Source organism: Carica papaya, chromosome 7, assembly GCF_054855325.1.
Source record: "Carica papaya isolate Zhongbai chromosome 7, ASM5485532v1, whole genome shotgun sequence".
Lineage (NCBI taxonomy): Eukaryota > Viridiplantae > Streptophyta > Magnoliopsida > Brassicales > Caricaceae > Carica > Carica papaya.
Window position 1 is genome coordinate 3,985,111 of NC_142315.1, and position 124,092 is coordinate 4,109,202.

Genomic DNA, 124,092 nt, shown 5'->3' on the forward strand with positions numbered 1-124,092 from the left:
CAAAACTACTTATCAAATGATTACTGATGCTCAGGACATGATGTTATTTGGATAATTGTTGATCGGTTCATCAAATCTTCCTATTTTTTGGCCATCAGGATGACCAACCCCTTGGATAAGATAACAAGAATGTATAACCGGGAGATAATTAGATTACATGGAGTGCCAGTGATAGTAGTGCCTAACAGGGGCCCCAAGTTCATTTCTCAGTTCTGATCTAGTTTTCAATAGGCCATGGGAACGAAACTGTCCCTTAGTACTGCATTCCACCCTCAAACCAATTGACAATTAGAAATGACGATCCGCACATTAGAGGATATACTTCGAGCTTATGTTCTTAATTTTGGGAGCCATTGGAATGATTATTTACCCCTAATAGAGTTCACCTATAATAACAACTACCAAGCAAGTTTCGGCATGACTCCGTACGAGGCGTTGTATGGTCGCCTATACAGATCGTTGATCTGTTGGGAAGAGATGGATGAAAAAGATTATTTGGTCCAGATCTTGTGGAGGAGACTACAGCCAAAATAGTTAAGATCATGAAGAACATCCAGACGGCTCAGAGCAGACAGAAGAGTTATGTGGATACTCAGATGACGGATTTGAAATTTGAGAAAGGTGATCGGGTGTTCTTTAAGGTCACTCCATTCAAAGAAATCAGTAGGTTTTGTAAGAGGAGAAAACTAAATCCCCAGTTTATTGGGTCATTTAAAATCTTAGACAGAATTGACACCGCCATCTATAGACTGCCACTGCCTCCAGTACTTCCTAGAGTCCATAATGTGTTTCATGTGTCTATGCTATGCAAGTACAATCCAGACTCCTCTCACGTCTTGACTCACAAGTCTCTTCCACTCTAGTAAGATCTGTCCTACGAGGAGGTATCGATCGGTATTGTGGATCGAAAAAATAGAGCACTCCGCAACCGAAATATTTCCTTTGTTAAGGTCTTATGGAAAAATCACATACAGAAAGAGGTCACATAGGACCTAGAATCAGACTTCAGAGCTTAGTATCCCCAACTGTTTGATTGAGTGAGAGAGAGAAAAATTTGAGGAACTAAATTTCTTTAAGAGAGGGAGAGTTGTAATATCTGGAATTAATTTTTAAATATTTAAAATTAATGTATAAAATACAATTTTTAAATTTATGAATTTTTATTTAATATAAAAATTAAGAAAAATATGTGGATGATGAAATTGAAAAAAAATTTATGAAAATTTGGTAAAAATTTGGGTTCTGAGGGTATTTTTAAAAGAAAAATCAGAAATTGATGGTCAAAACGTAATTTATGAAAAACGTGCTATGTAGGACTGTCCAATCAGCAGTCCCGACGAACTAGAGCGCGCTGCGTGACAAAACATGCTGATGCGGTGCCACGCTAGCAATCTGCGTGTGTGGGTGGTTCGGATCCGTTCCCTCATCAGGTATGATCGGATGATTGTGATTAAATGCAATGAATAGTCCAGATTCACTTCTTATTTAAACGTGATCGGATGATCTAGATCAAATGCGATGGACAACCCAGATTAAAAGGACACGGATATAAATACATCACTTTACACCAAACCCTAACCCTAGCCGCCAACACCCCCGTCAGATAAGAAGGACTAGTCATTGGGAAGGGAGCCGACCGCTGCCCGCCGTTGCGCCGGAACCACATCCAACCGCCAAAAAGGAAAAAAATTTCTCTCAGTCGCTCGAAATTTGATTTTAAACACCCCCATGGCCAAATTCGGAGCAAAAAGACTGACAGATGAGCTAAAAATTGCAGGTAAAGCCCGGCGGTGCCGTCGCAAAAAAATTTAAAACTACCTCTAATGATGCCCTTTCCGATTCCCGTTTCGTGCAAATTTTTCACCATTATATTCACCATTTTATCTTCCATACGTTGACAAAAAAAAATGCCCAACTGCGAAGGTGAGCCGGCGGAGCCGTCGCACCGGAAAACTCTGTCACTGATAAGCTTCTTTTTTTTTTTACTTTTTTCGACCAACTGAGCCCTCTTAACATGTTTTCTCGTAGGAATGAGTACAAAACCGGCCGAAACCGGCCGAAATTAACCAAAAATTGCCAGCCCGAAGAAAATCACCGCCGCGAGCGGCGGTGCTATCACCGTGCCAGAATTCCAAAATTGGCCGAAAAATATTTTTAACATTGATTTTGGATTTTTTGGGATATTTCTAGGTATTTGGAGCATGTTTTAATCTCCAAAAAAAAATTTAGGGAACCCGAGGACCGGTAGTAGGCGCGACTGAAAGTTTAGCGTTTAGACACCGATTTGGGTAAGAATCTCTCACCCTATTCCTTGTTATGAAATTGAAGTTTAATTATAAGTAATGTGGTATTTTGTATAATTTAGAAAATCTCGATAATTAATCACCGGTTACTAATGGAGCCAGAATCGGTTATTATTCACTATTTATCTTTTTTGATTGATTTTACAGTTTTAAATGCATAATAATACACTGGAGTTGACATGATGATTTGTTGTGTTTTTTCTATGCATGTATTACTTTTTCTGCGTGATTTACAGTTAAATTGTGAAACTGTAAATTAAATGTAAACAGAGAATTGTTTGATTAAGTGATTAAATGAATGGTAGCCTTACTGGATATCCTGAGAGATGGTGGACGGATCGGATGCATAGAAAACTCTACCGTGAACATTGTCTCATATCGAACGGGGTATCGAGAATTTGTATTTTGGTGCTCATACCGGACAGGGTATGGGGACGATCCGTTTCACCTTCATACCGGATGGGATATTGAGGGATTGTATTTTTGGCACTCATACCGGACGGGTTATGGAGACGACTGGTTACTTGAAAATATTAAATAAGAGTTCACACATAGTGGGGACATCCCTATGGACCCCCACGGATACCAGTAGGTAGATAAAAGGTAAAAATTATTATTCTTACTTAATTGGATATGAGATTGTGATATTGTCGTGTTATTGCCTCTATATGTCAGTTTTAGAAATTTTGCTACGGTAAGTGTACAATAAATAATTTTATTTATGATAAATAAATTTACTTAAATTAAGACCTTCATTAGTGGTTTTCATAATTTTTACCAACCTTCAATTTCATATCATTGAGTAACGTGATATTCTTACTGAGTTAGTGTAACTCATTCTTTTATTAACTATTTTAAATCAACAGGACCAAGATCCAAATCCCAATCCATAAGAAAGTTGCGAATATGATATTCAATTGTTTACTTTGCAATTTATTTCTTTGATTTTCCGTTATTCTTTTAGAATTGTCATTCTTGTAGCCTTATTGGGTATTCAGAATTATTGTGTAAGGAATGTAAACCATAATCTTATTATTTCGCTTCCGTATTCAAATTTATAATTTATTTCCTTTCAAGTTCCGGGCTGCTACATACGTTTCGGTAAGCATAATGTATATTTATTTCATTCACGTATTTTAAAACATAAATTTTGTACTCTTATCTTGCGTGAGGATGCGAGCATACGTATCATTTCGAGCTAAATAATAAATAAAAGAAATTATATGTGTGAATTAATGTTGTTGAATGAAAAGGGTTTATTGGGTGTTATGAAGAAGAGTATGCGAGTTTGGTGCTTAGGGAACCCTACCGTTGATGTTACCATCAGCCGTACGTGGCTTGAAAATCCCATACCAGAAGGGTTTAGGAGTTTGTAACTGTCGCTCATATCGGACGGGGTATTGAGGCGGTTATTTGTTGTGGTGCTCATTACTGGACGGGGTATGAGGATGACCATTTGATTGCAAATAAAATACTCGTATCCACATGTAGTGGGGATCCTTATGAACCCGCACCGACACCAGTAGGGAAAATTAAAATGATCGAGTACAAATGAACATGGTAAGAAATCAAACTTGGAAAAGATGTGAAGAGTCAAATGTTATATATATATTGAAATGTATATTCTTATTTTTTTATTTTGATTTTTATCTTAATGAATGACATTTGAGAAGTTACAAGTTAGTCGAGAAAATACTAACGTTTTTAGTGAAACGATAATGAATGTACTAGCAATCGGATTTTATTAAAAATGAGTTTCATTGGTTGTTTTATATTTTCTACGACCGCTTGATTTTCCGTATCAGTGGTAAAGTGTTGATATTCTTATTAAAATAGTGTAACTCACTTTTTTTTTATTAACTATTTCGGATCAGGATGAGTAAGACTCTGATCCTGAACAGTAAGATATCAATTAAAACAATTGTCTCTTCCGCATCGTCAGTTTTAAGTAAAAATTAACCATATTTATTTGTAATATTTTTACTCGTTTGAGTTTCAAAAGCATTCTCGTAACTCTTTTATACTTCAAATAGGAGTTTGGACTTTTACACATTATCTCTTTTAAAAATATATTATAAATGAGTTATTTACACTACAAAATTGATTCGGGCCAATGCAATACAAGACTATTCTCATTATATATTCGAGCAATCATATATATATATTCGCATCTCTTCAATATTTACCCTAAATGTAGGTATATAAGAAAATTCAATCATGAATATTTTTTAGATGCAAACCATCAAAGGAAGGCATGGGGTGGTGGTAAGGATTTGTTAGTGCGCGTAGGTTTTTGTTTCTGGTAGCCGTTGCTCGCCATTTCTTCAGACCTTCTATTACTCCCTCTCCAAACACCGATTGCCTCATTGACGTACCCATCTGTTCAATTCGTAGCATTACTTCCTTTTATTACATGTATACATATATTATTTATCTATATGTGTGTGTGTGTGTATACACACACTAAAAGATTGAAGTACCTGCGTGACCAAAGCATATAGAGGCAGTGTAATATACCCACACAAGATTTGAACTGCTACCCCCACGCTAATTCTTATAACTATATCCTCTGTATTTCTGTGGAAGCATGATCGCATTCCGAATTTGTACTGTAAACATTTTTTTAACCGACGAGAAAATATTAAACTTTTGAGATAATTAATTACCCATTAAGAGAAAATAATAAATGACATAATAGATAATTTGATTTTTGTTAACTTACCCAAGTCCATGTAAAGAAAGCTAACTGAAAAGAATTCTGCAAACCCATAAGAAGAAAGAATAAATTTGAGAAATATTTGTTGGGAATTTCATTGAATTAATTAGAAAATAAAATAATTAAGTAAGTGATTAATTAATTAATTAATTAATTACCTGAAACAATATTAAGTGCAGGAGATGAAGAAGCAATTTAGGAGAGAAGAACCAGAAGAAATGGTCACTGGGTGTGACGAGCACATTCCCTCTAATTACTAAATGAGAACTTTCATCCCTCTCAATGCACATTCTTGTTATTATGCTTTGTAGCTTTGTTCCCACTATAAGAAGTTTCTGCAATATTATAATTTCTTTTATATATATATATATATATAATGTGATGATTACTTTTAATTGTATAAAAAAAATTGAATTTGTTTATTTAATAAATTACCAACAAGGGAATAAAGGGCAGCCATAGATAATTATGAAACCCTGCACAAAATAATCAAAAAAAAATTTGAGTTAATTTTTTGCATGATTTTGATTTTAATTTAAGAATTAATTAATAGTTAATTTTACCATGTGCATTGAAGAACATGAAAAGTATAGCAAACATCCAAGTCCATGGGCTGCAAAAATAGAAAAATTAATGTTTAAAAGTTAAACATAGTCTATATAAATATAAATTATTAAATTAATCATTCAACATATTTATTACAATTTATACATTTAAAACAACTGGTCAAATCAGTTTTATACATTAAAAAAAAAAATAGATTAACAGAGTTATTTTGACTAATTTATTGTTATTAATTTAATTAATGTTTTATTATATTTTCTTTAAAGTGTCTAAACATTGTTTAATTATTAATTTCAATTATTTCCATTACTAAATGAAAGAAAATTATAAAATGTCATGAAATAAATTATAATAAATAAAATATTAATAACAAAGTTGTAATATACTTGTAAAATTTTAGAAATTAATTGTGTGTATATATATATATATATATGTATTACCTTGTACCCACCACCACTCCAAAATCTTCCTCTAGTGCTCTTTTTATAAATTTCTGGAAATCAAAATTACTTCCCTCACCAAAGTGAGCCTGCAACAAAATATTAATCTCAGACCAAAATAACATAATATTAATAATAACAAAAATAATATGTGATTTTTTTTTTTTTAATTAATCAGTTCAATAAAGAATATGATATACCATAAGGAATCCATGCCTAAGAGTGAAGTAATCAACTTTGGATACAGAGTTGTAGAACTGCCTAAGAAAAGTTGCCTGCAAATCAAACACAAATTAAGTAAATTAAATTATTATTTTCTTTCATTAAATTAAGAAAGAAATTAATGTTCCAAACTAACCGGTAATCGAAGAAGTCGATGTTCGCTCCAAAATCTAAGATGTCGTTTCCCAAACGATGTCTCATGGATCAACCGAAATCTTCTTGGATCTTTTGTTTGATAAATTCAATCAATATTCTTAGAATAAATCTAAGTTATCTCTATTTTTTTATGTTGAATTCGACCGTTGTATAATATAAATTTCTTATATGGTAGTATTTAATAAATACATTCGTAGATCTAGATCTATAAATGTATTTATTTACTTTTGAAGATTTAAATGTAAAGTATGGTTTTTTAAGGACCACTAAATACAATTTTGGTACCCACCATTTGAGAATTGATACTGCAATGTTCTTGTTTCTGCTTCCCAAGATTCCCACTTTCTCATCTGCAAACAAATTTAATTACATGCAACAAAATTAGATTTTTGTCAAACAAAAGTCCCAACTTCCCCACTCAAGTCTTGTATAATTCTTTCTTCTATTGAAAGAGAAAAGAAAACATCATTTACTTCTTCTCTTTCTCTTCTGAATTTTCTCAAACAGTTCTAAAAAGTCAAAGCACGGCTATAGAAAACCCAGCAGAAAACATATCTAGAAAAACCCACTAAGAAAATTAAGTATAAACACACAAATACATGCATATACCTTTGCCATGCCAAGACTGAATGTGAGAACACAAGAGAGAGAGTGAAAGCAAGCCAAGACAAAGATTAGGTATTGGAGTTGCCTTACACCTTTTCTTGATAGTAAGGAAGCCTTACCCTGTCCAATAACAAAACCCACTTTCACCAATTTCATAAACTAATCAACATATACACACAGACACACACAATACACCCATATCTATGCATACATAATTAATGATTAATTATACATATCCATGCACCTGCTGTTCACATTTGGCTTCTTCTTCGTCAAAATCAGTTGAGGAGATACCGGTGCATGGCAGAAATGACTGAGCATAGCTGATTGGGATGCAAATTTTGGCAATGGACTTTTCACTCACGACCAGCAATAATGACATGAAACCCAGTACCATCAACTCTATATGTGCATATACATGTATGTATACAGTGAAAAAATCAGAAATTAACTCATATTTCCAAAACAAAATTAATCACTAATCAAAGTTACAAGCTTTAATGGGTGACCTGATTTGATTTTGTTTAGGGCTTGAAACAGTGCTTTCCTCTTCTTCTTGTTGAAATACTGCAGAAAGAAAAAGTGAAAATCATTAACAGCCAATACCCAGAAAAATAAAAAGAAAGATAATATGAGAGTGAATTCAGTCGAAGAGACATTAAATTAATAAAGCAAACCTGAGATAAGAGATGAAGCAAATGCTCAATAAAAATGGAGATAAGAATCAAGAAAAGACAAACAGTTGCCACAGCCCATGTGGGTGTTTTTTCAAGTGTTGTGTCCTCTGCCATCTCAGTAATTTATGTTCTCCATATGCATACATGCATTATATATATACACGTGCGTGTCTGCGATGTGTGTGTATGAGCGTTGTGTGTGGACGAGAAGAAGGGAAAGGGGGAGGCCAAAAACCGAAAAGATTTTTTGTTGGGGAAAAGATAGGGTTTTTGTGTTGACATAAAAAGTGGTTAATTCTTGACTGAATTGAGAGGCAAATGGGTAAGTAACTATTATCTTTTTATTAGTAGTTTTCTAAAAATTGTATTACTCAATTTATATATATATATATATATATATAAACTAAATCAAACAAAAAAATATATAATGAGGAAGATGGTATTTTATATGGATCAAATTATGATGAACTATATAATCTAATCAATTTTTAGTTCTAGTGATGAACTTGTAAGGATCTAATTAAACTTTCATACTTTACAATCACAAATGAACTTTCTAAATAGAAGGGTGTATCTTCACCAAAATAATGGTTTATGGAATTCAATGGAAGACAATTCTAGATAGTTTTATACAGATAATCAGTCATTAACCAACAAAATAATAATAATAATAATAAACTAACAAAAGCAGCCAATTGAATTTGAATAATAATTCCATTATAACTAAATTGGTTGATTTTCCACCTTTCTTTTCTCAGCAATGAGACAGAGAACAGTACGTTTAATTTCTTTTTCGTCTTCTTCCGAACTCACCCTCTTTCCTCTCTCTCTGGCATTAAGCTTTAGCATATTCAAACACGGCGACAAGAGCTCTGCGGATGAGCTTTCCTGTGGAGCTGGATGGTGGCACCGCAGGTGTGAGAGCTGAGGGAGCCGACCTGGGTGAAGCAGGCGACCCAGGGGGTACTATTTTGTATCATAACAAGAATGATCAATCAAGCCAGTAAAGATCACTCCTTTCGGCTTTCTAATTAATCACAAAATATTCTTTGAAAGGAAAATCTATCTGGGTACTAAACCACAAAACACATTCTCAAATACAACATAGTTTCATATTCCACTCTGCTTAAATTTAGGAAAGAAAGAGATTACATAAAGTAGCTAAGAGGTTAACAATAGGAGTTAAAAAGTTATCAAGTCACTTAAAAATAATCACATTGTTTGCTTACATAAGTTAAATGTCATCATCAGTTGAAAACACCCACAAGATCAAAACATCCAGAGGCATCTGCGTCTGCAAGCTTGGATGCCCCGTCTTTGATTAGCATTAAATCGTAGCTACTGGAGAAAAAGCTGCCAGAATTCCCAACAATACAATCTTTGGGACCATGGCTAAAGCTTGCAAGAACAACACTTGAGAAACCAAGGATGAAAATCAGAAGACAGGCTAAACATCCACCATGCTAAAACTAAGCATGATCATAGACCGTTTGGGTCTGGTCCTCAGCCCATGTGGAAGGTCAAAAACTCATTCTGCAGATATCCAGTCTTGCAAATGAATGCTTTCCGGCCAATTAAGGCTACCATCAATTATAATTATAAAATGATTTTGATAATCAAGACAAATGCTCCGGCAGTAACTGCCAAGTAACCTCTCTTTAAAGGCTTCTTGTTATCCTACTTTCGAACTAAAAGGCTTCTTGAGATGCTAACCATCGATCATACATCGGAATCCATTGAGCCAAATCCATTCTCAAAATACTCCTATTTGTGAACCTCCAGAACCTTATGACACAACACTACAGAGCAATATCAAAAAGCATACCTCTTATAGAATAGAGCTCTCTTTGGTTATGTACAATTGCTTCCAACTGCTTTGCCTATAACTGGGCGCTTCGGGTGGAACTATTCGCCAACATGAGGCAGAAAACAAACTCCAGTGTTTATTTTAGCTGTTACGGCAGTTGTGTCTTTATTGGAACCATGTCTTTCTTCAGTCAATGAAAATCCGAAGAGTCTGCAACTACTTTTACATGATGAAACCAAATCCTGACTGCCTCTTAATGCTGACTGAGGTATAAGAGGTTGGGAAATACAAAGTTGAAAGTGCTCATTTGACAAACCAAAGGAAGTGATGCCTCCCTCATCTTCCCCCCTCAAACTGCACCCTGGGACTGATGATGATTTGAGCTTTCCCCTGTATGTTTCATGAGTATGAATAGAAGATTGATCGGTTTGCCTCTGCTCCTCTTGATCAGTAACACCATAAAGTGGATTGACATTTGGAACTGGATTCCCTGCTTGCTGGAACATTAATACAGAAGATGGTGATGACACTTGCATGCATTGGACAGAAGGGTGCATCCGAGAACCATATCCCTGCACTCGACTGGACCATCCATTTCTTGATCCAGGCACCTGGATAGCATCTGAGCTTCCAAAGCAACCATTTTCACGACCCTCATAAGAAGTCACGGTTCTTCCATATGGAGTGCTTGGAAGCATTTCTTGACCTTGCAAGACCTTACGGAATCGAAAAGATTCACCAAAGCCTGTGCCTTGATAGGGAGTATCAGAATTTGCTAGTGGGTCACCAATGCCATGTGCTATGGAAGCAACCCCACATCCATTCGAACCAGGAAAGCACCTTCTAATTTCAGAAGGATGAAGATTCTTCCCATCATTACCATTACAGGGAGAACTAAAACCAAAAATTTCTTGACCTTGCAAGACCTTCTGGAACCTTAGAGATTCCCCAAAGTCTGTTGCTCCAATTCCATCTGTTTAAAGATGCCAAGAGTTAATGATGTTCGCATGAGTACCAAAAACATTCTATCCTAATGAATCTCTCTTCCTATAGAGGACATACCAGGAACTGAAAACTCTGGTTTTCCTGATGCTAATCCAATCCTGGTTCGCTTCGAACCAGTTGCTATTGAGCCACAGGAACTGGACATGGGACCTGATGGCTCAATTTCCCACGGAGAAACCCTATGATGCCTGTTGGCCTCAATATCATCCCACCTTACCTATAAAATAGACCCAAATACAGTGCGATGCCATCAAATTAGCTAAGCAACTTGAATTTGAAAATTCAGAATTTGTGGAGAACAGAAAAGCCATAACCAAGGGCACCTAAAGGCGCAAAGGACTACTGAAAGCTGCTTCCACCCGGTGATGAAGGTTTTTGTTTCAAACCCATGCAGTCTTGAAAAATTAGATTTAACCGAAAAAACAAATGTTGCAAAGAAATATTGTCGATGGATATTACGGGAAACAGACAGAAATCCACATTACTTAAGTTTAACTTTGAATTTTACACCCCCCAAAAAAGAGTTTTGTGCATGCTAGTGTTACACGTACAAAACATAGGTGATAAGATTATATCTAAATAGTTACAGATAAGAATTCCAGAAAGCATTTTACGTGAGACTTTTGAAAGTTATGAAAGAGCCTCATTTACAGTCTTAAGGCTCATATAACTCTATGAATCACAAAACTAGAAACTTAAAAGAAAAGAGAAGAAAATGCATAGGGAATGTAGTGGATTTTGAGTACCACAAACTTAAACAGTAAAGAAGTTACTCCATGTCCCAATCCGCCTTCCGGTTTTACCATATGATTGAGAATACAATGAATCCAGAAGTCGTATTCGTATTTATATTATGAAAAATAGGAAGTCATAAAACATAAAAAAAGAAAGGCAAAAGTTGGAACTTTATAATTATAACTACTCAAAACTGTATCTAAAAAAAACACAGTTCATCATGCAATGCCAGACTGAACATAAAAATTAAGCCAAAAAAGTTATCTTAAGATCATGATCATGATCATCGCTTGCATTTACACAAGTAAATATATAAAGAAAATTTTGCGTGAAGATGAGATGGAAGATATGACATTTATCCCTTTGACCTTCAAGGAAAAGTCATACTTCAAGGAAAAGCCATAACAATTGAACTAAACAGTACGCCAAGTTAATGGGTTAACTTTCAAGTGGAGATTGGCCAGATGAAATTGCTTGAAGAAAAAGAAGTATAGCATATCATAACCACCGTGGCAAAGAAACTCACGGATGATAAACCTGAACTATAATATAAAAATAATTGTGAACCAACTCAAATCCTATTCATGCAAGTAAAAACCAAGCAAAGACTTTTAACAAATTCATACCAAGAGGCATCGCCATTTTGAACCAGGCCATCTTAGAGGATCCATCTCATTAATCCCAGTTATCAGTCCTGTGTATCTGCCAAAAAAGTTGACCCAGTAAAGATATGAACAGACTACTGGAGTCTAAGTGCCAAAAGCCAAGGGATGCCCAACCTTCGCTCAGCAGCATCTTCTGTCTCAAAACGCATTTTGAACCTCATTCCAACAGAGAAAGAGTGATCAATGCTCTTTAGGAATTTGCGAACAGGTATTACAAACTCTGACAAGCTTCCCCTAAATGATGCACTTGGATATAAGGGTACAAGTTAGTGGCTAAAAATTCTATAGATTACAGTTTAAGCACAAGACAAAGAAACAGAAGCTAATAGTTATATGTCCATAACCAGAAAAGATGCTAGCCAAAAAGAACCTCTGGCAAGTGAACAAATTCAAAGGGTATAGGACAGAGAAATCATGAAGTTTGATAAAGTATGTCACAGTATATATCATTTACATGGCTGAACATCAATGACTTGCATATGAAGAGATACATTATGAAGAGGTGTGAATGATCCCTGAATCCAATTAAAAAATCATCAGAAATGATCTTATCTAAATGGCTCATGATGAGATTGTTTAGGGACATGGAGTGTGTTCCAGTCAAGAAAAAAAATTAGGTAATGCTACTAAAATATTGAAAAGGAACCACCACCAAGGGAAAATTATGCAGAATGGCTTAAAATACTTTGGCTGCTGCTAGTCTGAGATAAGAGTAATTTTACAATGAAGTCTAGGAGAACCTTGCAAAGGCAACAACATAAAACCATCTCGTTGTTCACCCTTTTAACCTTTCTCTTTCAGGAGAAATAGATTGTGACAGCTATGCAGAACGTATGATTGAAAACTGAAAGGAAAAGGATTTAAGTGTACAAGAAGAATCTCAAAAATTTTGTCAACAGCACCATCAATCTCTTTAATGTTTAATTTTATGATATTTCAAGTTCGAGACAAATTGTACTAGACTTTCTTGTGCTTAGCACATCCTTGAAAGGTTCAATACACTATACTCAACAAGCAAACACTGAACTGAAGCATATAGAAGTAACAAGAGCAATGCAGAAATGGTAAGGACTAATCCAAATAAGACAATACTTTTGCTCACCACTTCAAACCAAGTGGACCAGTTAATAAGCATTCTGCTAAAGTTTTTGGTATTTATAGCATGGATTATTTTCAAAAAGATAATTACTTTAAAAAAGTAAATAAAAGCAACTAAATAACACCATACCTTGGATTGTAGTAAATACTGAAAGCACTTCGCATAGATACAGCATGAACTACATCTGCATAATTGCTGTGATTCAGTTGCTGGCCACAGAGAGCAGAAAAAGTAGAACCAACTTTAACTTGAGCTGCTCTTCGGATTCCAAGTCTCAATTCTCCATCTTCACCCCTGTCATAAGTATCATATAAGATTGTGGAGAAGAATAGCCAACAGTTTCTTAACGAAAGCTTCTTATACCGAAGAAAGAGCACAGCATCTCCAGAAACAAGCTTCTTTTTATTGACAAAAGCAGTCCATCCAGTCGTAAGCAAATGCCTTCGAGGCTGGCCTACTCAAACCGAAAGGGAGGAACAAAGGAACTAATCAAATAGGCGGCTAAGATCATATAGTTTCCATTAACAAGCTCCTCTACTTTATGAAATGAAATATCTAATAAGATAGCATACCCCTATAGATGTGTCGGAATCTCCATTCCACTCCATGAAGATCCTTTGCTACAAGCTCTTGTGAAGGTCTTTGCTGATCGTAATCCTACAAAAACATCTGCTTAAACACCATAAACTACACAAAGTACTACAGCATTTTGTAAAGCAAACCCATGTGACGAAAATGTACAAAATTCCAAATGCATCTGCTGTAAACATATTTTGGGAGAAAATGCACCATAATTACCAGAGGAGGGAAGCAATCCTCGGCAGCCCGGCGGGGGACAGAGAAGCCTCCATGGGTGCTAGTATCTGAGGCAGTAAGGGTCTTGCAGAACATGTGAGGTGTGATAGACTTTCTAGCTGCTTCTATATCCTCCTCACCATCGGCAGCCTCAATAGACCCATCATGTAACTTTTGCTCAATTTGCTACACATAACAAGAAAGAGGAAAAATCAATCTTCATGTCAAGAAGCTCAAGTCACACTCATGACAAGAAAAATAACCAAAAAGAAACTCTCTGGTATGCCCAGATAAAAAAAACTACTAAAAATAACAAGCTTAAGCCTCAAATGCGGTGTTATAAATGGAGATTTTGATCTTTCAAGCCCCGAAATGATGAAAATATGTAGTCCAAAAGTTCCAAATCTTCCACATTTTTCCAGCAAAAAGACAACAGACTAGAACAAACAAACCTCAGTTTCGGGAACAAGCGAGACCTGCGCATAGACCTCATCGGTTGCTGCCTCTGCCTGATAGACAAAAATAAGTACTTCACTGTAAATTCACAAGAATAATGTACGAAGAGCATCGGATTTGATTCGTAGTTATCCAAAATGGCAAAAGAAAAATGCAGTCTTATTCTCGCTAAGTGCAGCAGTAGAAAAGGAAGAAGATAACAAAACGTCAAATTTCCGGAAATCCTCCATTTTCTCCGAACCAAACAGAAATCAGATGCAGAAACAATTAAATAATTTTATTCATGAAAAGAGAACCTCTAGGACTATAGCATTCTTATTCAGGAAATAACTCCAATTTAACTGGAAACCCAAATTTAGAAAATCTCAAATTGCCCTCAATAATATCCAAAACCAAACGAATCCCATTACTAAGAAACCTTAAAAACGAACCAAGTTCACAAATCCCAAAAGCTCATGTCCCCAAAAAGGAAAAAGAAAAAAAAAGCACCAATACCCATTTGGCCAATATAATTAAAAAAAACACAGATTACAGAAGAAGAGGTTTATATATACACAGTTAGAACTTGCATACTTACATGGAGCTTGACATCAACAACACGACAGAAAATATGGGGAGGAAGATCATAAGCTGCGGCGGGGAAATTGGGAACATGTTCTAAGTGTCCCTGAGGAAAGTACACCACAATACTCCCTCTCTTAGGCAGAGATATCAGTGGCCCTGCACATGCGTGCCAGAGCTCCAGACACACAGCAGAAGCAGCAGCGGTTACAGCAGAAGCGCTGAGAACAGAAGCAGAGGAGGAAGATGGTGAGAGCGAAGCGGAGGACGGCGTTTCATCTTCCTCGGTAGTGTTGAGATCGATCAAGCCCCCCATTAGTGGATTAACCCAGAGAGAGAAATCAGGGTAGAAGAAAACAACGGAGACGGAGAAAATGAAGAAGCAGTGTAGAATGTGAAAATAAGTGATTATGAGAGTGAGTAGAAAGAGGAGGAGGAGAAGATGAATTTGTGAATTTGCTCATGAGTGCATTGTTGTTTTAGAGTGCAACTTTAGCATTTGCTAAAAGAAGATATGAGTCAAGGGTCTCAAAAAGTGACTGAGACCCCTCTTTCTCTCTTTGCTTCCTAGCTTTAATTATTCAGAAGGAAAAAAAAAAAAAAAAAAAAAAAAAAAAAAAGTTTTTAAGAAAAATTAAAAATTGGGAGATGGGTTTTTGGATATCAAATCAATCTTTAATGGGTTTAAATTAAAATTGAAAAATTGAAAAAGCTTTTAACAACAGTATATAATAATAATATATAATAGTGGTGTTTATGGAAAGGTGGTGTTTGATGTGCTTTTTCTGTGACTGCAAGCTGAGCAGTTCTGCTGCAATGCTGCTGCCTGCTTCTGCTGCTGTTGCTGTTGCTGCTGCTGCTGCTGAGACTGCTGGGTGTGATGTGTGGCAGACACACAGAGAAAGAGAGATGAGTGAGAGGAGTAAACAACTTTTACTTTTATGAGGAAGACGATTGTTAATTAATTTCTTAAATAAATACTTTTATGATATCCAACTCATATATAATAATTATATACATATCTATTTATTTATTCAAATATTTAAAAGTAAAAAGAAGAAGAAAGAGTTCACGTACGGTTCCCTGTATTCCCGGGGGGGATGTCTATTCTGTCCCCTTCTACCTCCTCCTCCTCCATTACTAATTAATATTTAATCATTCTTTATTATTAATATTTCAGTTGCTCTTAATCATTCTTCATCATCATAAAAACACTATTTTTCTCCCCCCCCCACCCCCAAAACATATTCATTTTATATTTCTCTAAAATCCCAAAATGACTTTCAAAATATATATACACATATATAATTGGGTTTGGTTTATATTCTCTATTTGGTGCAAGATAATGTAAGTGTAGATTATGGTAACCAAAACATTTCAAGAAAACTACATGCCTATTCTGGTGTATACTAATTTTACCAACTGTGTATACCTATTCTGGTGTTTCTCCCATATATATATATATATATATTATATATTATATTCTTTAAGCTTGTTAATTTACAACAATACTTAACTTTTAATGCTTTCCTGCCTAAAGTTTTGACTTTTGCCATTTTGTCTTGTTGTAGACCATGCTTGCTTTCTTAGGCAAAATGTAATTACAAATTGCTAACCATTATGCCTCGTCAATAATATAAGTCGTCACTATTTTCTTACTAACTACCTAATCTATTGCCATTTTTAATTACTATATTCTTTTGGGTTGCTACATATATTGTTATTTTCCCTCTAATTTAGTTTTTTTTTTATTTTTTATTTTTATATTAATCTCAATATATAAAATTTATTAGGACACGCGTTTGTATATTAAATCTAAAAATCGAAATTCGAATTTATTCTATATCGAAAGTAAAGTTATGATTTATGTGAAATTTATTTTAAATTTATGATTAGAAGATAATGAGAGTATAATTTAAATTGATAAAGATCATTTGATATAAAATATGAAATTAAGTTAATGCATTTCAAGTTTTATAAAATTTGAAATATATTATTTAATTATACAAATTCTATACAAACTAAAATTTTTATATATATATTTAAAATTTTCATTATTATCTTCCAATCACAATCAAATTTATAGATTAATTCGGCATAAAATTTAGATTTTTTTTAAAAAAAATAATGATGTGGGATTATAAATGGTTGGAAAATATATATAAATATATATATATGGAGATTTCTTTTTAAAAAAAATAGAGCTTTTTTTTCTCTGTAAAAAATTGTTAATATTTTTTTTTAAATTGAAAAAAAAAATGTGAAGGAATATTTCGTAATTTTGTGTACAAATGAGCAATTGGTTTGTAGTCAGTCACAGAATTAATGAAGCAGACCAAAAATATCGAAAGCTTAGTACTTAGGAATTATATTTTCCATCTGCACGTGTACATTTAAATATATATATATATAATTCCACCAATATATATATTATATAATTCCAAGTGAACTTATAGCCGTATACATATATATGTATATATATATATATACGCCCAATTCTAATAAAACATCATTGGGATTTTCTAATAATATCCAATTCTCAATTAAACCGTAATCCTTATTTGAATGGATCAAATTAGTTGCTAATCGTCCAATTTTAATAATTATAATAATTAATTTCAATAAAAACTAACGAAAGAATATTAAAAATACTTGTAAAATAGTAACAAAATATAAGAAAAATATATTACTATTAGTAAAATAGTGAATAATGTAAATAATATTGTGACGTATCAGTTATTACATGTGTCATATTAATAAAGTGCTAGTTAGATTTACCATTAGATAAAATAATTTTTAAATATAAATATAAACATACGAGATAATTCAAATTTTTTATATATGAACAAATATACAAATTATTCAATTGAACAGTAGTTAGTTGACTATGTAAATATTGATATAAATGAGATTATTATATTTATTTAATATAAAAAATTATAGGATAAGATTATAGTCTAATCCATTTGACGTTTAAACAAAGTATTAAAGAAAAAAACAAAACTCTACTATCTTCTTTTTTTTTATTTATTACATCGTTGATTCTTCTTTTATAGTTTTTTTTGTTATATATTTTTTTTCCTTATCCAGAATGTGAGATATGATAAAAGAGCTGGTTCTCGTAGCGTTATAATTAGTTCCTACTATTCTTATTTTTTTTCTTTTATTTACTTGTTTTAATATTTTTTATATTTTTATCATTTACTCTATTGTCAAATGATTACTGATCTATTTATTTCATATTCTAATGGTTCTTACCACACATTTATATACATAATAGAGATTATGATGATTAACTTGATAAAAAAATAAATCATAAGATAATTTGAATTATATGTATTTTACATTTGATTCTTATATGGTAATATAAATTATTTGTTATGGGATATTAGGGCTATATAATATTATTTGATAGTCTCACATATATGAAAATGAAATAAATATAAAGTTCCATTCTCTTATGCCTTATAAAACTTGAGATAATGCATAGATTCATAACTCATAAGCTTATGAAAGTCGAAATTTAACACCTAAAACATATGTGTGAGAAGTAATACCTTATATTTGTAGTTTAAAAATCAGTTCATTATTACCATTAAACAAATGTAATGATATAGTAAGCAAATATCCAAACAGTTGCCCTTTCATCTCATATATCTTTTCATGTTTGCTTATAAAGTTAAACTTCATTATCACTTTTGGTTTTTGTTAAAATATACAAGGAATAATGCTATAATACTTTTAAAACATATACATAGATACACTTTTTTTAATAAAATTATAAAGAATAAAACTCAAGGTATTTAAGTGTTTGCGTAAAAATAATAAAACAATTAAAAGATAATAAAAATTGAAAATAGTTTACCCTAATATAGAAATTGTATAACTTATGACTTTATTCACTTTATTCTTTTAAAATATTAATGTTATATATAATTAATGGAGATTTATAAACTGATATAATAATTAATGATATATTAAAATAAATGAATGGATCATAAAAAAACTAATTGAAGTAGTACAACCTATCAAAGCCGCTATATTATGGTTACTTTATATCATCAAATGATGTAATCTCATATCGGCTCATAAATAGTTACTCATATGCTCCTCGATCCATTGAATTTTCATAAATATCTCATGTTTTTTTTGTCCTCTTTATTTCTCTTGTAGCGCCCGGGAAATTGAAAAAAAAAAAAAAAACAACGCGCGCGCCACGTCAGCAGCCACGTCAGCAGACCCAGTCAGCAGTCCTGGCCAACCAAGACCTGCCACGTGGCAAAACCACGTCGACCGGGGACGGGCCACGTTGTCGATCCGCGTGCGCGCGATCGGACGGCCCAGATCAATCACACGCACGGACGACCCAGATTTAATCGCACGGACGGCCCATATTTAATCAAAAACGGACGGCCCAGATTCAATCAAAATGGACGGCTAAGATCAAAAGGCAAAAGAGTATAAATAGAACTCCCACACCAGACCACAAAACCCTAGCCGCCTGCCCTCGCCGGAGAAGACGAACCAGAGCCGGCCGCCGCCACCCGCCGCCGCACCGGGGAGATTTTCGACCGCCGATCGAGGTAAATTTCATACCCCCGACTCGTTTTTCCACGCTGATTTCTCCAATGGCCAAATCGGAGCCAAAATTCCGGCCAAACGGCCGAAAAACATGGCCGAAAGCCAGCAGCGCCGCCGCGCCCCTCCTCGGTTTTTGCCTCCGATGAGGCCCTTCCGGGCCTCCGTTTAATGCAATTTTTATATCACCGTGATCACCATTCTTTTCTCTACAGGTTGATCGGAGCCGAATCACCAAAACACGAACTTCACCGGAGAGCCGCCGCACCCGAGAGCACCGCCGCCGGTAAGCTTCAGTTTTCCGTAAATTTTCGGCCCCCCGAGGGCCGTAGGGTTGTTTTATCGCAGGAACCAATGCGAGTGTGGCCGAATTCAGCCGAAAACGGCCAACCCAAGGCGAACCGCAGCTGCAAGCGGCGGCGCCGTCGCCGGAGCACGGTGGAGCCGCCGTGCCGGAGTTGCGATATTAGCTGAAAGGGGCCCTGGGCCTAATTTGGGATTTTTTTGGAACACGTGCAGGTACCAGTAGTGCGTTTCAGTTCCCCGGGAAAAATTCAGGAAAAATTAGGGACAGCCTGCAGGCGCACTGTGAAGCCGTGTTCGAACCCCGAAACGAGTAAGGACCCCTCACCCTATTTCCTATCACGGTTTTAAAGTTCAATAAATGATAAAACGGTATTTCATGAATCAACGAATGTGTGAAATTGCTTAAGGTCGCTAATGGAGCCCGAGTCTAGTGTGTTTGTCGGTTAACTGTTATTTGGCCTGTTTTATAGTTTTAAATGCAGTATGAGGTTTGATGTTTTCATTTTATAGTTTCGTGTGCATATTGTACTGTTTTATTGATTATGGATTGAATGACTGGGATATTGATGCTGTATATTGTCTGTTTGGCATAAATTATTGTTTTGCTTGTTTGTATGTGGATTGATGATGCTGACTGAGGGAAAAGAGAATGATAGATTATGTAAATGGGTAATTGTATAATGTGGTCAGCCTGACTAGATATCCTGGGAGATGGTGGACGGACTGGGTCCGTAGGGAACCCTACCGAGATTGTGGTCTCCCATACCGGACGGTGTATGAAGATCTTATGTGTTTTGGCACCCATACCGGACGGGGTATGGGGACGGCCCGTTTCACCCTCATACCGGACGGGGTAATGAGGTCTATAGTTTTGGCGCCCATACCGGACGGGGTATGGGGACGGCCCTGGAAAAATGATTTCAAGTGTTAAGGGTTAACGGGTAGCGGGACCCCTATGGATCCCCATGGATACTAGTGGGCTGGTAAATGAGGAAAATATGTTGTGTAACGATTGAATTACGAAAAGCTTGATAAGTATTATGTTATACAGTTTATATATATGATTTCATGATGATGATGATGTTATTGCTTTCGTATATTATTTTATGAATTTCACCGAGGTAAGTGAATGGTAAAGGTTTTATTATTAATAAAAGGATTTGTTGTAAATTATGCTCCATTGGTCTTTTTGTGTTTTCTACCCACCTTTACCTCCGTGACGGTGAGATATCGTGATGTCTTTACTGGGCTAGTGTAGCTCATTCCTTATTTAATCATTTCATATCAAGAGAACATCGTTCCCGAGCCGGTTCTGCAGGAGGACGACGAAGGGGACGCCTAAAGACTCCATAGTCATATTCGTAGCTTTTACTTTCAAGTTTCTCCTTTAGGTAGTTTGATCTTTTATATTCTGTGAGCACGTTTTTGGTTTTAGTGTAAGGGATATTATTCAAATTTTGACTTCGCTTCCGCATTTGATATTTTTAATATACATTTCATTTTAAATTTCCGGGGCCGTTACATCTCTTTTGGGTTTCTTAAAGTTTTTCTATGAATAGTTTTTATTTTTGAATGAAAAAGGTATTGTCAATAGAGTTTTTGTTTATTAATTATTATTGTAATGTTTAAAAATGAATTACGGAAACGAATTACAATAATATTTATTAATTACTAAATTTATTTGGTCGAATTTTTTACTTTTACATGTTTTTTGTAGAAGAATATAATTTTAGTCAAATATTTATAATAATAGTATTTTTTAAAAAATAATAAAAAAATTATTTTTTTAATAAATTAGCATCATAAACTTTTAACATAATTTTTAGGATAATAGTTATGACATTGATTGTGATAATAATTTATTTAGTAGCGGCAAAAGTACTGATGATAATTATGGTGATTATGACAACAATAACAATAACATCAGTCAAGTCATGATGTAATAACTGGAAAAAGAGAAAGAAAAAAAAAGGGAGAGGGAAGGGAAAAACGGCGTCGTTTTGCAGAGGGGAGAAAACAGCATCGTTTTGGAAAAGAAAAAGCAACTTCATTTTGCAAGGGGGAAAACGACGCTGTTTTGAGGAAAAACTGGGGTGATTTAAGTAGGGGGCGGGGGAAGGAAGAGAGGAGAAGAGAAAAGAAAAGAAAAGAAAAAAAAAGAGGGAAAAAGAGAGCAGAGGAAGAAGGGGAGCGGGAGAGAGAGAGAAGAGGAAAGAAGGTTCCAGAAGGAGGGAGAAAGGAAGCGGAGCGGAGAGAAGAGGAGATCGCGGACGATGATAGCACATTCGGCCGAAAGAGGGGAAAATGGAAATGGGAGGTACGGTACCAAACTCTAAATGTGTGTGTTGATTTGATTGTGAAATGGTTGGATGTGTGGCGTGCGTGGCCACGACTTACGGAGGTAGCGGTATACGGAAGAGGCTGGGTGAGGATGTGTAGTGAGGCGGGTGGAAGGAAGCAGACCGAGTGAGGATCGCGAGAGGAGAGAGAGAGAAGGTGACAGTACGGGCGGAGGTGGGGAGAGAGATAGGAGTGCGGAGTGAGTGGAGGTCGGGAGAGAGAAAAGAGGTGCGCGAACAAAGGAAGTGACCGCGTGAGGATTGCGGGAGGAGAGAGAGAAAGAAGGTGACGGTACGGGCGGGAAAACGGTGTGGGAGAGAGCGGACTGTGTGAGCAACGCGAAAGGAGATAGGGAGATGTTGTGGTGTGAGGACGTAGTCTGAGAGAGAGACAAGTAGAGGCAGTGGGGAAACGCTAGAGAAGGGTAGAATCCTCAGGGTGAGTGAGGTGAGAAGGATGGTGTGGCGGGAGGTTGTAGCCCGAAAGAGAGTTAGGGAGAGGCAGGGAGTGAATGTTGGAGAAGGGAAGGATCCACCGGGTGAGTGAGATGTTTGGGGAAATGGAGTGGGGTAGCTGGAGCCTTGGGGGAAGAAGGACGGGGTGAGTGGGGGCAATTAGGACATGTGGCAGGCAACGGGCGGAGAGATAGACAGTGGACGAGAAGGAATGGTGTGTGTGTATGGCCGATGGGGGTCGATAGGTAGACGATGGTTGCCGAGGTTGGTGACGCAAGTGAATAAAAATGGTGTGCGTGCGTGGCCTGGTATAGGTCGAGAGATGGTTAGTGGTTGTCGATATCGGTGACGAAAGGGAATGATCAGAGTGTGTGTGAGTGGCCTGGTATAGGTCGAGAGATGGCTAACGGTCTACGATGTTGGTGACAAAAATCAAATGAATGAAAATGGTGTGCGTGTGTGGCCTGGTATAGGTCGAGAGATGGTTAGTTTTCGCCGATATCGATGACGAGAGGGAATGATCAGAGTGTGTGTAAGTGGCCTGGTATAAGTCGAAAGATGGCTAACGGTCGCCGATGTTGGTGACGCAAGTGAATGAAAAGTGGGTGTGTGTGAGTGGCCTGGTATAGGTCGTGAGATGGCTAACGGTCGCCGATGGTGGTGACGGGAGAGAAGGATTAGAGTGTGTGTGTGTGGCCTGATAGGGGGTCGATAGGTGAATGATGGTCGCCGCTGTTGGTGACGAAAATGATTAAAACTCGTGTGCGTGCGTGGCCCACTAGGGGTCGATAGGTGTTAATGGTTGCCAATCTTGGCGGTGAATGGTACCACTGGCACGCCTGGAGTGCCGTTAGGGAATGGACACCTAGGGTAGGTAGAGTTATAGGTGCAGGAGGAAAAATTGGAGTTCAGTAGTGAACTATTGGTAAAGGCATAGGGTTTTATATTGTTGCATCTCACGCATATATTTTTAGTTTTACCGTACTGAGTTAAATGAGCTCACTCTTTCCTTTTTACAGATGATGTAGGGACGAAGTCTAGATCGAAGTTGTTGGATTCCGAGCCTAGTGTGTAGAGTATAGGATGAAGAGTTTCATTTTGTTTTGACTCAATGGAATATGTAGAATTGATGGAAGCATAGATATTGAGTGTGGTTGTATTGTGTGCGATGTCTTATCCATGATTGTAGGATTATCTTGATCATTAGATAATGGATTATGCTAGTGTTTTTTTTTTTACAAATGATGTAGGGACGGAGTCTGGATCGAAGTTATTGGATTCCAAACCTAATGTGTAGAGTACAGGATGAAGAGTGTCGTTTTGTTTTAATTGAATGGAATGTGTAGAATTGATGGTAGCATAGATATTGAGTATGGTTGTATTGTGTGCGATGTCTTGTCCATGATTGTAGGATTATCTTGATCATTGGATAATGGATTATGCTAGTGTTTCCTTGTGCATGATCGTTTTGTTATGGAATTGGTTGCTTGTTAAGTATGTCCAATATGAAAAAAAAAAAATGGGGTGTTACACATGATGACTACTATAACAACAATAAATGTGGTGTTGGTAGAGTACAATATTGGGTGGGTGAGGGGGAGGGGGAGAGAGGGACAATAACAATGGTAATGGTGAATATAATTGTAGCAATAGCTATATAAATAATAATCAAATTAGTTATGATCATGTTGACATTAATATAAGGGTAATGATGGTAGTGGTTGTTGTAATCAAAATAAGGACAATAGTGATAATGGTGTTAGTAGTAACGCTATTGACAACAACAATAGGAAGAACGAACATGGGGTTACGATGACAACAAAGAAGAAGGAGAGAGTGAGGATGATACTTGTGATACTTTTATTAATGATATATGAGAAAATTATAAAAAGTTGATTCATTATTCATGAATATTTTACTCGTAGGTAGTATTTATTTATTTTATGAAAAAAAACATTTTTATCAAGTTATATGGTGATTTTCTTTGGTTAAGAATTATGTTAATTTTTTTTTTAGTTTCTAATAATAGATACATAATAAAGAAGTATTTGCAATCATTACATAAAAAATGAATGCTAAATATAGAGGCACATATATTTGACTTGTAACCAAACATTGCTTATCAACTATTTTTTGGAAAAATTTGTGCAATAGTTTAATCAAGGATGAGTATGTTTTGATATATAAATCAAGGGGTGAATAAAAGAAAACAAAACACTAGCACCAATGGATTCATACAAATAAATTTGGCATGTTTAAAGTTCAAATTAAAAATACTTTTGAAAAGGTTCGGAACTATAAGGAAAATAAATTTATAAATTTAATGCAGAAGCGTATAATGACATTATGATTTACATTCATTACACATATATTTGAATGTCCAATAAGACTACGGAAATGTTCATTTCATATCGGTTCATAAAAAAACGAAATAAATATATGAAAGTAGTAAATAAATCTTGTAGGGAAGTTAACATCCACTATCTGTTGATAGAATCCAAGGGACACCTACTCACAGTCTCCTGCTGATTAGTATCTGAATATTGATATCTTAATTTAAAATAATTAATAAGGGTAAGCTATACTAACCTAGTAAGAATATCACACAACTCAATGATACTTAAACTAAAGGTTTTGATAAAAAAACATAAAACGACTAATGAATCTCTTAATTTAAGTAAGTTTATTTATCATAAGAAAAATCATTTATTATATACTTACTGTTATGAGATTTCAAAAATCAACCTATAAAGACAATAAGTCAAATAACATTATGATTTCTTATATAAGTGAATAAGAACAACAACTTTCTTTTTTATCTACATAGTAGTACCTCTAGAGGTTCATAGAGATGTCCCCCTAAATGTGAACTCAATATCTAAAATTGTCAATTATCTGATTGTTCCCATACCCTGTCCGGTATGAGCGCCAAAAATGTCATCCCTTGATACCACGTCCGGTATGAGGGTGAACTGCCTCGTCCCCATACCCTGTTCGGTATGAACGCCAAAAATATTGTCATTTGATACCCCATCCGGTATAAAGTGATGTTCACGATAGGGTTCCCTATGTACTCAATCCATCCACTATCTCTTAGAATATCTAATAAGACAATCATTTATTAATTCATATCATCAAGTAATTTTTTATTTGTATATTAATTTCACATTTCACAATCAACTGTGAACCATGCAAAACAAGCGATATATGTATTAAGAAAACACAACTGAATCATTTAACTATTTTAATATACTATCATGTATTTAAAGCTGTACAAGTAAATAATCCGTTAAATAGTACAAATAAATAACTAACCGATTCCGACTTTGTTAGTGACCTATAATTATTTCTAAAGTTTTCTAAATTTCACATAATACCATAATATTAATTTTTAAACTTTAATTCCATAACAGAAAATAGGGTGAGAGATTCTTACCTAAATTGGTGTCCGAAACACTATACTTTCTACCGCATCTCCTGGCGATTCCCGAATTTTTTGAATTTTTATACGGAGATTAAATACGCTCTACATACCTAAAAAATATCCAAAAATCCAAAATCAGTGTTAAAAATTCATTCCGACCAATTTTAGGATTCCGGCACAGTGGTGATTTATCTAACTCTGACCGTTTTTGGCTGCTTTAGGCCGCCTTTACACATATCCATACGAAAAAATACGTTAGCGAGACTCAGTTGGCCGAAAAAATCAAGAAACCGAAACCTACTGGTTGTGGGGTTTCCGGGTGTGGCGGCTCCGCCGACTCTCCTTCGCGGCTGAGATTCCTCCTTCGGTCAACTTGCAGAAAATAGAACGGTGAATACAACGGTAGAAAAATCGGAAAGGGGCTCATCAGAGAAGGTTGGGAGTTTTGGGCCACGGCTACCCCGCCAGGCTTTGTCCGCGATTTTCGGCTCATCCACTGTTCATTTTGCTTCGATATGGCCACAAGAGTGCTCAAAATCGAATTCCAAATTAGTAGGAAAACTTTTACTTTTTTTGACAGTCGAATGTGGCTCCAGTGCGGCGGCAAGCAGCGGTCAGCAGTCGACTTCCTTCTCCAGGGGGGGTTGGCCGCTACGGTTCGAGTTCTTTGTGATGCAAAATATTTATAGCTATCCCGCGTTAATCTGGGTCGTTCATCGCCATCGATCTCGTCTGTCTAATCGCGTTAAATAATGAAATGAATCTAAACAGTTCATTGCGTTTGATCTCGATCGTTCGATCGCGCTTACAGGAGAAATGAATATGGACTGTTCATCACGTTTGATCTTGATCGTTTAATCGCACCTAAGAAAAAAATAGATCCGGATCGTTCATGCATGCGAGATCGATCCTGTACCGTCCGATCGTGGGGCACGCAGATCGCCAGCATAACCTCCTGCATGGCGCCGATGTCAACGCGCCTAGTCATACGGTGCGCTCCGGTTCGTCGAGACTGCTGACTGCGCAGTCCTACATGGTCGAATTATTTTTATTTGCACTTTGAACCTTTATTTTTAATTTTTCTTTCAAAAACACCCACCAAACTCAAATTTTCACCTCTTTTTTCCAAAATTATTTTCAATTTCATTTTTTATTCATTTTTTTTCAAAAATTCAATGAAATTAAAATAAAATAATTTTTTTAATTATTATATATATTCATAATCCTTAAAATTATCCCGGATCAATTTTCGGGTCCGGGTGTTACAACTTTAATTATATAATTTATTAAACTTAAAATGATAATGATTAATATTTAATTAGCATATTTTATTAACAGTGTTAGAATATATAGGAAAAGGGTAAAAATGTAAAAAAAGTTATATGAATATGGACAAAAGTGTCGGAGTAATGAAAAGTAACAGGTCTTTATCGTTAATTACAAATAACCCAACTCAACCCTACGCATACAACCTACTCGCTACCACAACCCTGGACAAAATGGGTTACAACTCACTCCCCCGTCTTCACTCAGACACCTTCTACTTCCACACTGTCTTGACGTGCGTCCCTTTTACTTCCTTCTTTCTCAAAAAATACACAGTTTTTTTGTAAATATTTTTTAATGGGCAAATATTATAACCGAATAGAAAATTAAAGTATTGAAAGTAAATTTTAAAATATTTTTCCAACTTGAATAAAATAATAAATTAGAGAAAGCTTGGAAATATCGATTTATATAAAATGGATTAAATTTTATAAAATAAAAAATAGCTAGAGTTGTGTTTGGTAGCTATGTATGACATTAAGTTGCATAGACTAATGTTGTTAGGTAAGATTGAATAAGTTACTCATGTTTATGATGATAGGTAATGAATGATTGGTACAACACAAATATAATGTTACTTTTTTATTCATTTAAATTAATAATACATTGCTTGTTGTAATGATAATAATAATATTGGCCGTAGTGAAAATAATAATGGTAATAATTACAATAAAGATAACAACTGTAAGAATAAAATATCAATAATTACAATATTAATAATAGACAGTGTGGGTTGATATATTGGTAACAGTACAAGTAAAATATTGATAAATATCATAACGATAGTGGATAGTGTCAATAACAATTAAGATAATTGTGATGATTATATAAATTCGAGTGATATCGATAATGGTTTATTTCAATAGAGATAAATGTGACATGGATAGTGATGACAATATGTTTAATAAATACAAAGATCGTTATGATAATCAGCATAACGACAACAATAATAGTAATAATGTCAGGTCATGATGATTACTATAATAACAAAAGAAGTAATTTTAGTAGAATATAATAGTGATGGAAACGACAATAATAATAGTGGCGGATATAATGGTGACGATAGCTATATAGGCAATAATCAAGCTAGTTATGTAACGATTGTGTTAATATAGTTGTATTGATGGTAGTAGTCATCGTAACAACAATAAGATCATAACAACAACAACAACAACAATAAAGGCTAAGATGAGAACAATGATAATAACAATTACAAAGGTAACGGAGAGAATGATAATTATGGTATTTTTGTTAATGAAGAGATACATAAAATTATGAAAAAGCAGTTTACTATTTTTAAATATTTATCAATTATTAAGTATTTATGTCTTGTGAAAAAATAATTTATCAAGGTATAATACGAGCCTTTTATAGTTAAAAAAATTTAATGTTAACCATGTTTTAGTTAATTAACTCTATTAGTGATTAAACAAGTGTTTGGTTTATGTAGTTAGAGTCGTTATACGAATTAAAAATTTGACCTAATTTTTTTATTTATATAAAAAAATTGAATAAAATTAAAATATTAATTAATTAATTGTGTAAATTACAATAGGACTTGTAGAATGCATTTAGCCAAATAATTTATAATAAGTTATAGTATCTTCAATTTCCTAAAAATGGAAAATAGAAGGAAAATTTTTAAGAAAATATATTTTCTTTCATTTTAGTATATTTTTTCACCTGCAAAACTGTGATTTTTTTTTTCTTGAAAATAAATTTAATTTTTAATTTTAGAAAAGAAAAAAGGAAATATCTTTATTTTTTAAACCAAAAATAATATAATTATTAAAAGTATTTTTGATGGTTAAAAATGAAAAATTATTCTTAAATAAAACCATAAAAAATTAATTCTGTTGGAATGTGCGTGTTAAGAACGCGCCTGCCGAGAGCGTAGAGTGGGATCTCCACATGTTTCCTTTTTTAAGTCGGTTTAGTCTTTTGTGTCAGTCTCACCCACCGCACTAAGATTGTTTCATTAATATACGCGGGGGGGGGGGATGTGTTGATTTCGGGCACCCACCTGCTTTTTTCTGACAAGGGCGCTCCTCATGAGTAATTAATGAAAGTAAAAGGAGTGCTCGAATCATCTTCCTACTTTCCTCTTTTGAGGTCAAATGCCACGTTGGTCACTTTCCTTCTCGGGAAAACCCTAAACATAATACATGCCCTTTTCACTATGCCTGTGCTCATAAATTTAAGAGTTGTTTCCACAGAACCATTTTCATGTCAATTTTGGTTTTTTGGGAGGCACGCACCACCTTTTTATTCTTGTGGATTAAGGTTTTTCCACCCCCCACTATATTTATATTTATATTTTGTAAAGTGAATGAAGGGTTGTAGTTCAAAGTAATTAAATAGAAGGAAACTTTATATCCTATGTATGTGTGTGTGTATATCTATATGTCTCTCTTTCTCTCTTTTTAGGGTAATGTAATACTATAATGTCTCTTCAATCACAGATTTACTTGCTTGATAATAAGCGACTATAATGTATTTTCAATTGCAAATTTATTTGTTCAACATTAAGCGTTTTTATTGTTACCTAATTGACCAAATGGATAGTATCAAATCGGATTAAGGTTGTCATTTTATTTGGTTGAAAAATTATTCGATCATTTTTTTATACACATGATAGTTGTTTATTTTTTTTTAAATATATTTTACATCAATTAATGAGATGTTACATCTATTTTATCAATCAAACTAAGATAATTATATCTTAATTATTAGGATATCACATGTTTGACGAAGTAAATCTCTTATATTCCAATACTTCATAAATTTTTTTAGTTGTGGAGTATGTGCATTTCTCATGGTCACTATGATTTCTGAATTATTTGGTTAGCTCATGATCCTTCTTCAAATAAATTACTATATTTTGCTAATAAATTAAGTTAAATATAATATTAAGTCACTATATTTTAACATATATTAATGAATATTGTAACGACCCTGAAAATATTCAAAATAAATAAATGATAATTTAAGTGCGGAAGCGAAATAAATGTTCAAGGTTTACATTCCTTACACAATAACTCAAAGTACAAATTTGTGTTATGAAATTCACTATTTTGAAAGAAATACAAAGAAACAAGGAAGTGAACGGAAAATAAATAAAACTAGCATTTTACTTGCAATCCTCTTGCGGATCGGGTTCTGAATTCTGGTCCTCATAATCTGAAATGATTAAATAAAAGATGAGATATACTAGTCCAGTAAGAATATCATACTATATTACCGACACATAAATGAAGGTTGGTAGAAAATTAAAACAATTAATGGAGCACTTAATTTAAATCAATACATTTATTAAAAATAAAATCATTTGTCATCCACTTACCGCAGCGAGATTTATAAAAGCAACCTATAAAGACAATAACATAACACTTATCATGATTTTATATGCAATTGGTAACAGACACACATTATGAATCTATATTCAATAAATTAAACAATAATCTTTCCGTTTATCGGCCTACTGATATCAATTGGGGTTCATAGGGATATATCTGTTACGTGTGAACCATTTCTTTCAACATTTCTAATTAAAGAGTCGTCCCCATACTTCGTCCGGTATGAGGGTGAAACGGGTCGTTCTCATACCACGTCTGGTATGAGACAACGTTCATGGTAGAGTTTCTTATTGTATTCGGTTTGTCCACTATTTTTAAGGATATCCAGTAAGGCTGCCGTTTTATCCATTCACTTAATCACATAATTTTTCTGTTTTCCTTTAGTCTCCATTTTTCTAAATTAACCTTAATCAAATACACAAACAAACATGCATCGGGGAATGCAATCATATATCAGTTTTTTACTTTAACAGTAGTCACGTAAGGAAGTAATACTTGCATTCAAACTATAAAATCAATAAATCAGATACTATCATGCATTTAAATTGTAAAATAAATTAACAGAAATTAATAGAGAGCAATTTTCGGTTTTGGCTCCATTAGTAGCACGTAATTAATTATAGATATTTTTTAATTTTTACAAAATACCGTATTATTTAAAATTAAACTTCAATTGCATAATAGATGATACGGTGAGGGATTCTTACTCAATTTGGTGCCCGAAAAGTTAAGCTGTTCACTGCGCCTACAGGTGGTCTTCGGGTTCTCTAAATTTTTTTTCAAAAATCAAAGCGCACTATAAACACCTATAAATCTTCCAAACAAACCCAAAATCAGTCTCAGGGCCCATTTTGGCCAATTTTGAAATTCTGGCACGGCGGCGGTCCACCTCGAGTCGACTTTTTTTGGCCGTTTTGGATCAGATTCGGCCTATTTTGCATCAATCCTTGCGAGAAAATATATTAAGGGGTCTCGGTTGGCTGAAAAATATAAAAAATCGAAACTCGCCGACGACGGGGCTCTCTGGTGTGGCGGCTCCTCTGGCTCACGTTGTGATTGATAATTTTGTTTCGGTCAACCTGTAGAGAAATAAATTATGGAAAAATTATGCAGAACGGGAATCAGAAATGGCTTCATTGGAGGCATTCTGTGAAATTCCCCCTCGCGGTGGCGCCCGGCTTTACCCACATTTTTCGGCCAATCGACCGGTTCTTTTACTCCAATTTAGCCATGAGTGTGTTTAAATTTGAATTCCAAGTCAAATGAGAAATTTTTACTTTTTTTAGCAGTCGGAAAGGGCTCTGGTGCGGCTGCGGGTGGCTGCAATCTCCTTTCTGGCGGCCGGGTCTTCTTCTCCGACGAGTGGGTCTGACGACTAGGGTTATAATTTGGTGTGGATGGGAGTTATTTATATTCGCCTGCTTTTGATCTGCGTCATCCATCGTGTTTGATCTGAATCGTTCGATCGCGATTAAATAGGGAGTAAATATAGACCGTTCATTGCGATCCCATCTGGGCCGTCTATCGCGATCTAATCTGGACCGTTCGATCGCGTTCAAATCTGACCGTCCGATCGTGTTTGGAGAGAGAACGTATCTGGGTTGTCCGTACGCACAGGAACAGATTTGGGTCGTTCGATTGCGAGTACGCGGATCGCACGCATGGCACCGCATCAGTGTTCGCTGCCACGCAGCGCGTCCTAATTCATCGGGCCTGCTAATTGGGCATATGACGTTGTGAAACTTCTCTAACTTACATTTTGACCACTGGTTTCCAATTTTTCTTTCAAAAATACCAACATAATCCAAATTTTCACTTATTTTTTTCAAAATTATTTTCAATTTAATCATCCATTAATTTTATTTTATTTTCACTCTAAATTGAAATTAAAAAAATTAAAAAATTAAAATTTTTTATTTATAATAAATCCTAAATTACAAAAAATTAATTTAGGGTGTTATAAATATAACTCTTTGACTATAAAAATAATTTATAATTTATAATTTAGCATGCAAAAATTTATAAATAAGCGAAAAAAAAAAATTATATTTCAAGCATTTGAAATGCACTAAGAATAAATCGCGTTTCATATAAACCTTCATTCCTTGTTGACATGCTTTTTACTTATTTTTTCGTGCACATGGTAGCTGTTCATTTTTTCTTCAAACCTATTTTATGTTACTTGATGAGATGTTACATATGTTTTCTTAAATATTTAATCTTGCAAAAAATTATTATTTCATTTTTTTATCAACCCTACTAAGATAATTATATCTTAGTTATTAGGATATTATGTGTTAATGAAACCATTGTCCTCCTTCAAATAAGTTACTATATTATGTTAATGATTAAAATTAAGTGTAATATCATATATGATAAGTCATTATATCTTATTATATGTTGATGAAAATAATCCTTTAAATATAAAAATAAATTATAAATTATAACATGCAAAAAATTTATAAACGATTAAGAAAATATTGTCTTTCACACGTTCGAAATACACCAACAATAAATTATGTTTCACATAAGCCTCCATCTTTTTTAATGACCATATAACACACATTCTAAACGATTAGATTTCGGGAAAAAACTCAAATTACTCTATCAAATTACACAAAACTTTTAAGCAGCAATCTTAAAAGACAAGAAACAAGAACAGAAAAATTTCAAAGGGTATTAAAAAAGCAATCCCCAAAAAAAAAAAAAAAAAGGATGAAAGCTTGCAATATCATATTGTTTGAATAATGATGATGATTCTTTTTCTTAAATCAATCATTATAATGTTGTTTGTTGACCAAATTTTTACCTTAGATTTTTACTGCTTGGTTAATTTTGTTGTCGGGTGTGGTAAATCATTTCTGTAGGGCATAATAATTATTAGCTCCGCACGAGTTGGTTTATTAAAATAATTGCTCTTGAAAATAGGAAAGTAAGTACCGGTAAAAGTTATTGTTGGATTCACGTAACATTTGATTTAACCCCAATGTACTTCTACTTAGTTAAAATTCATCCCAAAAAGGAAAGCTCATGGGTCCTCCATAAGTATATTTCTTTTTTAACTTTTGATTTCCTTTGGTAATTTTTTTTTTTTTTTGGTTTCCTATTCTCAAATTATAAACTTTGCTTTAAAAACAAAAAAAAATATTGTTGCCGGGTTGAATGTACTTTCTTTTTTCTTTTCTTTTGCACGTGAATTTTGTCAAGAGGACAAAACAACAATGGGGGATTAGCAAAAATTAAGGACGGCAAAACTCCATTATAGTTGTCTTCGTGCTTTTTCTTTTTAAAAAAGTTTGTTGCTAAATTTGAATCCAAATTCTTATATTTCAATAATTATTTATCATTTCCGTACTAATAACAGTAAAATTATTAATATTATAATATTTTTAAAAGATAAAAACTAAATTCAAACACACATTATCCTAAAAGATCAATTATTATTTTTTTAATGTTTTATTTGTCCGAAAATAGTTTATAACTATTTATTTATTTTTTGGTATTTATTCTTGTGCGTATTAAGTTAATCTCAATATATATATATATATATTTCTTATAGTAAATCCCTACATTTTGTATAAATAGATAGTGTAATTTTGATTGAATTAAAATTATATTTAATCTCAACAAACAAACAAACAAACGAATGATCAATAAATATTCGTAAATTTCAAAAGAAATTAATTATTTTTTTGATAATATGGGTTTAGCTTAAATTTAAAAATAGTTAATTATTTAAAATAAGAATGCACAATAAATTATGAGTAGAATGAGACAAAAATTGAATAGGAAGGAAATTAAAGTATCATCATAAAGAAAAGGATTTGTTGTTAAATTGTGTCCGATGGGAATTAATAATTATAATGATTGCTTGTTTAAAGGGGAGGGTTGATCCAAACCACCCATTAATTCACGCTTGCTTATATTTATGCCATAGCTAATTCAAGTTTGGGTGCCGGTATTCACGCTTCAACAATTAGACATACATACATACATATATATATATAGAGTTAATTCTCGCATTCTATAAGAGGTTATTAATTCGAGTCGGGATGATATTTTTTCATATATATATATATATTTATTCATATTAGAATATTAAATTTCTATTTAATGTATTTTTTGTTCAAAGTTTTTTATGAGTTTTAGAAATATGATAAAATCATCTATATATGTTAAATTTATCTACTCGCATTTATGCTTATGCTCATCGATGATGAAGTAGGAGGAGATATGGACAAACCAAGTTATATCCGTTTTAAATTTGTCGATGTAGCACCCATGTTAATACCTATGTGGATACCATGTCAACAAATATTTTTATCTCTTCTTACTTTATCGAAGCGAGCTCGTAACTTTTTAACGATATTATTTTCTTTTTTAGTATGTAACATCTCATTTGTGTCATAATGTGAAGAAGTTCTATTTTTTTTATATCTATCGTCTTCTTTAAAAAATAATTTCTCTTTCATTATTTTGTAAATTAAAAAAAAAGATAATACATCATCTCCGCCAAATTTGTTCTCATTGAGCACGTAGATACCTCGCTCTTTCGTGCGAGCTTTTCTTCTTCATAATGTCTAAGTTATCACAAAAGTAAATTTTATATTTTACTTCTTATTTCTCAAAAAAAAAAAAAGTAACAGAAAACTTTATCGAGTCTTTTAAGGATGTAACTTATCAAATTGTTGATTTTTTTTTTTTTTTTCATGAGTTTGGAAATTCTATGATTATTTATATTAATATATAAACATTTTTATGTGTTGGTAGCATGTAAAAGACAAAAATTAGTATCATACATTTCCAAAAGACTTGATATTTAGTTTAGAAAAAATAAATTCTTAATGTTAATGAATTATTAATTTTATCGTTATAATTTAAATAGTAAAAAATAATATTTTAACCGCAACGACTCCAAAAATATCTAAAAGAAATAAATGATAATTAAAGTGCGGAAACGAAATAAATGTTCAAAGTTTACATTCATTACACAATAACTTAAAATACAGATTAGTGTTACGGAATTGACATTTTTGAAAGAAATACAAAGAAATAAGAAAATGAACAGTAAATAAAAAAAACTAGCATTCTACTCGCAACCCTCTTACGGATCGAGTTATGGATCCTGACTCTCTTGATCTGAAATGGTTAAATAAGAGATGAAGTACACTACCTCAGTAAGAATATCATGCTATATCACCAACACATAAATGAAGGTTGGTAAATAAAAAATAAAAACAACTAATAGATCACTAAATTAAGCAAATTCATTTATTAATAATAAAACTATTTACCGTCTACTTACCACAGTGAAATTTATAGAAAACAACATATAGAAAATAATAACATTATATATATAATGATTTCATATATAGTTGGCAATATCGCACAAATCATACTTTCATATTTAAATCATCAAACAATAATTGCTTATTTTTCCATCAGCTTGCTGGTATCCATAAGGGTTCATAGGAATTTTTCTGCTACACGTGAACCTTTTCCTTTAACATTCTCAATTACGGGCCGTCCCCATACCCTGTCATATATGAACGCCAAATTACCAAATCTCAATACCCTGTCTGGTATGAGGGTGAAGCCAGACATCCCCATACCCCGTCCGGTGTGAGCGCTAAATTACCAAGTCTTCATACCCCATCCAGTATGAGACACGTTCACGGTAGGGTTCTCTGTATACCTTGTCCATCCACCATCTCCCAAAATGTCCAGTAAAGCTGTCGTTTCATTCAGTTACTTAATCACACAAGTTTTTCGTTTACTTTTAACATAAAATTTTCTAATTCAACCGTTAACAAGTAAAATAACAATACATACATTCAAACCTATAAAATAAATCAATAAAGCACTATCATACATTTAAATTGTAAAAACAATCAACAGAAATCAACAAGGAATAGTTTTTTATTCTGCATCCATTAGAAATCCGTAATTAATTATGAACATTTTAATTAAATTTCAATTCCATAACATAGAATAGAGTGAAAAATTCATACTAATTTGATACCCGAAATGCTAAACTATTGACTGCACCCACTAGCGATCCCCAGGTTCCCTGAATTTTTCTTCGAGAATCAAAATATGATATAAGTACCTACAAATGTCCCAAACAAACTCTAAATCAGTCTTAGGGCCCATTTGGCCAATTTCAGAATTCCGGCACGACGGCGGTCCACCTCAAGTCGGTTGTTTTCGGTCGATTTCGTATTAATCCCTGCGAGAAAACATGCTAAGGGGCATCGGTTGATCGAAAAAATACAAAAAATTAAAACTCACCAGCGCAGAGCTCTCCGGTGCGGCAGCTCCTTCGGCTCACGCTGCGATTGAGTATTTTGCTCCGGTAAACCTGTATAGAAGGAAACGGTGATCACAACGGTTGAAAAATTACGTAGAATGGGAATTAGGAAGGGCCTCATCGGAGGCATTTTGTGGAATTCCTTGGGGCGGCGCCGTCGGACTTTGCCCACATTTTCCGATCAATCGACTGGTCATTTTGCTCCGATTTGGCCATGTGTGTGTTTAAAATTTAATTATGAATAAAGAATTTTTCTTTTTACCTATTTTGGCAGTCAGAAAGGGCTCCGACACGACGATAGGTGGTGACGATCTCCTTCCCGACGGCTGGTTCTTCTTCTCCGGCGAGGGGGTCTGACGGCTAGGGTTAGAGTTTGGTGTGGATGGAGATTATTTATATTCATCCACTTTTGATTTTGGTCGTTCATCGCATTTGATCTAGACTGTCCGATCGCGATTAAATAGGGAGTTAATCCGAACCGTTCATCGCGATTCAATCTAGATCGTTCATCACAATCTAATCTGAACCGTCCAATCGCATTCAAATCTGACCATCTGATCACGTTTGTGGGGGAACTCATCTGGGCCGTTCGTCTGCGCGGGAACAGATCTGAGCTGTTCGATCGCGGGCACATGGATCACCCGCGTGGCACCGTGTCAGTGTCCGCTATCACGCGACGCGTTCTATCTCGTCGGGGCTGCTGACCAGGCATCCTACGTGACAAAACTTCTTTAAATTGTATTTTGATATCTGGTTTTTTATTTTTCTTTCAAAAATACTCACAGAATTCAAATTTTCACCAATTTTTCTCAAAATTATTTTCAATTTAATTCTCTATCAATTTTATTTCATTTTTTACTCTAAATTAAAATTAAAAAATAAAAAATTATATTTAGAAAAAAATCTTAAATTATATTAAAAATTAATTTAGGGTATTACATTAACTATTGTATTGATTTTGTTCCACATTTAACTCTTTCATAAATTTTATTGTCAGCCCATTTGAATTTAAGCGATAAAAAATCATATATATATATATGCATAGAAAAATAGACTATGATTGTTTGAATTAATAATACTTTAATTTATATAATAATTAATTAATATTTAAGAAACTATGTATCAGCATTAATATAGATATGGTACATGAAAATAGTTAGCTACTAAAATTTTAAAATTGTATACATTTAATTATTTTTCAATATGTTTTAATAATAATAAAACTAGATTGAGTATCATCTTCATTATTATTATATTGAGTCATGCCAATACATTTCATTTAATTATAAATATCCATCATAAATTTAATAAAAATTATCCATAATTCACATAAAAAAATTACTAATTTATATAGAAAAATATGTTTTCGATTTGTATTTGTTAACACATACTTGATGAGAGACTCGATTAAGTTTGGGTGACGATTGAAATTATCATATACATTATAAAATAATAATATTTAAAATTATAAAATTTGTAATAATAATAAAAATAAATTTAATATTGTACCATTAATTTATCATTTAAATATCTTAATATTAACAAAAAAATTTGTTTAAAGATATCAATTTTTAGAAGCTATTAAATATGTTTCTGTATTTGATTTTTGATATTTTTTTTATTATATAAGAAGATATATTCATATATGTTTTAATTTTTTAAAAATATTTTTATACTACTTTTAATTAATTTTTACATTTTAAACACATTTTTCTATCAAAATTTTAAAATAAAATTAATAATAGGAGAAAAAGTGTATAATATTTTGTGAAATATGATAATTTTTTTTTTAATTTTTTTTATAGATTTTAAAATTAGTAAAGTGAGTAAAGCTTGGTTTAATTCGCCTGTAGATTCAAATCAGTAGATTTTCTAAATGAAACAACTATTAGTTTATTATATTTATTTAAATGGAAATGTAGAACAAGGGATTTTGGCAGAAGAAGAAGAAGAAGAAGAAGAAGAAGAAGAATCTGATTTTCTTTTTCAAAGAATTTTCCTTGAACTTGTATTTCATTCTTCTCTGCAACAATGGCGTAATAATGCAAACAAGAATCTCAATCATATATCAAGCCTTTTGCCTACCTGGCCTCCTAGAAACCTCTGATGGTACAACGGCGTCGGAGTTGAGTTTGTGTCAAGGTAATGAAGTATAATTACTATGACGATCGAGGAAACAAACATTGGAATTGGACCGAAAAACCAGAGAAGAAAATTGAAAGCGAAATACAGAGATCTAAGCCCGATCGACCAGAAATCACCTCCTCTTACTACTGTATTCTTCACAATTTCAGGAGGTATGTCATTTCCCGGTGTGGTTATCAGATAAGTTGCGTGGATGAAGTACCTCGTTGATTGGATGAAGCAGGCGAAAGCAAGGACGAAACAGGTGAGCAAGCATATGTACTTGATTGATATGGTGGCTGGCCTTGTATCGCCATAGATTAACTTGTTTTCGAAAAGGTTGTTGGAGGAGGAGTTTCCGAGCCAGGCTCCAATTACAGAGCCGAGAGTTAAGGAGATTGAAGCTAAGAATGTTGCAGCAGAGGTGTTTGTTGAAAGTACAGAGAGAGCCATATTTACATTAGCCTTATCTACCTGCAAAACCATAAATCCATTTTAAAAAATTAGGGTTACAAGATCCGAAGAGTAATCAGTAAGTTGACTTGCCTGCATAATTCTGTCAACCCAGATTTTCTTATCATTGTTCATGAAGCCAATTACTGTTGTGTAGGGAAGGTAGAGGACTCTGTAAAGAAGGATGAGATGGTAGCAGAACATGACGAGCAAGCCCAGAGGGACAAAGAACAAATCAAGGTGCTCTTTCTCAAACAACATTTTTGTTTATGTGATGATGATAATGGTAGTGGAAAAAAAAAAGTACTTGATAATAAAGCTTGGAGTTTAATTAGTTTAAACCAGAGATGGGAGCTATTTTGTAGCCATTGACTTTGCTCATTTTATGAAGCCAAGACAACTTGCAATCTTGTAATTACAGTTCATATGGAAAGAAACTGGCATTTAAAAAATTGGATATTTATGATTGCAAATGTTAAATTATGGTAAGGCAAAACCTTCAGGATTAATTCAATATGCATAATTAAATCATAAGCATGTGCTGTTAGTAAAATAGAAAAGCAGATAAATTCATATTGGTATAATACGAATGGACAGAAGACAATCCAGCCATGCAAACTCTGGGATTTTTTTAAAATAAATGCTATCTATACTCTCATGCATAGGGCTGCTGTACTCAATTGTTATGTAAAAGTAAAGGAAAATAATTATTGGTTTTGCTTAGTAACGTAATGGTTAAGAATCTATACATAATTATATATTTGAAATCAAAGTTTTTGCTCTGATTGCATTGAAATCACTCTTTTTCTTGAAAATCACTCAAATACTCTGTAGTTTTATTCTGAGTTAAAATTGGATATTAGAAAATCTATGATAAAGTAGAATAACCATTTTTGGAGGGTATGCTATTCAAATTAGAATTCGTTGGTTCTTATTTGTCTTTGGTTATGGAGGTAGTACAATAGTTTTCTATTCAATGTTGGTGAATGGCAAGTCGTGACGTCTTTATATTTTCAGGGAGGGTTACTCTTCAAGGAGACTTTGTCTTCTCTTATATTTTTATTTTGTGTACAGAAACTTTTTCAGTAATGTTAAGACAGGTTGAAGAGAAAAGAAATGTTCATGAGATCGAGATTCGTTGAGCAACATAAATTATTACTCACTGATGATAGCATTATCTTTGGAAGAGCAAAGGTGGAGACTATTGGTAGACCGGTGTATATGGTGGGTGAGAAACTGGTGGCTACATGAATGAAGTGGATGAATCTTCACACTCTAATTTAAAACTTTAAGAGTTCTTTTTTTTTTTTTTTCGGTGAATTGGAGCCTTAAGGATAAGTTTTGTTGGGGAATAATGAAATAGATAGCTCGAGTTCAACAACTTTAACTTGCTCATTATCTTCAAAATGTATATATAGTTTATCGAGATTAGAGAAACATAATAGTTTTGCTAAAACATTATAATGGTGTTTTAGGGTTAGACGAAATACCATCAAAGGATATGTATAATTTAATTATGGAGAGAGATTCCTATAATGTATTTAAATTCATTAGTTCTCTAGTATCTTTATGTTTCGAAAATTTGAGTTCTTAGTAGAAGATGTTTTATCTTTAGTTTATTTGCTTTTATTTTTTTCTATCATTTTGGGTTTTTAGAGATTATAATAATATAATTCATACTTTACCTAATGAGATATTATATTTATTGATGTTGTTACTTCTTCGTACGAAACTCTTAATTCCGACTTCCTTAACTGGCAAGAAAGATCAAAATTTGATTTTTTTCCTTTAAAGAAGAAACGAAGTTCTTGACAATTCAAGTAGAAAAGCATTGTCATATATTTAAGGAAAGAGATTTTTTAAAGGCATCTAAAATGAGAATTTTAAAAAGCAATGACTTGTGGAAATTAACCATAAAGAAGACATTTTTTTTATTTTAAAAAAATGGGTTTGATTTTACAAATTAAAAAACATAATCAATACATGGAGGTTAAAATTCTTCAATTAGTGGATTTGAGTTTGCGATTTAAGCAAGAGTTGAATGATTAATTATTGGAATTGATTTGATGAACAGCCATTCGCCCTTGTTGAATTATGAAACCCAAGTTCTGTTCAATATTTAAGGTAACGTTGACAAATGGTTTGTAATTATGGAGATTAACATATATAGATCAATACACTAAATGATGAGAGTGGGGCAGACATTTCATCAGAGCTGCTTCGCCTTTGCTCGTTACTGTAGAGAGATTACGTTGTCGACTTCTGATTGGTGCACACTTTGTCTGTATATATATATAAAATATATAATATATTTGTATATTTGCATATGCGTATGTTTCTGTACGTATAGTAAACCTAATTAGAAGTTGAATTGGGCCTGATGACCTACCAGTAAGATTGGGCTCTGAAACTAACCATTTTTCCATTGTCTTTCAATCAACAGAACAAAAACCATCATAAAATTGCGATCCACGGAGATTATTTCGTTTACCTTCACCTCCGATTAGGGAAGTAGAGGGTTGTCGACACAGAGACCTGTTACTGGTAAGCGTGTTTCTCCGTTCAATTTTTTCTTTAGATTAGACATATCCATATTTTTAAATTTCAGTTTTCTTCTCTGTTATGTCTGTAATACACGTCTCTAACTTTGATAATGGCGTAATTTTTTCATTTTTTAATTTTGATAATTGTTTCCAGATAAATTAACAAAGATCTCAGTATTTTTGTTTTCGTCAATGTTTTCCGTATATTTTTATAGATAAATTTATTTCTGAAACCATCTATGATTACCATTCTTGCACAAATTTAGTTAATGTTGCCGCTTTTCGCTCTGTTCTGGAACTTTCGGGAGTTTCTTATAGTTGCAGATTTCTATTGTTGACTCTCATAACAATGGTGATCGAATTATATGTCCGAACTACAACATTTATTTGTGTTAACTTATTATCGGTTTAGGTTTAGTTTCTTTGTAACTGCATCATATGGAGAATGAGTCTGTGCGTGTTTTAGCCTTTTGAGTGTATTGAAAATAAGCAATTCTTCTCTCTAATAGAGGAATATACAAGTCTTGTTTCTACGCATAGGTTTCTTGTTGCATAGAAAATTTTCGCCTCCATGTTGTAAACAAAAATATTATCTACTTTTTGATTTTATTTCTTGTACATACACATATATATGGTTGTTGAAAGTAGAACTGTTTTGATGTTTTCTTTAATTACAGCTATAAATGCTTTTGTGCATAAGCATATGAATTTTGGGAGTAAAAATTTTTAAAAAATCTTTCCGTTAGCACCACAAATTGAAGGCAACTACATCATGTTGTGTTTCCTCACCATAAAAACCTATGCAGAATCAATGATGATGATGTAGCTTCACCCAGCCTTCAAAATCAAGTAAGAATCAGTGACTAAACATAGATTGATATCTCAAGTTTCCCTTCTCTTTCTTGACAACACAGACTCAGTTCTCAAGTTGTAGACTATGGCTTTTGTGACCTTAACATAGATTTGATTGCAATGCTGGACTTTTGTTTGCAAGTGGTTGTCCAAACATAATGTTTTAAAGGACTGGGTTTTCTCTTTCTTATTTCTGAAATTCTTTCCTTTTGAGATCTGTGAGCATTATGCAATTCCCTTTCTCAAACATGTAATCTGCTTGAATTTAAAACTTTTCATTTATGATCTTTTAGCTTTTATTTGGATGATGGAAGTTTATTATTCGAATGGGTGCAGGAATATTTGCTTTTACTGGTTACAGGATGTCTTCTGCACAAGATCCATTTTATATTGTGAAAGAGGAGATTCAAGAATCTGTAAGTTTTCTGTGTTGTTGTTATGGTTCGTGGTTGTGAGGACATAGCTTTCTTAATTGAAAAAATAAAGATGATGTCAAGGATATAGAAAAGTTTGGTTTATTACTTTTGGGCTATATCTATATTAAAAGAGTATATAATTATTTTAATTGTGGTCTTTAGATTATTTATATTGTAATTCTTTAGTTAATTGCAGCTAACTTTTTGCTCTTGCTCTTTAGCTAAGCTCTTTTGAATTAAGAAAAAAAAGGTAAAAAGCTAGTCGATTAAGTCAGGGGATTTTCATGTGACACATTTGTAAAAGAAATATGTGAATAATTTGATGCAAGTGGTTGAAAGAAAATGGATCTGGAAGTATATTTATGTTGCAATAGCCATCTCTAATCTTCTTAACCTTGTTGTAATGAACATATTGGGATTTTAGCACATGGAACAGAATAAGTGCTTATATGTGCTTTCTTGTGCAGATAAGTACCTTTAATATGGTTAGGTTCTGTTAAAGCAGTTATTTTTAGTAAATGAGATCTAGGTACTGTCAATTGAGGTTATTTAAGATGAGAAGAACTCTCAATTTTAGTTTACAACCGTAAATTATGGATCTCCAGGTTGGTTTATTACTAATCTCTCTTCCTCTCTCTTACTTGTTTGTGTGGTTGCTTTGCTTGGAATTTTTTTTATTGAAATGATCTCCTTGCAGTCATGAGGATATATCAGCTAACTTGTTTTCTGGGTCAACTTTGTTAGATTGATAAGTTGCAATCTACTTTTCGCCAATGGGAACGAATTCCTCCTGATACTGGAGACCAGGTGCATCTCACGAAGGAGCTGGTTGCTGGTTGTGAGAGCATTGAGTGGCAGGTATTAAAATTTTGCATATTTGGTGGGTCAAAATTCTCTAGCATTTCTTTTTTTTTTTTTTAAATTGCTTATTGGTTATTACTGTGATTTTGGATACATAGGAAGTCAGTGAGAAATCAGAGTCAGCAGTACTAGTTGTGCATTTTTTTTTTTGAAATAAAGCTGTGCATGTCTTTTATATTATGTTCTAGGACAGTAAATCATTGATATAACCTTGTTATTGGATTAAACTATTTAAACCATGTCAATGGCTGCTGAAAGCTTTCCTCCTTGATAGGAAGATGGATGAATTAGACAAAGCAATTGGTGTAGCAGCTAGAGATCCTGCTTGGTATGGCATTGATGAAGTGGAGCTTGAAAAAAGAAGGAGATGGACCAGTAATGCGCGCACTCAGGTATCACCTTTATAATAATTTAAAGATATTTTCAGTTATTTCCAATTTCCAAGCATGGCAGTGATAGCAAACTCTCTTCTCCCCCTTCCTCCCCTCCACCTCAGCATGAGGTATTGGTCTTTGAATGTGAGAACGAGTTGGTTTCCTTCTAAATCCTCTTACAGATATATATGTCCTTCTTATATTTTCCCTTAGATGCTTATAATGAAACGAACCCAGCTTTCTAATGCCTCATCTATTCTTATTCCATACTTTAACATTTTTATAACTGAATTTAATCAAGAAAAATAAATGGCTTCTATGTTGTCTTTTCCTTTAACATTTTCTCTGAAAAGTTAGGTTCAGTTCAGGGAAGTGATTTCTTTCTCTTGTCCCTCTCATTTCTTGTTTTAGTTCATATTAACTAATAATCGTGACATCATTAAATTTTTATGTATTTATAAGCATAATTTTCTTTCTACTTTCTATTCTAATTTCTTGGTGTTAAGAATATAATGTAAAATAGTAATTAGCTCTTATCCTACATGTTTAAGCTTTTGAATAACCTATTACTTAATTAGATCATTTAAATCATATAATAGCCAAAAGTTCTCCCCTCTAACCTTGATTGTAGAATAGATAGCTCAACACTCCCCTTTTTCCTCTCCTTTCATTTGCCTCTATTTGACCTTCAAATGATCGTTGCTATTGCTGATCACGATGTTGGAAAGTTTCAGCTCTCTACTTTGATTCTAGAGTATAGTTCGTCAGAGTTTCGGGTTTATACTTGTAATGGTCCTTGTATTTGGCTAAATGGAATAAGAATTTGATGGAAAAGGGATTCAGTGGGAATAGAATAAATGTAATTATGATTATGTATTACATTATTTGGTTCGCATATTAGATTAACTAATGTATGATAATAAGTGTTAATTTGCCTACCTAGGGTGTCGGGGATAAAACCTATACATCACATCTAAAATTTCTTAGATATAACACATAATAATTCTTAATAGTCACATTTAAGGATTTAATTGCATCAGACAATTAGGAAGTTGGAGAACTCTCAAAATATTTTATTGTATAACTAAAGTGTCTTATAAAAAGTGAAACCATAGAAATATTTATAATGCTTCTTAAGTAACTTTTACCAAGTAGGATTGAACTAAGAATACTAACACTAATAGAATTAACAAGTAAGACTACTGATAAAATAAGAAAACTGAATACTAATGATAATAAAATTCTAAATGACTAAAACTATAATAATAAACTCCTAATTATATTTAATAGAACATAATTTCCAATCTATTTAGGTGATCTAGACCTAATCAATTCCACCTCACTCTTCTCTGGTTGGAGAAAATTCGTCATGAGTTTTAAAGTGGAGAATGATGTAAAATATCAATTTTCGAGCTTCCCTATGAAAATTTACCAGGCTGTCTGTTCGGTCATTCTCTTCTCTAGCAAACGTAAAGGAAATAAATCGTTGTTCAAAAATGTGACATCCTGGCGGTAGGATGAAATTAACATATTGAACCATTTGTGACTCAACTTCATCCTTGAGTTCAACATCACTAGATCCAATTATTAGCTTAGATTCCTCTTTGCACGGAACTTCTGTAGAACTCTCCTTACGTAGTGACAGGTCTTGAATAACCTCAAAACTTATATTCTTTGGAAGACTTGACAGTTCTTGTATCTTAGCTTCAACTAGCTTGTTCTTTTTTTATCTTTTTCGTTAACCATAGGAGCTTTTGGATGTTTATATTTACTTACCTCTTCGAGGGTCATTTGCTTTAAAACTAAGTATAAAATGATAAGTATTAGTAGTCTCACTATGCTAAGCATGTCAAATAAAATCAAAGTTGATATAGAAGAATATGTGTGAACATTATAGATATTACATTATACAAGAGGGAACCAATATAGGTACTATGATGAATAGAAACAAAACTTTCCTGAGTTACCAAAGTACTCATATTATCCGTTCAAACTAGTCTATATGGTTATAAATGCAACTGTGTTGAAAATTTGAGTCGTTCAACCCTAGAGACTAAAATAAGGTTCTAAGTTTCTTATTTTTATTTTTGGAGAATTGGTGAATGATTGCAATCTTCCTTCAGTTTTAATTGCTTGGTTGTGCTTAGCTACAACTAAGAAAGAGTTGTCAATTTTACGTTCTTTGAATGTTGGTTCATTCTTTTTGTTAGGGTTCTGCATGTTTGAGATTTTCCATTATATTAACTTTATGAAAATGATTGCAAAAATAAGAAAAGTAAGCAAAATTTTTTGGAAATCATGAAATGCTAAAATCCAGCCTTAAAGGAGGTAAAGCCGGTTAAAAAAGTCAAAACAGATCATGATTTTGCAATGCCCACTCGTGAGTGATGCGCGCATGGGATCCATGTCTCACCAGATGGTGCTGAGCTTCCATCAATTGGCTTGGCTGGATGTGGGGGTTGTAAATTGGAGGTCAGTGTGAGATGCAGTTGTGCAGAGGGATGGGATCCTGAGAAGCAGGTGTTGGGGATTATGGCGGCAAGTGATGCGTTTTCTTTTTCTGGCATAGTTCTGTAGCAGGGTTTCTGGGGACTGTCGTGAACGGCAGCCCTTGGAGTCTTTAAGGTTTTACGATTTTATTTTATTTTATTTTATTCAATATTCTCGTGAGTGATGCGCGCATGGGATCCACTCTCACCAGGTGGTGCTGAGCTTCCATCAATTGACTTGGCTGGATGTGGGGGTTGTAAATTGGAGGTCAGTGTGAGATGCAGTTGTGCAGAGGGATGGGATCCTGAGAAGCAGGTGTTGGGGATTATGGCGGCAAGTGATGCGTTTTCTTTTTCTGGCATAGTTCTGTAGGAGGGTTTCTGGGGGCTGTCGTGAACGGCAGCCCTTGGAGTCTTTAAGGTTTTACGATTTTATTTTATTTTATTCAATATTCTAATGGGTTTAGAGTTGTTTGTGTATAGTATTTTTGGTATGTGGTGTAGGAACTTTTGGTTCTAATACTAGCTGCTATAGGGCAAATTAGGTTAATTTGCCTGCTTAGGTGTTTGAGGGTAAAACCTAGGTATTGTACCTAGGGTTTCTACACATCTAAGAAGTTTTAAGCATCATATTTGAAGGTTTGGTTGCATATCACAATCAGAAAATTTAAAAACTCAAATATTTTATTAAATAACTCAGAAGGTTTTTACAAAGAAATTTATAACGCTCCCTAGGTATGTTTTCTGAAGTAGAATTACACTAATAAATATAATACTAATAGGATTAGAAAATAGTACTTCTGATACAAATAAGAAAATAAAATACTAATAAGAATAAAATATTAAAATTACGAAAGCTATAACAATAGATTCTGAAATAGTATAATAATTTTATATTTTAATAGGACTATGCTTTCTAATCTATTTAAGTAATTTGGAGCTTCTGCATCATTAGCAATTATATTATATAGTTAGTGGTTAAAATAGAGGTAGAATGGAGTGTCAAGGACTAATATAATATTTTTTATTTTATTTTAACTTCTTAATTAAAAAAAAGTATGATATTAACCATAAAAAATCAACATTAGTAGTCATGATATAACCATAAAAAGTTATAGAATATATAAATATTTAAAATTAGTTATATTATTTTGTAAAGAATTTTTAGAGATACAGAAAGATGTACCTCCTCAAAGAAGGAAAAGAAAAACTAAAACAGTATCTTTTTTGCGAACCCTATTGCATATGATACAATATTTTTGGCTCTATGGTGGTGTTTTTATTATAAGAGGCATTCTTATAAAATTGGGTTTTCTCCTTTTCTCTATATATAGGAAAAAACCTAGTTGTAAAGGGATAGTTCTTTGTATAGTGAAAATTTTTGCGCGAAGCACCCTCTGGTATTGTTCGGCCTATGATATTTTTATAATAAAGGTGCTCTTGTAACTTCGGTTTTCTTCTCTTCTATACATATAAAAAAAATCCTAGATGGAGATGATGGTTCTTAATATAATGAAAATTTTTATAGTTGTCTTCATGGAGTATTTCCTCTTTCTTCTTCTAATTAATTTTTTCTTTTGTAAAAGAAGCTTGCAAGCTTATTGATTTTCCTGTGCAAGCTTATTGATTTTCCTTTGGCTTGTATCCTTATTGCTCATTATTACCTCCTGGGCCTTTTTTGGGTTTGACTTTATGTGCTAAGCTCAAAATTTTGGCTGTACATGAAGAAGCATATGTAGAATATAAAATAATAAATTAAGTCATTTCTTGTAATGTTAAGCTATTTACTAATTGGTCATCCTACGAAATTATTTTACCCTTTGGTTCCCAACAACACATTACTTGTCAAGGTGGGATGAATAAATTGTAATTTACTCAAATAAGACTAAAAAAATAACTACTATTAGCAAATGTACAAAAGACAATATGTGAATTTTGACTCAATGGAGCCCTATCCTAACATTCTTAAGAGTTATTTAATTCTTTATGTTTTTTTATATATGTGTAAACTCACTCTTACTTTGATATTTTTTTCTTTTCTTTTTGTATTTTACATGTTAACAATTGTCTATTACTCTATTTTTCAGTTAAATTATGTGCTACAAGTTTTTGTCACCTACTTTATCCCCGAGAAGTTATAGGGCAGCCTCCAGAAAAATTCCTGGCTCCACTACCTGAACTCTTGTTACCACCTTTTCATATGTCTAAAAAATTTTAGATATTTAAACATCACGAACCTTGGTTTAGATTCATTTGGTTATGGATCCCTAAAGAATTTCAATACCTTTTCAGGTAAGCAACATGAAGAAAGCAGTGGTGGCAGGAGGAAAGGAGTCGCGTGGTACTAGTGTGAGTGGGATACGACGGGAACTGATGCGGATGCCAAATGCTAATCAAGTAGATAGATCCGCCCATTACGGCGTCCAAGATAATGATGATTTTATATCATCAGAATCAGATAGACAATTGCTTCTTATCAAGTAGAGCCTTCTAACTGCCTTTTTTTCACATTTCTTTCACATAATTACACTCAAATTCTTTTCAGATGTTTGCGTCCGTTAAATTTCTTAGTTGATGTCAGCATGTCTTAATTCTATTGCATATGTTCTAATTTTCTTACTCTTCTTGCATGCTATGGTGGTTGCTTCCAGGGAAATTGAGTTTAAAAATATTTCTCCTCTTGGCTTCTGGAAGTTTTAGAATAGGGATTCCACTTTCTCCATCAAGAAGTTGTGGGATTTATGTTATCAATCTGATTTAGCACAGCAGACTTCTCCCCAAACAGCTCAGATGGTCCCTCATCTGAGTCACCTCCCTATTTTCTTGTCATTATTGTGTTGGAGTTGAACCATCATAAACAAATTAATGAATGAAAACAAAACCCGTGTTTTGCTCTCACATTTATCTGCTTCATACGATTAATTGTACTAAACCTTATCAAGATTTTGTTCACCTTTTCTTATTTGGAAAGAGTTCACGTTGATTGTTGACCTTTCATATTTAAGAAAAGGAAAAAAGAAAAGATCAGGTTGACCTTTTTTAAGGGAGAGGTAGAGCATTAAAAGAGGCGTAAAAAGGGAAAAACAAAGCAGAACTTCATGCCTAGAGTAAACAAGACAAGTTGACTCTTGTAATGCGTGAAACATCTGAGATTGGTAGGAAAATTTGTTGAAGAGCAGGATATCAGTTTGCTGGAGTCTGGTTCTTCTCTGTATTCTCTTGGTCTTGACTGCGTATAAATTAATGATTGCAGGCAACAGGACGAGGAGTTGGATGAGCTTAGTGCAAGTGTAGAGAGAATTGGTGGTGTTGGACTTACAATACATGATGAACTCGTTGCACAGGTAAGGAACTATCTAATGTTGCATTGTCGCTCCTTTTGATTTGCCACCCAATCTCTTTATCCAAAAGTAAGGCAGCCCCTACGATTTACTGTTCTGTTAATCTTTTGGTGAATATCAACATTGCTATTTAGGAAAAGAAAAGGAAAAGAGAGATGGATATTTCTGATTTATTTGACTGAGATGTAATGTCTTGCCTTTTCTCAGGAGAAAATTATAGATGGATTGGGCTTGGAAATGGACAGTACATCAAATCGTCTTGATTTTGTTCAGGTAATTTCCTTTCATCTTACCATGGTTGGATAAAAGGTTGTGCTGGTCCTTTTGTTTTACGGAGAATTTTAAAGTTAATATTTTTATTTTGTTGCAGAAAAAAGTGGCCATGGTCATGAAAAAAGCTGGAGCCAAAGGCCAGATTATGATGATTTTGTTTCTGGTGGTTCTGTTCATCATTCTATTTGTTCTTGTCTTCTTGACCTAGGATGTAGGAAGGAATCAGCATCATATATTCGTTCATGGGAGAAGGATATCTTTGGAGTAATCATGATACAAAATTACTGGTGTAATATATATGGATATGTTGAATTTGTGGGATCTTAATTCTTCAAGTTTTCACCAATTTTTTGGACTTCACTGTAATTTTCCTTTTCTTTCAGATATTGAGTTGAGTTACAATATAAAGTCTGGGTTATTCGTATAGCTTCCATCATATTTGTATGTTTGGTATATTTTTTTGAGTAAAGTGGATGGTAAGATGCTACAAACTTTTAATATAATGATTTATGTAGGTAGCTTTCACCATTATTAGGCAATGGTTTTAAGCATTTTGTGATTATAATATTACTTTTATAGGGTCTGGGTAATCTGACTTTCTGAAAGTGATAATGTTTGATAAAAATTAGTTTTAAAAGTGCTTAATATAAAACGCAATATTAAAATGATGAAAAAATTTGTATAAAGGAAAAATAATAATTATTAAAAGTAAGTAAATAATAAATTGTTTTAGAGAAAACTATTTTAGTAATTTTAGTTATTTATTTAAAATTTAATTATTCGATTCTTTAATTGCAAATATTCTGTAATAAATATAATTACTATTAATAATAAATGACTAGCGTATTTTATTTAAGAAATACTAAATCACTTTGAAGAGAAAGTTGAGCATATTTACGGCAAGTCAAAAAGAAAAAAAGTAAAAAACGAATAAAACGCCGCGTTTTGTTAAACTGAGGCGAACCGACAAAAAGTTTTCCTGTTCAGAGAAGGATCAAATTTTTAAATCGTAAATCCCTCAATTTCCTCTTTAGAGGGGAATTTAGGCTTCCGAATTCCGAATTCCGAACCGAACAAGGAATCAAGCGTCTATAAATCAAGCCGAACTGAAGCAATGAACCACAAATTACTTCTCAGAAGCTCTTGTACTCTTGCTTTTCTACTCAAATCGAATCATTAATCCTCTACTTTCATCGACAACAGAGAAATAATCGAACCGATCCAACATGAATTCAGGCAACAATGGAAATCCATCTCTGTGCGCAGCGGGTTGCGGTTTCTACGGCTCAGCAAAGAACAAGAACCTATGTTCCAAATGCTACGAAGATTTTCTCTCTCGAGAAATGGCTAAGCGCAGAATATCCATCTTCCTCACAGCACAACCCGACCCACCATCAGCAGATCTTTCTTCCAATACTCGAACTGCTACTACCAGTACTGTTAATGGCGGCGACGGTGAATGTGACAGGAATGGAAGAGCGAAGAATAGATGCAAGAAGTGCAATAAAAAAGTGGGTTTAACGGGCTTCGCGTGCCGGTGCGGGGAGATGTTCTGCGGATCTCACCGCTACCCGGAAGAGCATTCTTGCAACTTCGATTACAAGACGGCGGGTCGCCAAATATTGGGCAAGCACAATCAACTTTGCACAGGTGATAAATTGCATCACCGGATTTGAATTGAATGTAGAACCATTAGTTTAGTGAGATGAGGTATGTCAGTCCTGGGTTTTACAGTACCATCATCATGTTCTTCATCATGAGTGTATATACATATATATACACACACAAAATTCGAATACCATCATGTTTGATCCATGACTTCTAGAAAGAAACTTGTTGAAGGTTTTGAGGTATACAGATCGAGTTGTTTCACCATATTATAATGAATCTCATGAGTTTTCTTTTCTTTTCTCGTCATATCCGATTTTTTTTAGTTTTTTAAAAATACAGTTTTGAATTCATAATCATATTATAGTGTTGAATAATAAATAATATGAAAATCATTAAATAATATGAAATCAGTAACATAACTTTACATACATAGTTTGAATTTTTTAGTATATTGATTTTATATTATAACTTCAAGTGTTTATAGAAACTCAAAAAGGAGTTAAACTGAGGTTTTTAAATTTAAGCAACTTTAAAACAAGAAAGCAAGCACCTACTAACAAATTAGTAACAAATGCTAACAAATGCAAAATTTCTTCAACATAACAAAAATCTAAATAGATCTGAAAGACAGAAGATAATTGTCAATAACCTCAGGATAATTAGTGTAACTAAGGTTATCTCAGAAGCACCCATCAGAACCTCCAAATTGGGTGTCTAGTCTTATGGAAGAGGAGGTGTAAGCACATCATAGAGATTATTCATAAAAAGAATCAGAAAAAAATTTTTAAAAGTATAATAGCAGCCAATTTTTATCCATTGAAAATCATGGAAATGTAATAGTCAGGTATCATCCATTAGCAGCCTACTGATGGAAATTAGCATAAAGTTGAAAACCCACAATGTATTTGGTGACAATATATATATATATATATGTATATACCCATACCAATATTATCTCGTCTCTGGCATTCCCCTCAATCTTCATCACTTACAAAAATGGACTGAAGAAAACAGCCACCTTCCTGGTTTGTAAGTTAAGTTAGAACAGGCTCCGGGATCCAAGACAGTCTAATATGCATCATTTCTGTATGACGATCAATTATATACAATTCCATATGGCTGGAAAGAAAAACAAATAGAAAAGAGTTCGCCCTGATGTCCATGAGAAGACAGATCCTCCATTAGTACCTGTATACCTGCTTCAGCCAGTGCAGCTGGCCTTCCGGAATTTAGCTTCTTTCTCATCCATCCATCAAGTTATGTAATAGTCAGTTATATTTTCAACAAGGTAATCATAATGCATACCCAGTCCATAATCAAACTTTTCATTTGTTGGCGCCACCACGTTTGGAGTCACATAAACATTTCCGACACCTACCTTAGCATTAAGTTTGCTTCTTCCTTTAACAACACGCTTGTTATCGGATGGAAATTCAGCAGTAAGCCTTCCCATCTGCTTCTGTAGATCAGCAACTGAATCAGTATTTATTTTCCCTTTAGAATTCTTCTTCCCATCAACAAGCTTCAGCTCCAATCTATATAAGGCACATGCATCACACTTATTGATCTCATACTCATAAAGATGCCATTCAAAATGGTTCAGTGGTTGTGGATCCATGTAGTACGATCTCTTTAGTCCTCCAAATTCATTCATGACTTGCTTTCTTGACTCATGCCAACCACGACCACTGTAATCAGGTAATGACCTCTGCTTTCTGTTCCCACTTTCAAATGCTCTTCGAGGCTTATCAAAAAAAAGCCATTCCCTAATTGTTTCACCATCAAGAACAGAAAGATCAAAGAGCTCTGCAATTGCACAAAAAAGTGTTAAGATATTATTAAAGTGCCGTGTTCCTTTCCCATCCAACCAATGAAGGAAAGGAAAACATTACTACTACAAGCCAAAAGGGTTAGACTTACCAGGAGCATTCCATGGTGACTTTGCAGTTGCGGCTCCTTCACATTCTGGAATACCAACATCTTTCCCTTGGGCTTTTGCACTAAGAGCAGCAAAAAGGAGACCATCCTTCAGACCGATGCCTCCTGGACGCAGAACTGGACCCATTCCAGGTGGTCCTTCATTCAATGCCAATGCAGCATGAAAGCTACTGCAATAGTCCTGACACCAGTCCAACCCTTGAGCAGGCCTTGGGCAATCCCAAAGTGCACATTTAGGACCTAAGAATGCAGAAGGTGGGGGGCATATGCTTGGCAGATAACCAGAAACATGAGGTATGGCATCCTCCCCACCATAGACAGTACCAGTAAAACCAACATAGAAATTTTGCTCAAAGTCTTGATGCATGTCAAAATGATGATAATCCAACTGATTAGTGCCTTCAAAATTGTTAACCGGCATGTTGTGCATTCCAGATGGAGAATCTTTGCAATTATTAAGCAATGGAAAGCCACGTTCTGGTTGCCCCTGGTTCACACTGTATTCCTGAAACTTATCAATTACCAGATCCACCAGTTAGTGCCCTTCTTTGATATGATAAAACACCAATAAAATAGGAAATTCTACATCACAATAATAAATATTAAAAACATAAGTGAGGCATGCATGCAATTCACAAGGCCAAAAAAGCAGAAACATATTTCAAATCATGCATGGAAATGTAGAGTGGGAAGAATAGATAGAATAATCAGTAATGACACTTTTTGAATTCCATGATTCTCTTCCATTGGTGGATAAAGGAGAAAATTGGTTCACATCCTATGCTCTCTCGGGCTAAATAGAGGAGAACTCATCCCATTTTTTTTGAAATAAATATATATATATTTTTATCTCAAAAAAAAATATTCACAAGGCACCAAACAAGGGGGTACCACCCATGTACAATTGTTTACTCTCTAAATAGAGGAGAACTCATCCCATGGATGGCTGAATTCAAGAAATTATACCCCTCCTCCCTTCTCTTTCCTCTCTTCCCACTGCCAGCTCTCAACAAACTAGCATGACTACAAGCCATTCTAATCCCATAAATATGATATAAAAGGCATGACAATTGTAGGTAACAAATCAAACACAGTACTCTCCCTTCTCAATATCCAGAAGGAAGCTTGAATTGATTATGCAGTAACAGAACTTGTAGAGCCTCAATTCACAAACCTCATAGTGAGTCTTCGAAAGAGAAACTAGTGGTGGAAGGACCACAAAAACAACTATGCCTAGAATTACCATAAAACAGGTGCATATAATTAAATAAAATATATAGAACAACAGGGAGAGGGCAGAAAATCTCTGAAGCTTTAAAGGAACATTAACTCTCTATGCTTTGCAGGCTGAAAAATGGAATGGAACATCTAGCACTCTCTGACATGGGAAACAATTATTAGATTTCTTCCAGCTGATGGACATAAACTCTTGCAGATTAGTAATGTACAAAATATTATAGGTATAGAAAAATGAAGCACTCTTCTCCAAGGCCCTTGAAAAAATTAGCCACCCTGTAAATAAAAAGAAATTAAAAAAACACTCATCAGAAAATATAACTGCAAATCATATCCATGGAATTTTATAGCCAAGAGTCTCGTTGATTTCACATCCCAAACAGTACTAAGCTTTGCAACTGCTAACTTATTAGATTCTTATTTTTTTAATAAAACTAATTTACTTTAATTACCATTTGATGTCCTCTTAAAAACTAATAATATACACATAAAATAATGTTCCTTGCAAATATTTATAGTAAATATATTGTTTATTAATTTTTTAATAAAAACAACAGTTTATTTTTTTGCAACATCATAAAATTAAAAATGTGTATATAAAATGGTGTACTACATAAAATATTTCTAATAAATAAATTTTTTAGTTTTAAAACTGCTTGTTTTTTGCAACGTCACTTTAGATACGTAATTGCTTATGTTTTAGATAACTCAATTGCTTAAGTAACTTAAACTACCTTACTTTAAACATATTTCCTTTAACTATATTTCAAATACACTCAAAACAAACTACCATAAAGTTTTTATTGAAAAATAAAACAAAAAAATTTCAACATAAAACTGAGGCGTCCGACAGTGATACTCTCCCTGGGAACAAATATGTCCAAGATGTTACCAGTGGTTACTAAATTAGTCACCTAAAAAAAGTATTTGAATGCAAGGAAACTAGAGGATTGAATCATTCCTATTTAGATCTTTCTGTGTCTAACAATGGCATTAACTCCAGATAGATCTTTCTTTTACTTCGTTAATGGAAAATAAATTTAGATAAAAATATTTACAGCCACAATTATATAGTCTAAATTCTATAAGATTGAAAACTTGTCCAGAGGTTAGAAAAAAAAACCTTAGACCTAAATGATTTTTTTCAATACAAAGGGTTAAAGCCTCAGAAAGCTCCATAAAACACTATCCAAAGCATTTGACCCATAAATGCTGCTGCCACAAAGACTAAATTGTCAACCATTAACTGAGCAAGTTACGACAGCAAAACCACATAAACAGCACATCTAGAAGAACTCTCACAGCTAACTTCAAAACAGCCAGTGCCAGATCACACATCTCCCAAAACCAAAGGGGATGAATTGTTGAGGGCAAAGAATTAAACCATGGAACAAAAGCACAACCAAGTGGTACATGAAAAAAAAACATAAAGATGAGAAAGTGGATAATAATCAAGGCCAAACTTGTAGGGCTGCCACTTTCTTGACACAAGAAAAAAAAACACATACATTGAAAAATTTGTTTGTATAGCCTTGTCAACCTCCCAATTCAAAGAGCTGAAAGGACATGATCTTTCACGGGTTTCTGGAGGTTTAAAAGAAACGGCCAAAACCTTGATTTATCCTTATTGGAGGATTACATGTATGTTACGAAATATAGATAAATATAAATATTAATAGTCCTCTTCCTTTTTTGGTACAGAAATTAAATTCTCACTCACTCTATCTTGTTATTATACTTTAGAAAGCCCCAACCAAAACAAAGGGTAAATTTGTCAGTGAATTCTCAACTAATAAATCTAGATAAGGTCATCAACAGGACATCAATGCATTATTACTATACCTAACAAGTACATAATAGGCACGCCAATTAAACAAATAGATAAATATAGTATGTAGTTTTCTGGTGTTTATGCAGTGAGCATGAAATAGACTCTGAAGCCAATTAGCTTAAGGCACACAATCTTCTTGATGCCTGCTTCTTGAGTCCAATTAATGTGTCACGTCCGACAAAAGGAAACTAATGTTGCCAAAAATAATCATAATCAAAATATATAATCAATAAAGAATTAGTTGAAGAACCAAAAACAAAATACCCACCCCTTGGAATACAGTATTATCTCCAACTTGCAGGTTTTGATCATTAGGCTCAACCTTCGGTGCAGCTAATCCACTTGTTGCATCATCTTCCTCCTCACAAAGCTGCAGCAGCCGACAAATGTCTGACGAGAATGAGCCAAGAGTACCACCCTGTTAATCGCCCATTGAAAATCACCCCTTTTAGTATCTTATTAATATTAATCAATATCAGAACTATGGGTTTGTATTTCTCAACTTCATTGCAGATACCCATATGGGCATACACTCAAGATAAAACAACCAAAATAGCAGAGCAACACCTTAAGATACTTCAGATAGATATGTAAAACAAGCAACTTTTGACGATTCCTTTACAATTTGAAATATACATGTTAACAAAAATAATCAAGTATATACCAGAATTGTCACCCCTTTTCCTTTATACACCACTCAGGAAAATCACATTTCAAAAATTACTACATACACATACACGTACTCTCTGATCCATAAAAGAAAATTGGTAATCACCCCTTTTCTTTTATATACCACTCAAGAAAATCACATTCAAAAATTGCAACTAGGAGGTACATACACAAGCACGTATAGAGATTCATAAAAGAAAGCCACACTACTTGTTGCAAAGAAGACGCAGGAGATGGCTCATTAAGCTCTGCTTTCCATTCCCGGAGCATCTGATGAACTTGCTCCTCAAGGACTGCAACATCAATTGAACGGCTTTCCTTCCTTGCGAACTGCAGATCCAAGAACATTCCCTGCAGATCATCAACTCGGTTCTTTGCCTTGTCCTTGAAGAGTTTGTGGGATGCAGACTTGCAGTTAGTCTTCGAACCCTTCCCCATTACAAACTTCCTCCTGCTCTCAACCACGATTCTGCAGTCAAAAATCAAACCCATTAAAAACGAACAGTTAGAATCGCAATAACATAAACTATATTACCCAACTGGTAGGAGCCCTAAAAGCGAATAAAAACCCTAAATTTAGGTCAAATAAACCGAAATTGACAAACAAAAGTAGAGATAGACTAGGGCAAGTCGGTACTTTCAATTTAGTAAACCCATGATAATCAAACCAAAATCCAACGATACAAGATTCACAAAAACTCCATTTGTTTCAGAATCAAATCTAACAGACAATCAAATGAAAACCAATCCCAGGTCGCCTTTACCACAATCATATACATACATATATAAACTCCATCTCTCCCTCTCCCTCTCTCTCTCTCCAACTTTTTTAGGTACTCTGTCTGACCCAGTAGTCCAATATAGCTTAAAAGACGAAATCAAGCAACCAACAACGTCAGATCAGAGAAGGCACCAAATACTAGAGCCATAAAAAACACACAAATTACTCAATAATCCAAGGTAAAACTAGTGATCTTAATACCCCTATGAGAAGATGAATCGAAAACTCACTGGTATATTACTGTCTATCCCGAGCTGCGAAAGAAAGGATAGCGGAGAGTGAGGGATAAAGTGATAGGAGATTGCGATAAATAAAGGAAAAGTAAATATTCCATACACCAAACAAACACACTGTTTATCACCAACAAGAAAACAAAAGAGATGCTCCTTACCCAAAAAAAAAAAAGAAATTGTTGAAGGTAGAGGAGAGAGAGTCACAGAAAGACGAGAGAGAAGGAAATGGGTTTGTGCTTTTTCAAGTTTATGCTTCCCATTCAACTCTCTCTCTCTCTCGCGCGCGCGTCTATCCCGAAAGTACTGCGGCAAATCTACTTAATACTATTATTATTATTTTGATGATAAAATGCCATTTTTAACTTTTGAGATAACATAGTAAATCAAATAATAATAAAAAATTAAATAATAAATTATAATAAGTACCTAGAATAAGTTGAAGATTCGATCAATAATAAATTATGAAACAAATTTTAATTTTGAATATAAATTAAAATTATTTTCATGAATTTAAAAATTATATACTTGTTTCTTTAACAAATTTTTTTATAACTCAATTTAATTAATTAATGTTGGCAAAATAGATGACATATTATATAAAAAACACATGACAAAGAGATGTTTAGCAACAAGTTTATTGTGTACGAAATTTTCTTAACAATAACCAACCAAAAAATATATTTTTTTAATGTTTAATCATAAAACCATAACTCTTAAACATTTTTTATTTTCTCTGTTTTTACTTAAATTTTATCAAACTTGAAGTAGCACTCGTCAAACATAACCTTATTAAAGTCTACATAAAGATTAAGGCAAGCAGTAACAATAAAGATGACATTTTACATTTAAACTCGTTTGAATATGATCCGATACTATTTTATTCGTCAAAGTAAGAACTTAGGTCGAATTGGGTATGGGCTATGTTAGGTATAGGTTGGTGAAAAAAGAGGAGAGACCGAACATTTTTGAACTTAACATGCTATGTATGTATATATACATTTTAAATTATTATTATTATTATAAATATAAATATATTATATTAATATAATAAAATAATTAATGAGATTCGAGTTAAATAACTTGTAAACCTGACATAATCTAAAAAAAATGATTCAAACATGCTTCGTATTTGTGAAGAATTTGAGTTTGTTCTTTGTAGGGGCAAGTTGGATCGAATTTTGGTAAATTTTGTCTTGAACTTGCCTCGTTCGTTGCCATTCCTAACTAATAAGCTCCCTTAGTCTCTAAACTCATGATAATCAACTTTGGTTGTTCCTTGTCATTTTAAGAATATCAATTGGCATCGTATATGAGAAGTAAGGAATGACGATGATGATTTAAAGAAGCACATGTACGTCATAAATATAAATTTTTTAAAGTATAAGGGTGAATAATTTACCTTATCATTACTTCATTCTCCTAAATGATCTTGCTCAATTAATGTAAGAAAGAAATAGAAACATCAATTTCTTAAAACGCCAACTAACAATAGGTAACTACAATCCCTCATTGTGCAACATAAGGTAGATTTGGAAGAGATACCTCCAAGTGTGAAACACCTTAACCAAAATCAAACAAATGGTAGCAAAAACTCTAACCTTATAGTAGGAGAAATATACATAAAGCCAAATTTTATAATATTTAAGGGACATCAGGAATAAGGTCAAAGAAGTAGATGACAAGTTAGCCTACAATGACCCGAAACTTAAAAGAAAATAAAATCATAAATTGAATGCAGAAGCGAACTAATAAAGTTAGAGTTTATATTTCTTACATAATAATTTAGAATACTCAATAGGGTTACGAGACTAAAAGAATAATGAAAAATCAAAAAAATAAATGCAAAGTAAACAACTGGGCATCCTATTCGCAATCCTTTTGTGGATCGGAATCTGGATCTTGATTCTCTTGATCTGAAATATTTAATGAAAGAGTGAGCTACACTAGTCCAGTAAGAATATTACATTACTCACCGATACAGAAATGAAGATTGATAAAAATCATAAAAATAACTAATGAAGCTCTTAATTTAAGTAAATTTATGTATCATAAATAAAATTATTTATTGCATACTTACCGTAGCGAGATTTTCAAAAATCGACCTATAAAGGCAATAACACAAAAATATTATAATCTCATATTCAATTAGTCAGAACAATAACTTATTCCTTTTTATTTGCTTACTAGTATCCTTGGGGGTTCATAGGGATGTCCCATTATGCGTGAACCCATAATAAAACTTGTCAACTAACCGGCCGTTCCCATACCCCATTCGGTATGAGCACCAAAAATATCATCGCTCAATACTCGTCCAGTATGAGGGTGAATTAGGCCGTCCCTATGTCCTGTTCGGTATGAACGCCAAAAATATCTTTTCTCGATACCCCTGTCCGGTATGAGGTAACATTCACGGTATGATTCGCTATGTACTCGTCTGTCTACCATTTTTCAGGATATCCAGTAAGACAATCGTTTCATTCATTCACTTGACCAAGTAATTTTTCATTTACATTTAATTTTCAGTTTCACAATTCAACTGTAAATCACGCAAGACAAGTAATACATGCATCAAGGAAACACAACTAAATCATCTTACTAATTCCAGTGTATTATCATGCATTTAAAACTGTAAAATCAAACAATCAGTTAAAACATGACAAACAGTGATAAATAACCGGTTTCGGCTTCATTAGTAACATGTAATTAATTATCGAAGTTTTCTAAATTATGCAAAATACTTTATAATTTATAATTAGACTTCAATTCCATAACAGAGAATAAAGTGAGGATTCTTACCCGAATCGGTATCCGAAATACTAAACTTTCAGCTGCGCCTTCTAATGGTCCCTAAGTTCCCTGAATTTTTTTTTTTAGATTAAAATACGGTTCAAGTACTTAGAAATACCCCAAAAATCCAAAATCGATGTTAAAAACCTTTTTTGGCCAATTTTAAAATTTCGGCACGGTGACACCACCGTGTTCCGACGACGATGCCGCCATTCGCGGCGCTCAGACTAGCTATTTTCGGTCAGTTTTGGCTGATTTTGGCCGGTTTTATACTCATCCCTGCGAGATAACACGTTAAGGGGCATCGTTTGGCCAAAAAAGTCGAAAAACAAAGACTTCCGGCAATGAAATTTTTCAGTGCAGCGGCTCTGCTGGCTCACATTTACGGTTGGACGTTTTTTTTGGTCAACTTGTAAAAAACAGAATAGTGAATACAATTGTGAAAAAATCGCACGAAACGAAAATCAAGAAAAGGCTCATCGGGGGCAGTTTTTGGTTTTTCCTGCGACACCTGCAGTTTTCAACTCATCCACCAGTCCTTTTGCTTCGATTTGGCCATGGGGGTGTTCAAAATTAAATTTTGAGTGAATGAATTTTTTTATACCTTTTTTGACGGTGGGAGGTGGCTCCGGCGTGGTGGCGGGTGGCAATTGGTTCTCTTCTCCGACGATTAGTTCTTCTTCTTTGGCGGGTTGCTGGCGGCTAGGGATAGGGTTCGGTATGAAGTGGGATATTTATACCCGTCTCTCTTTAATCTGGACCGTTCATTGCGTTTGATCTCGACCATCTGATCGTGTTTAAAGAGAAAATAAATCTGAACCGTTTATCGCGATTTGATCTGGACTGTATGATCGCGTTTAAAGAGAGAACAAATCTGAACCGTTCATTGCGTTAATCGTGACCGTCCGATCGCACTTGAGGAGAGAACGGATTCGGACCGTCCACGTGCACAAGAAGAAATCTGGATCGTCCAATCGCGGACACAAGAATTACCAGTGTGGCTTCTCGCATGACACCGAGTCAGCGTATCTTACCACGCAACGTGCTCCGGTTTGTCGGGGTTGCTGATTGGATGTTCCTACGTGACATATTTTTTTAAATTGCATTTTGACTCCCAATTTCTAATTTTTCTTTCAAAAATATCTCCGAACTTAAATTTTCACACATTTTTTCCAAAATTATTTTCAATTTCATCATCCACCTATTTTTTTCTAATTTTTATATTAAATAAAAATTTATAAGTATAAAAATTATATTTATATATATTTATTTTTATTTTATTTATTTTAAGATTAATTCCGGGCCAAAATTCGGACCCAATTATTACATAGCCAACCTTAAAAAAATTGTCAGCACTAATGAAACAACTGGTGACGAAGACTTGTTTGGAGAAGCTTAAAATAAAATTGTTAAAGGATGAGTTATAGGACCACAAAGTGATGGGTCTTTTTTTCCATATATAGTTGTATGGAAGATCATTGCTTCATCTAAGATTAAACTGTCTTAACTAGAATAGTATGATGGAATAAAAGATCTTGTGGATAATCTCAACTATTACAAAGTTGTTTATGTGGACGATAAATGCCATGTTGTGAAGAAAATTCTTTCTTAAGTTAAAAAAAGGGTTGATGAATGGTTTTAAGCATCAAGTCATGAATTGTGCATGGCTGTAAGGACCTTGCAGATAAATTCTTAGCACATTTCATTAACAATCAAATATCTAAGATAAAGGTGTATCATTATGCTTTATTATTTTAGGCTATATCATTACACTTTATTTAAAACTTTTAACTTTGGCTAACTTAGATAAAGGTGTGCCATAGTAGTAATTACCAATAGAAAATCATGAAATTGCCATTTATTTAATTAGAACCTCTAAAGAATCTAGTGGAACTCTTCTCTTAAGCATAAAAATAGATAAATATAGAGTAAACTGTGGTTCTTATGGTGATGGAAGCATAAGAGACTCCAATAAAAGACACCGCGATGAATACACTTTGGATTCGCATAACATCTTAAACAACATCGAGTGAATAAATCTGTTTATGAAATCTTGAGCTTCTTTGGGCAAGGAGAGCTAGTATAATACACTATAGTTAGGAGCGATAACGAATCAAATGCATTTATAAATTGTTTAAATCCAGTTCCACAAAAATTTGTACAAATTTCCTTAGTATTGAATTTGAGCCTAAGAATTGCATTTAATTAATGAGCCGAACTTGAAAGTTTTTGATTTGAAAACTTATGAATATAGTTGTTTATCCATTTATTTTCTGTTACGCATATATTTAGTAAATTTTGTGTTTTATATATTGAAATGTTTATACTAACTCATGCTAATTTCACCTCAAATTCGAGCTAATTTCAGCTTAATTCTAGATTTAGTTTTTTTCAAATTGATCTTGAATTATATATATATTAAAAGGAATCATACTTTAGTATCAAAAATAGTTAGAACCTAGATTCAAACCAAATAGAGTCTTACAGTATTCGAAATAATCAAACTCATATATCTAAGCATTTAGCTTGTCTCGATTTATTGGCACCCCTTACTCTTGTAAATGCATAACGATCTTATATGTCTATAAAGATTCAAGGTGACAAACTCCTTAAATGGTAAGATCTTGAGATAAAACAATAACATATTAATTAGATCAATAAAGTTTCACTTTCATAAAGTCTTAAGCTACAACATTAGTAAATGTAGGAAGTTTAAGGGAAAGATCGAAAACATTATCCATAAGGGCTATTGCAAAAGGTAATGTGAAAAATAATAAAAGGAAGCATGTAATTTGTAAACGAGGCCATGAAAGTCAACTCAAGCCCGACCCTCTTGATCAATTAGCAAAATCATTCATTGCATGAAAACCACCAATAAAATAACTCCATAATGACGTTGAGTAAAGAATATATGTTTAACTTCAGAAAGTAGCATTAACAATATTTAGTTTCTACCTGTCAGTTACGTACAAATTTTATTATCTTTTTTTCGTGCGAAAATAAATATTTTTTTTTGCAATTACGTCTATTGGTGATAATGTCATCTTAGCCTGGAGTCTTATCTAACCAAATACTAGAATCTACCTCAATTATAAATGCTCATTCATATGGTCTTTTAACATTCTTTACGACACACAATAAGATCTTTTTCTCGTATAAAAAATTGGATGAAGTTAAAATATATTTAGGATAATAATAAAATATCTTAATGAATAGCTCTACGGAATCAATAACCAAGTTGATATGTATAGTTTTTGGACATGAAAATAATTTAAAAATTACAACAAAAATATGAAAAATTTAAATTAGTAAATATTTTAATACAAATATAATTATATTATTTCTAAGTTTAATTTTTATTTTTAATAATTGTACTTATTTTTACATACAAACTTAAATTCAGATAATAAAAATTCAATATTTGTTACAAATAATCATGATCTAAAAATTTAAAACAAAAATTAAAAGGAAATCCATGGAATTGACTGAAAGAATAATTATAGGTGCATGCATGTAAAAAGTTAAACAAAGAACATTGTAGCTTCTTTTAGAAAAATCATAACGACATTTTAACTTTAGAATTAGGTTGCATCTTAAAAAATTATCGATCAGATTACAATTACAAACTTCAAAGGTGCTGTATAATTGAATGATAGTTTATGTAACAATAAGCCATAATTTATATAATTAAATAAATTTTATTTACATTTTTAATCATATAATTACGCTAACAAGGAGTATATATATATATGTATATGGCTTAGGAGAAAAGTGTCCCGACAAACTCACATGTAGCTCTTCTGCAGCATGAAGCAGATCCAAACATTTAGCTTGAAGTAGAAAATTTAAAACAGTAAAATGGGAATTCCAAACAGATCAGAGAAAAGATTTGCAGCAATATGGGCAACCTTTCTTTGATTATTTTCAAAAAAATTATTCTCAAACATTCCAAGATTCTGAAATTTTACAATCACAAAACCCTAAATTGTGTCGTTGAGAAGACAGTGAAGCTGGAGGTTGAAGATGAAGTGGTGTTGTTGATGGTGATGATGATTCTTGGCGGGACGGTATTTACAACAGTGAATCTAGAGATTGAAGATGATAATGATCAGATGATAAACATTAAAATCTTATTCTGTTAATCAATACGAAATAAAATGATAATTAATAAAATTAATCGACACCAAATAAAATAAAATAATATAACTTAACTTAAATGAAAAGAAAAATGACAAAAAGTAACACAAAATAAAACCGGTCCAAAAAGAATAACATAATAAAAAAAACATTACAATTCGATATAAAATAAAATAATGCGATAAAATGATAAATTATGAAATAAAATGACAAAAAAAAAAAAAACATAATAGAAAAAACGTAGAAGAAGATGTTAAATTCACCAACTAGGCTAATAGGTTTTGAAATGGTAGGCATTATGTATTTATCAATAAATAAAATTCCAATTTTTTTACTTCCCAAATAAAATTACGAAAGAGAGAAAAGAGAAAGGAAAAGAAAAATCCCTTTTGTGTAGTGAGAAAGGGAAAGCTGAATTGGGGGAGAAAGTATAAAGAGAAATTCCACTAAGATGGACCAGATTCCTATCCTTTCTATATTGGACTTGAGGAATAAAAGGCAGAGGTGTGTTCATCAAGAGAATGATATGATCTCTATACACATCAATCACCATCTTTCATTTGAAATTTACCCTCGCAACTAACTATCCATCCCCCCATTTCATGCCATCATATCATCATCATCATCATATCACCATCATCACCATCATCACCACCACCATCATCATCATCATCATCATCATCATCATCATCATAGTTATCATTACTGTTACTCTGTATTAAACCAAGTAGCTCCTAAGTAATTTTGTAGAGAAAGTTTTGTACCTTCAACAATTCTCTCTGAACTAGACTGAAGAACTCTGTGAATTTGATGTGCTTAAAGAAAATTTAGAAAGAATAAATGAATACCCTAAATCTGAAACGATAACCTTTTATTATACTCATGTAAATTTTTTTTTTTTTTTTATTTACAGAAGAAAATATAATTAAGAGAAAGAAAGAGAAATACAATTACAGAGAATAAGACATCCTCCAAATATTCATATAAACTTTTCAGTGCTAGCAAAACAACACACATTCACATCACACCATATCTGCAATTGCATTAAGCATCAAAGCATCATCCATAACCAGCCACTCTTCAGCTGAGTGGTTCCTTACTTCCCTCCACCTCGAGGGAGTATGTTCCAGTGTGGCCTGCAGTTACATGCCACTTTAAACGGCCTTCGAGCAAGAAAAAGAAAAAAAAAGAGCATCAAAGAAGAAAACCGATCAGATCAGAAGATACTTGCTAAGTTCAGATCAGCAGATGATAAGACTGGAGTCCAAATTAATGAAGTAGGACTAAATGGCAGCAGTATATAAGCAAACTGTTGACTAAATATTAAATGTAAATGAATCTGAAATCTACTTGTAAGGAGGTAATCACCAGGACACCGACTAGAGGAGTTATCCTTGATCGAACAGAAGTAATTAAAAATGGGGTGTGAAAAACTTGTACCAAGCAGCTAAAGACAATAAACAAAATGAACATTAGGATCAGTTGAAAGCCTTACTAGTTGAAGAGAGAGAGGAGACAGAAAAGTGGGAAGATCATTTCTTATGGAAAATGTGTTTCAATTTAAATAAATATTTCCAGGTAAACCATAAAGGCTTCAAATGTTTCATGTACAAATGATGCTATGTGATGATTACCATAATTACTATAACGATTGATTGTATCTTCAAAAACAAAATTTTGTAAATCAATCATTACATCCCAGATTCAATTTTATTGAGATGAATTAATGGAGCAGGTGATACCAGACCTCTGCCCAAGTAACCAAGGGTTAAAGAATGAAGGCAAGAAGCTTCCCTCATAAAACAAGGGATATCTAACAAACCATAATGGGCAAATAAATAATCATCTTTCTGTAAATCTCAAGTCGGATCAAGTTGGCTTTGCTAACTTTGGATCCTCCATATTAGCACTTGTAAAGTGTAAACTACAACTTAGTCCTTGTCCTCTTGCAAGCTGTGCCAGTTCTTCAAGTTTTTGCCTAAGAAGTTCCAGCTCTTTTGCTAATTCCTCATCTTTTTGCCTCAGCACCTGCAGGGGAAAGATGACTTTAGGCCAACAAGTTGCATGCTAAACATGTAGAAGCATCAACAGTAAAGCAAAAATGGGGATCGTAGACGAGAAAATAATCTTTTTAATTTGGGATCACACTTCAGAAGTAAGTTCAAATGCCAAAGTTATGGAAATTACATGTAATTTAAAAATATCTATAGCATGCGTCATCCAAAACCTTGACAGTGATAATCAGTTTACTGTGTGGAGGAATCAGTCCCAACTAACTATTTTCAGATTAACTCTCAGTGAGAAAACTTTTGTTTCAAAACACTGATGAATTTTCTATACAACAGCAGTCAATAGACTCATAATGATTCAATGATTTCTTAGAACCGGTATTACGACCTATACCACAATGATGCTGTCTATTTCTTGAAGTACTCTATTAAGCATAGAAAGGCTTTGTAACAGTTATTGCCTTTGGCCACTGTAACATGACAAAAGTTTTGGAGTCAAAAGCTACAAATGTTGTTGGAAAATTAGTACGGTCAAGGTATAAGATTTGCAACTCTGTAAAAGGACATTTGGACTTCTTTAAGAAAAGCTATGAGCCTTGGTATGGAAAAAATTGACATAACACGTCTAACATATTCCACTTATGTTTTGTTCTAGATCAGGATGGCACTGAAGAAAATTAAAACATAATTCGTGTGAATACAACAGGAAAGTGAATTCATGAGCACTAAGAAACTGGAAGGAGCATTCCTCAAGACAAATGGCATAATGAAGAACTCTTAGTGGTATGCGTACAAAAGGTAGTTTTTACTATGTCTTCTAAATGCATTCCTAATCTGGTGGTACCAATATTGCAAATCTAACTTTGACTGAGTGCAACTCTTCCAATTCTCACGAATTATTGGAATAGGAACTTTGCCTTTTAACTATTTTTAGATTAAAGGCACGATAGTCTATAGAAAGGCTACATGCCCTCTAACTTTCTAATTAGCAATTTTGGAGAGAAGGTAGACTGGCACAGTGAAGACTTGCCCTGGAGTCTTTGAAGCGACAAAAAAATAAGGATCTAAAAGACTTAGGCATGCTCTTGAAATTCTTTCAAAACTCAAGCTTTTAGGAATCTAAACAGAAAAATTGAATGATTAACCAAAAGTATAGGTCCCAAAGGATCGGCAAACCAACAAAATAAACTGTAGGCTTCTAAGAATCTGCAAGTTATTATATAGATATTAATTACAGCTAATAAATAAATATTAAAATAATTAAAAAAGAAATCAAAAGCTTCTGTAACATAAAACCATCTAAATAGCCTAAGATTCTAACACTTATAATCTACCTAAATTGGCTAAATAAAACAAAGATGCGAAAAGTAATAATAATAATACTCAAAGCTTCTTTAATTTTTTTGAAAAATAAACTAAAAGCTTCTTTAATAAAAAGTTTATTTCAAAGTAGGATCCTCTTGTTCTGCATTACACTGAAGGTTATTTCTGAGAAAGATATCACCTAATAAACCTAGGATTTCAGTTTCACAGACTGGATGAAAAAACAGCATGCAAAGGTTGCCTTAATGCAATCTGCAGAGGGACAATCTAGAAAAGAATACTTCTACATTACCTCTAGTTCTTGTTTACGTATTTCCTCCTTCCTGGCTTCTGATCTAGAACTTCTCTGTACCTCAAAGATTACAGCAGCTCCTGCAACCTACTAGCATGGAACATTGTGTATAAATATGCAGAAAGCAAATCAATTTATATGCAATTTAAATTGGTTCATTGCCAACCTGTAGGCAGTGACCAATTATCTTACAGTGCCTTACCTTGCAAAGTTGGAGTAATTGATGGATTAATGACCAGCCATGTTGCTTACCTGAATGAGCATTATCCCCAGTATTTACACATAATTCAAGCTAACCTTGAACACCAGATCTTTAGTTCCAATAGAAATTGAGCTGTTCACAACTTCAAACTATCCCCTTTAAGGAACTTCTCTAGACTACATAATGCTGGAAAGCAACCATATCTTGTCTTCAATGATGTTAAAAGATGAATATTTTTGCTATCCTCATAATAATCTTGCAAGTTTTACAAAAAGCAAGGAAATACCAAATTAAAATATATTACTTTTGGCTGTGGAAAAAATGGCTAAAGAAATTGGAGCATGTCATCATAATTTTAGAGTAAATGAAGCAAGCTCAAGCACTGTTGTTTAAAAATAATGAAAAAATTAGTGGTAAATTGCAAATTAGTCCTTGAAACGTGTTACAGTTGACTCCCAAAACTTTTTCTCCACTAAAATTTGTTTCAAAAGCTTACAGAATATTTCAAAATGTCATTTTTTTTTAATAAAGTTTTAACAGAACAACAGAAGCTCTTTCTGCCTTTGTTTGGGTGACACAAAAGAAAAAAACTTAAAAATGTACTAAATTTCTATTGTGAAAAAATTATTTCTACATGTCTTTTTCTTCTCTATTTCTATTATTATAACCTTGCATTATTTAAATATAAACAAAACTTGATTTTCCTTATTAAGTCTATCAAGGTTACTTCTAAACTGCTATAACTTTCAAACCAAATGAAAAATAAAATGCAAGCAAGATTGAAATTTCTTTTCTAAAAAATTCCATATTTCTATAGATAACAAAACCATATTTTGAAATAACTTTGTTAATTTAATGACCAAATTCTAATAAAAAATTCTAAGATTATTGCATTGTGGCCTATAGTTCAAGGACAAACAGTAATATTTTCCAAAAATTGATGCACCAATAACATTCATCTAGCTCAAACTAAATTAACTGATGATGGAGCATTGAAGACATCCTCCCTCATTATTTTTCTTGAATAATATGAGCAGAAAGCTCAAAGAATAAGTGGATATAACGTTTCATTTCAGTTCATGAAATTTTCTTTTCTAAATCATTTTTTTAAATAAACTCTTATCTAAATCAAAGTAGTTCACATAGACGCCAATTAACATGACTTGATGTTAACCGTAAATGTCCCATATCAGATGGTCTAATTTTATTTGTACCCTTGCTTCTATGCAGTTGATAAGAGCAATTTTACTCTGGTCCAAGTAGTCCCGTTTTTAGTAATAGAAATTTGCCCGGATAAACCTAGATTATTTGCTGATGCAGCAGCCAGTTGGGCTCGAACTCATTCCCTCCAAGTACAGTAAGAAGGGGCTTAATGATTTATGCAAACCCATAACTCCAGCCCAAGGTGAGTGCTCTACGCAGCAGATGCCTTTACTTTTTACCTTCTCAGTTCTCACCCTATATCGTGGATGAAATAAAATCTCCAGAAGTTTATAATTCAGGTTAATCGAAAGGGTTTCATCTTCACTCAAAATCAATCACAGAGTGTATTTGTGAGATTCACATCGGCAAAGGTAAACTACAGGAAATTGGATCCCTCTCTAATGTGAAAGAGAGAGTACTGCTGCTATGACCTATTATGGGGATACATGTATATTAGATTCAGAAACAAAAGAAGTGTCTTGCATGACAAACAGAACCACATAAGCATAAGTTTTCAACCCTAATTGAATATCAATCTTCTACAAAAATCAAGTATTTATAAGATCACAAAATTGTTAAGCAAATGGCATGAAAATGGGTAATACCGTAAAGATGAAGAGTTCTCCAATAAGGTCACCAGCAGCCTGAACTGCTTTCTCCTCGTCCAATGGACGTATCTCGACATCATTAGAATGACCATAGAGGCGTCTTTGCATTCTCGTGGTGATTCGATGATTTACCTGGTCCAAACAAAAGTGCACTGTAACTAACATGTTATATACTCCTTGAATCTTCTGCAGCAATCAATAAAACAAGATAGTGGGACAAGCAAGCAATGGCTGAAAGATAGTATATACTTCTTTAGACAGTACATTTAGGCTCCAACTAACACTGCTAATTGGTGCTAGGAGTTACTGCTAGCACCAGCTTGTGGTTGACAAAGGCTGCCCTTTTGTTAATGTTTGGGGATTGATCTGAATAAGTCTCCTTTAGACCTTGTTTGGAACAAATTGTGAACAACAAAGTTTCATTTAATGTGCTAATGAATCTTTTTTATCTCAAGAAAAAAAAATGTGCTAATGAATCTTTTGTTTGGAAAAAACTAAGAAGCCTTAAAACATTATACAGCATTCAAATGAATCCATAAATTTGAGAAAGCAAAAACAATCACTGCGCAAGTCGCTTCAAGATTCTTCCCTCCAAATTTTGCAAGTTAATTTCCAATTTTATCGAACTTAACAGAATTTATATTGCACTTGATGTTCCTTATGAAATTATTCCAAATTCCACCAGATCTTATAGAATTTGAATTGCACTTGGTTAATTCCATAAGGAATTCATTTCTACTAAATTCCATAATGTATTATTTATAATGATCAAATTCATACAATTTGAATTCCAAATGAAATTATTCTAAATCTCAAAATTTGATAGGATTTGGATTGCACTCGCTTAATTCCATAGTCTAAATATATAACAAAATACATTGATTTACAAATGAATTCCACATTTTTTGCATGAGACTCATTTACCTGAAACATAAGAAAAGAGACATTGTGTCACCAAAAAAAAAAAAAAGAAAAGATTAGAGACAGTGGGATTATTAGGGCTTTTATTTGCTAACAGCTGCTGAATAATAAGCCTTTTAGTTACAAGCTGTAGGAGAGTTTATTCTAAATCTATACCTAGGTATCTTCATGGCAAAGAGCTGAGTATATGATACCTCAAAACAAACCCACCAATTTTCGTTTACTATAAAGCAAAACTCTTTAGTCCATGGGAAAACGAGAAATCAATATCAAGCAGTAAAAAACTCAGAATTCCCATATAAAACGGAGCAGCTACCAATCGAATTTAAACGGTCAAATAAAACAAGTAAAACCGAAGCGGAAATGAATGCGTGAATATAACAATGAGATGCAGTACCTGAGCAATGTTGACGATAAATTGACGAAACCTGGGGTGCAAACTAGCTTGTTGCTTGAGCCGGCTAGCCACCGGCTTGCTAAGCGTCTTCAAGAAGAGAGTTCCAAGCTTTATTACTGGCAATACCATTACCGCTACTACTTCTGAGACAAGACAAAGTGGTTTGTCCGATCTGCGCCTCCGAAATGAAGGAAGTCTGTAATCGCTGTGAATGTTTGATCGATAAGTGCCAAAATCTCATTGGGAGCTTGATGTATAGTTCATAATATTTTGACTTTTAAATGGCGTTTGGTTTTCTTGGAGAAGACGGGAACGAGCATGTTGCTGGGAAAATACAGTGAGTTAAAATAACGAATTGACTCGCTCCGATCTTGTTGGCGGCTAATAACAGCTAGAGATTATTTATTATTTATTAATATTTTTTTTGTTATTTTATTCTAGTTTTAATTTTATTATAAAATAGTTTTTGACTTTTTTTTTGAAATTTTATTTTTCAAACTCTTTTAAAAATTTTTTTGTTTCCTTTATTTATTTTTTCTTTTTTAGTTTTTGAGAGCGTAATAAGTAGCATATCACTTGATTAACAATTAAATTATTAGTATTAAAATTATTAAAACTAAATTATAATATTTTAAAAAGTTTTCAACCACAAATTATAAAACTAAAATTTTAATTTTAATATAATAATATTTTAAATAAATTAGTAAGAAAAATTTTATTTAAAAATTTACTGTTCCTACCACCCACTCAAATCCCCAAAACCCCGCAAAACCCCTAGCGCAGAATTCGTTCGCACCTCGTCAATCCATCAATGGGGTTCTCTTCCTCTTTCTTTCTCATATCTCCACTTCCCTCTCACTTCCAAAAATTCACATTCTTTCGTAAAATACCCCTCGTAAGTCTCAAGAATTCCTTCCATGTTCTCTGTTGCTCTTCGCCGGGAATTCCTCCATTTACACAACAGGACATCCTCAACTTCATAGCCGAATCAAGAGGGAAGACGCTCCCTTGCGTGAGGACCTACGAGAATGACTTGGTTCGGCTCAGCCTTGTCGGAGACGTAGCCTTCGATCAGGCCATCACTGCTGCAGCAGCCGATGGAGGAAAAGTCGCCGCCGAGCATCTTGACTCGGGGGTTCCTGCAATGGTCGTCGAGACTGTTTTCCCAGGCCTCTCCGACCCGCACGCCACTGTTTCAACTCGATTGGTCGGTTTTCAGCTCATTTAGTGTCTCATCAAAGTTGGTCTCTATCTTTCTTTTACATGTAAATTAGTGTCTTTTTTTTTTTTGAAATTTCTATTTTTTCAGTTGTACCTAATATCTGCAATGAAATGAAGTTCTATTGGCAATGTAAATGGAGTTGTAATTTAGTGAAGCTGTAAACCAGTTGTATAGCTACAAAGCTGAGTTGTAAGTTTGAAGGTTATGTTTGGAGCAACTGAACTATGGTTTTCAAATGAATGCCACCAGAAATTTATCTCTAATGAATTCATACATTTAGAACGAACATGAATTTGTAAAGTATTTTATGGCATTAGATGATTTGTGGAATAAAATTTTAGGTGTATTCCATGGTATATGTTGATGGATTCCCTTTTTAATTTTCTTTTTTGTCTTAGTAATGTTATTTCAATCTATTTCAAATCATGTTTTTTTTTTGAAATTTCACATTTAAATTAACTCCCAAGCATAGGCAAAGTTACAAATGTGTTTTACAATTTTTTGAAATTCATTAGTTCCCAAACACATAATTCATCGGTGATATAAGCTTTTATGCAGATATATGGTTGCCTTGCTTTTTGTGGTCAAGTTTATCTCTTTGTGTTGGTTGTTGCTTTGCCATCTAACTGTTTCTTTCCCTGCTTTCTTGTTAGATTTTGCTTTCAAGTTACCATTGTGGCTGCTATACCCCATTTTAGTACTTCCCTAGTGATTTATTAAGCTGATTAGGATGTTTAGATAATTTTCACACCATGGCTTGTGTTTTGATTTCTTGGAATCTTAATTTCTTGAACAGTTCTTGCCTGCTCGGGAAGTTAAAGAAAAAGCAAATAAGCTCAAAAAGTCTCTTTCTGAAGATATTTTCTCCGAAACTATATCCAGGAACATACTTGCCATGACGTTTAGACAAGTAGTTCTACAACAGCTTAGCAACTTTGAGCTGGTTTTATTCCCTCCTGGAACAGAACGAGATATGGAGGATATTGAAAGCCCCAGAGAGGTATGGCACTGTTGTTTTCATAGTTATGCTTTTTTTTATCTTTATGTCTGCATCGCCTTACCACGTAATGGTGTATACACTTTTAAAATCACAACACTAATAGACCAAGATAATGGGCAACACTGTACACAAAATTTTTTGAAAGAAAAGAAATGAGAAGGGGAAGAAAGAACTTAAAGTAAAGGTGGGGGAAAGAAGAAAGAGAGAGGGAAAAGTGGGACAAAGGGAAAGGAAAAGCGTAGAAAGGACTAGAAACCAAAATTTTAAGGAGTTAGAAACATAATAATCATCATAATCTCTTTTGCATTATGATGAGTGTCTTATATAGCAAAACTAAGTGGCCGAAAGAACTAATAGAAGTTTATTTGAATGAGTCATGCATTTGAAATTTGGAACTCAATAATTGATTGAGTCCAAAATTTTCTTCTCTCTCTTTCTTTCTAGTGCCGCTATGCCCATCTTTTCACCTAAGAAGTTTATGGTGATTGAGAAGAAATCATTTGATGTAGTTTGAGAAGAAAATAATGGAGATATTTTCAGAATCACTTAGAATGAGGTCGAGTTAACGCCATCATTTTTTTCTCTTCAACTAGGATATCCAGTGGTTCTTTAAGTCTTTGTGTGAATCCTGTTGGTTAGAGGTCATAAGTGCTGGAGAAAGGGTTTTGAAGGGAGTTGATCTTTCCATCTTCACCAAGCTGGGTAGGAATAAGAGAGGTGGATTCATGGATCTCAAGGAGAAGAATGCAGGGGGGTTACTGATGATTGTTCATCCCTGAAGGAACCAAAGCTAATGGGTGATGGAGGATAGTTTTGTTGGTTAGTTTAATCAATAATTTGGCTCTCGTTGAAGGAAGAAAGTAACAGGTCCTTGCTAGTCAGATGGCCAGGCAATAAATTTACGAAGGGGTGAAGTTGATACTCAGTTGTAGAAGGCTACAGTTGGTCTAGCGAAGAAGGAAACTATGGTAACTATGGCGACCAATTGCTCTCTCAGTGGCGTATGTTAACATTGAGAGTGTCCTCTCCTACCTATGTTGCAATTGAAAATCAGTCATCAATCTGTTAGTGAAGGAGAAGTTTGTTACTTTTTTGGTATCCCAACCGCCTCTTGTACATTTTAATAGTGGAAGATCTAAAATTCAAAACAGGATGGGAACCTTATGTGTGTTTCTTGCAGGCTGAAGTGGGGCTGGTTCGGGCCTTGCTTACCCAAGCCCCATGACCAAAACCTCATTTTTTGGAAAGGGCAAATGGGTTCCTTAGGCCCGTCAGTTGGCTTCTCCCTTGCTTACCCAAGCCCCATAGGCCCTAAATCTGAAACTAATATTTCCTAAATAGCCTAGGTAACATGAAATTATATGGATGTACTAAAATCAAATAAATATTATAAATATTTTTTAACACTAAAAACATTAAATCTTGGCTTATTCCTGTCCTGCGTCATCATGATATCATATTTGAATGTCTGTCATGCCAATGATAATTGATGCTGAAGTCAAGGAGATTTTTTAAAAAAGAAGGCTGTGGAGGAGTGTCATCGAGGCGAGTTGGGGTGGCTTGGATTAATGTGGAGATGTAGGACAGAAAAGAAGGGTCATGGGTTAGGTCTGTGGAAGAAAATATTGTTGGGCTGGCCTAGATTTAAAGAATGCTCTATATGGAAGCTGGGTAGAGGAGATAAAATCAGATTTTGGCTGAAGAGTTGATTTCCAAGGATCTTTGCAATAGCACAATCAAGAAATTTGCTGATTGAGGAGGCGGGTCAGTAAATGTTAATAGTAAATGATTGGGAAGTCAGAGAATATGAAGAATTGCTGCCTCTTATTTCTGAAAAACATATCACATCAGAGCTGGACCAATTCCTATGGAAGCTAAATCAAAAGGGGGAATTCTCTGTCAAATCCTTCTATACGCACATTGTAGAAATGTATATATGTAGAAATGTAAATATAATATGGGGTAAACTAGTATTTTACTAGGTTGTTATGATAGCTGGAAAATGTCCACTACCATTGCACCCCGTTAGATTGTTAGAATATTTTTCATAACCTTTTTTTTTGTTTGTTTTGGCCGAATGCCTATAAATTGGCATCTTTGTGCCCAATAATAATAACAGAGGATTCTTCTCTTCTCTCAAACTCTCAATCTTTTTCATGGTATTAGAGCTAGTCTGATCCACATTTATCATCCAAATCAAACCAAATGGTCACGGATGAGTAAACCTCTTTTCCACCTGAAGTTCTTTTAGGATCCTATCTTCCAATGCCAGTCAACAACTCTCACGTTGATCAGGCACCCTCGTTTGTTACTGGACATAGGTTGAATGGAAGCAACTATCTCCAGTGGTCTTCCTTTGTTTTGATGTTCATTCGCGGAAAGGGAAGAGATGAGTACCTGACTGGAGAGATCATTCCACCTCCAGCAAACGACCTGAACGCTCGTACGTGGAAAGTCGAAAATAATCTCGTAATGTCATGGCTGGTGAATTCCATGACAACAGAAATTGGAGAAAATTTTCTGCTTTATGAGACCGCGCACGATATTTGTGTTGCTACTCGTGAGTTCTATTCCAGCCGCGATAACACTTCAGCAATCTTCGAAATCGAAAGCCACCTTCATGACCTGCGACAAGGGGAGCTCTCTGTCGCTTAATACTACAGCGCCCTCACCCGCAATTGGCAACAGGTCGATGCCTTTGAAGAACATCAATGGAGCTGTCCTGACGATTCTAAAATTTTCAAAACCATCACTGAACGAAAAAGGGTCTTCAAATTTCTGATGGATCTCAACAAAAACCTTGATGAAATTCGTGGATGCGTTCTGAGCACCAAACCGTTGCTGAGTCTCAGAGAAGCTTTCTCGGAAATCCGTTGAGAAAAGAGTAGGAAGAAAATCATGATGGGAGAGTTTGGCCTGAACACCATGGAAATGGGTTTTGCCCTTGCTGCTCAGAAGAAATTCTCTCTAGGTGAATCCCAGAACAGTGCTCTTGTCTCCGAGTACACCTCTGCCTTTCTGGTCGCATTTCGGAAGCTGGAGGAAGAAAGGGGAGACCGCGGTGTGAGTTTTGCAAAAAATCTGGTCATACCCCCGAGAAATGCTGGAAATTACATGGCAAACCAGCTGAGAAAAAGCATTCAAGGGATGAGGACAATATGTTAATTTCCGAGGAATTATCCTCCGCCCTCACATCCACAGAAACAACTCCCTTCAATCCAGCTCAGATGGAGACTATCTTGCAAATGTTTTCTCAGAAGGGCCTATTTGGTAATGTTTCAGTTGCTCAGAAAAGTAATTGCTTATTCAGTTTATCTGCATATTCTGTGAAAAGGCAAATATGGATTATTGATTCAGGGGCATCCGACCATATGACTGGGGATATTACACTCCTTCACTAGTACAGTAAGTGTAAGGAAATTTTCTCTATTAAAATTGCTGACGGAACAAGTTCTAAAGTGGCAGGAATTGGCTCAACCTATATATCACCGAATTTGGTTCTACATTCCGGTCCTCTACGTACCAAATTTGGACTACAATCTACTATCTGTAAACAAATTATGTAAAGACTTAAACTGTGTAGTTAAATTTGACAAAAGAATACGTGTGTTTCAAGACTTGGACTCGGGGAAGATGATTGACAGTGTTAAGAAGGAATCAGAACTTTATTTTCTACCAATCACAACATCATCTCCAAATGGACAAACTACAAGTGTAGTATGTGTTAATTCTGTATTTGTAGGATGTTCTAGTATTGAACACTCTATTATATTATGATACTATAGATTAGGATATCCAAACTTTATGTATTTGAAACAATTATTTCCTGCTTTATTCAGAAATAAAAATTTAAGTTCATTTCAATGTGAAGTGTGTCAGTTTTTTAAACATATTCGCAATTCATATCCAATTATTACTTATAAAACTTCAAAACCCTTTGCATTGATCCATAGTGATGTATGGGGATCGGCTTAGGTGAAAAACATTATTGGTACAAAATGATTTTCTCCTTCATTGATGATCACACTAGAATAATCTGGGTCTATCTAATGAAAAAAAAATTTAAAATTAGTTAAATCTTTAAAAAATTCAACATTATGATTCAAACTCAATTTCAAATAAAATACAAGTGTTAAAAACTGACAATGCTTATGAATACTTTACATCCAACCCCTCAATAAAACGGTGTAGCAGAAAAAAAAAAATATACATATACTTGAAGTGTCTCGTTCACTCATGTTTACTACAAATGTTTCTAAATTTCTTCGGGAACTGGCTATTCTCATTGGTACATAACTGATCAATAGGATGCCCTCCCGTATTCTTAAATTCAAAACACTTTATGACTCCCTTGTTCAAGCATTCCCAGAGTCTCAAATTCTTCACACAATTCCCTTTAAAATTTTTGGCTGCTCTCCTTATGTTAACATTCACACTCATCATAGAGGGAAACTAGATCCTAGAGCCCTTGAGTGTATCTTTGTCAGGTATTCCTTCTCTCAGAAAGGTTACAAATGTTTTTGTCTAGTCACCCACCGGTTCTATAACACTATGGATATCACTTTTTTTAAGAACAAACTTTTTTATCCCACTCTCAATATTCAGGAGGAGACATCTGGTACTCAGGAATATCAATTGTGGGATGTGAACATATCTCTATTACATGTTCTATTAACAACATTAGAAAAAGAATCCGTCTCTCAAACTACCAAAAAACCTGAACCTGAACCCATCACAGAGACTGATAACGCATTACTTGCAGTAAGTAAGTTGTGTGTCTATAACAGGAGGAACAAAACTCAAAGTAAAGATAAAGTACCTGAGTCAACTATGTACTGTCATGATTCAACTCCTGGACTAAACACTCAGAATAACACAAGTAATGAGATCTCTGACTCAATTGATGATATTGGTTTACCTATTGCATTACGAAAAAGTGTTCGCTCTTGTACAATGCATCCCATACAGGATTATGTCTCATATGGCAAACTATTTTCAAAATATCATGCTTTTATGAGTAAGTTTGACAGTATCCCATCAGAACTGAGAACGGTTCATGAAACTCTCAAAATTCCTAAGTGGAATGTTACTATCCAAGAAGAAATTCAGCTCTTGAGAAAAACGGAACATGGGAGTTATTTGATCTACCTTCAGGAAAAACTCTAGTAGGATACAAGTGGATCTTCACTACTAAATACAATCCTGATGGTAGTGTGAATTGCTACAAAGCACAACTTGTTGCTAAAGAGTTCACCCAGTCATATGGAATTGATTATCAAGAGACGTTTGCTCTTGTTGCTAAGCATAACACAATTCAAGTACTGTTCTCTTTAGCTTCTAATCTTGATTGGCCTTTTTTCCAGCTTGATGTGAAGAATGCTTTCCTTAATGGTGATCTAGAACAAGAAGTATATATGGAAGTCCTACCTAGACTCGAGATAAATCCACAAAAAGTGTGCAAACTAAAAAGACACTGTATGGTCTTAAATAGTCACCGAGGGCATGGTTTGACAGATTCACCAGAGCAGTGAAGCATATGGGATATGAACAGTGTCAATCTGATCACACTCTATTCATCAAGCACTGTATCACAGGAAAGAGAGCAGTACTAATCGTTTATATCGATGACATTATACTGACAGGTGATCATAATGAAGAAATCTAGAAATTGAAAGACTTTCTAGCCAAAGAATTTGAAATCAAAGACCTTGAAATACTTAAGTATTTTCTTGTAATAGAAATCGCTCGATCCAAGAAGGAAATTTCTATATCTCAGCAGAAATATATCTTAGATCTTCTGAATGAGACATGTATGGTTTGGTTGTAAACCTACAGAGACTCCTATAGAATCAAATGCTAAGCTTGGCTCCAAAAATAATAGCAAATATGTTGATAAAGAGATGTATCAGCGACATGTTGGAAAACTCATATACTTGGCTCCCATGAGACCTGACATTTGTTTTGCAGTAAGCACTGTGAGTCAGTTCATATCTCAACCTACTGCGGAGCATATGAGTGCTGTCTATCGCATCTTGAGGTACCTAAAGATGATACCTGGATAAAGATTATTTTTTCAGAAGATTATGGTCAGAGATATTGAAATCTACACTGATGCTGATTGGGCTGGTTCAGTAACTGATAGGAAATCTACATCTAGTTACTGTTCTTATGTATGAGGCAATTTAGTCACTTGACGAACTAAGAAACAAATTGTTGTGTCAAGAAGCAGTGCTGAAGCTGAATTACGATCTCTTGCCCATGAAATATGTGAAGGAGTATGACTGAAAAAGATCTTATTTAAATTAAGGTTCTCGGCTCCCATTACTATGAGGATTTGGTGTGACAATCTATCAACTATAAGTATAGCCAAGAATCCTGTGTACAACAACAAAACTAAACATGTGAAAATTGATCAACACTTCATCAGGGAAAAAATTGAAAGCAAGGACATATCACTACAATACATCCTAATAAGTTAGCAAACTGCAGACATTCTCACAAAAGTACTACCAAAAAGAGAATTTAATAATCTTGTATCCAATTTAAAATTACTTAACATTTATGTATCCTACATTGAGAGAGAGTGTAGAAATGTATATATGTATAAATATAAATACATTAGGGAGTAAATTAGTATTTTACTAGATTGTTATGATAGCTGGGAAATGCCCATTACCGTTGCACCCTGTTAGGCTGTTACAATATTTTTCATAACCTTTTTTTTGTTTGTTATGGCCGAATGCCTATAAATTGACATCTTTTTGCCCAATAATAATAACAGAGGATTCTCATCTTCTCCCGAACTCTCAATATTCTTCACACATTGTGAGGGAGGATCATGCTAATACATATAAGTTCCCATTTATCCAGATCTGGAAATTGAAGGTACCACTCAGAATTGCTTTTTTTTTTTTTTTTTTGTGTGGGAGGCTAGTAGAGAAAACATTTTGACTATTGATAAACTGGTAGCTAGAGGTCATATCTTGGCTAATAGGTGTTATTTGTGTAAGCAAGCGGTGGAATCATGCAATCATATTCTGCTTTGGTGCCCTGTTGTCTATGACTTGTGGTGCATGATTTATGATCTTATAGGAGTCAACTCGGTGATGACGGGAACTGTAAAAGAGGAGATTTGGGCTTGGGGAGGCTAGGTGCAAAGAAAGACATTGTAATTGTAAAATTAATCCTATTGACCATTTTCTGGATCATATGGAAAGTAAAGGAATTTAAGAGCTTTTGATGGTAAAGAGGTTGGAGCCTATAGGTTGAGAGATAGATGGTATAATTATTTTGGATCTTTTTCTTGGGGTATGACATTATTAGGGATGAGAATTTTGAGAATGTCCTTGACATCCTAACACACTTGTAAATCTTTGAATATGGGTGGTACCCTCTTGATGTAGTGTTAATACATATCTCACAATTTCTATTTAAAAAAATAATGATAATTGATGCTGATAGGTTCAGTTCTCTATGCATTTTGTATAAGCAGGTTCCTGCATCTTTCACCCTTAGCTCATCGAGTGAAGAGGTTATCTCTTTGATTGCAGAAGTTGTATGCATCTCTGCTCTTCAAAGCACTGAAAGGCATTTCCTTGATAATTCTTTGGGAAGAACTTCGAGTAATTTCTTTCAGTGGTTTAAAAAGCATAGAAGGATTGTATCTAAAGATTCCTCAATTTTCATTTATCAGTTATTTGAAGATGAGATAATTGGAAATGGCAAGAGTCTGCTTGAAAATTTTAACTCCTTGAAAGGAACCTTTTGGCCTAAAGTAAAGCCAAAGAGCCATTGGTGGAAGCCATCCGCATATTTTCAATTGGAAAGCATTGGTGGTTCTGAGTTTGCTAGCTGGCTAATTGAGTATATACCTGCTTATCGACTAGAAATTGACACCAACAGACTCAAGAATGTAAAATTTGAAGGCTGGAGAAAGTCTGCTGAGAATTTGTGGGAAGTTCTTCTGACTCATTCCCAAATGGTATTTTGTTCTCTTCCTTTCTTCATTGGAGCTTTTTCTTTCATAGTGGTAACTTGTTTTTTGCATATGAAGAATCCATTCATTATTAATTGTCCATGTAAAATGAGAGTTTGCTGGTTTAAATGTTTTTGCAATTGACTGTTATGCCCATGACAAGTTTTGTTTTGTTCTGGCCTATTTTCTGTATATGTGTGTGTATATATATATATATTTGTTGCATTGAGTGAGAAAAAATGAAAACTTATGAGGAGTTTTCAGCACTGTGTCTTTGTTGCTAATTAATTAAATGGAATACATGGTTTATCTGATATTACTTCAGGTTGTAAATTTGTAGGTCAGACTGGTTGATGCATTGGATATGTACTTCGAAGATATTTACTCAATCCCCACTAAAGAGCTACCATGTGAAGTGGCTGCAAACTATGTCAATTTGTCCACCATGAAGGTACTCTTGGTGCATGTGGATTACCTTTTTTTTTTTGGCCAAAACATTTGACAACTTGTTTATTGGAAGGTTATCTTGCCCCTTCTTTAATGGATACATTTTTTAGTCAAAATAAGTCAATAACTAGGCACCAGAGGGTGCTAGCCATATACAGGAGAATGGGGAAATTAACAAATCAAACTACCGCCTCAGTCGCTCACTTTGAATCCCAAATATATTATGATTATTTGCTTCTAACCTGTCTACGTTGAATCTTTCACAAGTTGCAGAGCATTATGCAGAACCAGGCTGATTTTAAGGCTTGTTAGGAGTTGATTATTCATTCCTCGATTTAGGAGATCGTGCTTTTTAGGAAACTTGAGTTTATTAATTATATAAGAACTTTGAAACCTTGGATTTGTTTTCCTATTAGTTTTTTCCCTTTTTACCTAAAGGTTAGAAAAGGTCTCTAATCGACAATTTATATTTGACTTGGATTGATAAATTTCTAGTGAAATTATTTTACATTTCTATCTAGTTACTACTTTTTCCTCCCTCATTTTTCTTCATCCCTGTCTATGTTCCCTTTTCTCCCTGAAAATTCTTCATCCTTATTTCTCTGCCCCATATTTTTTCCTATTTCTCTATGTTGTAGAATAATTATGGTTATACCATTTAGTTGTTTTACATCACACTGCTTTCTATATTTGATGTCTTCATGCGGATGTCGAGGATCTTGGTCAAATCTAAACTGACAGCTCTCTTTGTTATTTTAGTCTTTAAATGTGTTCATCAACTATAAATTGATTGGTTTCATTTGTCACAGAAGGGCTCCTCTTTGTTGAAAATCCTGTATGCCACCATAGCAAGTGGAATTATTCTATTGGCAATTTGTTCTCTTGGTCAATTTAGTTTGCGTTATCAGTCCAAGGGAAATAAGTCCCTTAGAGAAAGCTGTTCTCTTACATCATCAGAGATCAAGTCTGAGACTCATCAATCTTCAGGAACTGCAGAGGTACAAATGCATTTTATCTGGGTAGTTCTATATATCAGTATGTTAAATTAGATGAAGTATGGAATGGAATGGGAATTAGACTAACCATACCTAAAAGCTAATATTAGTCATTGACATTTTATCTGGTGGTTGTTTAGAAAATTAGTTATCTTTTTCCTGTCATAGGCGTGAAATGAAAAAAAAAAATATGTATATATATTTATCTCAGTAAGGTGTTTGCATGGACTGCAGTTCTGAATTGGTTAAACACTAATGAGTTGGTGCAAGCTCGTAGGCCCGATCCAGCTTTGTCTCCATATATATGTGTGTGATATGCTGTAAAAGAGGAGAAACATATAACCATATTTTCCTTCAAGATGAGGTGGTGTGGAGGTTATGGTCTGGCCCATTTAACCTTTCTTGGATAACACTTCCATCATTGAAATGTTTTATATACTTCAGCATCGGACCAATTCGGATGAAGAAGAAAGCATGACTATTATGGCGAGGAGCATTGTTCTCAGGCTTATGGACTATTTGGTTGGAAAAAAATCATTGGATTTTTTATAATCAATTTTTTCCGGTTTATATGTTGGAGGAGAAAACAGCTTTTTTGGCTTTCCCATGGGCCAAGGCACATGGATAAGTTTCTGAAATTTCTCTTACGATATAGAAATCGGGAAGCAATAATCATGTGATTACCCATGGTTCATCTTTGTCCTAGGTGCTGTTTACTTTGTTCGATGTTTATTCAGCATCTTTCTCAGTTAGATATCCAAATAAAGTTTTTTCATCGTTAACTTCTCGTTCTTAATATATATATATTTTTTCTGTTAAAAAAATCACAGATGCTGTAGTATCATTTGGGTTGTGCTAGTGTGAAGGTTATCAACATATGCTAGTCTCTATATATCAATGTAAATCTAGATCTATAATCTTTTACATTGGCTGATTATTAAGTTTCTTCTTTTAATTGGTTGAGCCAGGTGGTTTGTCAACCGAAGGTAAATTAATTGGTATACAACTCAAGAACCCAGAGTATGAATCATGTTTCTTATAATCTCTTAACAAGAACTGTCCGATGGGCGAAAACTTTCTCTTGGTAAGAATTAACTGATTTTAGGATCTACCAGAATTGTTTAACAATCGAGATCGTTATCTGATATTCAAATTGATGGTTTTACTTGCTGGTGTTGCCTCTAGCAGGTTTTATCAAAGCTGGAAACATCGATGACCATTCAGATTCTCCTTTTATATTCGTTTAAGCCAAATTGATGATCACTGTCAAGGAGCTAAGCAACTAGTAAGACATGATTCATTGCGCGACTTGTTACTTGTATTCGTACACGAAATTCATTGCTGCGGAGGTACATTATTGACTAATTTTTTACATTATGTACCTTTTTAATGATAATATAATTTTTTTTAATCATCATTTTCATATAGTAAAATGTTTATTTTATAATCATCCAATAATTTTATATATATATTTTTTATTTTTTTAATTATTTAAATTCATAATATTGTTTCTCATTTTTTAAAACATAATTTAAAATTTTTTATTTCTTACCACAACACCATGCCTATTTGTCTTGAGATTATGTGAAAACACAACATCCCTTATTGTATAATTTATATAACTTTTATCAAGATATAATATTTATCAAAAAAATTTTTTTAATTGTCTACAATATTAATATAAAAATTTTAAAATATTTTAATTTAAAATTTAATACAAAGGACAATATATTTTAACTAATAAATTATATTATGAATCATGCAATTCGATTCAATTTATTATAGTTTATTCAAAAGTTTAGAATTCATATCATAGTTCCAAGTTTAATTCCACAACTATGACCATGTTTTTCTGAGTTCAAATTTAAAGCCAACCAATTAAACATAAGTTGTAATGGATTAATTACATTAATATATTGTCTAAAATACATTAATTATGTTATCAGAAGGAATAAAGTGAATTATAAAAAAAAAAAAACAATAAATTTTAAGAAGAAGTGACAAAATAATGTCATTTTTATTTTTAGAAATTGTTATTTTTAATAATTAAAATTATATATAACATTTAATTACAATAAAATTATAATTGTTTTTAGTACGATTGAAGAGAGTCTGCCACGTTCGCCCATTTCAATAGGTGGCGCTGCGGACGGTGACCTAAAAACCTCTCTGAAGCTGGCGGGCGGGGGGGTTTCTCATGGCACTTCTGTAAAACCCAAATCATCATCACCATGGGAGCTGCCGACAATCAAAACCCTAGCAACACTCCTCAGAACACCCCTTCTTCTTCTTCTTCTTCTTCGTCGACGAATCACCTATCCTCAAAAGCTAATTCCTCCTCCCAAAAGATCCACTACCCTAACCCTCCCGATCCTTCTAATCCAGACCCTGCCACACTCAGAGATCAATGGCGCTACGCCACCAGACAATACAGTAAATGGTATTCTCACGCCTGGGGGACTGCGATTCTCGCTGGTCTTTCTTTCTTCGCTCTTGGTTGGATTATCAAGGGCTCCAATCCCCTCCCTTCTCTCTCCCGTGATTCTCCGTCATCATCCTCTTCATCATCTTCATCTGATGAGAATAAGTGATAATTTCCACGGATGTTGACACCGGGTAAGTTTGATTTCTCTTTTAGGCTCTTAATTTGAGCTTCTCAGTTTATGGATATCTGTCGTCTTGTTCCGTGTTTTTTAGGAGATCTGATTTATTTTAGACTGGGCATTTAAGGTATGGTTTTTTCTTCCAAATTGATCCATTTTTGAGTTTTGAGTCATTATCGGCTAGTAGTTTAATATGATAGTGATACATGTTTTATATATTGATACATATATACATATATTATACTTGTCTTCTGGTTGGTGGATTGAATCAAAATGGAGCTAATTGGGTTGCAGATACAAAAGAGGAGCCGCACAATTGAAATTCCTTACTGAATCAGAAAGACAAAGGGTGTTATGGTTTGTTTTTGAAAGATGAAGCTATAGTTGATGTCAAAGCAAAAATTCCTTCTCTTTTTTGGGATAAAGATGTTAAAGCAAAAGTTGTGACTTGAGAATCTGGTTAAATGCAAATTTAGTGATTGAGATTATGTATTCTTGAAGTTTATGCTGATTTTAACTCAATTATGATAGGGAAAAAATAATTTAAGATAAAATTCACATTGGCATTTTCAGTACAAATTTATAGTAAATGGAATTATTTATTGAAGAAATTTATGCGGATTTTCCAATTAATTTATTAAGTCAATTTTGATGGGTTGAAAAAGAATTTAAGATAAGTTTACCTCTTATCAGATATTCTTGGAGATGGAGATTTTTGTCAGTCAAATTTTCGAATTTCCTGAACATTGATGAATCAAAACTGGAGCCACAAGGAAACTCAAATGGACAATCTATAAACCCAAATGAAGAATCTGTGTATTATGAAGAGAGGTTGTATTCACAGGGATATGTCTATGGCCTACCAATACAGTAACCAAGCATGGCATAACAACGGTAGCAGCATTGTATTTGTTGAAAAATGGGTTAAACAGAGCAAGAAATTTCACTTTGATGTATGGCTAAATTGCTTTTCAAAATCCTGAAATCTTGGTGGTAGTAGGAGGCCAATTTTGTATAGACCCAAAATTATGCTGTTGACCCAGTTAATACAAGGGCTAGAGATCCATCTCTGTGTTTATACAAACAGAGTTTAGAATTTCAAATGTAAGATTCCTTTAAGATTCAAGCAGAGCAACATCCCACTTCGTTAACAGTCAATGCATCGTCTTTTGTTCCAACATTGATAGTCTGACCTTTGGGTAAATCTGCAGGGTCGTCGCCAATGTCTAGTGCCTTTCTGCTTACTACACGAAATATCTGGGTGAGTACTTGAGTGAAAGCATTAACCACATTCGTAGACTCGAGAGCTGATGTTTCCATGAAGAAAATGTTCTCTCTTTCCGCAAAAGACGTTGCATCTTCCATGGAAACTGCTCGCAGGTGTCTCAGATCAGCCTTGTTTCCAACGAGCATAATGACAATATTTGCATCTGTGTGATCTCGGAGCTCCTTGAGCCATCGTTCCACATTTTCAAATGTAATATGGCGGGTGACATCGTAAACTAGTAAAGCACCAACAGCTCCTCGATAGTATGCACTTGTAATGGCACGGTATCTTTACAAAAACAAAAAGAAATGATATGAAATGAGATGTATATTTCCAAGAGGAAATGCATTCAAGGGAAAAGATAAGCATTACAAATGAGAGGATTGAACAATACTTAAACCCAGGATAACTTGAAATCATGGTATGTTAGAATCAAAGAAAGATGGTAAACTATTTCACCGAATCTATCATCAACGTTTCAACAAACAAGAACGGAGTTAAATAACCTGTACTAAAGTAAACGATATACTAGGCTCATCATCCCGAAATTTCATTGAGAAGAGAGAACTAGCATCGGAAAAGTTTAGGAACAATCAACAGAAGAACAGAGTGTAATCTTGCCAGTGTTGAGGTAAAGGTGGTAAGAGATTGCTTCCTCATAAATTCCTCTCCTCTTCAAATTGCTCTCTTCTTGATCTTCTCCACTCTTTTAATCCAAAAACTATCATGTATGCTACCATTTCCTTGTTGACTTCTGGTAAGTTTATGATATTGTTTCGACAAGCATGAAACTCATAGCAAGGACGAAGACAAACTATGCAGAACAGTCAAGATTCCGCGAAGAACAATCTTTACCCTTGGCAGGATAGCATTTGTAAAGAGTATGAAACTATATCAAAAGTATTCCTTAGTGATAGAAAAAGTATTAACAAGAATTACCTATATATACACACACAAACATACACATGCAGAAGCACGTTCAGGAAAACCTAGTTGAATTCTGGCTTAGATTTCACATTACAAATTGTGGAATATTTTTCTCAAAGACAAAAAAAAAAAAAAAAAGATATAAAAACTTCTGGAATCTATGCTCCATATTCCTCCATTACATTACACCTACCACATACCATTGAACTAATATATAAAGATATGGATTATGCCAATTTCAACGAGCTGTAAATTGAAACATCTCCTATCCATTTTAGAGAAGCCCCAAATTGCTTACCCCATTTAACCAATGACACAAACCAATAAAGGGTTTTCACATTTTCGTAATCCTGAATTCAGACCAGCAAACAGAAACAAGCAATTCCCCTTGATCTAAAACCATCAAGATCCAAAACACAAAACAAGCATATAGATTAATCAAAACATGAACAAACGAAGAAGTGTTGTATATGTTTTAGGTTACCTTTCCTGGCCAGCGGTGTCCCAAATCTGGGCCTTGACGACCTTGTCATCGACATGAATGCTGCGGGTGGCGAACTCGACGCCGATGGTGGACTTGGACTCGAGACTGAACTCGTTCCTCGTGAATCTTGCTAGCAGATTCGATTTGCCGACGCCGGAGTCACCAATCAATACTAGTTTGAACAAGTAATCGTAATCATCGTCAGCTCTATAAGCACCCATTAAAACTGTATTAATATTAATATCAATTTGCTAAAGTTGATATTAATATTAACATCAATTTCTTTTCTCTCTTCTCTGTTCGTTTTGTTTCATGGAATTTGGATTGAGATTCCGGATGAGAATGAAAGAGGGTGGTGGGTTTTGCGTGTTGAAGTTAATAAAGGGAGACGATGAGATCATAATTTGAGAAAAAACAGCCAAGTGAATTGGGTTTGTGTTCTGTTCTTTCCTCTCTGTTTTCTTTGTTGTTGTGGGTAATTTAACATATTTATTAAATAGAAGTTTTAATTTTTTTGACAAATAAAATAATTTGATAGACAAAATAAGTGATAAATATAAGAAATTATTCATAGGATAATAATAAATATAATAACATCTAAAAATTTTGTACGAGTTTGAGGTTGTGATTAAAGTATACTATCATAATATTCATAGTAACTCTTCTAAGAAATATTATATTTAGAAGTGAAAATCCATGAAGAAAATTAAAAAAAAAAAAAGATATAATAACAGTTCAACTAAATTAAAAAAAAAAAGGTATATATTATTGATGTGTTAGAAAAGAATATATGTCTTGTACTTGTCATACATTGTAGTATTAGTTTATTAAAATTATCATTTTAATTAAGATCCTATAAATATAACACAATTTAATATAAAATATCATTCTTGAATTTGGAGGGAATAATTGATGACTTTCTTAGATATATAATTGCCAAAATTAATTAGTTATTTTTAGTATCTTAAGATATGAGTCACTGTTTTCTCACATCATCTATTTACTCTTTTTAGTTTAAAGAAAAAAAATACCTAGGTGTGGTGATTGTAGTTCATCACGTTTCCGCTGCGCTATTTTGATGAGTAACGTATTGAAAATTTGCTAGTAGTTGGGTGTGAGGACAACTCTTACGACCATACCCATACATACGAAATTTTTCTAAGAGTATTAGAACTTTTGGAAATAAAGATTCTAGTTAGGTGTTGTGTGAGTTTAATTCTTAAAATAATGGTCTATTTTCTAAGGATCAGGTTATTTGTTTTCATAAGATTCGGAACCACTATTGGAGTTTATAAACATAGTTGGAAAAGAATTTTAGAATAGTGAGGGTATTTGTTTCCCTAGAGGGATACAACGAGAATTCTTAAAAAAATTTAAATCGCCATTTGGCTCCTATCAGGCTTAGAATTTATTAGCTGGAGTATATTGAGGGTTTCTCTCATTTTGATAATTTCTTCATATTGGAAAATTTTCTCACTTGAGGGATTTTCTTTCCACCTAAGGGATTTCTCTTATTTAAGGAACGTTGCTCTCATTCGGGAAACCTCCCTGCTAGAATTTTTTTTTTTAATTGAATCTCAAATTTACTTGGAGGTATCTTTGCGTAAGATGGTCTCCAAGATCGAACGTGTAGCGCCCGGACCGAGGAGGAAAAAAAAAGAAAAAAAAAAGCCACGTCGGCAGCCACGTCAGCAGGCCCGGTCAGCAGTCCCGGCCAACCGGGACTTGCCACGTGGCAAAATCACGTCGTTCCAACAAGGGCCACGTTGGCAATCCGCGTGGGCGCGATCGGACGGCCCATATCAAACGTGCGATTGGACGGCCCAGATTTAAATGCACGGACGGCCCAGATTTAATCAAAATGGACGGCTGAGATCAAAAGGCAAGGGGTTATAAATAGAACCCCCACACAAGACCACAAACCCTAGCCGCCTGCCACTCGCCGGAGAAGACGAACCAGAAGCCGGCCGCCGCCACCCGTCGCCGCACCGGAGGAACTTCCGACCGCCGATCGAGGTAAATTTCATACTCCGACTCGTTTTTCCACGCTGATTCCTCCTGTGACCAAATCGGAGCCAAAATCCCGGCCAAACGGCCGGAATGCACGGCCGAAGCCCAGCGGCGTCGCCGCGCCCTTCTCGGTTTTTGCCTCCGATGAGGCCCTTCCCGGCCTCCGTTTAATGCAATTTTTATATCACTGTGATTACCACTCTTTTCTCTACAGGTTGACCGGAGCCGAATCACCAAAACACGAACCTCGCCGGAGAGCCGCCGCACCCGAGAGCCGCCGCCGGTAAGCTCCGTTTTTCCGTAATTTTTTGGCCCCCCGAGGGCCCTAGGGTTGTTTTCTCGCAGGGACCGATGCGAGTGTGGCCGAATTCGGTCGGAAACGGCCGAAAACAGCCAACCCGAGGCGAATCGCCGCCGCCAGCGGCGGCGCCGTCGCCGGAGCACGGCGGAGCCGTCATGCCGGAGTTGCGATTAGGGCCGAAAGGGGCCCTGGGCCTAATTTGGGATTTTTTTGGAATACGTGCAGGTACCAGTAGTGCGTTTCAGTTCCCCGAGAAAAATTCAGGGAAAATTAGGGACAGCCTGCAAGCGCACTGTGAAGCCGTGTTCGGACCCCGAAACGAGTAAGGACCCCTCACCTTATTTCCTATCACGGTTTTAAAGTTCAATAAATGATAAAACGATATTTCATGAATCAACGAATGTGTGAAATTGTTTAGGGTCGCTAATGGAGCCCGAGTCTAGTGTGTTTGTCGGTTAATTGTTATTTGGCCTGTTTTACAGTTTTAAACGTAGCATGAGGTTCGATGTTTTCATTTTATAGTTTCGTGTGCATGTTTTACTGTTTTATTGATTATGGATTAAATGACCGGGATATTGATGCTGTATGTTGTCTGCTTAGTATAAATTATCGTTTTGCTTGCTTGTATGTGGATTAATGATGCTGACTGAGGAAAAAGAGAATGAACAATTATGTAAATGGATAATGGTATAATGTGGTCAGCCTGACTAGATATCTTGGGAGATGGTGGACGGACCGGGTCCGTAGGGAACCCTACCGGGATTGTGGTCTCCCATACCGGACGGAGTATGGGGACGGCCCGTTTCACCCTCATACCGGACGGGGTAATGAGGTCTATGGTTTGGCGCCCATACCGGACGGGGTATGGGGACGGCCCTAGAATTTGATTTCAAGTGTTAAGGATTAACGGGTAGCGGGACTCCTATGGATCCCCATGGATACTAGTGGGCTGGTGAATTAGGAAAATATATTGTGTAACGATTGAATTACGAAAAGTGTGATAGGTATTATGTTATACAGTTCATATATATGTTTCCATGATGATGATGATGTTATTGCTTTCGTATATTGTTTTATGAATTTCACCGAGGTAAGTAAATGGTAAATGTTTTATTTATCGATAAAAGGATTTGTTGTAAATTATGCTCCATTGGTCGTTTTGTGTTTTCTACCCACCTTTACCTCCGTGACGGTGAGATATCGTGATGTCTTTACTGGGCTAGTGTAGCTCATTCCTTATTTAATCATTTCAGATCAAGAGGACATCGTTCCCGAGCCGATTCCGCAGGAGGACGACGAAGGGAACGCCTAAAGACTCCATAGTCACATTCGTAGTTTTTACTTTCAAGATTCTCCTTTAGGTAGTTTAATCTTTTATATTTTGTGAGCACGTTTCGGTTTCAGTGTAAGGGATGTTATTCAAATTTTGACATCGCTTCCGCATTTGATATTTTTGAATATAAAATTCTATTTTAAATTTCCGAGGCTGTTACAGAACGATCAATAGCCTAGAATAATTAATTATTTACTTTGAGGTCCTTCAACTTCAATCCGTCAATTTCTCTTTTTTGCATATCAGACACAGCTGTTTCAGTTGTTGGTTCTGGAACCCCTTCCAAAACGATCTGCCAGTACTTTTTATATATGAGAAAATTTTCCATCAACATGCTCCAATAATCATAGTGACCATCGAAGCGAGAATAATAATTTAATAGATGCCACACTGACAATAATAATTTCAATAAAAGAAAACATACTATTTTTCTTGTATAAACCAGAAACTTGTGACTCAAATACCACTATTGACTCAAATTTAATAGATTACAGAAATATGATTAATAGAATAAGAAGACAAAAATTAAACTTAAAAGTTTATCTAAAGTGATAGTAAATTAGTCTATAAATAGATATTAAAATCAGTAAACAACTGACCCATAATTCCTATAAAATATGAAGTAATAATCCCACTAACATAAACTGAAATGCTAAAACTTAGGAATCATCAAAGCATTAATCATAAAAATCTATAAAAATAAAATATTTTTAGCAAATAACTAAGTTATTGTTAACATGATCAACTAAAAAGGTAAAGATAAGGAAGGAAGCCTCTAGTTTAGGAACAAATGACGATGAAGAGGCATAATCTGTAGGTGATGAAGAAATTGATGAGGCGAAAGACATGGAGATTGTTGTTACCGAAGAAGAGGATTGTGTGGAAGTAGAAAGAGACGGAACAAAAGACAATGGTTTTTAAAGTCGCGAAAGAGTCTCATTTCGAAACAAACTTACAAACACTAGGCATTCTGAGAAAAAAATAAAAGACATTGAGATTAAGGATGATAACGTGGTTAGCAATTTGGAAAATGGTCTCCCTACAATTTCATTCTTTGACAGAGTTCATAACTACATTTCTTAATCCATGAAGAACCGTGTGATTATATGATTCTTGAGCAGAGCAATTAGCTACTGTGCCTTATTTGACTGCCTCCAGAATCTTTGGAGACTAACAAGAACCTTCCAACTCATTGGTATGAACAATGACTAAGCAAAATTCACTGACCCTAATGATTTCATGCAAACAATCACTAGGGGTCCATGAGTTATCTACGAACACTACGTAACAGTGCAACCATGGACATCGACTTTCTCCATCAACAACGATACGGTGACCTTTGTGGTAGCATGGGTGAGATTCCTTGGGCTTCCACTTGGATGGGAATTTGTCTTCTAGTCAGGACATTGGGTCGCAATGGGAAAGTGTTTCTCGCTCCTGGGAAATTTTCTCTCAGTTGGGAGATTTCTCCCCTCCTTAGGAACTACTTTCTTATCTTAAAGGAAATTAAATATTTTTTCCTAAGAGCTTGACTATTGTCATTTAACTCTACGGGGTCAATAGGTCAATAAAAGGTTAAGGCTCTGATAGTTTTCCTTAGCACCTGTGAAGTTTGACGACGGTGATTGGTTAAGTATCATCATCTGTTAGCTTCAGGATAAACTCCTAATTCGTTGAGTCTTAAGTTTGCCAGAAAGTAACTTATATGGTTCTTATCATTAGGATTGTAGAATATTGTCATCGTACTTTCCATGTTAAAAAATATTTCAGTGAATGTCCAAAGCATTTCTTAAGAGTCATTCTCCTAATTTCTGTTGGTCCTACACCTTCTAAGGTTCTTTTGCCTCATGTCACAAGGGTTGGTTCCGATGAACGTGTGCTCTGATATCACTTGTAACATCCCGAACCCCAATATCGGTAGGTACGGACGTTAGTATAATATTTTTAACTTATAGAGCAGATAAATATTAAATATGCAACAGAATTATACTTTAATACACATCCCTTATGACAAAATAATTATTCATTTATAAATAATTAAGGCATCTAAATTAATTTACAATATTAAAATAAAAGCTAATAAAGTTTTTTTTCACTATCTTCTATTGATCTTGAACTTGTTTATCATCTCCTTTGACTTAGATGAAGTTGAATTAGGGTGAGTTTCACGAGCTCAGTAAGAAAAATGATTATATAACGGAGACTTACGTACATACACTCACGCAATATATAAAATATATTAATATTTATATTCAAGAAAATGTCAAACAAACCATCACAATCAAAATATAAAATAAAACAGAGTTCATTACACGAAACATTTTTTAATCTTCACTCTTATAACCAATTTTTTTTTCTTTTTTCAAGTCAAACTTACATTAAAAATATTACAATATACTCAGAATATTACATATAAGATTTCATCATCTTAAAACATAATCACACACACACATGATCACAGAAACACTCGAAATGTTATTTCTATAGTTTCATCGCGCGATACCGGTTATGTCATCATCGAGGAAAGACAAAATGGATTCTCCCATCGCATGGATAGCACACACACAAATCACACAATGGTCACAACATGTCACACCAAGTACATTTGCTAGGTGACCCACACTCACAAATACCTATCCACGTTTGGACTAGACTTCATACTCTATCCATGTGCAGGTTCACCATACCCACTGAACTTCAGCTACACACGTATCCTCCCTGCCTCGATTTAGACTAAACGAGTAGGTATTCAGGGTTCTTTTACTCTACACTCTTTCCAAATCTCTCTCATTTTTAATTCACTTATTTGCTACCTAAGATCTTAATTTTTTGCATAATTAAACACAAACACACACATAAAATACATAATATCATCATGCATATCAGAGCTATACATTTCAAATCACTTTCTGAATCATCTTGTATCAGATCACACAACAAGTACATGATACTCAAATTCTTCGCGCAACTATACCAGATCATACAATAAGTACAGTGCATCTTACATCTGCATTAGATTAGACAACAAATGCAGTGTACCTAAATTCTCTACATACAGACATGGGTTATACAGTTCACATGTATAACATATGTACACACATTTTAATACATACACATATTACAATAAGACATGTATTTTCACTACATGTCTCAAATAGGATATATATTTATATTCACACACACACAATCTCTACTGATATACACACACACGTTCATAGTTAAACGCGTATACACAATCACACATAACATACTAAATATATATATATATATTCACGCATTTGTTCTTATTAGCTCTGTTCTTATCAATTTTGTTCTTGTTAATTCATATCACATTCATCGTATATTGTTATATATATACACACATGCATAACAGCATATATATACACTACATAAACACAAATAAATAAAAATTAGACATATTAATTACATATAGTACATTACACATATGTTTAAACATTCATACATAATGCCCTACAGATATACACATTTACATAAATATATAATTTATATCTCCATACAGAATACACATAATTCTTACCTATGGTGTGATCATGAAAGTTTTGGAAATCCTTTCTAACTCATTCTACAATTCTCTTGGAAATCCGAATACCGTTTGAATAATTTTCTTCATTTATAATAGAAAACACATAAATTAAACTATGAATAATTTTAAAAACTATATTACGCGAAATTAGGAATGGATTTTACCTTCGGACACACAGTTCCGATCACTAATGCCACCACACGTCATCATACGCGTGTCACTGAAAATGCCAGGTGCTGATGATCGAATCAGTGCGTGTTGTCATATGCGGCGCACCAACATCATATTTGGTCGTCACCATTTCATTTTTCTTCCTTAATTTAACTTTATTATTATTTTTTTCTTTTCTTTTATTCCATTTTTTTGATTTCTTTTTTTTTTCTCTTTTGCTCTTTTTTTTCCTTTTCTTTTCTTTTCTTTTTTTTTCTTTTTCCTTTTTCCTTCCTTTTTCTTCTTTCTCTCCCCTAGCTTCTTTTTTTCTTTCTTCTTTTTCTTCCTCCTTTCCCGCAACTCCTCTTCTTTTTTTTCTTCTTTTTCTTCCTCCTTTCAAGCAACTCCTCTTTTTTTTCCTTTCTTTTTTCTTTTCTTCTCTCTCTACCTGACCATGATTTTTCTCTTTCTTATTCTCCTTTTTCTTCTCTTCCCTTTTTTTTTTTCCTTTCTTCTTCTCTTATTCTTCTTCTTCTTTCTTTTCCTTTTCTTCTTTCTCTTTTTCCCCCGACTTCTCCCCTTTCGCCGCGTCCCACCTTCGCGACTGCCGCTCACTCCTCCTCCTCACGCAGTTTAGGCTCCTCCCTCACTCCACTCTCTCGACTCTAATGTCGTTTGACCCTCTCTCTTCTTTATTTGTTTTTTCTTATTTCTCCCTTTTTTTCCTGCTATTTTCTTGTATATATATACATATACATATATATATATATATTTGCCGCTTAAGTCTTTCACATCTTTTTTTTTCCTTTATAATTAATTGTGTATATTATTTCTTTTCTTTTATACTCAGCTGGTGCCCAGCTGGATATTACACTATCATTTCATGCTTACTCATTTTTATCATCCCTAGAATCATTAAAAACTCATTGAGTATATTAATTTCCCAATAAAAAGTTATCCTCTTTATATTAATTTTTCAAGTCCATTTATCCCGTTCCTATACTATTCCATCATTCACTTTAATATCCTGATTAATTAACAAGGTAGAGATCCTAGGAAAAGCTTCCTTAAATATAATTTCCTATACATAAACATCATTCACAAATCTTGTCTTTTAATCATCCTCAACTACTATAGAAGTACCTAAATAAACACTAGATCTATCTCATACAGTCAAGTTTATAGTTGAGATAATTTTTTTCCAAACACCTTATGTGGTAACTTGTTGAACACTCATCAGAATCAATTGTGAAGATGTCATGTCATATAATTTCTTCATAATCCTTTTCCAAAACTCTTTATTCTTAATGCTTAATCTTAAGAACCACTTGAACAATAATCTCTTTATTAATAGCCATTAGCCTCCCAATCCCCTATATGTTTTTCTCCTGTTTTGTATATACCATCTTCCAATTGATTAAATGATCTTTCTAGGCTCTTTAACCCCACTCATAAAAATTTCTGAAATATTGACTCAAACTTATTAGTATCAGAGTTGTGCATGGATATTAATAACATGGAGAATGTGAAAATTTTACTAAACACTAACTTCAATATAGTGATTATGCCTGTTAATTTAAGCAATTAAGTGGATGACCCACTAACCTAATATTTTATTTTTTCATCTACTTATAATGGTTGAAGCCAGCTTAAATGACACTCAAAATAATAGATAATCGTTATAAAGAAAAATGCACATTGATGGAGTGGGTAACCTTAAAATAAATTATAAAATTATTGTATTTTATGAGTATTAGTTTGTAATAATAAAAACAGTTATCAACATATTTAATTACTTTCAATGTGCTTTATCTCTCTTATCATCTATAAAAGGAGTACAAATTCCCCTTTTAAAGTGTTTTCCATCAAGTAAAATTATAAAGTCTTGTGTATAATAGTTAGATAGAAAGAAGTGAGTCAAAAAATTAAGGTCATCTCTAATGAATTTCTCAATCACGCTTTGATTACATCATATCAGAACGGTATATTCATCTAACTTTATGATGTCTTTATTTTCTTAAGATGTATTGAATTTAATAAAAAAATAAACTTCTACATAAAAGTTTCTTACAATGCCAACACTAAATATAAATCTTTTTTCCATCCAGCAAGATGTGCTTACATCTTCTCTACAATTAATTTTTATGTTTTAAAGAGACAATTTCTAATCTAAGAAAATATTAGGTAATTAAATAATAAATAGATTAGTATAAAGTTATATGAATTAATAAACTATTTTATTTAAAAAATAAAGAAATAAAATACGAAAACTTAAAATTAAATTAAAAGTACTACTTGTTACAACTCAAAACTAACACAATATAGAGTTAAAAAGTAAATATGATAAAACTAAATAGATATTAGAAAGAAAGTTGGTAAGGAAGAGATTGTAGTACTAAATATTAAATTCGTAATATACACATATATATACACATATATGTATATAGGGCATTTAAAACCAAATATCTAGATTTTGTGAAGTAGCAAGTAATTCAGCCGAATTGGAGAAAATTAACCATCTAACTGCAATTGCTAGGGCATGTAAATGATTTCAGGAAAAAAAAATTTCTACATATTCTAATAAATAATATAATATATTTATAATGTAAATAAACTATAAAATAAATAAATTAATTAATTAAAATCCCTCGAGTCAATCCAAAACTCTCATTTACTTGGCCTAAAATAACCACAAGATCATGCAATTACTCTCCCACCACCGCTTTCCAATCAAACCCTACATGCCATGCGCTATCCTCTTTCTCTCTTGACTTTGAAACACACCGCACACCACCACCTCCCCCATTTATATCCTGCAACAACCTTTCCCCATTAGAATATTAATCTCCTCCTCCATTAATATGCTCTGCAGTCAAGCAACCAAAACCAAAGGTGACCAAGAGAATCCTCTCCCTTACAAACACTGCAAAATACATATCAAAAATAGCAAGAGACAAACTCATCAGACCAACCCATTTCTCTAAACCCGTATATTAATATTCATACATATATATAAATATAAATCTGTATAACCCTTTTCATAGTTTGGAGTTACTAGCTACCAGCTTCTTCAGCATTAATAAGGGGCTTCTGATCTCTGTCAACACTGAAAAAATATTCTAAATTAAGCACAAGCATGTATTCTTTTCCTTGTTCTCTTTGCTTCAAGTCCTGAGGAATTGGCTTCTACTCATAAGCAAATATTCAGCTTTAATGCCAAAAACTGTAAGGGTGGGATGGGGTGGAGTACTTCTACTCTTGCTTCTTTTTTATTTATTATTTCCTTTCTTGTTTATCTTTTTTACAGGCGATTCCTGTTGAGGGATTTTAATTATTTGTCTATATATATGAATAATATTACACCACTCAGTTTTTATCACTCGATGTTTTTTTTTTCACCTTTTCGTTTCTTAAAGTTTATATGTATTTTTTTCTTTGGGAGATGGGAATTCACTGTTTATTAATTGGTATATATAAACTGAACACAGGGGTAGGTGAGAGGCTATAAGAAGAGATATGTGGTGTTTGGTTTGAGGATCCAGTACCAAAAACTTGAGAGAAAAAAAACTTGTCTTCTTGGTTTGACCCTTCTAATTATCATCATCATCATCCATGGCTTCTTCAAACAGACACTGGCCTAGCATGTTCAAGTCCAAGCCCTGCAACACCCACCATCAATGGCAGCATGACATAAATCCATCTTCTCTCATCTCTACCGGTTGCCATGGACCTCCCTACACATCATCAGGTATATATATACATATACAACAACAGAATATATTATCTCCATGGTTGATCCCTATCAAAGATTAAGATGACAAAATCATAGTATATTTTCACAATTAAATCCATGTTTTTGCTATATACATATGCCCCTAATTTCAACAAAAACCTGATTTTCATCATTGATCATCACTTGTTTGTCATCATTCACATTAATTCCTTGTCAATTGTGGATATATACACATGTATATATGCAATTTATCCAATATAGAAATGACTATATTTTCTTGTAAAAATGTACAGTTGGTGGATGTGATGAGCGGAGCCCAGAACCGAAGCCAAGATGGAACCCAAAGCCTGAGCAAATTCGGATACTAGAAGCAATCTTCAACTCTGGCATGGTTAACCCACCAAGGGACGAGATAAGAAAAATCAGAGCTCAGCTACAAGAATATGGTCAAGTTGGAGATGCCAATGTTTTTTACTGGTTCCAAAACAGGAAATCAAGAAGTAAACACAAGCTTCGCCACCTTCATAACTCAAAACAAACCTCCCAAACTTCACCTTCTTCCTCCCACAAATCCTCCCCGAAAGGGAATATCAACAAGAAGATTACTACTACTAGTACCAGTAGTAGTAGTAACAGTAGTGCACTATCTTTAAACACCCCTAACTTTGTTGATCTTTCTCATAATAATTCTTCAACTGGAACCCAGCAGCAAACCTATTTTCAGCCCCATACTGAGCTCTTGACTGAGCCCTTTTTCTTCCCACCGGCCGGATCAGGAGGAAGTTTTACGACACAAGGGTTTGGTTACTCTGAGCTATTAGCAACGAATGTGGTTGATGAACAACCAACTGCGCCTGTTGGACCTTGTACGAGTCTCTTGCTTAGTGAGATAATGAACCATGGAGCTTCCAAGAAAGATAATCAAGAGAAGATGAAGGTGGTGCAGCAGCCACAGCTCACTTACGCCGTTACTGTGCCTTCCACTGTCGACCAAATTCAAGGTGAGAAAGAAATTATAACCTTCTCTCTCCATCTCTCTCTCTAGGTGCATATACATTGATAGATAAACCTTGTCATGGTTCTGTTCATTGATATGAAGTTTGACTACTGACAAAATCTTCATTCAGATGCGGTTGTTAGCAAAGATGCATGTTTCTTTTCCCTTTGAGATTAGGGTAAAAACTTTCCCCTTACATGCAATCTTTAGTTTTTTACAATCAACAATGCAATTTAGTAGTTAAGATCTTTACCACCTACTTTTAATGTTTGGAATTTAAACTTCCAAATACAGTTTGTTAATAACAATTGATCTTTAATGAAAATATAGATATTAGATTATTAGAATGCTAGTGAGACTGTATAGTATAATCAAATTAATATGGCGTTTCTAAGGGTTAGTTTCTTTTGTTAAAGTAATCAAAACTATTTAAAAAAAATGTTAACTTAATCTTTTTTTCTTAAAAAAAGTAATTTTTCTACTTACAGATTTAGTTTATATTAATCAATAATTAAATACTTAATATATAAATCATTTAATTTATATTGATCCAACTCTGTGTAGAATACGTGTATATACGTTTCACAAGTATAGCACGCAACGAGGAGAGATTTATCATTTAAGAAACTTTAACTGCATTATTTTATGTAAAGTTCATTTAAAACATGTGTGCATGGTTAGTAGTAGCCAGTAGTTGTGCAAAAAAGTAGAGAATGATCCAGTGTGGGCAGGTGTAGGTGAATCTCTTAGCGTGGGAGTGGATCATCAAGATCGTCAACATGATGCGGGAAGATCAACGGTGTTCATCAACGATGTGGCTTTCGAGGTTGGTACGATGCCGTTTAATATGAAAGAGGCTTTCGGTGAAGATGCTGTGCTGATTAACTCCTCCGGTCAACCTCTTCCCACCAACGAATGGGGTGTCACCCTCCACCCACTCCAGCACGGTGCATTTTACTATCTGGTGACCTCACAATAATCTCTTATATACATATATATATATATATTCTTTTTCTTTGTAGGATTTTGAGTGTGTGTGTATATATATATATATATATATATATATATTGATCTGAATTTGAAAAGGAAAGGATACTATGTACACATATTAATGATCTATATATCTACTTGCTTGGTAATTTGTTCCAATAAAATTGATCTTTACTTCAAAAAAACGTATATGTATGGAGGTGATGTTCAAACTAATTTCTTGATTCGAGTGATTTTGCTGAAAAATTTTGATTTTATTGGGCGATATTGAAAGCTGTTTTAAAGTTGAAGAAGCTTCTTTTTTTGGGGATCTACAAGAAAATATATATGGCAGACAGCTGCTTCTTCTTCTTGTATCTATCCATATAGTAATTAAGCAGCAGCTGAATTTATATACATTACACAAACCACTAAGCACATTAATGGTTAATATTATTATTTTCTTTCTTTAATTTCTTCCTTATCTGGATGTTTTATTTACCAAGTAGAGCAATTGATTAACAAGCAAAATTTCTTATATGCAGATTTAGATGGGTGGAGAAGTTGAAAAGAAGAGAAGAGAAGCCGTGGCTAGTTATAATGGTTACATATATATATATATATTATATTATATTATTGCTTTCTCCCCCTCTCTCTCTCTAGGGTTTCAACTTACACTAGGGCTTAAGCTATTTCCAGATTATGATCATTATAACGACGAACTCTAGTGTCATATGGACCGTTGATTTATCTTGTTTCTTGTTATAAAAACATGTATTAGTTATTAATGCTTGCTATAAAAGTTCTCATATATGTTAGTGTATATATGTTCTCTCACCTGCTATATATATACACGTATATACACACATAAAAGAGGGATATATAAATAGAATAATATTCTTAGCAGTTATTTTTAATGGTTATATATGCGTTATGTCTATTTTACGGCATTTTGTGCGGTAATTGGGAAGTTATAATATTCAAAGCAAAGATGATATCATTTTCTCATAAATTCAGCCTTGTTTTTAGGATTTACTTGCTTATTTTCGAAGCAAACCAATCAAACCAATCAATTTTTTCAACTTCCATTAGAGAAATTTTGCTCGACCTGTCACCTTGCCAACTTTCTTTACCTCAAAGAAGATACCAGTACTGCTGCATGTGACTTGTTACTCTTACAGAAGCTTTCCTTTTTTCTTTTTTTCCGATCAAGCATGGCCGAAAATTGTTGTTCTATATAATATAATATAATGTATATATATATATATATATATATGGGTTCAAGCTTAAAATGCTGTATATACACTTGAAGATGATAACATGATTGAGTACAAAGGACTTTGATGCAATCTAGAATATAATACAAGTTCATCCTTATCGTTTAATAGCCAATCACAGTAAATTGACTGGTTCGTATTCGCGGATATGTTATGTATTCTTCTAGTAAAAATACTCTTAAAGCTAGTTAACATATTTATATATAATTTAAAATTTTTAATATTGACATATTTATAATTAGTTTAATTGATAATATATATATAATTTTTACAATGTTAGTTTGACTTGTTAAATATGAGTTATTATCTAAAAATACTATGAAATTTTATCTAGGCTAATACTAGTATAAACTATTAGTATATAAATATAATCAAATTATTAATAACCTCTAACTTGTAAAATTATAAAAGATCACTTTTAAAATCAAATAATTCTATGGAATTGAGTATGATTTGTATGTGCGATTATATCTATTATACCAAAAACATCAATGAATCTAATTATTGTGATTGCTTATAATACCCTTTTTTAATTTCTATTTAGTTTTTAAAATTTATTTTTTAATTTAAAATCTTTCTTACATATACTAAATAAAATAAAATAAAAATTAACAAATTTGTTCTACCCAAAATAAGAATAAGATAAGATTATAAACTTAAAATCTATAGTATGATGATTAAGTTGTGATTATAAATTTATTTTATATTGAAATAGATCAGAATAAAGTTGTATATATTCTCATTATAAACAAGGTCGTTCGAGAATATCAAAATAAATATTATGTATATATATGGATCTGTATGTTGTCACATCCATCAAGGATTATGAATAAACATAATCAAATTTATTTTTACATATCTCTTATTATTTAAGATTCTATTCACCTCTTTTAACATACACGTAAAAATACGATATTAAAAAATAAACAAAAGAGACCACATAGAAGAAATTTATTAGATAGCATATATAACAGAGCTGCAATGCATCACCAACTCAGCACCATTCACCTTCATATATATTTATATGTATATATACATATATACATTAAAAATTACAGAACCCTTTGCTAAGAATATTTTCAAGCTCATATTGAGATAGACAGTATGACTGATTTTTCCTCTTAATACATGTGAGATGTTATCTATATCCCATACATAATAGAGCTACTGAAAATGGAAAAGAAAATCAAACAAAAAAGTATATATATATATATATATATATTTAACACAAGAGAATAAAGAAGAGGTCTATTGACTTGGGCACTTCCACTTATGATATAGACATTTTTGTTATTTGAAAAATACTTAGAAATATATATAATCATTATATGTATGCATGATATTAAAATTTTCTAAACAAAAAAAACTATTGATCTGCAACAAAAGTTTTTGTAAGTGCACCTGTAAGAAATATGATATTTGTTTGTTCTTTTATAACTTAAAATAAAATTAAATCAATTTCAAGATATGTAAACTCGATGATGTTATAATTAGTGGTAAGAAAATACAGTTCCTCATTTCCCAATTATCCATTTATTAACCAGTAAATCTTGATTAATCATCAATAAATTACGGATCAAAGTTGGTAAAAACTCATGAAGCTTTTCATCTAGTCTCCCTGTTGACTATACTCTTTTTGAGTACTTTCCTGTTTACTCACTTACTCATGTAGCATCAAATCAATTACCAAAAATCAGAAAGAAATTGTAACATCAAATCATGCACATTGTCTCCATGAGATGCTGGATATACACCCCCCAAGTGTTTATTATATTTTACACATATCAATTTAGATTTATAAATTAGATGGAAGTTTAATTTTTTTTATTTATAAAACTATATAGTTAAAGATAACATAATCAATTGTTATTTTTATAAAATTAACCACTCGAGTTCAAATCTTAACCAAACCCTCGTTTCATCCAAGTTTTTTTATTTTTTATTTTTTATAATTCCATTAAATGAAGATTCAAAGAGAAACATAAGATATTATTTGTATATTCTTATATATATATATATATCGATGTGAGTTTTTATCATATTATATACATGTTCATTTAGATTTATACATTAGATAAGAAATTAAATTATTTTTGTAGAAAAATATTTACTTTAAATAATATAATGTTCTCCTTATAGAATTAATCACTTGAGTTTGATTTTTTTTTCCCAAATGTAAAAAAAAAAAAAAAAAAAATTTAGTTCTCTTGAACAGAGATGCAAAGAAAAATATCATACATTATTTATACACTCATATATTAATAAATTGATGTAATTAATTTATTGCATTTAATTAATTAATAATCTCATTAAAGGTAGAACATCCCAACACTAGTATTATTGCTTTCATATAGTTAATTTCATTTGAAAGATTCAGTCAATATATGCATAAATTAAAACATCTAACTCAAGAGTAAAGAATTTTTCTTTTAAAAGTTGACGACTTGGACTGGATTGGGTTTTACCCCCACTTTTATATAAATATATATACGCATAAATTTATATTGATAAATTTTACTTGGTATGTGTGTATATATATATATATATATAATAGAAGGTATACACCAAATTACTTTGAGCAACATTTTCTTAGGGTTTGGCCTAACCATGAGAAGTCCTAAAAGTAAGTAGTACAGCGTATTTCATCATTATGATGTGGCCATCTTTAAACCAAATCTTGATTCCACGAATCAGAACCACTGTCCTGAAACGGAAAGGTACTTACATTTCTGTGCTTACAGGTTCTTTCCTTTTCAACTCCTTTGGCCTTAAGAAAGAAATATCAATATGTACCGTCTTCTAAATATATATAATCAGAATCACCCTTTACAAAATACTAAATCAACATACACAAGTATAGATTATAAGTAGATCATGTATGATGATGATAAATACATGTATAAATAGGAGCAGCAGGCATGGCAAGGGTCAAGTTTTGGTTGAGTGGTGCAGATCTGTTTCGTGTACAATGGTGAAAACAGTGCAAACATATATGCTCCATCATTTATTATATGCACATAACTACACTTGCATCGATTTGACTAAGCGATTTAGATAGATCAAGCTCCATCTGCCAATAAAAAGAAAAACGAAAAAGAAAAATAAATTAATTAAGCTACGTCACCTACTTACACAAATAAATAAAAACTGTGCCTTGCATGAAACATCACGTATAGAGATATCTATTCATAATCATTACAATTAAGACCAACCACGATCTTTCATTCTTCCTACCCTTTACATCAGTTGCAGAGTTGTATATAATTACAAGTGTTTAGATATCCGAACTGGGTGGAGAAAGGACCAATAATGATTTCATCTTTTTTTTATCTGGGTAATTATGAATCTGAAAGATATGAGGCATGGTGAAAGTGAATGGGTGGCAGGAGCAGGCATTGCCCGCACGAGAGCCGTGATTAGGTGGTGAAAACATGCAGTAGTGACTCGTGATAGGATTGTTTTATTCTTCATGCTATATAGTGTATATATATATATATATATATATATTATATATATATATTCAGTGAACAAGATTAGTAGGGTATTGCAAATTATTAAAAAAAAAGGAAGCCAAACAAAGCAAATCCGAAAAAAAAAAAAAACAAGTTTGAGCTTCAGTGACGGTTTAATGGCAGTCATATGAAGTGACAAGCGGAACACGGTCGTTTTTATCTACATAAATATTGTATTATATTAGTCTGTGTCATCATAAGAAAGTATTCTAGTGGAATTTGAATTAATTTATTAACTATTTTTACCTTAAGTTAATAGGATATTTATATTAAATAAGCTTTAAGCTTGTTGTAATACCTATTAAAAAAAATTAACTTTTTTTTAAGTAGAGAGCAATGTTCTTTAAGAGGGCAAATGCTACCACTAAAAGTTATATATGTACATCCACATTTAAGTACACCAAATGCCCAACATGGGAAATAACGTAAAATGCTACATCATCAAAGGGTGTCCTCTAATATTCATTATATACAAATATAATTTAGCTCTTCATGTTGAGTATAATAATGCCCCCCATCAACCCACAAATTCATAGTTGCAGGGTCACTAATTTGATAACCTAACTTGAGGCCTAATTTGCATGATATCGAGAAGCTAATATATCATGCTGAATCTAATTCGAAGACACGCCTCCATAATTAACAACAAAATGCTACCAACTCAATAACGCTTCTCTTTGATCAACATCAAGAAGCTGACAAATCAGACTTCATTCATGAAATATGTTGTTCAATATGTCATTGGATTGAATACTTTTTTACAAGTTTAGAATGGTTTATATAAAATCTTGGACTCCATATCCAAAATTTACTAATTATAACTTCAATTTTGCTCTTCAAGAGCTCTAAAGAAGGAAGAATCTGTCTCTTAATATCTAAGAAAAACCAAGTTAATTGCCAATGAACTTGCTATTGTTGGTCGCTGCCTTTCTACTATATATTTCCGCACCATCATCTCGTATTTCATCTCCCAATTCTAGGAGTCATACGATAATTAACTTTGAAATTCATTATTACTAATCTTCTCATAATCCAACTCTTAATCTTTTTCATTCTTAGTAAAATATTTTTTCTCCTTGAAACCAAACTATCTTCCCATTTACCAGCACACACAATATATTAGTGAGACCACAAACAATAGTTAAATGACAAGTTAGCCTTATAAAGTACCTATTATCTGAACCTTGTACATATTTCTAAGTAATCGTACAATCATATATAAAGAATTTAATGTGTTAAATACTATTATTTATTTATTTATTTATTTCGTAATTAAAAAAGCTAAAATAATTAGTCAAATTTAGTGCAAAACAATTTAAGTTTGAGATAATTGTATTATGTTTCATGAAACGTAATGCAAAAATTGTAGTGATTCAATTTTTTATTAGTGATATTATTATAAGCTTGAGCTTAACAAAATTAATTGTTACCACTATTATATTATAATTTTCCGAAATATATTTTGCTTTTAATTATCAACACCTAACAACTAAATAATTAGTCTTCACAATCAAAACTTACTCTGATGTCGTAAAATAATCTTATTACAAGAACTGGAAAATCTAAAACTTGAAAAGAAGCAACAAGTTTCTGCATGCATTTAGTTGTGTACAAAACATGTTTGTCTCTCTCTGTCTTCTTCCAAAGAGCTGACATAAGGAACATGGGACCATGATGTTCTTGTTTTATTAGTTATCATTTCAAGATCCCTCTGTTTGGGGGAGACAAACAGGAAACTATGCAGAAAGTTGGAAATACCATCCCATCAAAGCAGTAGTAAAACTGAAGTAGACTTCTGCACTCACCATTTCTTATAAGCGTCTATTAGTTTTTTCCTTTTTTTTTTTCTCTGTTTCCTATTTGTTTTCGTATACGTGCATACTCTGTCTGTGTTCATTATTATGGTGAGTACAGCAAACCCATATCCCTCTTCTATATATTATATATAACCCATATCTCTGTACAGCTACGTGATTGATTCTCATATTTATTGAACTATTTTTCCATTTTTGTTTCCTATTTTCTTTTTCAAGTGATTTTTTGCTTTTCCATTGCTGTCATTTTGTCTCCAAGAAAATTCTAGTCTATTCTCTCTTGCCCATTTATTGTCCACTGACTTTCCCCCTCGCTTCCCTTTTTAATACCTTTACATATATATATTTATATATCTTTATCTACAATATATATATATATATTTATATAAATTGTTGATTGAACTTCGTGTCATCTTGCATTCATTAGCATATAAGCTTGTCAATTTGCGAATTAAGAGGCTACCAAAATCAGTATACAGTTCACTTGTCCAAGCCTCGAGAACTGTTCATATATCTTACAGTTATTGGATTCTTGATGACTACCCTAAGTAAAGTGGACTTGTAAAGAACTTTGCAAGAACTGGTGTCAAAGCTCATGGTGATTAGTAATTATGAAAATAAGAAATACGTATGATGTATATATTTATATTATTCTGTGTTTCCAGCTGCACAAGGGAAGTGAAAGTGGCTAGCTAATCTTTTCATGTGCATGTAATAAGGTTAGAAGCAGTTTATAGGAACAAATATATGTAACTCATCTTACCACATTTTGACACAAAACTCTACTCTTCATACTCTCAATATTTTAATTCTCTTACAACCAGAGTCTACTTACATATTAAGAAATAATACAAAGTTATTCAAATTTTGATAAAGCATAAAAGCAAAAATATCAAACTTCAATTTCCATTTTGAGCAAGAGGAGTGCAAATTTCTTTCTAGTTCTCCATTCAAAATTTATTTTGCCAGTTTCATGTCTTGTTCGCTAAAAAGTGTGCTAACTCGGTCAGTTTATATATATATATATATATTATTGTATAGTTTAAATCACCCATCCTAAGGACTTCAAAACTTCTCTCCTTGGATGAGGATCTATATTTGTTACTTTTTCTGGCTTCCATAGAACTCCTTATTGATCCTATCTCATGGTTCTTTACCACTTCCATAAGAGAAAGTCTTATAAAGATAGTTTCCCAAACAAGCTAATGGATGAAGAAGAGAGTTTTAAACTACTTCGTCGTATTTTCAGCATGTTTAATGTATTTGTACTTTTTCATGAATTTTGTAGTTAATTTCTCTTGTTTAGTGACCAAGTTAAGAGTACTTAAGATCGGACACTACTGTTTTACTGGTTTTAAGCAAAGAAAATGAGAGAAAATAACTGTACTTTTCATATAGCAATAAGTTTGAAAGCTATTTACAACAACTAACATCCTTACTCGGGCTTATTTTGTACTCAAAATCTAACTTTTTTCACACTCAATATTACTTCTCTTGCACTTTTCTTATACTCAAAGTATACTTACACATAGCAAAATATGATTTCACTGATATCTTGAATGAATCATAAAAACAAAAATATCAAACTTCAAAAGAGATATTCAATTTACATGATACTTGCATGTTAGTTGAATCCATTGGTGATACTAGGGGCCAAGCGCCTCCCTCTCTCCTTGTGTATAAATATATATAATATTATACGTACCCTTTTATTTAGAAAAAAAATACATGGCTGTTTGCCTGCGGAGTTCAATATATCTACATATATATTCTTAAATAGTTATTTATTGATTATCAAAAAATTTAAATGATAAAACAAGACTCAATCAACTACTATTACTTTAACATGCTCCTCGGAAGTAAGTTCACTAAGCTAAAACTATGAATCAAGCAAAACCCTACCAAACATTGTACGAGATTAATTTTTGATAGGAATTGGGCAACAAGATTTAAAAATTAAATCTTTTAAATTGAAGAATGTTCGGAATAGTCAGAGAGTCGTAAAAAAAACTCCAAATACTTTCGAAATTATTCTTTTAAATCATCTAAGAATCTAAAATGAGTGGTAAAAAAAACTCCAAACACTTTCGAAATTATTCTTTTAAATCATCTAAGAATCTAAAATGATCGAGAAATAATAAGTGTTTAACCAAAAAATAAACTTAGTCTCTCATTGAATAAAAAAATATTATCAAAAATTCAACATAATTTAAAATCTGAGTAAAATTTAATCATCAGATTAAAAACTCATAAAAAATTAATTAATTTTTAAAATTTAATTTAAATAATTTACCCATTAAATCAGAAACCATCTAAGATGACTAAATTAAATAAATATTTTTATTAATATCAATAAATTAATTATTTTATAACAAATTTTGTCGAATATTTATTTTAACTGCAAAAATTCTGTGGTTACACTACCAAGAAGCACATGATTACAATAAATAGAAAGAGTTGCAGTACTTATCTAATAATTAATAATTAATTAAGCTAGAAATGCGCTACGATATGCAGTCATCACTAAATGCAAACGTGCATGTAGTAAATACACAACAACACCCACTTATTCAATGCTTTATCCCTTTTGTTTTTTTCTATATAAACTATTATAAGATGTTAAGATTTCCAAGACCAAATTTTATAAAAACCTAAACATGATTATTATATATATATAATTTATTTCTCCTCTCACCTTCCCTCTGCATGCATGCATGCACGCACGCACAGAAAATTGAGAAAGAGAAATTTGGTTTTTGAAGTTGTCATCATCTATCCATGATTGTAACTATTGGTGGGTATATATATATATATATATATATATATCATCACTTCAAAAAATCTATTCAGTACCCTTTGTAGCTCGGATAAAATAATTAAAGGTTGTTTATTCGGTGCCCAATCGTGTGAATAAAATTTATTAGCAAACATATTTTTGTTTTATTCTAATTTTAAGTTTTCTCGAATTTTTAATACATTGTGTTTACTGGAACTAAGAAAATCTAACCCCATTAAAGAATATTGCTTTCATTTATAAATAAAATAAATTTGTTAAAATTTAAAATAATTTAATCATTACAATCTTATCAATATATTAATAAAGTAAATTTATAATTTTATTAAATTAATTATTATAACTCGCCTACCGTAAGACATAATACATTCATAGTGTAATAAAATTTATATTTTTAATGAAATTTTAACTCAGTAATATTTGAATATATTGTTGTATTGTTGATACATTTAATTTCTGAGAATTTATCACTGAAGAAAAATACAACTAGTCAAACCCAAGCTCTGTTGAAATATTGTTTTAAGCCCAACCTTCATTCCTTTGTATTTCTCTTTGGCATGGGCGTTTGGCCTTTTTCCCCCCAAAACGCTGCCGTTTTGGGGAAAGTAATTAAAACCTTCCCTATATTCGGTTATTTAGAGATTGGGTCAAATATTTTTTAAAAAAAGAAAAATTTGTAGATAAAAGATTATATTAGATATATATATTGATACTGTATCAAATTTGTATTAATGAATTGACAAAAATATTGATTCAGTAATTTCACTAAATAAAATTACTTTATATAATGATTACATATTGATAAAGTTTCAAATATGTATTAATGGATTGACAAAAATATTAGTTGGGTAATCAAATTCACTAGACAAATTAATTTATATAATGAATACATATTGATATAATATCAAATTTGTATTAATGGATTGATAAAAATATTGGTTCTAAGTAATCAAATTCACTAAACAAATTACTTTATATAATGATTATAATATCAAATTTGCATTAATGGATTAACAAAAATATTGGTCCAAGTAATCAAAATCGCTAAATAAATTACTTTATATAATCATTATATGTTGATATAATATCAAATTTGTATTAATGGATTGACAAAAGTATTAGTTTAGTAATCAAATTCACTAAGTAAAAAATTCCAATAAGCTAATTAATAATAAAAATAAGATACGAAATAAAATATTATATTGAATATTTACATATTGTTAACAAATATATGTATCTGATAGAATCCTATAAGATAGACATTCTATAAAATTTATACATACACTAAAAATATAGATCATATATACATAATCTACATATGTACTTATATATAAACTATATTTGCAATGTATAGATTTAGTTACTATCCATATCTATATATACCGCGTATAGTGTATACATTTATCATATTGTATGAATGTATGCATAAATAATGATAAATTCAGTAAGATATAGATTTTTCTTTCTATTTTTAATTCGGATTTTATTTCCACCTTTTTAATTCATAATCACTATATCATTTTTCTTTCTAAAAATGCAAGAAATCTCCATTGATATCTCCACGAGTTATGCATATAAATATATGACATTGTGTTTTGAAAAAATACATCAATAATTCAAACAACCAAAGCGATTTACTAGTCTTCTTTCAAAGGTCACAACAATTTTAAATATCAACGAAAATATGGAGAAAGCTTTTAGATGGAGTACTCTTTTTTTGATCATGTTCTTAGTCATCCCATCCTGTAGGTTTTCCTCTCTCATGTATTAAGTATTATCGTATTTACATATTTTTATTTATATTTTATTTTTTTTATAAATTAATTTAGTAATTATTTTAATTTACACAATTAATTATATTTTTTGATTGAGATTCAATAATTAAAACAATACTTTCAGATTTGTTGATGGGAGGTGAGGCAAGAGAAATCCCGACGAAATGCAAAAATCATGGCGAATGTCAAGGATTTTGTTCACCTGGCTGCCCAAACTGTATATGTGATTTCGGTCATTGTACTTGCTCAAATGCGAAGCTATATGTGTCAAACATTGTCATCGAGAAATGCAGTATCGATAGCCAATGTCAGCGTCCTTGTGCGCCTGGATGCCAAAACTGTATTTGTGAAAATCATATATGTGTTTGCTCACGCAACAATCCACCTGTCACAAAAACTATCCATATAAATTGAAGTAGTAACAGCTGATGTCAAAGTGGTAGTGCATCTGCTGATTGTTGAGACTACATTTGCTACAATAGTTATTGTTTGTCTAAAAATTGAAATAAAATATTTTAATCGATATATTTATTTTTTGTTCGAAGAGGATGAAGTATAATAATAAATTTTTACAAAAAAATAAAAAATTTTATTTTTTGAATATCAGTTAACGAAATTAATGCACTCAAATATAAAAATAAAAGATCATAAACTAGAAATAATATATTTACTGTTACAAGTAGTATAATTAAAATTAAAATAAAAATATGAACAAAAGACGCTTAAACTTAAATCGAATTATTCTAAAAATAAAATAATTAAAAACAAAATTAACACATTCAAATAGTAGACTAAAATTGTAAAAAAAAAAAAATTAAAACAGATGAAATGTAAATTTGAGCATTAAGAAATTTCAAAATTAAAATAAAAATATTTTTAATTGAATATTTATTAACATTAATATAATAATATTCAAAGGAAAAGACATGTCCTTTGCTTGCATGGTTTTTTCTTGGGCTTTGCTGGTCGCATGGCTACTTTTAGTGCTGCATCAAACACAGTCTTCACATTTTGAGGATATCAAACAAATAAGATATTAACCCAAAGGCATATATATATATATATATATATATTTAGCATTTCATTTTATATATAGGTAAAATTTATTCTATTTAAATAAAATTGTGTATTATTATGGTTAATCTTTAATTTTTATAATTTCTAAACTTTATTAAAATCAAAATTATAGGTGAAACATAAATAATAGGTTGATTTTTGTCAAAATTTTTATAATTTCATAAAAAATTATAAATTGAAAATGATTTTATAAATTTTAAGTAGCAAATTATAATTAAAAAATTTAACCAAAATAAAATATTGTGAATAATCAAGATTTAAAAAGTGATTTACATAGTTTTGGAGCTACATTCAACGTACGTAACTGCTGTAATATCCGGTCCCAAAATTTGATTTGAGATCAATTTTCATGTTATAAAAATAATTAAAACTATTATTTTTATTTAATTTTATTAAATTATTTGAGAAAAATAAGTTAGAAACGTAATTAAAAATAATTTTAAAGAAAAGATGTGAAAATTTGAGTTCAGTTAGTATTTTTGAAAGAAAAATTAGAAATAAGGGATCAGAATACAAAAAAAAAAGGCTACGTGGGACGATCCAATCAACAGTCCTGACGAAATAGAGCATGCTGTGTGGTAAAACACATTGATGTCGATGCCACGCGGGAGGCCACGTAGGCGATTCACATGCTCAACGATCCGACGACCCAGATTCGATCCCGCGCGCGTGAACGTTTCAGATGCATTCCTTTTTTAGGCACAATCAGATAGATGAGATCAATTGCGATAAACGATCCAGATTCGCCCACGTAATCGGTCTAAACAGACAATAATCAGACGTCTCTCCTCGCTCCATGTCGACGCGAATGGATGGCCCAGATCGATGCGTGATGAATATATAAACATCGTGTCATAGGGGAACCCTAAACCTAGCCGTCTGCCCTCGCTGGAGAAGAAGGACCAACAGTCGAAGAAGGAGATCGACCCCCAGTCGCTACTGCACCGGAGTTACCACAAACTGCCAAAAAAGGTAAAATTCTCCCATACCCACTCGGAATTCAATTTCAAGTCTCTCCATTGCCATATCCAAGCAAAAGATACGGCGGATGAGTTGGAAATTGCGGGTAAAACACGTTGGAGTTACGGCGACGGAAACCTTAAAACCCATTCGATGAGCCCCTTCCCATTTCGTGTTTCACAAAATTTTTTAACCATTGTATTCACTGTTTTTTTTTGTGTAGGTTAGCTGAAGAAGAAATCCCAACTGTGAATAAAAACTAGTAGAGCCGCCGCACCTGGAGACACCCCCATCGATAGGTTCGATTTATTGTGATTTTTCGGCCAACCAAGACCCCATAACGTGTTTTTTTTCTATGAATACATGTAAAATCGACAAAAACTGGCCAGACTGAGGCGAACCGCAACCGTTGGTGGCAGAGCCGGCGCTGGAATAAAGCGGCGCCACTATGTCAGAACCCTAAAATTGGTCGGAAAGGGGTTTTCGACACCGATTTGGGGTTTTGGAGTTTTTTTAGTTACATGATGAGCATTCGAGACCCGTTAGGAGGCGTAATAGATAGTGTGATGTCTCAAAACATAGATACGAGTAAGGATCCCTCACCCTATTCCTTGTTACGGTAAATAGAGGCTTAATAATCAATAATTGTATGTTTTATAAAACCTAAAAAAATCCTAACAATATGTATAGGTCATTAGTGGAGTCGAAAAATTGGTCAGTGTATGATTGTCCTAAGCTCGTTTATATGATTATTTATTTTCCTATAATACTTAAATTGCTTATTGTTCTGTCGTATGATTTAAATTATCACATTTAATTTCCTTATCGTTATTGATTGCTTGATTGTGATTTTATTTGATTGACTGATTTGAAATAAAAATCCTAATTACATTTCTTAATTATTAAAGTATAAAAATATACTATTTGCTTAAATGTCATCTGATTGAGCTGTGAATATAAAATGATATATTAGTAGGCGATTGGTGATTGTTTGTTGATGGGGATCTTTATATGAAAGGATGGATGGACCCAGGACTCAGGAAGACCCTATCGTGGACAATACCTCAGTCGAACAGGATTGAGGGATCCCATACTGGAAAGGTTGGGAGATATGGTTCACTTTTATACCGGACGGGGTATCGAGGCGATGGTGTGTTTGGCACATATTATCGAACGAGGTATGGGGACGGACGGATAAATTGACAAATCTAAATATTGGGTTCACGAGTAGGGAGATATCCCTATAGACCCCCAAGAGTCCCAATAAACAAGTAAAAAATGAGAATGACCGACTTTACTCACTTGTACATGAAATTATAAATGTTATGTGGGTGTTTATCTTATAGGTTGGTTTTGAAAAACCTGTGACTGTAAGTGTGGAAATAACATTTTGATATTAAACGAATTTATTTATATTAAGAGTTCTATTAGTTGTTTTTATGATTTTACCAACTTTTATTTTTCGTATCAGTTATTAGCGTGATATTCTCACTGGGTTATTGTAGTTCATTATTCTATTAACTATTTCAGATTAAGAGGACCAGGATCCAGATCTCGATCAGCAATAAGGTTTTGAGTAGTTTATCTCCTAGACTCATTCAAGAGCTAGTAGAGGTTAATCCCTAGGACATTTATTTATTTATTTTAAATCATTTATTTACTTCTTTTTATGAGTCACTGTAGTAGGGACATTCCCATAGTCCTATTGGGACTGTGTAAGAAATGTAAACCCTAACATTATTATTCGTTTTCGCATTTAAATTATAAATTCACTTCCTTTAAGGTTCCGGACCTCTATAGTTGATATCAGAGTTGCGTTCCTCAGAACCATTTCTTATACAAAGACTTAAAAACACTAAATATAAACTATAGCTCAACATTTCCTTGTGAAATGTAGGTACAAGGATATGAGGAAAGGATGACCCCCACTAAACCGAGTAGCCCAGGATGGTTCGCTTCGAAAGAATTTTGACTGACTCTTTGAGATACTAGAGAGACTCATCTCTACTTAACAGGCACAAGAGGAAAGGAGAGAGTTGTCTGACCCTTCCACACTGCCACAATTTGAGGCACCTTTGTAATGTGAAGATCCAAAACCACCCCGGTACAATCCTACTCCTCCATCGTATCATTTGGCACTGCCACAGTACACTTCGGTGCCTTTGCCATATTATTCGGCATTGCCACAGGGCCACCCAGTTCCTCTACAGCATAATCCAGTCCCTCTTCTACGAGATCCAATTTCACCCATGATAAACCCAGGCTACAGTAAAAGGTACAAGAGACTAAACCCATCTACCTTTACAGAGGCATCCTCTTTCAAAAAGGTCGAGTATTGATTAGCTGAGAGAAAGAAGGCATTCGCAACTTTTGGGGTGGTTCCTGAATAAAAGGTCGTGCTTGCCACCTACATGCTTGTGGGAGAGGTAGGTCACTGGCGGCAGTTCAAGCAGGCCACCTTGCCCATTCTAATTACTTGAGAATAGTTCCTTATGGCCCTCAATGCAGAATACCTCCTAGAGCACCTCCGGTATTTGAAGAAAATGAAGTTTGCACACCTAGTCTAGGGTGATATGACTGTGTCAAAGTATGCACGAAGGTTCCTCGAGTTGGGCCAGTATTTCCCTGAGAGCATGATGGATGAAGACATGAATGTAAGGAAGTTTGAGTGGGGCCTCTGTCATGAGATCAAACAACAACTATACATATTTGAGCTCAGCACCTACTCAGCTATTCTGGGCAAGACACAGTTAGTGGAGAGGAACCTTTGCATCTTTCCTCCAATAGTGAGGAATCTCAGACCCCCGTTTTCACACCGTAGACTAACACACTATGCACCGGTTCAGTAAAACAAGAGGCCTAGGCCAGTGACTCAGACTCTTCTTCAGGGTCTGGTAACAAGACGCAGTAGAAATTGCTAGCACTGTGGTAAGGATCATGAGGACCGACCCTACTATCATATCAATAATACTTGTCGCATATGTGAGAGTTCCCAACACTATGCGAGAGAGTGCCCGCGAAATTAGAAGTAGGCCAGACCTTCTATCAAGGATAAAATTTATAACCTCACTCAGTAAGATGATGAAGCTATCTCGGACGTGATACATGGTGTGTACACTATCTGTAATCACTTTGTACATGTTTTTAATGATATTAGTGTTTCACATTCGTTTGTCTCAAATAATTTTGCATAAAACTTGAATGTATTACCTAAAAGATTTGATTTTATATTATTTGTATCTACTCCTGGAAGTAGGACACTATTAGAAGATGTTATATACAAAACTTGTATAATAGACATAGCAGATAAAAAATTGAGTGTGGACTTGATAGAGATTGACATGGGGAACTTTGAGCAATTTTAAGAATGAACTGGTTAGCGTTGTATCAAGCCACCATAGATTGTTTCTATAATAAACTTGTATTCAATCCTCCTAATGAAGACTCATTTACAAGTTAATAAAAATATTAAAAATAATTCTCTCATGGCAATTTTCTTATTACGTTAGGCAAATCTAAGAAAGAAATTTACATTCAAGAGATTTCAGTAGTCCGAGATTTTTTGGATGTGTTTTCTGATTAACCACCCGGACTACCAATAGATAGAGAAGTTGAGTTCACTATAGATTTTTAGTCTGGCACCCAGCCTTTCTCGATTGCCCCTTATCGCATGAGTCATGTTGAGATGGAAAAGATGGGGAAACAGATCAATGAGTTACAGGATAATGGGTTCATGCGACATAGTATGTCTCTTTGGGGTGCTTGTGTAACACCCATTAATTTTATTATTATTATTATTAATTTTTAATTTATTTAATTTAGTTTATTTTGTAATTATTGAAATTTTAATTGATTAATTTAATAAAAATAAAAATAATAATAATGATAAAATTGGATAAAAATATTATTTGGATTTAATTGAAATTGATTTTGGAAAAAAGGGGTGAAAATTTGGATTCTGGGGGTGTTTTTGAAAAGAAAATCGAAAATCGGGGGTTAAAACGTAATTTAGAAAAGTTGTGCCACGTCAGCACCACGTCAGCGGCCCGGTCAGCAGCCGCGACCAACCAGGACGCGCCGCGTGGCAAGGACACGCTGACCAGGGGACGGGCCACGGGGGCGATCCGCGTGCGTGCGATCGGACGGCCCAGATCCATTCCCGCGCGCACGGACGACCTAGATCAAACGTGCGCACGGACAGCCCAGATTCACGCGCACGGATGACCCAGATTCAATCAGGCACGGACGGTCCAGATTGCATCGCGATGAACGGCCCAGATTTAATCCCAATTAAATCGCGATCGAACGGCCCAGATTCAATCTTGATGGACGGTCAAGATTAAAACGCGAAGGGTATAAATACCCCCACCCACACCTGACCAAAGAAACCCTAGCCGCCAGTGCTCGCCGGAGAAGAAGAACTAGTCGCCGGAGGAGCCGGCCGCCGCCACCCGCCGCCGCACCGGGGAAATTTTTGACGGCCGATCGAGGTAATTTTTCTCTCCTTTGCTCGTTTTTCGACGTTGAGTCCACCTATGGTCAAACCGGAGCCAAACCGGAGCCAAACCACCGACCAAACGGCCGAAAAACTCAGCTAAAATCCAGCGGCACAGTCGCGCCCCTCCTCAGTTTTTACCTCCGATGAGGCGCTTCCCGGCCTCCGTTCGATGCAAATTTTATACGACTGTGATCACTGTTCTTTTCTCTACAGGTTGATCGGAGCCAAATCACCAAAACACGATTCACGCCGGAGAGCCACCGCACCCGAAAGCACCGCCGCCGGTAAGCTTTGGTTTTTCCTGATTTTTTGGCCCACCGAGGGCCCTAGGGTTGTTTTATAGCAGGGACCGATGCAAGTGTGGCTGAATTCGGCCGGAAACAGCCAACCCGAGGCGAATCGCATTCGCTTGCGGCGGTGCCGTCACCGGAGAATTGTGATATTGGCTGAAAGGGGCCCTAGGTCTAATTTGGGATTTTTTGGGACACGTGCAGGTACCAGTAGTGCGTTTCAGTTCTCCGAAAAAAATTCAGGAAAAATTAGGAACAGCCTGTAGGCGCACTGTAGAGCCGTATTCAGACCCCGAAACAAGTAAGGACCCCTCACCTTATTTCCTATCACGGTATTAAAGTTCAATAAATGATAAAACTGTATTTCATGAATCAATAGATGTGTGAAATTTTTTAAGGTCGCTAATGGAGCCCGAGTCTGGTGTGTTTGTCGGTTAGCTGTTGTTTGTTCTATTTTACAGTTTTAAATGTAGTATGAGGTCTGATGTTTTCATTTCATAGTTTCGTGTGCATATATCACTGTTTTATTGATTATGGGTTGAATGACTGAGAACCTGATATTGTGTGTTGTCTTATTTGGCATAAATTACTGATTTGCTTGTTTGTGTGTGATTTGATGATGGTGACTGAGGAAATAGGGAATAAAAGATTACGTAAATTGATAATTGGATAATGTGGTCAGCCTGACGAGATATCCTGGTAGATGGTGGATGGACCGGGTCCGTAGGGAACCCTACCGGGATTGTGGTCTCTCACACCGGACGAGGTATGGAGACCTTATGTGTTTTGGCGCCCATACCGGACGGGGTATGGGGACAGCCCGTTTCACCCTCATACCAGACGGGGCATTGAGGTTTATGGTTTTGGCGCCCATACCGGACGGGGTATGGGGACGACCCTGGAATCTGATTATAAATGTTAAGGGTTCACGGGTAGCGGGACCCCTATGGATCCCCATGGATACTAATAGGCTGGTAAATGAGGAAAATATGTTGTGTAATGATTGAAATGCAAAGGCGTGGTAAGTATTATGTTATACAGTTCATATGATTTCATGATGATGATAATGTTATTGTTTTCGTATGTTGTTTTATGAACTTCACTGAGGTAAGTGGACAGTGAAGGATTTTATTATTGATAAAAGAATTTGTTATAAATTATGCTCCATTGGTCTTTTGTGTTTTCTACTCACCTTTACCTCTGTGGCGCTGAGATAGTGTGATGTCTTTACTGGGCTGGTGTAGCTCATTCCTTATTTAACCATTTCAGATCAGGAATACATTGTTCCCGAGCCCGTTCCGCAGGAAGACGACGAAGGGGACGCCTAAAGACTCCGTAGTTATATTTATAGTTTTTATTTTCGAGTTTCTCTCTTAGTTAGTTTGTAATTTCATGTTTTGAGTACATTTTGGTTATTGTGTAAGGGATGTTAGTCAAAATTTTTATCACGCTTCCGCATTTGACATTTTTAATACATATATTCCATTTAAATTTCCGGGGCCGTTACAGCTTGAGTTACATTTGCAAGAAAAAAAGATGACATTAAGATTATATATTGACTACAAGGGATTGAACAGGGTCACGATCAAGAACAAATACCCCATCTCTAGGATTGATGACCTTTTTGACCAATTGTAGGGTGTCTACGTCTTCTCTAAAATAGACTTACGTTCGGATTACTATCAGGTATAAATCAGGGTAGAGGACATTCATAAGATAACTTTCAAAACCAGATACAGACACTATGAGTTCCTGGTCATGCCATTTGGATTAACCAAAACATCAGCCATTTTTATAGACTTGATGAACAAAATTTTTAAACAATTCATAGATCAATTTGTTATTGTATTTTCGATGAGATTTTGATATATTCAAAAAGCAGAGAGGAACATGCTCACCACCTGACTCAAGTTTTGTAGGTTCTCTGGGAGAAGAATCTGTAAGCAAAATTGAGTAAGTATGGGTTCTACCTTGAGCAGACTATCTTCCTAAGGCACATCATATCAAGGGATAGAGTATCAGTGAACTTCAAAAAAATTGAGACAATACTTGGTTGAGAGAAATTGACATTACTTAAGGAGATTCGTAACTTTTTAGGAATGATAGGTTATTACCGAAGATTTGTGGAATAATTTTCTAACCTAACAGCTCATTTGACCTGGCTCACAAAGAAGAACGTTAAGTTTGAATAGAATGAGGATTGCGAAAGGAGTTTTACGGAACTCAATAAGCAGTTGACCACTGTACCCTTTTTTCACATTCTGAGGATATGAAACAAATAAGATATTAAATAAGATATATATTTAGCATTTCCTTTTATATATAGGTAAAATTTATTCTATTTAAAGAAAATTGTGTATTATTATGGTTAATCCTTAATTTTTATAATTTCTAAACTTTATTAAAAACAAAATTATTGGTGAAACATAAATAATAGGTTAATTTTTGTCAAAATTTTTATAATTTCATAAAAAAATTATAAATTGAAAATGATTTTATAAATTTTAAGTAGCAAATTATAATTAAAAAATTTAACCAAAAAAAAAACATTGTAAATAATCAAGATTAAAAAAGTAATTTACATATTAATACAACTGGTCTAAATTTGTGTGCTTGCTGTGTTTTGGAGCTGCATTCAATGTACGTAACTGCACCTATAATTTTCTTCAATTCCTCACCCTATCGTAATAAATTACTAAATCTCATCATTAAATCCACACTAAACATATTATATCTGTAGAGACCCGAAACCTTAAAAAAAATAAATTTATAATTTAAATGTGGAAGTGAATAATAGAGTTAAGGCTTACATTCCTTATATAATAATTTAGAATGCTCAATAAGGATATGAGAATATCTTTCTAAAAGTCATACAGTAATTAAAAAAAAAACAAATAAATAAGCATCATATGACAACATTCACTAGCACTTGAAGGGAGTTTGGGTAGTGAACTACTCATAACCCTCTTGCTGATCAAGATCTGAATCTTGATTTTCTTGATCTGAAATAGTTAGTGAAAGGGTGAGCTATACTAGCTTAATAAGAATATCACACTATCACAGATACGAGAAACTGAAGATTGGTAAAAATCATAAAAAAATAACTAATGGGGCTCTTACGTTAATTAAATATATTTAACATAAAAATATTTGTTTAATACATACCATTATGAATTTTTCAAAAATAGTATATGAAAATTCATATCCATACCACTAGACATTTTTACATATAAAAGAACAAGAGACGACAATTTTTCTTTTTTTTACTTACTTACTGATACCCTTGGGGGTCCATAGGGATGTCTCCTTACTCGTGAACCTAATATCCAATT

At 33.5% G+C, this 124,092-nt stretch overlaps 10 protein-coding genes and 2 long non-coding RNA genes across 26 annotated transcripts; 7 read left to right on the forward strand and 5 right to left on the reverse strand.

Annotated features, from left to right (window-relative positions):
- Positions 1–4,407: 4,407 nt before the first annotated feature.
- Positions 4,408–15,395, reverse strand: LOC110822028 (auxin response factor 15-like). The gene is given in 23 exon segments (XM_088207053.1): positions 4,408–4,682; positions 4,784–4,912; positions 5,026–5,061; positions 5,178–5,354; positions 5,455–5,495; positions 5,583–5,632; positions 6,024–6,112; positions 6,224–6,298; positions 6,382–6,470; positions 6,691–6,751; positions 7,011–7,127; positions 7,252–7,409; positions 7,517–7,574; positions 9,527–10,464; positions 10,554–10,713; positions 11,858–11,933; positions 12,011–12,130; positions 13,125–13,289; positions 13,359–13,449; positions 13,568–13,652; positions 13,794–13,976; positions 14,243–14,299; positions 14,824–15,395. Coding segments are annotated over 23 exon segments (3,423 nt in total). The 5' UTR covers positions 15,124–15,395; the 3' UTR covers positions 4,408–4,514.
- Positions 15,396–38,866: 23,471 nt separating this feature from the next.
- Positions 38,867–39,740, reverse strand: LOC110822100 (spastin, putative (Protein of unknown function, DUF599)). The gene is made up of 2 exons (XM_088208101.1): positions 39,573–39,740; positions 38,867–39,500 (listed from the first exon to the last, which is right to left on the reverse strand). Exons 1-2 carry the CDS (start codon positions 39,738–39,740, stop codon positions 38,964–38,966), a joined length of 705 nt encoding a protein of 234 aa, XP_088064227.1. The 3' UTR covers positions 38,867–38,963.
- LOC110822101 (uncharacterized) lies at positions 39,153–41,043 on the forward strand. Of its 2 annotated transcripts, XR_015813508.1 has the most exons (4): positions 39,153–39,291; positions 39,366–39,558; positions 39,637–39,719; positions 40,554–41,043. It is a non-coding gene; the product is annotated as an uncharacterized LOC110822101 (long non-coding RNA). The 2 variants fall into 2 exon arrangements; XR_002541202.2 differs by having other exon boundaries at positions 39,637–41,043.
- Positions 41,044–41,868: 825 nt separating this feature from the next.
- SYP61 (syntaxin of plants 61) lies at positions 41,869–51,054 on the forward strand. Of its 2 annotated transcripts, XM_088207579.1 has the most exons (9): positions 41,870–42,023; positions 42,829–42,871; positions 43,211–43,290; positions 44,035–44,148; positions 44,430–44,543; positions 49,307–49,494; positions 50,268–50,358; positions 50,563–50,628; positions 50,726–51,054. In XM_088207579.1, exons 3-9 carry the CDS (start codon positions 43,237–43,239, stop codon positions 50,834–50,836), a joined length of 738 nt encoding a protein of 245 aa, XP_088063705.1. In that variant the 5' UTR covers positions 41,870–42,023; positions 42,829–42,871; positions 43,211–43,236; the 3' UTR covers positions 50,837–51,054. The 2 variants fall into 2 exon arrangements, with proteins under 2 accessions (XP_088063704.1, XP_088063705.1); XM_088207578.1 differs by lacking the exon at positions 42,829–42,871 and having other exon boundaries at positions 41,869–42,023.
- A 572-nt stretch (positions 51,055–51,626) lies between these two features.
- On the forward strand, positions 51,627–52,534 carry LOC148252890 (putative zinc finger A20 and AN1 domain-containing stress-associated protein 8). The gene has a single exon (XM_088207199.1). The coding sequence runs from the start codon at positions 51,855–51,857 to the stop codon at positions 52,302–52,304; it is 450 nt and encodes a 149-aa protein (XP_088063325.1). The 5' UTR covers positions 51,627–51,854; the 3' UTR covers positions 52,305–52,534.
- A 486-nt stretch (positions 52,535–53,020) lies between these two features.
- VOZ1 (vascular plant one zinc finger protein) lies at positions 53,021–59,231 on the reverse strand. 5 transcript variants are annotated; one of them, XM_022052034.2, is made up of 6 exons: positions 59,086–59,228; positions 58,925–58,948; positions 58,124–58,382; positions 57,513–57,662; positions 54,160–54,682; positions 53,021–54,045 (listed from the first exon to the last, which is right to left on the reverse strand). In XM_022052034.2, the coding sequence occupies exons 3-6, from the start codon at positions 58,349–58,351 to the stop codon at positions 53,492–53,494; spliced, it is 1,455 nt and encodes a 484-aa protein (XP_021907726.2). In that variant the 5' UTR covers positions 58,352–58,382; positions 58,925–58,948; positions 59,086–59,228; the 3' UTR covers positions 53,021–53,491. The 5 variants fall into 5 exon arrangements, with proteins under 5 accessions (XP_021907726.2, XP_088063323.1, XP_088063321.1 ...); XM_088207197.1 differs by lacking the exon at positions 58,925–58,948 and having other exon boundaries at positions 59,086–59,231; XM_088207195.1 differs by lacking the exon at positions 59,086–59,228 and having other exon boundaries at positions 58,925–59,079.
- Positions 59,232–67,410: 8,179 nt separating this feature from the next.
- On the reverse strand, positions 67,411–73,188 carry LOC110822082 (Optic atrophy 3 protein (OPA3)). Its single transcript, XM_022052088.2, has 4 exons — positions 72,807–73,188; positions 71,486–71,620; positions 69,476–69,562; positions 67,411–67,879 (listed from the first exon to the last, which is right to left on the reverse strand). Exons 1-4 carry the CDS (start codon positions 72,933–72,935, stop codon positions 67,721–67,723), a joined length of 510 nt encoding a protein of 169 aa, XP_021907780.1. The 5' UTR covers positions 72,936–73,188; the 3' UTR covers positions 67,411–67,720.
- A 338-nt stretch (positions 73,189–73,526) lies between these two features.
- Positions 73,527–86,772, forward strand: LOC110821927 (deneddylase). 3 transcript variants are annotated; one of them, XM_022051901.2, is made up of 9 exons: positions 73,527–74,013; positions 74,825–75,028; positions 82,521–83,009; positions 83,344–83,454; positions 84,260–84,448; positions 84,680–85,151; positions 85,414–85,529; positions 85,634–85,794; positions 86,542–86,772. In XM_022051901.2, exons 1-6 carry the CDS (start codon positions 73,618–73,620, stop codon positions 84,683–84,685), a joined length of 1,395 nt encoding a protein of 464 aa, XP_021907593.2. In that variant the 5' UTR covers positions 73,527–73,617; the 3' UTR covers positions 84,686–85,151; positions 85,414–85,529; positions 85,634–85,794; positions 86,542–86,772. The 3 variants fall into 3 exon arrangements, with proteins under 3 accessions (XP_021907593.2, XP_021907591.2, XP_088064466.1); XM_022051899.2 differs by lacking the exon at positions 84,680–85,151 and having other exon boundaries at positions 73,528–74,013; positions 85,631–85,794; XM_088208340.1 differs by lacking the exon at positions 84,680–85,151 and having other exon boundaries at positions 73,528–74,013.
- Positions 86,677–88,396, forward strand: LOC110821929 (uncharacterized). Of its 5 annotated transcripts, XR_015813636.1 has the most exons (3): positions 86,677–87,061; positions 87,143–87,175; positions 87,343–87,540. XR_015813636.1 is itself a non-coding variant. In XM_088208343.1 (2 exons), exon 1 carries the CDS (start codon positions 86,677–86,679, stop codon positions 87,034–87,036), a length of 360 nt encoding a protein of 119 aa, XP_088064469.1. In that variant the 3' UTR covers positions 87,037–87,061; positions 88,260–88,396. The 5 variants fall into 5 exon arrangements, 4 of the variants coding, with proteins under 4 accessions (XP_088064469.1, XP_021907597.2, XP_021907596.2 ...); XM_088208343.1 differs by lacking the exons at positions 87,143–87,175; positions 87,343–87,540 and adding an exon at positions 88,260–88,396; XM_022051905.2 differs by lacking the exons at positions 87,143–87,175; positions 87,343–87,540 and adding an exon at positions 87,742–88,177.
- Positions 87,990–90,178, reverse strand: RABA1I (RAB GTPase homolog A1I). Its single transcript, XM_022051903.2, has 2 exons — positions 89,727–90,178; positions 87,990–88,603 (listed from the first exon to the last, which is right to left on the reverse strand). The coding sequence occupies exons 1-2, from the start codon at positions 89,945–89,947 to the stop codon at positions 88,171–88,173; spliced, it is 654 nt and encodes a 217-aa protein (XP_021907595.2). The 5' UTR covers positions 89,948–90,178; the 3' UTR covers positions 87,990–88,170.
- A 9,599-nt stretch (positions 90,179–99,777) lies between these two features.
- On the forward strand, positions 99,778–103,586 carry HB-3 (homeobox-3). 3 transcript variants are annotated; one of them, XM_022052029.2, is made up of 5 exons: positions 99,778–100,289; positions 100,553–100,812; positions 101,091–101,798; positions 102,532–102,758; positions 103,309–103,586. In XM_022052029.2, exons 2-5 carry the CDS (start codon positions 100,677–100,679, stop codon positions 103,312–103,314), a joined length of 1,077 nt encoding a protein of 358 aa, XP_021907721.2. In that variant the 5' UTR covers positions 99,778–100,289; positions 100,553–100,676; the 3' UTR covers positions 103,315–103,586. The 3 variants fall into 3 exon arrangements, with proteins under 3 accessions (XP_021907721.2, XP_088064304.1, XP_021907720.2); XM_088208178.1 differs by having other exon boundaries at positions 99,780–100,295; positions 102,526–102,758; XM_022052028.2 differs by having other exon boundaries at positions 99,781–100,289; positions 102,526–102,758.
- A 10,207-nt stretch (positions 103,587–113,793) lies between these two features.
- Positions 113,794–114,479, forward strand: LOC148252891 (uncharacterized). The gene is made up of 2 exons (XR_015813732.1): positions 113,794–113,905; positions 114,060–114,479. It is a non-coding gene; the product is annotated as an uncharacterized LOC148252891 (long non-coding RNA).
- The last annotated feature ends 9,613 nt before the right edge of the window (positions 114,480–124,092 follow it).

What these genes read in the sequence shown, in the direction of transcription:
- LOC110822100 (XM_088208101.1), bottom strand. Translation starts at nt 39,740, where the DNA reads ATGTTGTTTGAGAAAGAGCACCTTGATTTGTTCTTTGTCCCTCTGGGC. An exon ending in GGGTTGACAGAATTATGCAG is followed by an intron (nt 39,501 to 39,572) that starts GCAAGTCAACTT and finishes ATGGTTTTGCAG; the next exon opens with GTAGATAAGGCTAATGTAAA.
- SYP61 (XM_088207578.1), top strand. Translation starts at nt 43,237, where the DNA reads ATGTCTTCTGCACAAGATCCATTTTATATTGTGAAAGAGGAGATTCAA. An exon ending in CCAGTAATGCGCGCACTCAG is followed by an intron (nt 44,544 to 49,306) that starts GTATCACCTTTA and finishes ATACCTTTTCAG; the next exon opens with GTAAGCAACATGAAGAAAGC. An exon ending in ATCGTCTTGATTTTGTTCAG is followed by an intron (nt 50,629 to 50,725) that starts GTAATTTCCTTT and finishes ATTTTGTTGCAG; the next exon opens with AAAAAAGTGGCCATGGTCAT.
- LOC148252890 (XM_088207199.1), top strand. Translation starts at nt 51,855, where the DNA reads ATGAATTCAGGCAACAATGGAAATCCATCTCTGTGCGCAGCGGGTTGC.
- VOZ1 (XM_088207197.1), bottom strand. Translation starts at nt 58,351, where the DNA reads ATGGGGAAGGGTTCGAAGACTAACTGCAAGTCTGCATCCCACAAACTC. An exon ending in CTGCGTCTTCTTTGCAACAA is followed by an intron (nt 57,663 to 58,123) that starts GTAGTGTGGCTT and finishes GGCGATTAACAG; the next exon opens with GGTGGTACTCTTGGCTCATT. An exon ending in GTCACCATGGAATGCTCCTG is followed by an intron (nt 54,046 to 54,159) that starts GTAAGTCTAACC and finishes GTGCAATTGCAG; the next exon opens with AGCTCTTTGATCTTTCTGTT.
- LOC110822082 (XM_022052088.2), bottom strand. Translation starts at nt 72,935, where the DNA reads ATGGTATTGCCAGTAATAAAGCTTGGAACTCTCTTCTTGAAGACGCTT. An exon ending in GAGAACTCTTCATCTTTACG is followed by an intron (nt 69,563 to 71,485) that starts GTATTACCCATT and finishes CCATGCTAGTAG; the next exon opens with GTTGCAGGAGCTGCTGTAAT. An exon ending in TACGTAAACAAGAACTAGAG is followed by an intron (nt 67,880 to 69,475) that starts GTAATGTAGAAG and finishes TTTCCCCTGCAG; the next exon opens with GTGCTGAGGCAAAAAGATGA.
- LOC110821927 (XM_022051899.2), top strand. Translation starts at nt 73,618, where the DNA reads ATGGGGTTCTCTTCCTCTTTCTTTCTCATATCTCCACTTCCCTCTCAC. An exon ending in CCACTGTTTCAACTCGATTG is followed by an intron (nt 74,014 to 74,824) that starts GTCGGTTTTCAG and finishes TTTCTTGAACAG; the next exon opens with TTCTTGCCTGCTCGGGAAGT. An exon ending in AATCTTCAGGAACTGCAGAG is followed by an intron (nt 84,449 to 85,413) that starts GTACAAATGCAT and finishes TGGTTGAGCCAG; the next exon opens with GTGGTTTGTCAACCGAAGGT.
- LOC110821929 (XM_088208343.1), top strand. Translation starts at nt 86,677, where the DNA reads ATGGGAGCTGCCGACAATCAAAACCCTAGCAACACTCCTCAGAACACC.
- RABA1I (XM_022051903.2), bottom strand. Translation starts at nt 89,947, where the DNA reads ATGGGTGCTTATAGAGCTGACGATGATTACGATTACTTGTTCAAACTA. An exon ending in GACACCGCTGGCCAGGAAAG is followed by an intron (nt 88,604 to 89,726) that starts GTAACCTAAAAC and finishes GTTTTTGTAAAG; the next exon opens with ATACCGTGCCATTACAAGTG.
- HB-3 (XM_088208178.1), top strand. Translation starts at nt 100,677, where the DNA reads ATGGCTTCTTCAAACAGACACTGGCCTAGCATGTTCAAGTCCAAGCCC. An exon ending in ACCTCCCTACACATCATCAG is followed by an intron (nt 100,813 to 101,090) that starts GTATATATATAC and finishes AAAAATGTACAG; the next exon opens with TTGGTGGATGTGATGAGCGG. An exon ending in CACTGTCGACCAAATTCAAG is followed by an intron (nt 101,799 to 102,525) that starts GTGAGAAAGAAA and finishes CAGTGTGGGCAG; the next exon opens with GTGTAGGTGAATCTCTTAGC.